The sequence below is a fragment of the Mangifera indica genome, chromosome 4 (assembly GCF_011075055.1).
Source record: "Mangifera indica cultivar Alphonso chromosome 4, CATAS_Mindica_2.1, whole genome shotgun sequence".
Lineage (NCBI taxonomy): Eukaryota > Viridiplantae > Streptophyta > Magnoliopsida > Sapindales > Anacardiaceae > Mangifera > Mangifera indica.
Genome location: NC_058140.1, coordinates 18642962 through 18753256, shown reverse-complemented (window position 1 = coordinate 18753256; position 110295 = coordinate 18642962). Strand labels below are relative to the sequence as shown.

Below are 110295 nucleotides of genomic sequence, written 5' to 3'. Positions count from 1 at the left end.
TTTGATGTTTTTCTATAGAAGAGAATTTATGTTATATTATATGGTTGTTAAAATGAAAGTATTTGAATGAATTTATTGAATAAAGATTTTCTACTATTTTTCAAAGATAAAGATTTGTTAGAAAAACAAGTTTTATAAGTTTTTTTGCCAAATATTTATAGTAAGATAAGAAATTGACGGATTTATGAATCGATAAATATGATCGGATCATAAAACATTCAGAGACATATGTTGAATGATGAAAGGTCTGCGGACCAATTATGAATATGAGCACAATGAAGGGCCTGTGGACCAATTATGAATATGAATATGAATACGATGAAAGGTTTGCGAGCCTATTACGAATATGAATGCGATGAAGGGTCTGCGGACCAATATGAATAAGAATATAAATTATGAAAAGTCTACGGACTTATGATGAATATAAATATGAATCAGACCAAGTCACCATGGATATATTTGATACTATGTGACAAAGGCTAAGTACAAATTTTATGTTTTCTATTTATGAGTAATGTTTATAAATTATTTTAAGATTATCTTATGACAAATGATGAATCTTGTTTTTCTTTATAATTGATGAATATAAATATTTATGTTTGCTTTTCTTAGGATAATAAATATGAATTTGTTTACATTATTTTTTTTTATAATTTATGGAAATGTTTTATTTTTGTTATGGTTAAGGAATATCAAGAGTTTTATTCATTATTTTTTTATGACTAATTAGTTTGAAAATAAAGAAGTTTTATAACGTTTATTAAAAAGTTTTGTATTATGTTTATTTTTACTTATCGAGTTTACGACTCACTCTTTGTCTATTTTATTTTGTAGAATAAATTTTCTAGATTAGTTAGGAGGAGTGAAATAAAATGAACTCAAGATAAGTTAGGAGATTGAAGAGTTCTGATGTCTAGATTGAGAGACTATTTTGTAATCGAAAAATTAACATATGCTGAATATAAGGGTATACCTTTGAAGCATCTGATTTTTCTTCGCATTTACTCTTAGTCTTGGCTGCTAAAACCCTAATTTCGAGGCTCAGCTGAAATTAACACTAATCCTAAGAATAGTTGCTCCATAAAATCTATATAAAATCATCTTTTTGCTGCTAAAGCTGATACTATGAATCTAGCAGCAGTTGAATTGAGTTTGGTGCAAAAATTAATTAAATTTCTAAAATAAAAATATATAAACGAAAATGTCCAATTTTATTTTCATAAAACAAAAATGTCTTTTTTAATGTAAAAAGACTAAACTAAACCTTTAGTAAAAATAAGTGAAAATCCAACTACATGAAAATGATAATCGAAACCACCACACAAACCTAGCACGAGTTGACTTGTCACAATAATTTCCGATGGATTTCACTTGTTTTCTGACCACTAAAATGTTTCAAAAGGTTAATAAATTAATTCTTATAATGTTTTGTACATTTTAGTGCGAAGATCTCGACAATTGGATATAGTTTTTGGGTTAAGGTTATGTATTGAAAGATTTGATGAAATAACTTGATTTATTGGTATTTTAAATCAATTTTCTTAGGGCTTTTGTGTTAAAATAAGTGTAAAGTTGATTTATGATGAAATCGGATTAAGAAACGAATTTTAGGTGGTGAAATCTCACCTTGTGTAATCGATAATTATCATACGAATTTTTGCGTCACCCGTTTAGAGATGGGGAAGTGATGTGAATTTTTCAAACCTTTGGTAGTTGACGAATTTGCAAGGTTGGGGGCAAAGTGTGAGTTTCCAAATAGTGAGCTTGTGGTAACATGTGGTGGGGGAAAGTGTACTATCAAAGTTTTCCCACCATGCAAATTTGTAAAGTGGGGGGCAAATTGTCGTTTTTAAAAGTTTCCCACCAGTTAGAAGTAAAGAAACTATCTCTAAAGTTGGCTCTAACTCATTCCCAAATCATGCTTAAACCACCTATTTTCAGTGTGCTAATTGACATATAAGTTTAATAAATTATAACAACAAATCAATAAAAAATAACTTATTTTACATGTTTCCTAAATATATATGCAACGTTTTCAAAATTTTAAATTTCAAACAACTTTTAGATAACAAAACTTGTTTTTTCTCTCATGAAAACTATTGAATAAACTAATATATAAAAAAAAATTTCATTAAGTGGAAGCATGAGTTTTGAGTTTTGAATCAATCGTTAGAGGTTTGTTATTTGAGACAATTTCATGTGCTAATAATGTGATAAATGAGGATGTGCTATTTATTGAAACACATTTTAAAAGTTGTTAGATTTTAACAAGAGGTGGATTTAGGATTTGATATATTAAACCTATATATACACATTTCATATTTTTCTCGTATATGAATTTTATGGTTTTATTTTTACAAATATGATTTTTACTATTCATCCTATAATACCAATGTATTTTCATACTTTTTTTTCCTTTCTCATATTTATTAACTAAGACCAGGAGTGGCGCACTATGAAAACGGAAATATCAGTTGAGTTTTTTGGGAATTTTTTATATTTGTGGGAGCAACTTGAGAAAACCTGAAACCTCAAGGGAGGTTTATGATAATAACCCATTTTGTTATGGAAAGTTTATTTGTGTTTAATATTTATGATATTTCACATTTAAGAATTTACCAAGTTATGCATGCATATTCATTTCATGAACATAACTTACACTTAATACAATTCCATCTAAGGATTAGATTTGTTATTGGATTAATTATGCAGTTTCATGTTCATCTATATAATCAGCTCCCTGAGTAGTCCTAGTACAGGAAGATATATATGTATTATATCCACTACTATAGTTCAACAATGGAGAAATCTTCATCCAAGTTGGTTTTTCTAGTCTTGGTCATGCTTGTGATGATGGAATCTTGTTAGTGATCTCTATCCCTTATAGAAATAGATTAGTCCATCATTTACTTATTTTATTGAAGTAATATTAGTTAGTTACATAATCTAGGAATGTTTACGTAATAAACTGATGTTTATTTTCATATTAAATAAAAGTTAGCATGTTAAGTTGCAAATTGAAGTTTCTGCAGATTCAAAGATGGCAGCAGAAGGGAGGACGGTGATTTCATATCGATGCAAGGTAACGGAAGACTGCAACCGTGTTTGTGAAAAATGCTTAAACTGCGCTTGCCAAAATACTTGGTGTGTATGCCTTGATGAAAACTGGTCACCTTCAACCCTGGGAACTGTCTTTGAACATCAAGAAGCAAAACAAGAGCATGGAAATTAAGATTTTGCAAGTGTAATTATATGATTAACATCTGTCAATAAGCCAGACCCTTGAGAAGTTGTGTGGCTGATTTCTTAATCAATAAATGAAATGATGAGCTTGTTACAAATTAAAGGGACTTTGATCTTTTGATTGCCCTTCGTTAGATTGCCAAATAATCACATGACAGAATGACACTATAATACTACAGATGAGGGATTAGATTAGAAAAAAAATCATAGAAATAACAATGCAAATCCAATCATTCTTGCTTTATATGACACATATAAACAGTTCAAAATAAAAGCCTATGGTCTAATTATCATTATATAAGAGTTAGACTACACATTTGCTTTTCTTGTGTAAACTATTAACACTGAAATTTATTACCACATTCCAACACTAAATTGATAGACAGTGTTATATCTCTAATTCCTAAAGTAGATAGTTCATTAGAAAAATATCCATATAATTAAGATGATTTTTCTTTTTAAAAAATTACTAAGGTTTGGGTATGTACGAGAATGATGTACTAAGCCCATTTGGCCATCAATGACATGCTGCCAACACCTAGAAGAACAGCTACATATGCCAACATCTGGAGCTTCGGACTTGCTTGTAGTTTAGGCCCCATAAAATCAGCAGCCAACAGATCCACCAATGCCATATAATTCAGTAACCCAGCAGAGCAAGCATTCAATAAACCAACCACAATCAGAGCAGTGGGACTTGTTTCACTGTATACATGATTTGACAAACCAATTCCCAGCACGATCCCAATTGGAGTTGTGCCCGAGAAGAATAACACCATCATTGCTTTCATCTTTCTTCCATATTCAGCCTGATTAATGATAATCAAATTCACATTAATTTAGAAACATGTATATTAAAAGTGAGAGTTAAGAGAGATGACTCACTTGTAGTAAGCAACCACTAACACAAACGTAAAATATGACGTATAATTACGTTTAATATGAGAATACGTAAAATATGTATTTAATATATTTTAGGTTTAAAAATTTTTTTAAACGTGTTCAACAAGGCAACGCGAATAATACGCGTATTTACTAACTAAGAATATACTCCAAATTACTAGTCTGATTTAGCTCCCTAACTTTGATATCATTGTCCATTTCTGAAAGAGCAGCTAGAAGGTTGCTTCAGTAAATGATGCCTTGTTAGATGTGAAAAATTGGTATATAAAATAAGAAGACACCATATTGTGATTTTCTTGTTATTAATGCCTCTAACATTTTTTTTTCTAAATTTTTGTTACCAAGTATTAATTCTGGGACATAGTTAACTTTTGTTTAGTTTAAGGGCTTTCTTGTTTATTTTACTTGAAAATTAAAGAATTTCTGTGTAGTTTGTCTGCAGATATTTCTCAAATGATTCAATCCCTGTAACAACTTGTGGTTTCATGGATTGTAATTGTGACTTGAAGTCATCTTCCATGAAGCATGAGGCTGGTTCTTTTCACTTCTTTGTTCCACAGGCACACTTGCATCAATCTGAATGTCAATTTATACAGCTCTGTAATGCTTGTACATGTATTTGAGCTGTGATTATGATCATCTTCTAACTTTGTGAAATATGTGTGATTGCTTTTTGGTGTTTATTTTCTTTTGGAGCTTCAGCCAATAGAAACACCACAATGCTATGTGCTTATGAATATGAGATAATTGTTTCAACCGATAGAATTAAATGAGCATGAGGATATTTCTATCTTAGCAGCAACACTTGCATGGGGTGATGCGCTGCATTGTACATTCAAGCAGGCCCTTCAATCTTATGAGTCATCTTTATGCCAGGTACTCATGGTTGTTATCTTGCATCATGCTAGTGTAGTTCCTTTGAGGATTTTACTAATTCTCTACAAAATAGAATTCAGCTCTTTGGATTAAAAGGATACCGTTATTAGGTAAAAACAATTTAAATTTGATATTGATGTTTGCTATAAAAAATTTATCTTTAATACTCTTGACCGCCTTATGATCAACTTAAATATGTCTTGGGTGGATGACAACTCATGCTTTTGTATCTTTTGGATCATTGCCTATCCAATGTTTGTGTTTAGCTTGGTCTTTTATAAAATTTTCTAACATGGTTCTCCTTGAGTTATATTTTGAAAATACTTTGCTGTATCAGTAATCTCAATTATTCAGCAATTGAAGCTTTTCTTATCTCCTCTTGAGTGGGAATGAAACTGTGATTTGTCCTGTAACAACTCACCCTTACTCAAGATGAGATGCCACTGGACACTTTATGTTGTTGTTTATTAGGCATTCAATCCAATGTGTTAGAGCCTTAGTAGATTTCCAACTTTGTTCAGTGTAGTGGGAGGCTAGGCACATGCGAGCACACACACACATTTGTAGTTCTCTCTCTTTTGTTTTTAAAAGTTGTATAAGATTGTTTGAATTCTGAATTAGTCAAGTTTGTTTAAACTGATCTATGTTAACAAAAAGGCTTTTGAATTTGCTTGTTCCTATTACTTCTATAACCATAGTCAATATTATGATCATGATAGTTATGTTCCATTCCAGGCCAGCTGTCATTTATGGCCTGCTACAGAGGGATGCAACTCCAGATACATAAAATCTGCTCTCAGAAAGCTTAATATGGTAAAGGATAAAAGTGAAGTCAGTTAGTGATTTTTTTTTGGCATCAATGTTTTTATTTTAATTTTACTCCCAATAATTTTCATACAGTGGGTTGACCTTAATTGAGGTAGGACTAACAATAATTGTGTTGAGTAGAATACCATATTACAAATTTTGAACCTGCATTATCACTTGCTTTTCAATATTGTGCTGGATCTGCAGATGCCATCTCTTTTCACGTTTAAAGGGTATTTTTCTCTTCTGAAAATTTGATCTTGTTTACATGAGCACATGCTCAATTCATTATGAAGAAAGTTAGTCCATTTTATTTCATGCAGAGGCCTCTTGCAAGATTTTAATTGGACAGTTGCTATCTAACCAAGTTCATGATAGCTTTTTGCTTGGATATTTACGTGGTATTCTTAACTTTTTGGTTTACCATTTATTTTGTCTTATCTAGTAATCCATATGGTTGGCTTTGAAGATTTGACAACTGGACTTTGGTACCAAATGCTCTGAATAATTAATCATCTCATTCCTTGCCGACACCTTTAAACTTGTTATATCCCCAAATTTTGTAGGTATGTGTGAATGCTACTTCAATGGTCACAGGAGATTTTGGCTCTGATCCCATGGAACTAGTATACCCTTTTTCCTGGTAATTGTTTGTCGTTGATAATTCTAATTACTTTGCATTGATGAGGTTTCACTAATGTAACTGTAGAAGCTTGGAAATATTATTTAAAGTTTAGTGCCCTTAATTAGATTTCAGGTTCAACATGTGATCTAAATTGAAGTAATTGAATAAGAAAATGAAGATAAAGAGCACACAGAGAAAGGAAATCTAAAATCAAGGAGAAGGACAAGATATAGAAAAGATAGGGAGAGGAACAAAGAAACACGTTTTATTATATTTTTTCCTTTTCTTCATCAATACACTTAGCAAACCTTATATAGTGACGTGCAACATACACTCTATATCAAATGATATGACATTGTTTCTAGACTATTTTATGTTCACCTATTTATTTACTGAAAAACCAGTTCCAAACTATATCAATTCCCCATTCTTCAAGCTTTCTTGTCCTCAAGGAAGAGTTTCGAGAGGTGAAGTCTCTTTGAGCCATCACGTAGGTTTCTCCAAGTAAATGAGGATGTTATCTTCAACATAATTGTCAGACATCCAACATCCCATTAGAACAAAACATTAACCATGTGACCAACAATTTCTTTCCACATATGACCCTTTGATCTTCTTAGATGTATAGAGAATTGTTGCTTGAATCTCAAACACCAGATTATGACTTGCATGTGCAGAAACCTTATCTCCTAGGCACTAGTGAAGTTAAACAATGCTTTCCAAATGACTTAGCCTTGTAAGAAAATTCCACATTTGGTTTAACAACATTCTTAATTGATGCAACCCACTTAAGTGTAACAATTATGCTAACAAGAACAATAGATGTTCTTCCCTCTTCTTTGGAGTCATTTATACCAAATTCTGCGATTGCATTGTTAACGATGATCATTTGGTTGTCAACACATCGGGTGCCTCGTTTCCAGACTTTGGATTTTAGGCTAGAGTCATCACTTGTCAAAGTTGTTGCTTTCTCTTTTGACACCATAGAAGGAAATCCAATAATTGTTTCTAGTCTTGAGTCATCAATTCCAACAAAACTATTCTCAACTTCATTGTTCACCTTAGTCCTATTGATAGGAGAAGAATCAGAGAATTTTGGGTTCTTGCTTCTGTTTCTACAAGTGGAAAATTTTCACCAATGATAGAAGTTCCTAACTCAACAGTAGGAGGTTTGGTTGTTGTCTCTCTAAAAATGACAGGAACTTTAGGAAGGGCTTTGTCAAGAATCTCATAAGTATCATTCAATTTGATTGTGGTTATTTCTTGATTGTCACAACACAAGTCATCAATAATAGTCTCCTCCTAAACATGTTGAATTTCATATGTGGCAGGATCACTAACAACTAGTGTTTCCAAATAAGCATCAACCACAAGACCTAAATCTGCTTCCAGGCCAAGTTTGCCTAAAGGATCAACCACAGGAATCTTATCGACTTCTAACAGTTTATTCTCCTAATGTGCATTCCCCACAATAGCCATAACTACCAAATCTAGAATCTTGTCCCTTTCATCATTATCATTAATAGTGAACTCAGCGGTTGAATTAGAATTAGCATAGAGAGTAGTTTGAACAAGATCATAAAAAACGACATCTATTTGTTCAAAAATTTCAATAATTGGTTCTAATTCCTCTAGGTCAAATTTTTGTTCAGAAATTTCAATAGATGTCTGACTCAAACCTTTAATTAAGTTGTTGATCTCGTCAAAGGACTCCATTAGCAACCTATGAGAAACATCAAAGGACTCCGTTGGTAACTTATTGAAACATATCTTTGATTCTTGCAATGCTTTTTGTAGATACAGGAACATTTCCTATTTAAACTTTTGGTCTTTTTCTTCAGCCATGGTGGAGGATCACCGCTCTAATACCAATTGATGTGGACTGAACTAATTGAATTAGAAGATGAAGATAAAGAGCACACAGAGAAAGAAAATCTAGAATCAAAAAGAAGGAAAGGACATAGAACAGATAGAGAGAGGAACAGAGAAACACATTTTATTTTATATATATATATATATTTTCATCTATATACTCAACAAGTCTTATATAGTGGTGTGCAACATAGATTTTATATCAAATGATACGACATCGTTTCTAGACTATTTTATGTTTAGCCATTTATTTACTAAAAAACCAGTTCCAAACCTTATTAACATGAAACCTATTGAATTGCTAAATTCTCTTCCAAAGAGATGCTGTTTTTTGCCAGTTTTCTTTCAGACTTTCACCGACTGTTGGTGTTTCAAGTCTATGATCACATATACTCAATGCAATATTGGTTTAAAAGGGTATATCTGGTGGTCTAGTTATCACTAAGTATATCTTCAATGCAACTTTATCCGGATTTATACTGCTTGTTAAGTGTGTTTGAACAGTTATTAGTCATGATTTCTATATCTAAAATCTGTTAGAAGTTAAGAAACTATCTCTAAAGTTGGCCCTAACTCATTCCTAAATTATGCTTAAACCACCTATTTTCAATGTGCTAATTGAAATATAAGTTTAATAAATTATAACAACAAATCAATTAAAAATAGGAAAAAGGACTATTTCCCACCCAACTGTTAGCCCAATTTTAAACTCACACCCACGGGAGATGAAAAACTCAAACTCCCACTCATGACCAAACTGTCGTCCAAATTTTTAGTTAGGAACAGGGGTAAAATCGTCAATTTACCTATAAACTTTAAAAGTTTACCATTTCTCCCCTCCAGGTTTTAAAAACTAACACCTCAACCCATCCTTAAAGTTTAAAAAATTTAGATTTCACCCCTAGGGTTTGCTTCCTTCTTCGGCCACCACCGACGACCGACGCATTCCATCGATCTCCCATCTCTGACTACAAAGGACGATGAAGGATGACCCTTCGTCGTCTAGATCTTGACGACAAAACATCGTCTAGATCTAGAAGAACAAACGAAAGATGACACTTCTTTGTCGCGCCTGGATGACGCGACTAGCGACGAAGGAAGACGAAGCGTTGTCTGGGTGGAGCAACGAAGAGAGACCTTTTCATCTCACCACCACCATCGCACCACGAGAAAGAGGAGGTCGAAGATGAAGTTGAAGAATGGGGGTGAAACTGCTATTTTTGAAAGTTATGGGGGGCGGCTGCATTTTGAAAAATATGAAAACCCTAGGTTTGGGGGTGAAAATGTTACTTTTCAAAGTTTAAAAACTTTAGGTAAATGTGAAATTTTAGTTTCTAAAATCTAAGGGGGGTGAAAAGTAATAAACTTTATAATTTTTAATATAAATAATAAAATGACTATTTTACCCCTTCCTTTAACAAAAAAAATTGACAAAAATTTGTCCATAAGTGGAAATAGGCGTTTTTCATCTCTCATGAGTATAGGTTTGAGAATAGCCTAAAAGTTGGGTGGGAAATAGTCCTTTTCGCTTAAAAATAACTTAGTTTACATGTTTCCTAGATATATATGCAACATATTCAAAATTTTAAATTTTGGACAACTTTTAAACAACAAAACTTGTTTCTTCTCTCATGAAAACTATTGAATAAACTAATATATAAAAAAAAATTTCATTAAGATCACAAAATCAAATCATGTTGGGAATTTAGAGTGGAAGCATGAGTTTTGAGTTCTGAATCAATAGTTAGAGATTTGTTATTTGGGGCAACTTCATGTGCTAATAATGTGCTAAATGAGGATGTTCTATTTATTGAAACACATTCTAAAAGGTGTTAGGTTTTAACTAGAGGCGGATCAAAGATTTGACATATTAAATCTGCATATACACATTTCATATTTTTTTCATATATGAATTTTACGGTTTTATTTTAACAAATGTGATTTTTACATTTCATCCTATAATACTAGTGTATTTTCATACTTTTTTTCCTTTCTCGTTATTATTAACTAGGACCAGGAGTGGCGCACAATGAAAAGGGAATTGCCAGCTGAGTTTTTTGGGAATTTTTTATTTGTGTGGGAGCAACTTGAGAAAACCTAAAACCTTAAGGGAGGTTTATGATAATAACCCATTTTGTTATGGAAAGTTTATTTGTGTTTAATATTTATCATAACCCACTTTGTTATGGAAAGTTTGTTTGTGCTTAATATTTATCATTTTTCACATTTAAGAATTTACCAAGTTATGCATGCATATTCATTTAATGAACACAACTTACACTTAATACAATTCCATCTAAGGATTAGATTTGTTATTGGATTAATTATGCAGTTTCATGTTCATCTATATAATCAGTTCCCGAGTAGTCCTAGTACAAGAAGATATATACGTATTATATCCACTACTATAGTTCAACAATGGAGAAATCTTCATCTAAGTTGGTTTTTCTAGTCTTGGTCATGCTTGTGATGATGGCATCTTGTTAGTGATTTCTATCCCTTATAGAAATGGATTAATCCATCATTAACTTATTTTATTAAAGTAATATTAGTTGGTTACATAATCAAGGAATGTTTTTGTAATAAACTGATGTTTCTTTTCATATTAAATAAAAGTTAGCAATGTTAAGTTGAAAATTGAAGTTCTTGCAGATTCAAAGATGGCAGCAGAAGGGAGGAACGTGATTTCATTTCGATGCAAGGTAACGGAAGACTGCATCCATGTTTGTGAAAAATGCATAAACTGCACTTGCCAAGATACTTGGTGCGTATGCCTTGATGAGAATTGGTCACCTTCAACCCTGGGAACTGTCTTTGAACATCAAGAAGCAAAACAAGAGCATGGAAATTAAGGTTTTGCTAGTGTAATTATATGATTAAAATTTCTCAATAAGCCAGACCCTTGAGAAGTTCTGCAGCTGATTTCTTAAGCAATAAATAAAATGATGAGCTTGTTACAAATTAAAGAGACTTTGATCTTTTGATTGCCCTTCATTAGATTGCCAAATGGTCACATGACAGCATGGCACTATAATATTACAGATGAGAGGTTAGATTAAAAAAATTCATAGAAATAACAATGCAAATCCAATCATACTTGCTTTTTTATATGACACATATAAACAATTCAAAATAAAAGCCCATGGTCTAATTATCATTATATAAGGGTTAGACTACATATTTGCTTTTCTTCTGAAAACTATTAACACTGAAATTTATTACCACATTCATACACTAAATTGATAGAGTGTTATATCACTAATTCCTAAAGTAGATAGTTCATTAGAAAAATATCCATATAATTAAGATGATTTTTCTTTTTAAAAAATTACTAAGGTTTGGGTATATATGAGAATGATGTACTAAGCCCATTTGGCCATCAATGACATGCCGCCAACACCTAGAAGAACAGCAACATATGCCCACATCTGGAGCTTCGGACTTGCTTGTAGTTTAGGCCCCATAAAATCAGCAGCCAACAGATCGACCAATGCCATATAATTCAGTAACCCAGCAGAGCAAGCATTCAACAAACCAACCACAATCAGAGCAGTGGGACTTGTTTCACTGTATACATGATTTGACAAACCAATTCCCAGCACGATCCCAATTGGAGTTGTGCCCGAGAAGAATAACACCATCATTGCTTTCATCTTTCTTCCATATTCAGCCTGATTAATGATAATCAAATTCACATTAATTTAGAAACATGTATATTAAAAGTGAGAGTTAGGAGAGATGACTCACTTGTAGTAAGCAGCCACCAACGCCCAATCCTTCGAAGAGTTGATGGAAGCAAAGAGCGGCAATAAGTGGCCTTATGGTGCAAGGATTATTTGAGGCCCCCATTGCCACACCAATTACCACTGAGTGCACTACAATTCCCATTTCCAGTACCTGAGCCACAACCCGATTCCTCAACAATTCAGAACTTTTTTCATCCATTTCATCCACATTCTTACTGAATTTTCCATGTCCATCTTCAACAGTATTTGATAATACTCCTCTCTCATTAATATCAACCTTACTAGTATGCTTCGTGCAATAACTCATTGCAAACGAGTCCACCATAAGCGTCATAAGGGCCGATAGCATTGCCACAAAAGTGGTGAAAGGAAACTTCTTCCAAGGATTTTCATTCAAACACGGAGATTTCAAGTCATCAAAAGAATCCGGCAACACGTGCATGTAACCGGTTGCTAGTATCACACCCGAAGCAAAGGCTTTAACCACTAAAAACAAATCTTTATCGGGGTGGAAAGCCGGCACGGTGCGTGTAAACAGAGGAAGACAAACGCCGAGCATGCTGGCAACTAGAATTGAAACAGTGGCGATTATTTTCAAATTTAACGCTTGTGCCTTGTTGTGGCATCGTCCTTTGTATTTTGACTCACATTGTCTCTGTCGTTGCTCAGCCGTAGATGGCAATGCAAACGAGAGAAAGAGAAGGAAGATACATAGAGCTTCAAGTTTAGGGTAACTAGCCATGGCTAAATTCTGATTAATTTTTTTTTTTTTTCAGTTTTGCTGTAAAATGCTGAACAGTTCTAGGATGGTTGAAACTTGAAAGATTCAAATTTAAATGGGGACATCACAGGGTCTAAATTGCCCTTGTAGAGATGTTTGAATGGTTTGTTTTTGAATTGTGATTGCACGGAAAATGGTAATTTTAGTAATAATAATGGGTATTTTAGGAAGATATGCCGGTATAAGAAAATCGTGTGGTTGGCGTGAGGTGAGTGTGTCCCACCACGGAGTTTGACTTTTTTTCTTACGTGTTTTTACAACGTGGCAGAAATTAAAAAGATAATTTGAAATTAAGAATAAAATTGTTATTCTCCTTTCTTCAGATTAAATTTACAGACTCTGCTTTCAGCTTAACTGAGGGAGAAAAATAGATAAAGCGCCGGTGATGTGGAGTCTTCTTATCCGTTCACCTCGTAACGCGCAAACTCACCACTGTCAAACTCATCACTTCTGTTCGCATTCACGATGAAAGCTCATCTACTTTTCGCGAACACATTCTCTTCGCCATTTTCAAACTCAACTTATCGACTGAAGAAACCGTTTATTCATTTTAAACTATCATCACCTCATGTCGCATTCCTCAACACAAGAAGTTTCCTTCGCTTTCACTCACTTCGCCTTCCTTCAAACTCTAACTCTGAGGTTTTTCTTTCTCTCTCGCTTGTTTTTCTTTAGTTTCTTTTACTATTCCTGTTGGCATTGTAATTACTGTTATTATATTATTTGTTAGGCCGTGAAAGGGGTGAGATTTGATGGACTAGGAATTGATATTGAGGAAGGAATGGTTGGTGAAGATGATGATGTGGTGGTGGAGACTTGTATCACGCGTACTCTGCCTCCAGCATTGACGCTTGAGCATGGGATTCAGAGTGTTAAGGAGGCTGTGGAGGAGTTGAAGTTGGATCCCCCTAAGTCTACTTGCGGAGTTTTAAGATTTCAGGTATGGTAGATGATTTATATTGTAAGTTTATATCAACATTCAAATCCACATTGTTACATTGATTAATATTTTTGTATTTTTAATAACGATAATACGCATACTATTGATATTACACACAATTAATGCAAGTGCAAAAATTAAATGATCAAGTTAGTTAATGAGGACAAATAATGTTATAATAATAGTGTAATGTCGCTTTAGTTTGCGTGCAAGAGTTTGTATTAATACTCTACAAATTGACTGTTAGGGGAATATAATTTTAAAGAGAAGTGTAGAATCACATGAATTAAAATGTGAACAACTTGAAATTCTGCCAATTTGGTCTTCCGTTATTTATTTATGTATGATCCATGTGAAAAAGGCAATGAGATGGTGGATTTGCAGATTGCTGTGCCTCCGAGTGCAAAAGCTTTAAATTGGTTTTGTTGTCAACCAGAGTCATCAGGAGTATTTCCTGTATTTTTTCTTTCTAAGGAAATGGAGAGCCCAACTTGCAAATCATTATATTTGAATCAAACTCGTGGTGTGTTTGGAATCGGAACTGCTATTTACTTTACTCATTCTTCTTCATGTGCTAAAGGAGAGCGAAGTGCTCTAAAGAGGTTGGTCAAATTTTCTTTCTATGGCATTTTTTTCTCTTTCTAGTAATCACCGTGATTTTGATGCATTATTTGATAAATTAATAATTTCCTCTTAATCATTAGTGCTACTTTAGGTGGTTATTTTATAAACAGGTTTTGACACAATTGTATTAAAAGAAAGATTAAAATGGATGAGCATACACAATTTCAACAACTATACTAAATAACAGCAATGCAACTTAATATGTTTTAAGTAATACAGTTGGGGATTTTGTTAGGACCCTATAAGCCTCTTAACTCTCAAATAATCAATCCAAACTGCACAAATAGAATAGAACGGAAAATAGGATTTTTATACCGAATAATAGTAGTGTCTACAAAGAACAAAAACAAAAATCAAACACAATTCTGCTAGTTTTTGGGAGGCCAGAATCTCTCCCTAATTGTGTAGCTTTTGAGAGGCTAGATCTCTCCTTAGCACTATGATTTATGTCAATTTTTCCTTCCTCTTCCTTTTGCATAAATCTTCCTTTTATATTTGCTGAATTTGTAAATGCTCCCACATGTTTCCATGTTCCCTACTTTTTTCCTCCTCAGTTTTCCACTGTTTCACTTTATCATAACTGCCCCACTTTCCCTACTTTTTCTCCTCCTTTAATCCCCTTTCTTCCACTTAATCATAATTGCATAATGGCCCCACTTTCACTTTTTTGGTCTTCTTGCGGGTTACAGATACCTTTGCTCTAACAAATTTCAACACAAGATTACTTGGTTAACAATATTTTTTTGATACGATGTTAAGTTGCCACTTGATCTGAACTTTTAAGCTGATGAGTTAAAGCTCAACAATAGTATTTAAGTTCTAACAACTATTTATTACAGATATTGCTATGTTTTCACCATTGTTCTAGAGGTGCACTCATCATCCCTCTAACTGTAAAATGCCCTCAAAAGACTACTTTGCAATATAACCTTTGTTAGTAAATATGGAAATGGGAAAAAAATGGTATGTGAATTATGCATGTATAATACGACGAATAATAAAAAATACGTTTGTAAAAAAATGTCCTTAAAATTTGTATATGGGAAAAGTATGAAACGTATATATATGAGTTTAATACGACAAATCATCAATAATACGTTTCTAAAAATATGATAATATTATAATAATTTCAGTAGTTTTCATTAATCTCCTATTGAAAATCAATATAACAATTCAAATGTAAAGTATTTAATTAACTATTAAACCTAATATAACATAAGACATAATCAAAATTCTTTGTACAATAAGTAACGTACTTGTCAATTGGGAAAAATAAACAAATTAAGCAGTTTGAATTTCAGACTTCAGATCGGAGTGAATTTTTGTATAAACACAGGAGAGGAAAATACAAAATTAGGGCTGGGAATTGAGAAAGAAATGTCGTGAGTTTTTTTTAAAATGACAGTGGTATTTTTATAAATAATTGAAAATAGAAGGGACAATTTTGTACTTCATGTTTAGTAAAAAAATTCAAAAAAAGGCAAACGTAAATACTTCTTATAATTTACTTTTAATACGGGAATGACGAAAATATGCATTTAATATATTTTGGGTTTAAAAATTCTTTCAAACGTGTTTAATACGTGAATAATACGGGAACGGGAATAATACGCGTATTTACTAACTAGGAATATACTCCAAGTTACCAGTCTGATTTAGCTCCCTAACTTTGACATCATTGTCCATTTTTGAAAGAGCAGCTAGAAGGTTGCTTCAGTAAATGATGCCTTTTAGATGTGAAAAATTGGTATCTAAAATAAGAAGACACCATATTGTGATTTTCTTGTTATTAATGCCTCAAACATTTTTTTTTTTTAAATTTTTGTTACCGAGTATTAATTCTGGAACATAGTTAACTTTTGGTTAGTTTAAGGGCTTTCTTGTTTATTTTACTTGAAAATTAAAGAAATTTTGTGTAGTTTGTCTGCAGATATTTCTCAAATGATTCAATCCCTGTAACAACTTATGGTTTCATGGATTGTAATTGTGACTTAAAGTCATCTTCCATGAAGCATGAGGCTGGTTCTTTTTACTTCTTTGTTCCTCAGGTAATCTGAATGTCAATTTATACAGCTCTGTAATGCTTGTACCTGTATTTGAGCTGTGATTATGATCATCTTCTAACTTTTTGAAATATGTGTGATTGCTTTTTGGTGTTTATTTTCTTTTGGAGCTTCAGCCAATAGAAACACCACAATGCTATGTGCTTATGAATATAAAATAATTGTTTCAACAGATAGAATTAAATGAGCACGAGGATATTTCTATCTTAGCAGCAACACTGGCATGGGGTGATGCGCTGCATTGTACATTCAAGCAGGCCCTTCAATCTTATGAGTCATCTTTATGCCAGGTACTCATGGTTGTTATCTTGCATCATGCTAGTGTAGTTCCTCTGAGGATTTTACTAATTCTCTACAAAATAGAATTCAGCTCTTTGGATTAAGAGTATACCGTTATTAGGTAAAAACAATTTAAATTTGATGTTGATGTTTGCTATAAAAAATTTATCTTTAATACTCTTGACCGCCTTATGATCAACTTAAATGTCTTGGGTGGATGACAACTCATGCTTTTGTATCTTTTGGATCATTGCCTATCCAATGTTTGTGTTTAGCTTGGTCTTTTATAAAATTTTCTAACATGGTTCTCTTTGAGTTATATTTTGAAAATACTTTGCTGTATCAGTAATCTCAATTATTCAGCAATTGCAGCTTTTCTTATCTCCTCGTGAGTGGGAATGAAACAGTGATTTGTGCTGTAACAACTCACCCTTACTCAAGATGAGATGCCACTGGACACTTTATGTTGTTGTTTATTAGGCAGTCAATCCAATGTGTTAGAGCCTTAGTAGATTTCCAACTTTTTTCAGTGTAGTGGGAGGCTAGGCACATGCGAGCACACACACACATTTGTAGTTCTTTCTCTTTTGTTTTTAAAAGTTGTATAAGATTGTTTGAATTCTGAATTAGTCAAGTTTGTTTAAACTGATCTATGTTAACAAAAAGGTTTTTCAATTTGCTTGTTCCTATTACTTCTATAACCATAGTCAATATTATGATCATGATCTTTATGTTCCATTCCAGGCCAGCTGTCATTTATGGCCTGCTACAGAGGGATGCAACTCCAGATACATAAAATCTGCTCTCAGAAAGCTTAATATGGTAAAGGATAAAAGTGAAGACAGTAGTGATTCTTTTTTTGTCATCAATTTTTTTATTTTAATTTTACTCCCAATAATTTTCATACAGTGGGTTGGCCTTAATTGAGGTAGGACTAACAATAATTGTGTTGAGTAGAATACCATATTACAAATTTTGAACCTGCATTGTCACTTGCTTTTCAATATTGTGCTGGATCTGCAGATGCCATCTCTTTTCACGTTTAAAGGGTATTTTTCTCTTCTGAAAATTTGATCTTGTTTACATGAGCACATGCTCAATTCATTATGAAGAAAGTTAGTCCATTTTATTTCATGAAGAGGCCTCTTGCAAGATTTTAATTGGACAGTTGCTTTCTAACCAAGTTCATGATAGCTTTTTGCTTGGATCTTTACGTGGTATTCTTAACTTTTTGGTTTACCATTTATTTTGTCTTATCTAGTAGTCTATATGGTTGGCTTTGAAGATTTGACATTTGGACTTTGGTACCAAATGCTCTGAATATTTAATCTTCTCATTCCTTGCCGACACCTTTAAACTTGTTATATCCCCATATTTTGTAGGTATGTGTGAATGCTACTTCAATGGTCACAAGAGTTTTTGGCTCTGATCCCATGGAACTGGTATACCCTTTTTCCTGGTAATTGTTTGTTGTTGATAATTCTAATTGCTTTTCATTGATGAGGTTTCACTAATGTAACTGTAAAAGCTTGGAAATATTATTTAAAGTTTAGTGCCCTTAATTCGATTTCAGGTTCAACATGTGATCTGAATTGAAGTAATTGAATAAGAAAATGAAGATAAAAAGCACACAGAGAAAGGAAATCTAAAATCAAGGAGAAGGACAGGATATAGAACAGATAGGGAAAAGAACAAAGAAACACGTTTTATTATATTTTATCATTTTTTTCATCAATACACTCAACAAGCCTTATATAGTGGTGTGCAACATACACTCTATATCAAATGATATGACATTGTTTCTAGACTATTTAATGTTCACCCATTTATTTATTGAAAAACCAATTCCAAACTATATCAATTCCCTCTTCTTCAAGCTTCCTTCTCCTCAAGGAAGAGTTTCGAGAGGTGAAGTCTCTTTGAGCCATCATGTAGGTTTCTCCAAGTAAATGAGGATGTTATCTTCAACATAATTTTCAAACATCCAACATCCCATTAGAACAAAACATTAACCATGTGACCAACAATTTCTTTCCATATATGACCCTTTGATCTTCTTAGATGTATAGGGAATTGTTGCTTGAATCTCAAACACCAGATTATGACTTGCATATGCAGAAACCTTATCTCCCAAGGCACCAGTGAAGTTAAACAATGCTTTCCAAATGACTTAGCCTTGTAAGAAAATTCCACATTTGGTTTAACAACATTCTTAATTGATGCAACCCACTTAAGTGTAGCAATTATGCTAACAAGAACAACAAATGTTCTTCCCTCTTCTTTGGAGTCATTTTTACCAAATTTTGCGATTGCATTGTTAACGATGATCATCTGGTTGTCAACACATTGGGTGCCTTATTCCCAGACTTTGGATTTCAGGTTGGAGTCATCACTTGTCAAAGTTGTTGCTTTCTCTTTTGACACCATAGAAGCAAATCCAATAATTGTTTCTAGTCTCGAGTCATCAGTTCCAACAAAACTATTCTCAACTTCATTGTTCACCTTAGTCCTATTGATAGGAGGAGAATCAGAGAATTTTGGGTTCTCGCTTCTGTTTCTACAGGTGGAAAATTTTCACCAATGATAGAAGTTCCTAACTCAACAGTAGGAGGTTTGGTTGTTGTCTCACTAAGAATGACAGGAACACCAAGAAGGGCTTTGTTAGCAATCTCATAAGTATCATTCAATTTGACTATGGTTGTTTCTTGATTGTCACAACACAAGTCATCAATAATAGTCTCCTTCTAAGCATGTTGTATTTCATATGTAGCAGGATCACTAACAACTAGTGTTTCCACATAAGCATCAGTCACAAGACTTAAAGCTGCTTCCAGGCCAAGTTTGCCTAAAGGATCAGCCACAGGAATCTCATCAACTTCCAACAATTTATTCTCCTAATGTGCATCCCTCTCAATAGCCATAACTACCAAATCTAGGATCTTCTCCCTTTCATCATTATCATTAATAGTGAACTCAACGGTTGAATTAGAATTAGCTTAGAGAGCAATTTGAACAAGATCATCAAAAACGACATCTATTTGTTCAAAAATTTCAACAATTGGTTCTAATTCCTCTAGGTCAAATTTTTGTTCAAAAATTTCAACAAATGGCAGACTCAAACCTCTAATTAAGTTGTTGATCTTGTCAAAGGACTCCATTAGCAACCTATGAGAAACGTCAAAGTACTCTGTCGGTAACTTATTGAAACTCATCTCTGATTCTTGCAATGCTTCTTGTAGATACTGTAACATTTCTTGTTTAAACTTTTGGTCTTTTTCTTCAGCCATGGTGGAGGGTCACCGCTCTAATACTAATTGATGTGGACTGAACTAATTGAATTAGAAGATGAAGATAAAGAGCACACAGAGAAAGAAAACCTAGAATCAAAGAGAAGGAAAGGACATAGAATAGATAGGAAGAGGAACAGAGAAACACATTTTATTATATTTTTTCCTTTTTTTTCATCTATATACTCAACAAGTCTTATATAGTGGTGTGCAACATATATTTTATATCAAATGATACGACATCGTTTCTAGACTATTTTATGTTCTCCCATTTATTTATGAAAAAACCAGTTCCAAACCATATTAACATGAAATCTATTGAAGTGCTAAATTCTCTTGCAGGGAGATGCTGTTTTCTACCAGTTTTCTTTCAGACTTTCACCGACTGTTGGTGTTTCCAGTAACATGGTGTGGATATATCATGCTGAATAATATTTGTAATGCCATTAAAAAATTAGACTTTATATCATGAAGCTAATTTATCAATTGTTGAACTAGCTGTCCATATTATTTGCATTAACTGATATAATTAATATATTAGTTATCGAAATCTTATATTTTCAAAAACATAGAACTAAACTGGGGGACTATGAGATTTTCATCGTTTATTAGTCCCAAATTTTTTATCTTTATCACCCAGTCTGTGTATGCCCAATATGCATACTTGGGTACGCAATTCATGTACAAACTGATACTGGTATTAAAACCTGTTATAATATTTGAAAAGAAACAAATCTGGGTGATGATTGTTCAAGTTGTATCATTTTTGACTTTCAGATAGATCATGCTTGTGAAATGAATCACCCCTTGGGAGATCATGCAAATATCAATGCTGTTTGGGCATCACTTTTAGTTGAAGAATGTTCTCGTCTTGGTTTGACGGTAAGCTTAAGCATGGACAATCTTTTTGAATCTGTCTGTGGCATAAGCTTCTGATTAACTCTATATTCCAGTACTTTTGTATAGCTCCAGGTTCAAGATCCTCTCCCCTTGCTGTTGCTGCTTCCTCTCATCCCCTAGCAACATGTATTGCTTGTTTTGATGAACGGTCGCTTGCTTATCATGCTGTTGGTTATGCAAGAGGATCTCACAAACCTGCAGTAATCATTACATCATCTGGCACTGCTGTTTCCAATCTTCTTCCAGCTGTGAGTTTAAAACATAGAGAATTGTAATATCTATACTCTATATGCATTCCCATAGAACATGTTTTTTTGCATGCTTTTGGATGTTAACATCTATATTTCATATTTGTTCCATTCGATCCTGACGAAATCTTTTCATTTCCTATTTCATGCTGAAACTTGAAGTTTCATTTCTTCTTTTCATATATGTAGCTAATTTGGAGCAGTGATCATTTACAGGTTGTAGAAGCCAGCCAGGATTTTGTGCCAGTTTTATTACTTACTGCAGATCGTCCACCAGAATTTCAGGATGCTGGAGCAAACCAAGCAATCAATCAGGTAGAAATAACTAATTGCAATGAGAAGCTATGAAAATGATTCTAGTATTTCTTTGATCATAACTGACTGATTCCTCTTCATACTTTATCTTGTATTACCATGTTGTCTGCTGTTTAGGAACTTACAAATTGCTTCTTTTCTAACAGGTAAACCATTTTGGTTCTTTTGTACGTTTCTTCTTCAGTCTTCCTGCACCCACCGATGAGATTCCTGCACGGATGGTACTTACCACGCTTGACTCTGCTGTCCATTGGGCAATGTCAGCACCTTATGGCCCTGTTCATATCAACTGCCCTTATAGGGAGCCATTGGATAACAGTCCAAAAAAATGGTTGTCAAGCTGTTTGAAGGGATTAGATATATGGATGTCAAGCACTGAACCATTCTCTAAATATATTCAAGTGCATCAGTGTCATGGATGGAAGATTAACGCTCATAGCCTTATAACTGAAGTGCTAGAACTAATTCAAGGTGCTAACAGAGGGCTTTTTCTTGTTGGTGCAATGCATAGTGAGGATGATATGTGGGCAGCTCTTCTTTTGGCTAAACATCTTCAATGGCCAGTTGTAGCTGACATCTTGTCAGGATTACGGTTGAGAAAGCTCTTTGCATCCTTTCCTGAAATTGAAGAAAATCTTTTATTCCTTGATCATTTTGATCATGCTCTGCTCTCAGAATCTGTCAAGGCTTATGTGCAGTTTGATGTAATTCTTCAGGTATAACTCCACTTTGAAATTTTCTTTTTAATTATACCCGTTAAAGTGTAATTTAATTACAGCACATGTTGGCATCTTGGAAGCCATTGTTTGAGATTTGAAGGTACAATTGTAATATTGTAAATAAGCAAAGTGGGAAGGTTAATATATGCTGAACTTCCAGGGTTTCATAACCAAAACTTTTTGGTCAGTGAAAGTTTCATATTTACCTGCATTTTGCATGTGTAATTACCAAGCATGGGTGGGTGGGGGACCTCCAAAGGAATATTGGCTATATTTGAGGTAGAGTTTTATAAATACTGTGACTTGAAGTGTTCATAAAACCAAAATGAAGAATTTAAAATAGGTGTGTGAAAATATTTATATTACAGTATTTGGATTCTTTCATGTATGCTAATTGCAGTCAGTTAGATGAGTTTTCTTTTATTTGTTTATTTATCCAAAAAAAAAAAAAATCTTAGTTACTCTAAACTATGAACAGATTGGAGGTCGGATTACTAGCAAAAGGATTTCTCAGGTGCTAGAGGAATGTTTTCCTTGCACATATATCTTGGTTAACAATCATCCATATCGTCAAGATCCTTCACATTTGGTAACGCACAGGATTCAGAGTACGATTGTTCAATTTGCTGATAGACTGCTTAAAGTTCAAGTTCCACATAGGAGAAGCAAATGGTGCAGTTATCTGCAAACAGTTCAGATGATGGTATTTGAACTCCTTATGAAGCTCTTCTTTTTATATTTCTGTAGTTAATTCTTTTGGTCCTTGATCCAGTCTGATTAGTTTTAATGGTGCCCATAGATATCTATATATATATTAGTGATGTTAGATATGGTTACACTTCAAGTTGGTCAGTATGACTAAAGCTAGATCACTTGTGATTAAAAATTGTGAATACAATAAAAAAGTTTAGTGATCCTGTCTGTTTAGTCATCAAGTAATCACCTGCTACTTATATGCAGATAGTCAAATTTTCCATTGTAAATTTTTGCTAGTGCGTGACAAGCTTTTGTAATTAATTTTCATCTTGATTACAAAGCTTAATAGTATGTCTGCTGTTTTAAAGAAAATTTTTCTATTCTTATAGGAAATATTTATTAAAAGACTTGTATGGGACTTGATTTAATTACATACACTGGTGCAATGAAGTAGAGCTATAATTTAGTCTGAAATGTAGTGGTTTCTTGATTCTTCTGACAAGAAGGTCTGAAATTGCTTTCTTTCTGTCTCATTTACTATTTTTAATAAGAAACCACATAACATGTTTTATAAAAGAGTATACTGATGTGAAAGGTTCACCGATGGCCTTTAAAAAAACTTTCTTATTCAAAAATTGATATCCTCTGATCAATTTCTTGCTGTTTACCATTTTGACAGATTGTAAACTTTTTAGTGCTTTTTTGCAGGTTGCATGGGAGATATCGTTTCAGATTTGTGGCAACTACTCATTGTCTGAACCGCATGTTGCACATGTACTTTCCAAGGCACTGACGTCAGATTCTGCTCTTTTTGTCGGTAACAGCATGGCAATACGAGATGCAGATATGTATGGACTTAGTTGGACAACTTGTACTCACACTACCTCAGATCTGATGTTAAACTCACAGCTACCATATAACTGCATACGGGTGGCTGGAAATAGAGGAGCTAGTGGAATTGATGGTTTGCTTAGCACAGCCATTGGTTTTGCTGTGGGATGCAATAGACAGGTAAGTTTTGACTGACTTACTATGCTATGAGTCCCTTTGTAATTCTTGCATTCCTGGTAATCTGATTTTACCTCTTAATCATATCTCAAGAAAGAAAACCTATATAAAGGAAACCCAAGCTCAAAACTTACATTAAAAAACCCAAACTCAAAACTTAGAAGAAAACCCTCGTAACTGCATTTTGTAATTTCATCAAAACAGGCAATACCAATCACTTTAAATCATATTTTCCTGTAAACTGATATATCTCAACGAGGGAAATGTAAGAAAATAAGTTTATCTGTTTCACCACATTGATTAGATCCCTTCCTCAAACTGAACGAACTTGTACAAACCTGTGTCTATCTTTTTTAGTCTTTTCTCTTTTCTGGAGAAATCTATGTTGTTTGAGGAAAGCTTACTACCATGACACGAAATTTAAATCTTGACAATTATTATCCTAGCGCCGACCGAGCTTCACTGATGATAAAAATCCATCACGAGGAAAGATTACTGCCATGACATATACTTTATATCTTGACAATATCACCTAGCACCGTAGCAATATGACTACTTCCACTCATTATTCATGAAGCTTTTGTTTTTTCTCTTTCCCCTTCTTAGATTTCCAATCTTGATGAATCTATGTTGTCTCTTGATACTTAATCATGTTTAGGTACTCTGTGTTATGGAGATGTTTCTTTCCTTCATGATACAAATGGCTTGGCAGTTTTGAAACAGAGGTAAGATATTTTTGTTGCAAGTTTTGGTTTGTCATTGAAATTTATGGTTATTAAAATAATCTTAAACATATATAACATCAAATATGTAATCAGGGCTTACATATTTAGCTGTATTCATTTAATTCTCTTAGAAGTTTATAGTCAACCCAACTGGCTATTCAATTGTGTCTGGTCTACACATGCAACCAATTGTTGACCACTCTTTAATATTTTGAAGATTTACTTTATCTGTAGGACAATGCAGAAACCCATTCTGATACTTGTGATAAATAATCATGGTGGTGCAATCTTCAGCTTTCTTCCAATTGCAGATAGAACTGAACCAAAAGTCTTAAATCAGTATTTCTACACTGCCCATGACATTTCAATCGGCAAGCTGTGCATGGCACATGGGTAAAACATTGAAGAATAGTTTATATGTGGAAGCATTTTTCTTCAATTTTCATTTAATCTCACATATTGCATGCACTTTCTCTTACTGCTTGTGTTTATATCAATACTTGTGCCCTTTACTAGATGTATTGTATGTGTGTCTTATGTTTTAGATGCAGAGTATATTTGTAAATTGTGATTGTAATTCCATGTAGTCAAAACAAATTCAATAATTTTTTGATTGAAAACAAAGGTTGGACTTAACAAAAATTGGGGACTTACCAGGGGCTTATTGTAGATTATATTTGCAAGTTGGTTAGATGAATATGTTAGCATTTTGTTGAAACCATGCACTTCTGAGGTTTAGGTTCAGCAGTTTTTCTGTTTTAGGCTACAATGTTGTATTCTTGTTCATCATGAAATATATTTTTTTCCTTGTTATCCTATTAAACCTGCACCACAGACATCCAACAGCAGAGTTTCCCTAGTTCTCAGCAAGAGATCACTCTCCAACCAATAACAACAATATTGAAAATAGCATAATGTAAACATTGAAGCAATAGAACAGTGAATTAGAAATATGGATTCATGGAATTAGATCTTGTATTCAATCTGCACAATGTATCATACACAATCATATTCCAATACAAAAGCAGATTCTCTCTTTTACTGTCAATACAGAGAGTTCATATGCACAGTATATCCATGACACAAAATACAACAGTGAGACTCAAAAGACTGGCTTGCACAGCTTCCGAGAGGCCTGCTCTCACCGTACTCCCTTTCTGAATTTTCTTTCCTAATCCCTCTTTTTCTGCTCAGCTGCCTTTATCTCTTTTTCCTCAGCTCCCACCAACTTCCTTTCCAAGTCTATGCCATGTTTCATTTTTTCCCTTGGTGCTTTCTGCTTTAAGGTGGCTGTCATCAGCTCCACATTTCCCAATGGTCTGCTGCCATGTGCTCTCTCCCTTTTCTCTTATCTTTTCCTTCGAGTGACATAGATATGAGTTCTAACACATACTGAATTTGCAGTGTAAAGCATTTAGTAGTGAAGACAAAAATGGAACTTGAAGATGCTTTAGTAACATCTCAGCATCTAGGAACTGATTGTGTCGTTGAAGTTGAGAGCTGCATTGGTGCAAATGCCACCTTCCACAGGTTGTTTCTTCAATTGCTTCTCAGTTTTTAAATTGATTATGTTAAAAGGATATTCTGTGTGCATTATACTAACAAATTCCGGTCCTCTTTTCAGTACTTTAAGAAAACTTGCATGCCAAGCAGCAGATCATGCTTCGAACATCCTTTCAAGGTTTTCTTTTTCAGATTCTATTTCATGTGGGCTCTCTATTTCTAAGGTTCATAAACTGGAGTATTCACTGTATAGGTGAGGCTTTGAGGACGAAAAGTAAACTTTGAAATCTTATTGTAGCTAAAAGTTGGGTTAACTAGATATATCTTTCACTGTTGTGACAGAATTCAACTTTGTGCTCCACCTACTTCAAGTCCTGTTAAGCATGACCAAAGTAAAATCTACAGAGAAGGTTTTATTTTATCGTTGTATCTTGAAGATGGAAGTGTTGGGTATGGTGAGGTTAGTTTTGGTTAGATTCCATGCTTATCATCTTCACTCTTTTTCTTGTTCTTGTTCTTCAATTTTTGGTTTTTTTTTTTTGTGTTATTTTCTTTTTGTCCTTTTATTCATATAGGGGAAGTTAGGTGATTATTTGAGTTCTTATTTCGAATAAAAATTAATTAACATGTAGAAAGTCATTGTAAGAAGATGACATAACTGTTGAGCCACTGAAATGATGTTTGTAAGATTCTTTTTCTTTTCTATTTTATTATCATTTTATGGCATACTTTTGACCTTCATATAATCTGTGTTATTTTTTGTCAGTTTCTTTTGTCTTATTCTCTAGTGCTGAAGATTACCCTTTGCAATTAATTCCTACTTTAATTAAAAAGGTTGCACCTCTCGAAATCCACGAGGAACCCTGCTGGATGTTGAAGAGCAACTTCGATTTCTTCTTCATGTTATGAAAGGAGCTAATATCAGTTATTTCTTACCTCTGCTAAAGGGCTCGTTCTCTTCATGGATATGGACAGAGTTAGGAATACCAGTAGGTCCTTTTGTCTTCATTTTAGAAGTAGTAGAAGGAGAAAGGAGTTGATACTAGTAGGCCTTGTTGTCTTTCTTATTTTCTTATTGTTTTGAGTGATGAGTCCTGTCTTGTTATGCAGGTATGTTCAATATTTCCAAGTGTTAGATGTGGATTGGAAATGGCTATTCTTAATGCTATTGCTGCAAGACATAATACCAGCTTTTTAAATATACTATATCCCAAGATAGAAACAGATGAAGGAATATCTAAACGCTCATCAAATGTTAAGATATGTGCCCTCATTGATTCTATGGGGACACCTGCGGAGGTTGCTAATATTGCTATAACTCTTGTTGAAGAAGGGTTCACTGCCATCAAGCTTAAAGTAAGATATACTTAACAGAATTATAGTACAAGAGTTTTGAAAGTTCCTTATAAATGTATTTTATATTTGTGTGCTTTAACACCTTATTGATGACATCAATGGCTGACATTTAATGAATTATTATTTGTAACAGGTTGCACGCCGAGGAAATCCCTTTCAAGACGCTGCAGTTATACAAGAAGTAAGAAAGAAGGTTGGTCCCCATATTGAACTCCGTGTGGATGCCAATCGTAAATGGAACTACGAAGAAGCTCTTGAATTTGGCTTTTTGGTTAAAAATTGTGACATACAATATATTGAGGTATGATTTGCTGGAACTAATAAAACTTTTTATTTTATTTATTATTCATCCTACGCAATCAATTATTACATGTAGTCTCTACTATACTTCGTTGTAAACTTTCAGTAACCTTTCTGCATAACTTTTTGGAAGACTTCTATTTTTATATTGACCATTTAACTATTTGCTTTATCTTTCCTTCTACCTCTCTTTGGTTTAGGTTTAATAACCTCTATTTCTGTTGATTCAAATGTGATTTCCTTCATAAGTGATTTTTTTATGTTATAGTCTTCCTATTTTGCAGGAGCCCGTTCAGGATGAAGATGATATAATAAAATACTGTGAAAAAAGTGGCTTGCCTGTAGCCCTGGATGAAACCATTGACAAATTCCAAGAAAATCCTCTTAAAAAGCTTGAGAAGTATGCTAATCCAGGAATAGTTGCTGTTGTAAGTGAGAAAATCTTCAATAATTTGATCAGTGGGGTGTTGATCATTGTTTCTTTGGTCAGCTTATTTTTGGAGCAGTATTAATAATTGCACATTTCTTATTTAGATAAAGCACTCACTTTGCTAACTGCATGTAGAAAGCTGACCTGACAAGAGAACCAGCCCATTCAGGTTTTAGAATTGACAGAATAATAATAGCTTAATCAAACTACAATTATTTCCAACAACACCACAATTTGGTATGCTTAATATCTTTAGTTTGATTTTAAATTGTATTAATTCTTTACAGGATTAAAATCATGTAATAAAATTGGTTGGTCTTGTAATGCATTATCTTAGCGGTTTTTATCAGTAAATAGTTAAATCCACACGTGGCTGAGCTAACATCTTAATTCTGGTTTCCAGTATCAAAAGAGCATTGTTGATATTGAGCTGCTACCTGCTGTTCATTGTCGCTGTTTTGTTATTTGTGTCTTTGATTTCACCATTTGCTTTTGTTCACAATTAGTACTTGATGCTAAATTATTTCACTTCTTTAGTGAGAACACACTGCATCTACATGATTTATAATTATAGAAACAGCAAAAATATTCGATCATTGTACACATCACTCTCCTGCATTTCTTGATCATTCTTTAAGAGATAATGGAGTTTAAATTATACTATTTTTGCTGGATTCTGGGATATGGTCAGGTGATCAAACCAAGTGTCATTGGGGGTTTTGAAAATGCAGCATCAATCGCAAGATGGGCTCAGCAACAGGGGAAGATGGCTGTTGTCAGTGCTGCATTTGAAAGTGGCCTAGGTTTGTCAGCATATATTCTTTTCTCCTGCTATCTGGAGCTACAAAATGCAGATTTATGTAAAGTGATGAACCGTGAACTGGCCCCACCTATGGCCCATGGTCTTGGAACTTATCAATGGCTTAAAGAAGATGTGACAACTCATCCTATCGGGATTTGTTATAATCCATGCAGTGGCTTGGTAGAAGCTTCTGTTGCTAACGCTGCCCAACTCATGCAAAAATTTCAAATCAACCACAAAATCATACGTAGAACTTTCACTGAGGAGCAAGTGTCTAGAGACCAGTTGATTGTTAATTCAAAGGACGTCTCCAGTTCCATCAAAGTGCTAGAAATTGGAGAAAGAGTTGATGTAAGTAGAGGAATAATTAGAAATGCTAAGCAGGGATGCTATATGCTTGTTAAATTTATTCCTATGCATTGTACTACTCGATTAGTTTATTTAATATTTGTTAGCTACTTGTCAGGAATGGTGGCATGAGGAGCTTCCGTTGCAAATGCTCTTAAACTTTTTCTTTTATTTCTCAGAAATTGATTTCTGAAAGAGCAACCTAGATGTAAATGGTCAATATGATTTGGTAATCTTGCAATGTGGTGGCATATTCAATATTCAAGACATCTATGCACACATTTGGGTTTTGATATGTATTCGAATGTGTTTGCGATTATATTTTCATTTGGAATTTGTAGTATAGATTTCTATCTCATTAATTTTTCTTGTTAAAAAGATGACTTGCATTTGTCTCAGCTATTGACTCTGTACGTAATGCTTTGGATTTAATTAGACTCTACTTTTTTATGCTCATTCTACATTTATTTTTCCATCACAGAATAATGTACTTATATTTCTGCATGGTTTTCTTGGAACTGGTGAAGACTGGATTCCTATCATGAAGGCCATCTCAGGATCTGCGAGATGCATTGCCATTGACCTTCCTGGCCATGGAGGAACAAAGATACAAAGTCATAGTGATAGTGGAGTCACACATGTACCAGCTTTGTCAATTGATGTAGTTGCAGACGTATTATGTAAGCTGATTGAACAGATTACTCCCAAACAAGTTACCCTGGTTGGATATTCAATGGGAGCAAGAATTGCCTTGCACATGGCCCTTCGGTTTGCTGATAAGGTACATTCATGATGCTCAATGTTTTCTTAGTCATTGTGAGGTTATTTTCTGTGCAAAATAATGATTTGTTACACAGATCAAGGGAGCTGTTATATTATCTGGAAGCCCTGGATTAAAAGATGCAATAGCAAGAAAAATTCGTAGAGCCAAAGATGATTCCAGAGCATGCTCCCTTGTTGCTCATGGCCTGCAAACTTTTGTAGATATCTGGTACACTGGAGAGCTCTGGAAAAGGTAATACCTGGGTCTTTTTAGTTTATACATCATATCATAATATATTTATATAAGCTTCTTATGAAAGTAATTTTAAGAAAAATATTCTGCCTTTAACAGCTTGAGGAGGCATCCACATTTCAATCTAATATTATCCAGCCGCTTGCAGCACAATGATGTGGAAAGTCTTTCGAGATCTCTGTCTGATTTAAGCATCGGGAGACAACCGTAAGCATTTTAATACTATTCCGTTTACGTTCAACCAGGACTTGTGCTCATTCTATTCCCAATATTATAATAAGCCTATGAAAATTGGTTGTTAGCATTGGCTTTGAATTTATTGAAATTGAACTGACTTTCAGCACTGACAAGCAATTTGAAGGAGCAAAGTTTAATGAGACAGTGCTTTTTAATGTTAATTTTGTGTTTTTGTCGATCATAGGTCATTGTGGGAAGAGTTGAAGCAATGTAAAACACCTCTCATGGTGATTGTAGGAGAGAAAGATGGGAAATTCAAAGCAATTGCTGAGGAAATGTTGTATGAACTCAGTGATGGTAGACATGAGGGAGGAAAGAAGATGCATGAGATGGTTGAAATCCCTAATTGTGGGCATGCTGTCCATCTGGAAAATCCTCTCCCTGTAATCCGTGCCATCAGGCAGTTTTTCGCTAGACAAAGGTAAGAGTTTAGCTCCTTAAAGAGTATAGTTTGGTAGCCAACCTAAATTCTAGAACTGAGGAATATTATTCAACAATAGGCTTAGCTTATTATCACTCTCAGTAGCTTAGATCTGCATGTCGTTTTTTCAGCTTAAACTCCAAGGATAATTCTAACTGTATTTCTTCACTTTGATCACATTTTTAAGATGGAGTTCAGCTCGCTATAGAATATGGTTTGCATGCGAATCTAGTATTTATGAAGGAGGAATATTATTGAACAATGATTGGTATTTGTCAACCGTTACATAAAATATGAGAAAAATTTTTAACTTATCATGCAACATTTTTTATGATCAATTTATAAGGTACCAATTATTCAATCAATCAGTAAAATCTCACACCACCCCCCACGGTGCCACACTCCTCCGCGCCCACCCCCCCCCAAAAAAAAAATAACCACATAAGTATTATATGTTAATACTGTCCAAATACGAGAATTTTTTGTTTGAGACTATTTAGATGAGAATAGTAGGTAATCGATCTGTAATGGAATTTTAGGCAACTCTAAAATTTTTCCATTTAGCTTATCTCTAATGAAGAATACATACGACTTTATTATCATAATGTAATTGAATTAGTTACGTAGATAAATGTCCTAAATATTGTAAGAGAAGCCTTGACTATAATGTCTCAGCTTTGGAACTCTAAATTTAGCTTTTATGTTTGAACGAGCAACAACATTTTGTTTTTTGATTCTCCACGTAATGGGATTGCTATTTGTAAAGGTAAAGTAAAATGATGTAGATTGTTTGTCATCTACTACTTCAAGCTAATCATCTTTAGCATATTCATCTATGCTTTGATTATATGTGTTTTTTTGTGAACAATATTGAATTTATGTATAAATGTCTATACGATCAAATAGAGTTGGCACTAGACATGGGCAAGCCAGAGAGAGTTCAATTTCCAATTAGATGCATTGAATTTATGTAAACTAAATAAATACCAAACAATGTTTTTTCTTTTTATAATTAAATTTTATAACTATAAAGTGCATAGAAGTAACACCAAATAAAATATTGATTTTGTATAAGAGCTTGTTTAAAGCATGGGGACAACCAGAGTGGGGATGGAATATGCCAGTGCTTTTGGCTCCGGCAAATTTTCAAAGAATACTATTTTGTGCATAACTGATTAGACATATGATCAAATAATGTTACCGATTATAATTGGCTACAAATTAGTGCGCCCATTGGTTAGCTAAGGCCAAAACAAATTTTTTCTTCCTTTTTGCCCCCTTAAAAGAATTAGCTTTTTGTACACATAGTTGATCAATTGACTGGTACCTAGCAACCGATGATAGGGAAATTAAAGATTTATTACATGTTCTGCCAAAGTAGGATGTAGAGAAAATATTGTTCATAATCTTAAAATTGGAATTTTGTTAACCCATTTGCCATTTCAACTTTGATGTCTGCCAATAAGAAGAGATAAACCGATCAAAATCATGGACCAGGTCATCAACACTAGTGGCTACACATCACAAGGACTGAAAGGAAAAAAGAAGGGAGGCTTGTAGAATTATGGATAGAGTTGATAATGTGGTAATTCAACGTTCTGCTGGGTCTTGGAAAAAAGAGAGTAAAAGAAGGAAAAATACAAATTAAAGTTGTCCCATTTAGAAATGGAGAGGTGAGTAGGGGTCATGCGTCCCAGTTGCCCACTAAAGAGCTTGAGTATATGGCTCTGGTCTGCCCTCCATTTTCAGATGGATATTTTGCAATGAAGGGTGAGGTGCAGGCATTTCCAGGGGCCAATTTGTTGGGACGCTTACCCAACAATTCGTCAACATAAAGTAGATTTCTGAAATCATTTCCAGAATTTTCTCGCTACCTCTTTGAACATAAGGCACACAAAATTGATTTGTATTTTTCAACTATAATTGCTTCCTTTTGACCATGATATCTCTGTGGGTATGTATGTATATACATACATTATTGAAGTTTTTCTTGTCTGAATTTGCATGTGTATGACATCCAACAACTTATGATCAGTGACTAGCTAACTACATTAATAACAACTAATCATGTCCCCTATTCGTCAGTTGTTGTCTTGAGTACTGATAAGTCTCTCACTCTAAAATAATAATACATATATCTAGATTTTACGAGATTCATTTTCTTTTTTTTTTCGTGTTTACAGGTAAAAGATATTCTTCCCTACTAAATTGGGATCATGCAATTAATTTAATTATTTTGTTTTAGATGAATTAGAATAAGAATTGTAAAACTAAAAAGACTAATATACTCTTAGAGGGTGATGAGTAGGACTTTTAAAATGTTATCGTGAAATTAACGACTTTAGCACATAATCAAACTCAATCAAACAATCTAAGTAACTATTAAACAATATAAATGCGATGATGAATTAAAATAGTAAGAGAAAGAAAATACTTAAAGATTTATACTTAAGGAAAATACTTTTATACACAACTTTCATAGAAATTCAAATTTCTTCCTTAGGATCCTTGTCCAAAATTGAATATTTCTCTTGATGTATTTCTCTATATCAACTACAAGTAATAATGTCTCATGGACGTTGGTTTTCGATCACCCAAACTGAACCACGTCAAAAATTGGATATTAAAAGTAATTTTCTAGCCTTTAGTGCTCTTAGCGTAGCTTACTTTACACAAAGCTCTAAATTCTGTATATTATTTAACGTACATAACAACTTTCTTGGATTTTGCTAATAAATTTTCTTATGTATTTGAACAGCAAAGCCTGAAGTAATAAAATAAATTTAAGGCACAAATAAAATTTCCAACCATGGTTTTGTTAACCCAAAATGTTTGAACTGTTTGAAACTCGGGAAATTGTTTGACGATGGATGCAATTATTTTAACAAATGGTGACACCAAAAAAGATTGGGATGGACGTGGTTACACCACTTTTCTGAGTTAGGTTCAAAGATGATGACAGGCAAGACATCGCGCATTCTTGAGAATGCCAGCGACGTGAAAAATTTAATTATAGTGATGTGTTTGATGTCAACTAGGAATTGGCTGGTGATGGGTGGAACAAAAGCTTGTGGCCTAAACTCCTCGGAGAATCCTTTTAATCCTCATTGGCATTCAAATTATGATTTCAATATTGTCAAATCTTTCAGTGTCTTTTGTTTACAGGAAAAGTTGACGCCCACCACTATGGAAACTACTGATGAACAATAATTACCAGAAAGATGACCTTAATTTTTTCATTGGATTGATTGTGAGATTTGTAAATATATACATATACAGGGGATGTGGATATGTATCTTTATATATATTCATCTTTAATTATGATAGAGAGGTAGAGATTGATCAGTGTGGCGCGTCTGCCGGTTGCAACTTTGGCAGCACTGAGCCTCTATCATTGTACTAGGAAGAAGAATATGATGGTGACCAAACATCTCATCAACTAATTATTCCATGAATGGCTCTTGAAGAAGCTCTCGCAGCTTTCGTAGCTACAATAAAGATTAGGGGAAGATTAAATATTTATATATCATTAACCACATATCTGTAAGAAGATCACCTAATTAAATATATATAGTGGATTTAGGATTTCAAAGAGCTAATTACGTGAACAAGAACAAACATGCGAGCGTGCAAATTGTATATGTAATAATATTCTAGAGGAGCCACGGCCACCCACCATTATAAAGACATATGTGGCCATGTACAAAATGCTGTGGGAAGATTATTAAACGAATTATTCTGTGGAAATTTAGCTGAAGATGATGAGCTTATCCGAATGGAAATTTAGCTGAAAATGATGAGCAATTTAGCTGAAGATGATGAGCTTATCCGAATTGAACCAATCATCGCAGGATGCTTGCGATGACCTCACGAAAGAAGCAAAGAATTAAAGAAAAGTTTGTCGCTTGATTTGGGGGAAAGTGGCGACAGTGGACATATATATGGTAAAGTTCACAGTACCCAAGATTGATTGATCGTCCATTTTATGCAAGTGAAGCTCTTTTAAAAGAGGCTTCAAATTAACTCTATTATGTTGTTGATTTAATGGCGGTGGTCTTAAAAAAGAGGCTTCAAATTAATCAGCAGTGTAATGGAGACACGATATTGTTAAATAGTGAAAAACAGTTTCAGTGAAATGGGCAGATAGCATACATATTCACGTGGTTGTCTGCATAAATGTTTAATAAGACTCAGAATTCCACTGAAGATTTTTCTTGCCAAAAATAGTGATATTAATGTAAGTACGATTTGTGGTAAAAGGTAAAGTTGAGATTCTTCTGCTTCTTTCCAGTTATGATGATTAATTACAGTGAGTCATTTTATCATTTCTGATGAAAAAATATTCTGTAAATCCTTGCAGTTTTAGGAAGATCAACCTGATGTACACCAAGAGAAGCAAGATCCAAGACTGGAGTGTCAATCAATATATATAACACATACTGTCAATCAATATTGAAGCGTTCATGAGTTAAAAATAGATGGACAATATCTAACCATTTGTGTATGCGTACGTGTAAAAAAGTGAGGAAGCGTGTGGGCGCAGAGAGAGAGAGAGATGTGGGTGGGCAGATTTTAGGGTTGAGTTGACAGGTCGTGGAATTCAGTGGAGCAATGGTGCACCACCAGGCACCCACCGCACACTAGACAAAGGGACCCACTATGGACACATACATGTTCATATTCATCTACATGTATATATGCTTGCAACCAAATGCTCTGCCGTAAATCAACTTCGCCTCCGTACCCAGCACTTTCGTCACTTTTATGGTGCCTTCCTCCTCCTGTGTCTGCATATTTTACCTATGCCCACTTTTTTAGACTAGGCCAAGAAGATAAGATAATACAAAGCCATCGCAATTCATGTACATGATTCCCTGTCTTCTCTCTATATCTTTTCTTGCTTTCTTTATTGGTAGGGCCGTAATCCATATTTACAGCCTCCCATCCCACTCACATCACTGTTTATCAAATCAACCCATGTTCATCTTCCTTCTTAGGCTGAACAAGAATCTGCATAGCACGTTCTTTGATCCTATTTGCTGGCAACTTACATCACTTCAGAATATTAAAGAAGTATGCAAGTAATCCGATGATTATTGTTAAATAAAATATATTTTCATATTATTCGATTTTATTTTGATTTAATCTAATTTAATATAATTTTAATTCTGGTTTAATTCGTTTCATAATCTAATTCATAATTCTACGTAATATTAAAGCGATAAAACTTTCTTGTATTTCTCAATTTTAAAAACTGATATTTTACTTTCTTACGAAAGTTTATTTTTATTTTTGTTGATTTTAAAAATTATCTTTTCACCCTTTCCTAGGTTTCATCTTTTTCTCATATAAGTTACCCCCACACTTTTAGAAGATTGTAGGTTCACCCCCATTACACTTTAAACAACTAGTAGCTTCCCCACGATTGCTCTATTGTCATCATGCATCTCTGTCTCTCACACGATTGAGTCTGTACTCTCATTTCTTACATGATTGAACCTTTACTCTTATCTCTCACATGATTGAGGACATGTTCTTATCTCTTATACGATTGAGTATTTATTCTCGTCTCTCATAGATTAAACATCTATTCTTGTCTTACACAATTAAACCTCTACTCTCCTTTCTCTCATGTTGGAGGTTTTTCCTCTTGTACTAGTGATTTTTTCTCCACCACTATCATTGCCGCTGTCTTTGTTTCCGGGAACCCTCCTCTTGATTTTCCAATATTGACACCATCTCTTACTATTACTATAATATCATTGACTTCTTAACTTTTATTTCCAATTGTAGCTCCAAGAGTTTCCATTTCAATTGTAGGAAAGTGTTAAATAAAATATATTTTGTTTTAATTTTGATTTAATATAATTCTAATTTGATTTGATTTTGATTTAATTTATTTTTTAACCCAATTGATAATTCTACAATTATATGGTAATTATTCAATAATATGGGAGAGAAAAAGTTAACAAGACAGAGATTTATGATGACCATAAATATTAAAACTGACAAATAAGACAATAAGCAAGTGGGTTGCTGCTTGTTGAAACGTAGTCAAATAATTGGTGGGAGATCATCAATTGCTTACATTTTCTGCGGCTGAATTATTTGAGGTTAGTGTTTCAGTCATTCACCAGCTTCCACAAATGGCACCATCTAAATCTCAATGGCCTAGCTTTCTCAATTATACGTGCATCTTTTTCCCTTCAAATTTTGCTTTTGCGTCATCCATGTCTTGTCCTGCAACTTACTTTGTAATCAGTTGATCGATCTCGTTGGTCTAAAAGCTGTGAAATCATCGACATTGCTACCAAAAGTAACAAGCTAACTAGCTAGAATTCACTTTCTTTTTTTTTTTCCTTCACTTTTATGAAAGTTTTCTCATCTTTTTTTTTTTTTTTTGGGTTTTCAGAAAATTTATTAGAAAAGATAAAGCTTTCATATCTGTAGTAAGATGATTGAATATTGATTATTAGATGCTGTAAAAATCAGAAAACAAAACATTTATACAACTCTAGAGTGATTATTAGTATTTACCCTATGAATATTGATCATTATGACATTGAATTTTTTGCAATATCCAACCATAAAATATAATTTTAATTAGGCCTCATTCTTATTGCAAAATCCAACATTGAATTTTAATTTTAAACAAAATAGATACACAAATAATATATTATTAAATGATTCATTTATTTTAAATAAAAAATAAATTAATACTCATATATTATCTGTATATTTAAATTATATATTAAATATATATACATGTAATATTACACATAAAAAAAATACTACAATCATTTGTTCAAGCTTATGCGTGTGGTGTATCCAACCCATGATGATTAAAAAAATTGTTTCACTTGAATACTTAATTCCTATTTCGTTTCTAGAATTGAGACCATAACCCCCAAGAGACAAGATGGATATTCTTAAGATGTCACGAGGTGGCACAAAATTTAGGTTTGTCAACTTTATCATAGCAAGAAGGATTATCTTGTGAACTAAAACTCTCTTCAATTGGTTGAGAAATTTACTTACAAACAAAATCATATAGAATATCTTGTGTAATTAATGCAATTTTATTTGCCCACTAGAGATTAGATTACAATTAAGTAACGAAACCTACACTTTATGCATCCATAATCCACCAACTAAATGTTCACATTTGGTGTAAATTAAGAGGGAGGATGAAATTACACTCAACGGGTTGGTTGTTTGAACAGTAAAGAAGAAACTTCGTATATATACAAGAGAGTATGAATTCAAATTTTTTTTGATGACATATTAAGATCAAACTCTTAATTTACCTGAATCAATAATTGTGAGATCAGTATTTGATCAGAATTTATCATATTTAATATAATTGGTTCAATCTTAAAAATGGTGATCCGGCAATAAAATTTCTATGGCAAAGTCTTTTTTTATTTAATTAACAAGTCATCTTATCTACTCTTCCTAGAGAATTTAGAGGCTCCAGGGAACTTCATTAGTGGGGAATCGCCTAAATTGTACGATTACATCCACAACAAAATAATAGTTAAAAACGAAAGTCCAAGATTAAAATATTGAACTCCATTAACAATTATCACAAAACATTTGCGTCTGCAAGTTGCTGCCTCTGAGATTTGTTCATACTTTTTTGATATATTCTTCTACCTATTGCTAGTGGACCTCAACAAGGAAGAAGATTAGCAATAATAAATTATCAATAAAACTATATGTATATATTTTAGATATATAAATATATACATACTTATATATGTCATAATATAATTGAGTAATTTTGAATTAAAAATAAAATAATACTCAATCATATAATAACACATCTAAATTTGTATATATTTATATACCTAAAATAAATAAATATGTATATAATATTATTCATACATTATTCTTAATAGATTAATTATACTCTTTTAATTCTTTACAAATCAAATATTAAAATAAATATTCGATAAGGTAGGAGAAAAGTTGCCTCACTCTGATAAGGCATTAAAGAATCTTATAAATAAGTAATCCTAAATTTAAACCTAGTATATATTCAATTAATCGTGAGGGAATCCTTTTTAACTTACAGGGTTGTTTAGGAAAAGTTTTAAAAATTATTCTGGTAATTTTATAAATAAATAATCTCTGTACTTAAACTTGGTATATATTCAATAAATTGTAAAGAAATCTTTTTTTCACTTGCAAGGGTGTTTGATTAAGAGCTTTAAAAGATTACTTTGATAATCTACTAATATTATTTTATTTAATGATATTTTATTAACAATAATGATATGATAGATAATATAAGAGTAATATAATAATCTTTATTTTATATATTAAAAAATTAATAATGTAATTTTGATTTATTAAAATTTTATTCTTATTAATTTTTTAAAATAAAAATACTTTCATTTTTAATTAATATAGCAAGTATCATATCAAACATTTTAGAATAATTATATCAAAATAAAAGAATATTTAATATTCTTTTATTATATTCAATCGAATATAATAATTATTTATATTTTAAAATTTTTATATAATTTTTTAATATTCTTTTATTATATCAAACACAAGTATAATAATTATTTTTACTTTACTTTTCTATTTTAACCAAAGAATAAAAGTGCCTCCAATTGTATTTTGGCATCATGGGAATGAAGAAACTGAAACTTCAAAATTTAGATAGACCACATGTTTAACAAGGGAAAAAAGTTATGGTGATAAAAATGTCCACACAAAATAAGAGCACTTGAGTAAAGATGGGGAAAAGTTAAGCCAGCAAAAAAAAAATTCAATTAATTGATGAAACTACAAATATTTATTTTAAATATATAAATAAATATATATTATCATATAATTAAATAGTTTTAAATTAAAAATAAAATAATATTTAATTATTAAATGATACATATAAATATTATTTTTTTATATATTTAATGTAAATATAAATAATAATAATATTAATTAATTAATTATAATAGATGTCTCTTGCATATTTCAATTCAGTTTAATTATGAGATGGCTGGATTTAGGTACTTGATGTAAACCATTTAATTAATTAGATAATTTCCCTTTGAGTGCTCAATGAGTCATCATTTTTATAATAAAATTTATTTAATAATTTACCTTTTAAACTTAAACTTGATTTCGTCATAAGGCACGATGCCTTATGAATCAGTTTAATTGGTTTGTAAAGTTTTGAATTTTTAATGTTAATTCCTTTTCAAATTTGCTTGGCTTCTCCTGGAAAATGAAAAAATAACTCTCCGGAGATTGACTTGAGCTCCATTTGTCCATTTTCTCTTCATTCTTGTAAATCATCGCATCCCACATCGTCAACCTATTAATTTCTCTTAATAATTATCCAAATCGAAATTTCAATGATCAAAGTTAGTGCATGATAAAAGAAAGAACATACATCATACATGCATACATACATACATACATACACATGTCACATTCCCTGAGATGAACTGAAAATCAGCACCCAGTATTGGTTAGAAGAGAATGATGCAAGGTGGAAGATAAATGCTTTTTTTTTTTTTTTAATAAGTAAACTTTACTTGAGTCATATGCCTTTTCGGTGTTAAATTGATCATACTAAAAAGATAAAATCTTAAGCCTAACGACTAATTTTATAACTATTACATTAGCCCCTTGCGGAATTGAATTGATCACATCAAATAAATAAAAATTTAAGTCAAATATTCAATTCAATATCCAATATAATAGATTAATCAATAGTTTAATTTTAAAATATCGTTGAAAAAAATTTAAACTCTTATTCACATAATTAAAAATTTCTCTTTTATCACTCAAATTGTTTAATGGAGACCGATAAATGCATTTCTATTCACAACATACATAAACATTAGATAAGAAGCATCTTTGATGGCATTTCCATAATAGTTTAAAGCTCTTCTACTGTTTTCCTTCTGTTTGTTTTTTGTTTCTTAAATTGGCCCACTTCATTTGCCTTTTCACCCTATAAAATCCCACCAATTCTGATACTCTCCTTCCCTGCCTTAATTCTAAACAATCAACAATCTCTTGTAATACAATCCATCCTTCAAGCTTCTTAAACCATTCTTAAAGTCATGGTTCCAGGCGAGATCAGTGGGATGCACTATTTAACACCTGAAAATCCAATTCCAATTCCAATTCCTGCAAATTTCAGGATGATGCAAAATAGCATACCAAACTTTAACCTCAACATGCTATTAACCAACTTACCAAATTCTCTTATTCCTCCAGTGGCAGCACCAGTACAAGTTCCACGCCATGAATTCACTTCACAGACATCAAGCCTCAGCAATAACTCATCAACTTCTGATGAAGCTGAGGAACAACAACTCAGAATCATTGATGAAAGGAGGCAGCGACGAATGATTTCCAACAGAGAATCTGCCCGGAGGTCAAGGATGCGTAAGCAGAAGCACCTAGATGAGCTATGTTCTCAGGTGATTCGTCTTCGCACTGAAAATCACAATCTCCTAGACAAGTTAAACCATGTATCAGAGTGTCATGAGCGTGTGCTGCAAGAAAATGCTAGGCTCAAGGATGAAGCATCTGATCTTCGCCAAATGCTGAGTGAACTACAAATTGGGAGCCCTTACACTAATGCTGCTTTGAGAGATCTTGAAGATCAGTTGCCCTGTAATACAGCTCACCTGAGAGCTGAGTCCACAAATCAATCCCATACAAATTCAGTAGACTTGCTTCATTGATGAGATGAAGGCTAGTTTTCATAACAACTATGACTCTTTTATGCTCTTGTTGCTTGCTATGGTTGTTAATTAGGCTTTTGCCTTCTATTGAAATGTACTCAATGAGAAGCAGACCATGCAATAACAGCTTTAAACTATTTTATTCCAATTTCTATCCCATTTGCATTAACATCAAATAATCCAAATAAATCTTCTCGCCGCATATACAGGTAGAGCTATATATGTGAAAATGATATCATTGATAGTCCATTAGGGACAAATCATAGACTCAATAATGACTTTATCTGCTAATGATTTTGAGAACCCCACCAACTTTGCTTATTCATCTCCACCTGAAATATGGATCAGAGAAAGAACAGAGAAAGCTATAAATAAGACAAACAAACTCTATGTATTACACTGGTTTAAGAGGAAGTAAGTTTTCTTATGAGGTGTACTGAAAGGAAAAGATGCTGAAGAACGGGAACTGGTAATAATTTGCAGTGGTGGAGTTTGTGTAGACAGAGAGTTGAGTGTCACAGCAGAGAGGAGGCCCAGTGTTGCCCACAATGACAGAGGCAAGAGGACAAATGGTGGTGGAGGTGGTGTTGCTAGTGGCTTATCATACAAATAACTACTATAACAAGCAAAACATTTGAAACCCCACCCACATCCACTCAACACCCAAGTACTGTTTTTAACTTTTTATGAGGCCATCAATAATATTGCCTAACTTGCTTCACCCAAGTTTCCCATATTGTTTTGTTTTCATCAATTTCGATGGTGTCACCCTGGAGCCTGCCCTTCAGGTGCTCCTTCATGAAAAGTACCCTTCTTCTACTATCCAGCTTGCAACTGCATTACCCACTTCTCCTTTCTTAATTTCTCAACATGCTCGCATGCATACAAATAAAATACAAACATTTTTCTCCAAGGATATGAAGCATCTAGGAGATTATTGTCAGTTCTCTAAGATTAAACAATACTTCTGAAACATAGATAATTCTAAATTTAATCCCTGCAGAGATCAAATCTCAATCAGCATTTGGCAGAATGTCTTTGTCAAGGAATGTTTGCAACATTCCCTACCAAAGAATATATTCTTAGAGAATATATATAGGCAGCTACAATAATTGCTGATTTTTTAACTAAATACTGCCACTATGCACTTTGGCTCTGTTATTCTGTTAAGTTCACAAACTGCTTAAGCAGAAAGTAAGGCTATAGTGAGGTTTACGGGAATATGCAGAAATTACTATAACAATTTGATTTGAGCCCTAGAGATAGCATTATCAAAATATTTCCTAGTATTATCATAATAATTGTAATAAAGCCACTTTAATGAGAAAAGATGATGGGTTGTTTCATAGAAGGAAGTGACCAACATTCTCATAAAATTGAAACAACTTACCATATAGAATAAGGAGAGAGGTGATGTGCATTAGTTACTGGATAGAGGTTATTGAATGCTGGTAGTCTACTTCAAGTTCAAGCTGAGTAAAGGATTCATTTTTTTTCTCAGGAATCCTTGTACAGTAATTTGCAGTAATCCAAAATAATTTTTTTTTATGTCCCTTACAACATCAAGTTCAAGCTGCTGATTTCATAGATTCTGTTCAAATTGAATAATCTAGTTACAACTATCACACTACTAGTAAGTTTTAAGTTTCGCACAATTTATTAATAAGAAAAATGGAACTCAAAATTACCTGCAAAAGAAAACATAATTAAATCATAACCTACATGGAACGAAATTACAACTCATACTCAGAATAAAATGGGATGATAGGAAAAAGGAGACCGTAACAGCTGGAAAAGAAAATATGTTTTATCTTGGAATATCTGTAATATATGGCAGCAGCTTCTTTTTAGTTTGCAGGTTATTTTGGGGCCAGGAGAAGCAAGGGATGAATAAATTGGGCTTTGGTGAGATCTGAGTGCTCTCCCAAATTCGAACCCATGAGAAAATTTTATTTCTGTAGACATTAATTGTAATTATTTTCACCCAAAGAAATAAGAAGGAACCAAAACTATGGCCTTCTTCCTAATTGTATGGGCAATGCTGTAACCACCATTTCACCCGTAAGTACCATCTAACTGATCTCCTCCACTCAGGACATTTCTCATTTCCCAAACACGTAAAAGGATCATTTGAAATTGCATACTTGATTTTAAAGCCAAAAGATGGTTAAATTTATATTGATTATAATAATGCAGATGAAGTCTTAAGTGCCTGTAGGTTTCGGGGTTGGCTTTAATATTGAATTGCTGGGAATGCAAATTAGAGATACAGATTATATTAGATATATCATCAACCAGTATAACATCGGTCTCAGCAAAAATTGATAAACTTGTAAGTTCTTCAAAATCATGGACGCTGCAAAGCTCACACCGAAGCTACAGAAGTTATAAAAACAAAGTAATTGAAGTCAGGGCTGACTGATGTCTTGGGTGTAGATGTAGTCCGTGTGGTCAACCATGGACCTCCTCATCAAACACTCTTCACTTCCTGCCCCTGTGCATTCATCATCATTGATGCTTGATTCCTCCTACAAATAAACACCAAGTAAAAGTAGAACAAATCAGAATAATCTGATAGCAAGACAATCAACCAAAACATTAAGAAAAACAGTGTTAATTAACTTCTTACAGTAGATGATGTCGCAGTAGTGGAAGAAATTAGTAGTCTGCCTTCACTACGCGTTAACAGAAGCAAAGCCAAGATGAAGAAAGTGAGACGACTCTGAGTCATTTTTCCGGTTCTCTTTTCAACTCGAGTCTTGACTAGGAGGAAGATAATGAGGGTTAAGTAGTGTTGGTATCGAAGAGAAATAATGGGGCGTGCGAGAGATTCCATGAATGAAGATCGAAATTATGGAAGCCAAAAAGTCAAAAGATTGGCAAATGGCAATAATCGATCACTTGGGTCAATTGCCAGATTTCTTCTCTAGGAAACACCACCAAATAGAGACAGCATCGAAAAGCGTTTTCTTCAGTCTCTATTTTAATGGAGTAAATGGTTTAATGATGACGACGATGATGCATGGTTTTCTGTACTTTTGTGATGAGGGGCTGGCTATACTTGTCACATTTCCAAGTCTAACACATGCATACATGAAATACTCGCCATTTCAGCGTTAAAAAGGGGGTGTAAATGATAGTTTTTGAAACTTTGGGACTGACAAGGGAAAACTTGGGGATGTACCTAAATTTTGCATGAAATAAATCAAGGACCATGGGGCACCAAGAACCGACAGATATAAAAAGTTATCTCATTGAGAAATGCTACACTTATTAAGAATTCAATGGCATTAAAAGAGGAGAGCTTAAGAGGCAAACACCGAAGCTTCTCTTAATTAATAAACAAAACATTGCTTGCTTATGCTATCGAGGCCTTTTGACCATGATATTGGTATTGACCTAATCTGCAAATATCGGATAATTTTAGGCAATATTAGAAATTTCATATTTACAGGGAAATTCTTCTGACCACAAATTACTCAATTATATTAGCATTAACAAATTAGTGCTAGGGGAATTCAAAAAGATTTTATGGATTTGCATCAAGTTTAAATTATTATGAGTGCTACATGGTTGAATCCTCCACTTAATTATAACTTCATTTGTGATCTTTTATTCCATCACAATTCAAGAAACTGGGCATTTTTCATGGTGATACATGACATTTCTATTCTAATACTCTAATTGATTGTCAATATATTATTTATTTTGAACATACAGTCTATCATAATTTTACTTTTAGGTTTTACAATTCAAAATACGTTTTGATAGTGAGTCGAACTATTGAATCATGAATGTTATAAATGATATCGAAATTACTCCGCATGCTCTCTTAAACTATAACGGGATAAACCTTGGCGAGGACGTTGAATCCTATAAAAGGGGGTGTATGTTTAGACAAATTTTATATCGACAAAATACAGAAAAGATATTGATTTGTGTGTGTATTCCTCATTACTTTGAGATGTTAATTTTAGACTGGTTAATTAACTTATGAGCGTTTTAAATTATTAGAACGTATTTTAAATTGTAAAACTCAAAAATAAAATCATTATAAATTTTATATCCAAAATAGATAATATTAGATCAGTGATGTTCTGAGGAAAGTCCGTGAACATCAACAAAATTTTGTTACTCCCGAAAGAAAATCTGAGATGAGTTAATCCTTTGCCTCAGTTTTATTATGAGTGCCGGTGGGCGCATCCTTGTATTTGTACCATGAAGCCCAATAAAGATAACCATCCTTTCTTGTTTGAAGTCGAGAGTGATTTCATGCTGGACGGCGGTTCTTTGAAGAAGAATTCCGTTAATCCAACAACCGTAAACATGTTTGCAAGTCCAAGAATTGAATATTGGAATGAAAGCCAGAAGAGACTGATTCGTTTTATTTCAACAATACCCCGCTACCATCAATGGAATAATAGAGATGTGTAATGCCTGATGGATTTCCTGTAATCTTTCGAGCAACTGGGATAACAAGGAACTCGTAGATGGGTATCGTGACAGACGTAAGAAAACTAAAGGAATCACCGGAATTGAGGCTCAAGGGAACTTCTTTCCAAAAATATAAGGATCATTATGATTGTACAAGCTAGAATGAGCGTCATTCTTGTTGGTATCTCAAGTCTTTACTTCTTCAACTTGAGTAACTGTGCAAACTTTCCACGGCTCTGTAGTAGGTCCCCAAGTAGAGAATGAAAAATGATTAATTTGTCACATGCATTAAGAACATCACCGATTAATCAATTCGTTCAATTGAGTATCGAGAAAAAAAATCTCACTAAAATGATTAACTTAACCACGTTAATACCGCTCCCGCATTTCTTTGAGTGTGGAGAGATGGAAAAAGTGACCAGGTTAGCTACGAAACCCAGGTTCACGACGGCCCGCAGAGCTACAAATTAAATTATATAAGGCCTAAAGACTTGTATCCACCCGAGGGTTGATGTAATCTTAAATTTCTATCTACTAATTTTTAAAAATCTAAAATTCTATTTATAAACAAAATTTTATTAAAATTTTCAGTTAAACTTAAAAGTAAAATTGTTATTTAACAAAAAAATTTTAAAAACTAAAGTTTTATCATATTTCTCCCATTTTTCAGTTTAAAAATATAATAATTTTTTTCTACTTAAAATTTGAAAAGTGGCATTTTCACCCCTAAGGTTTTGAAACCGTTCGTCCTTTCACCTAGGGTATCTCTCTCCCCCTACTTGTTCCCTCCCAACGATTAAAATAATTACCTCCAAAGAAAATGAAATTGTCTTCATTAGAGTGTCTTCATAAGAGAAAATCATTGTCGTTAGATGAAGATGAAATCATATTCATCAGAGAAAATCACTATTGTCAGTTGGTGGAAACAAGTTGGTAGGAGGAGATAAGTCGGAAGGGAGAACCAACATGGTTGGAGAAGACAAACTTTGCTATCTCCGACAATGGTTTTTTAAATTGTCACTTTTCAAACTTTAAATGAAAGAAATTATTAGTTTTCAAATTGAAAAAGGAATATAATAAAACTTTATTTTTTTAAATTTTTTTGTTAAATGATAATTTTACCTTTAACATTAACTGAGTTTGATAACAAAATTTTGTTTATGAATGAGAGTTTGAGTTTTTGAAAGTTAGAAGATATAAGTCTAAGATTGCACTTAACCTTGGGTGTGAACAAGTCTTTTGGCCATTACATAATTAAGTTCAAATTTGGTTACATCTTTGAATATAGCTTAATTTAGTAAATTAGGACCTTTCCATAAAATTTACGAATTAATAATGTTCAAACCTTGAGAATAATCTAGCGAAAACGATACTGCAGACTCTGTAACCCTTTTTCTTGTTGCCTTAGTCGAGCAAAATTTTGGAACTCTTGCCATCCTAAATCAAGAGGAAGACAAACACCTAAAGTCAGCATTTATATGGAAATTAAGATCCATAATATCAATATATGAACCTAAAAATTTACTAAAAATTGATCATAACTATTGCGTTTAATTTTCATTTTGTTATAAAAAAGTGAAATAGACAGACTAAATTTGGCATCTTCCCATATCTTCATTAAAGAAAGTATAAAATGCTGCAAGGGCATGTGGACAGGGAGAGAAAGAAACGACTGAAAGCAAGCAAATAAAAGTGATCTTTCCATTAGGTAATAAGCATCGATCATGGAATTTTATAATGGTTAATTTGCAGATCAGCTTGGCCCATACAATTGTCTTTCCTGGGGTGAAATGAAGATGTTCTTCTGTAAAGCATACTTTGTCCTTCAACCATCTCATCCCAAAGAGCATCTTTTCCCCACCTTTACATTTTTAAAAGCTTGATAAACAAAAATAACCTCATTGCTTCTTCCCATGACTCTTGGTATTCTCAAGCATCATCCAACCCACATTCTCAGAAGGGAAAAAATGCAAAAAAATTTACCAAAAATTTAATTTGGTGGACCAAAACACTGTTATTGACAAAGAACAATGTCTTCATGATTAGAATTTCAATCAATATTATATATCAACTTATCCTTTAAGCATACTGTAGAACAAACACTGATGCATGAGATGCAATGATGCTAAAATCCAATATGCGAATCCTTTCTTTCTTTCTTTTCTTTCTTTTTTTTTTTTTAACTTTGCAAATTATTGTTAGTAAAATGTTTGGCTTAGATCCTTTGCATGTGATGTTTCATGATTTCTCAAAATCCAAAATTATCTATTACTACATGCCCTCTATTCAAAATATCCCGAATAAAACATTATATATATAATATTTCTTTAGTCAGGATATTCTAATATAAATTTATATCATGCATATATATCATTGAATTTGGATTATAAAATATTGAAAAATTAATTAAAATAGACACGAAATTTATCGACTAAACCTTTTTTGACAAACTTTGAGTAATTTTACTTTTTTATTCTAATAATACTTTTACCTTATTACTTCTTATTCAGAATATTTACTGAATAATCTTCTTTTTCTCTTGTATCACATATTGAGTATACAAATTAATTTTAAATTAATTTTTGTATAATTATTGATACTTACGAATCAAAAACTATTTAATTTCTGATGTAAAAATTGGTATTTACAAATTCAATAAAATTATGTGTACCCACTTTAGGTACACAAATGTATACACATTTATATGTGTCATCATGTGATTGAATGATTTTGAATTAAGAATAAAACAATAACCAATCATATGATGACACATATGAGTGTATATACATTTGTGTACTCAAAGTGGGTACACATAGTATTGCTCTTACAAATTATAACAAAATGATGAACATAACTACACAGAGTATGTGTGGGTGCAAGCGGGTGCGTGCAGATGTGAAAGGGTGAGTGCAAATGTGAAAGGATGCTAGTGGGTGAGAAAGGGTGCGAAAGGGTGTTAGCGGGTGCAAAAAGGTGCTTGTAGATATGAAAAGGTGCGTAAAAATACAAGCGGATGCATAAGAATGCATACGGGTGCATGCACACTCCTTATATATGTATTTATATTATATATTATATTGTGTAATCATATATATTATACACACCTGTATGTATTTTCATGCACCCGTTTGTATTTTTAGGCACTTGTTCGCACTCTTTCACACTTGCTTGCACCCTTTCACATTCCTGCACACCATTTCGGAAAAATGCACACCCTTTCACACATTTTCACACGCTTTCGAAAAAACGCTCACCCTTTCACACAGTTTCGCATCCTTTAACATATTTTCGCACTCTTTCAAAAAAACACACACCCTTTCATATCTGCGTGCGCCTTTTCTCACTCACACACTCTGTGTACTTATGTTCATCATTTCATAAAAATACATATATATCAATCTTTACTTCAGAAATTATTAATCAGTTTTTTATCCGTAAATATCAACAATTACATAAAAATTAATTTGTATATTCAAAAAGAAGATTTTCTAGTAAAAACCTACTCCGAATATGAAGAAATAAGGTGAAAAGTATTGTTGAAATAAAAATTACAATTTACTTAAAAAGATAAAATTACTAAAATTTTGTCAAAAAAAGTTTACATACATAATTTCGTGCCTATTTTTATTAATTTCCCTAAAATATTATTTTAGTCCTACTTAATAATCATCATGATTAAAATTATATCAATATGTCCTAACTAAAAAAAATATTCTATATATATAATTATTTTAAAATAATTGCATGAATGGTATAATACATTTAGCATAAAATTGGGTTAAGCTTTATTATATATTACGAAATCTTCTGTGATTATGGTTAATGATTGTATAGATTTCAACTCTTGAAAGTAAAAGACTTGCATGTGTTTGAATAAGTATGCAATTTAGGTCTTCCTTTTTTATCTTTCCCTAAAAACCCAAAATCTAGTTGCTTTAACTTAAAATATTGTTCCTAAATGTTTTTAGCTCATGTTCACATGTTATGCATTTAGATTTGTGCTAATATGAGACAAATCTATCTCTCTCTGTTGAAAAATTAAAAGCAAGTAGTGGGTCACATGAAGTTTAAAGATAAATGGAATTAATTAGATGGGTATTCTTTGGAATAGAATCTTCATCATATATTATTCCGTTAAGGCCAAAAATAACAAGTCTCCGCCCTAACTTTGATAAAACATAGTTCATCCCACTTACATTTGTCAAAGAGTGACCCAATCCCCTCGCTGACTCATTACATTTTTCTTCTTTTCTGTTCGTGGCTTCATCAAAATTGGAGTCAATAATCAAATCGCCTATCAATTTGTCTCCTTGTTCCAATTCTTGTCGCAAGGGCTAGGTTACAATCTCATCTTGAGTGAGACGATGTTAACTTAGACAATTTCATTGATTTCCCCATATATAAGTGAAATCTTTTCACCATTAGTAAAACCTCTATTTGTGGCTATTATGGACAAATCATCCCAAGGCTAAATATATAATTGACGAATAATAATTGTTTAAGGTGGCGGTTAGGATTTTTAAATTGAATTGTTGAGATTGAATTATAGATTTTTAAACTTATAAAAGAATCAAACTATCATAATTAAAATGTTAATGTGAGATATATAAAAAGGGTTATTTTTATTTTTTTTCAAAATTATTAGATATTTTACTCTTACAGCATTAGGTTTTTTTTTTTTTTCAATAGAGATTTAGAGTAAGAAAATGTTATTCATGCATGCAATAGGTGAAAAAGTGTATTAAGGTTTGAAGACTAAATTAGTTGTTTGATTTATTGATTAGTATAATTTAGATGTGAAAAATTATTTTTGGATAGGAAAATATTCTTTATGAATCGAAAATTATTTTAGGGAAACCTTGGGTTGGAAAATGTAAGTTATTCAAATGTTAATCACTGTGGTCTAGTTAGGAATTGGTAGCTTGGAACATTCCTGTCCTTTGTGTATTCCAAGGCACACCCGTGACTTGAAGGTATACATAAATAGTAGGAACTGATTGTCGGAATAGAAGGAATAATTAATACAATAAAACTATATATATCCATTTTTTATATATAATTTATGTACATAAATGAGGTATTATCATGTGATTAGATGATTCTTTATCATATAATGATACATGTTTTAAAATTATCTAATTATATTATTATATATTACTGTATATATAAATTGTGTATCAAAAATGGATACACGTAACATTGCTCTAATTAATATATCATCCAAATTTTTTTCTAAATTAATTACTTACTGATCACATTCTAATACCCAAATTTCTTCTATTCGACGAATCAAGAACATGATGCATTGCAGTTTTAGTTTTGGAGAGAAATGTCAGAATCATTCACCCTCCTTCAGATCCCCTTCAAAAGTAAAACAACAAAGGCAATGTTTTATTTTTTTTTTTTCTCTCTTTTTCTTTCAGGGACCAGGCCTCTTGTGGATATACAATTCTGCCATGTGAGATGGAGCTATAAGTTTTGCATTGGACTTCATTAACTAAAAACATATTTTCATATATTGAAATAAAACTGGCAGACCTTTGGCATAGAAGACAGAATTGGATCTTAATTTTTTAATATCTTCACATTATTCGTTAATTGGAAAACTGACATGGTCATATGCTTCATAGGGTTAAAAACAGTGAAAAGAAGAGCTTTTTATTTAATTTATTGACATGGTCATATGTTTCTGTTTCATAAAGTTAGAAAATTATAATGAGATAGTGAGAGGTGGAAAGAGATAAAGAGAGAGAGAAAGAGGCTTAATTTCAGTATCAGGAGTTAAATATAGTTTAGTTTCAGAAGTACTTGAAGAAGCATATCATTCCATCACTTCCATCTTTAAATTATCAATTTAATGATAATGGCTTTCACAGCTGAAACTACTTCCAGGTGTGATGAAATGGTGTTTTCAGTGGAGTCTCAGAAGACAGTTCCTGCTCCTTTTCTGACGAAAACATACCAACTTGTTGATGATCCTCTCACTGACCACATTGTGTCATGGGGTGAAAAGGAAACCACTTTTGTTGTATGGAGACCTCCTGAGTTTGCCAGAGATCTTCTTCCCAACTACTTCAAGCACAACAATTTCTCAAGCTTTGTTAGGCAGCTTAATACCTATGTAAATTTCTACTGATGCGTTTTTTTGTTCATTTATTAATACAATATGGAAGCTCCCATTCTTGCTATATATTAAGTTATTAACTATGTGTATGTTTTCAGGGCTTCAAAAAGATAGTTTCGGATAGATGGGAGTTTGCAAATGAGTATTTCAGAAAAGGAGCGAAGCATTTACTATCAGAGATCCACAGAAGGAGAACACCCCAGAATCATAATTATCACCACCAAGTAAACTACCATGAGCAACTAATTCATTTTCTTCAACCAGATGAGAAAAAATTTTGTTGGGTAGAATCTCCACTGCCATCGGCAAACAATAAACCTCCCGCCGATATTCTGACAGCACTCACTGAAGATAATCAACGTTTGCGCAGAAGAAACTGCATGCTTTTATCTGAACTCACTCACATGAAGAACCTCTACAATGACATTATCTTCTTCATTCAGAATCATGTAAAACCAGCCGTTCCCTACGATCACTACAACTATGCAGAACCTAGGCTCAGACAATTGGTTACTATAAATCAAGGAGTGGTTAAGTCGTCTTCAGTGACTGTAACTGAGGAGCCCAACAGTAGCTTGAAGCTCTTTGGGGTTGCTCTAAGGGGAAAGAAGAGACTACATCCAGGAAAGGTAGACGAGGAAGAACTTGAATAGTGAATATGAGGTTCCTCATTTGGTTAGTCCTTTTCGTTGTCAAGTCAGCTAGCTGTAGTTGTACTTTCGGCGAGGCTGAATTTCATAGAGAAGGCAGCAGTCTGTAGATAAGTTGAATTAATGAAAGTAATTAAGCTAGCTACTTAATAATCAGCAGCCAATCTGGGATACCTTCATTGATGTTCCTGAAATTAAGAGCTAGAATTGAATGATTATGTTTCCAAATTTATATTGACGAATCACATGCACGATATTAAAGTTAAAAAAGTCTATAAATGTCTATTTATTAAAAAAATAAACATGCAAAAAAGCAGCTGACAAATCAACAATAACAAAGAAATTTTAAAAGTAAATTATTTTGTGTTTGGACTTAAACAATAATTATTTACATACAAATTAATATGGCAATTCGTGCATATTTGTCCTGTAATTTTTCTTAATTATCTAATTTAAAGTCAATCAATTTCTCTTCAAACACATTTTATCCTGCTTAATGATCATTAATTACTAGTTGAAAAAGGTTTCCAAGCTTACACAGACTATCCAATTTTTGTCAATTGATAACCCAATTCGAATTGGTTGAATGAATAAATCCGATATATAACAACGAAGAAAGCTTTGTAACTTTTGGAAACTGTTAGCATGATTATCCACACTTGATTTTTCAGAGGGATCTGATGTCTTCTCATGGTAAGTTTTAGGTGAGTTTTATGAAGATCTTTAGAAGAACTAATGGACTTTGTATCAAAAGTTTTCTTCTGAAGACCATGATGATTATTTTCATACAGAGTCTACTGACCTGCCTGCTGAACCAAAGCATCATCGGAGGGGTGATCCTCCTTCTGGGATGTTGAAGGCATCTCCATATTCACATCACCATTTCCTCCTCTCCACATATCTGCACCGGTTTCCTACCATCATCCATTAATCCGATGCCTATTCTGGTCCCATTTAGATTCTCCATACATGTAAGGTTCATCCCTAAAAGCACCATTATATTGGTTTATCTTAACATATCTTTTCATACATCTTTTCTAAAATGTCATTATTTTATAAAATATGATAAACTCTTTTAAAAATTTAAAATTTTTTAAATATATTTATATCATATTATTATTATTTTTTAAAATATATCTATATATAAGTAAAATATATATATATATATATATTTTTTACTTATATTAAATCGTATTATAGATTTTATTATTCCGTAATAATAACCATTGCTGTTAATAATAACAATTAGAAGAGGTAGTGTTACCGCCTCTAGAACCCAAAAGCAAATGCACAGGGAGGCCCAAAATAGGCTACAAGAACTGGAATACGGGTAACTAGAGGCAGCAGAATAGCGCCAAAACAACTTCCCAGATATTTTATTTTTCTTTTCATTTTTCTGCTAAATATCTCTAGTTCATTCTCTTATCCAAAATATATAATGTATATGAATATGATACCAACTATCTTAGAAACCAATCTCCCAAAGAACTAACCAGATATTTTGTTGATACAACCATGGCATGTTCATGTTCACGAACTCCAATCTCTGCTATATCTTTCGCCAGCACAACACTGCCCAAAGAAGTTTTTTATTCTTCTTCTTCACCTTCCATTTTAAACCCCAGAGCCATGGCCAAAGAGGTTTACTTTAACCGTGATGGTTCTGCTACTAGGAAGCTCCAGGTTACATTTCTCATGATACAATGCTTCATATTTTTTTTGTTGGGTTTTTTTTTTTTCGCTGTGGTTTTTTTTTTTTTTTTTGGGTTGTCCTGTGTTAATGTATTATTGATGGGTGCAGGCTGGTGCGGACTTGGTGGCCGAGCTTATAGGGGTAACCTTGGGTCCAAAGGGAAGGAATGTAGTGTTGCAGAACAAGTATGGACCTCCCAAGATTGTTAATGATGGAGAAACTGTTCTCAAACAGGTGTTGTAGTATAAAATTTCAGTACATTGCATTTTAATTTCTTTGGTTTCCCCAATTTTATGTTATGCTGCTTGATTATTCATCTTAATTGGAATTAGGATTTTGTTTGCTAGAATGATGCATTTACATGCTCCAACTTCGAATAGAACTGAAAATTATAGTGGTGGTATGCATCACAGGAGCCTGCTCTTAAAGTAGACAAAAGCTATTCAAAAATGAAAATTTTTGCTGACCATCAACAAACAGTTCTTTGCTTATTTATCTACTTGGTCAATTGTTGTCCACATATATAATGAATCCTAGAATTATCTAGTAACTAATGGCAGAGCATGCAAATTTCTTTGGTTTGGTGCTTTCTTACTGCTTATGTGGTCTTTCACAAATTTTGCCTTTCAATTTTTGCTTCCTTCAGCTCAAGGTGATACGAAATTCTTCCATGTCTTATTATGAATCAAGAGCACCAATTTTCAGTTAAGTTATGCTAAATTTTATACCTATAATTTGATTATAAGTTTCAACTTTCAAGAATTCCCCATGATATATCATGTTGGCTGTTGTCGAGCAAAGAGCAGTCAAGCTACTCTTAAATTCACCAAAGCCACCCCTCCTCACTTTGTATCTTCCTTTTATTTTACATTTTTTTATTGATTTTACCCTTTCTATTAGAACTTCTGTCACAAGAGATGATAAGTCTTGGTTATTCATCTGAAGAGTCCCAGAAATGCTATTTCTTCTAGATGATATAACAATGTTATTCATCCTTATTAGGACGTTCAGTCTGGCATATAGATCTGCCATGAAACAGTGGTGGGAATAATGTGATTAATGAAGGCAAATTTCGCCTTTATGATTTTGACATTTCTGATTAATTACTTTTCATCTAACTTGTTTGATTTAGATTGAATTGGAGGATCCTCTGGAGAATGTTGGAGTTAAATTGATTAGACAAGCTGGTGCCAGAACAAATGACCTTGCTGGTGATGGTTGCACTACATCTATAATTCTTTCTCATGGTTTAATCACCGAAGGTGTAAAGGTATGAACTTTCTGCTGTAAATCACAAGTAGACACTCACTTGGAACACAAAAAAAAAAAAAAAAGAAAATCTCATTTTAATGATTAAAGACCAATATATCATATATTCTGTATACAGTTATTTTGCTTGCTGTAAGCTTGTTGCCAATTTTTTTTATTTTCAGGAAAAAGTGGCCTGTTGTTTACCTTCTTTACAAGCTTCTACTATGGTATTTAGTATCTTTTAGGATGATAATATGTTTTCATTAGGCTTTCCATTCGTATATGATAAGTGACAAATTCTTCTCGTCATTCTTTACCATATAATTTTATAAAAGTTGTTGCTTGGGTTTAGGTGATTGCAGCTGGCATGAATCCTGTTCAAATTGCTCGTGGTATTGAGCAGACTTCAAAGGCCCTTGTGTCTGAACTCAAATTGATGTCAAGAGAGGTACATAAGCTGATTTACTTCTCTTACTTCTCTTGGCAGGCTTAGAAAATTTAAGTTCCAAAACAACCAAAAAAAATTAGAAAACATCATAAACAAACGTGAAGTATATTCAACAAACTGCAAGGAGAAAGCTAGGAGTAAAAATTAAATGTATAACGAATGAAATTTTGGCAGGTTGAGGATAATGAGCTCGCAGATGTTGCTGCAGTTAGTGCAGGGAATGATTATACAGTGGGAAACATGATTTCTGATGCTCTTGAACAAGTAGGGAGAAAGGGTGTAGTTACAATTGAAAAAGGAAAGTGTACTGAAAACAGTCTACAAATTGTAGAAGGAATGCACTTTGATCGTGGATATTTGTCCCCTCATTTTGTAACTGATCAACAAAAGATGACAGTGGAGTTCCACAATTGCAAGGTGTGAACTTGTAATTTTATATAGTGCAGCATTTTTCTTTTTGAGTAATGGGAGGATGAGGAATTCATTGGTTGCAGTTACTTTTGGTTGATGGAAGAATCACAAATCCAAAGGACATGTTTAAGATATTGGACAGTGCAGTGAAAGAGAAGTATCCAGTTGTGATAGTTGCTGAGCTCATTGAGCAGCAAGCCCTGGCTCTATTAATTAGGAACAAACTCAAAGGTGTGTTGAAAGCAGCAGCTATCAAAGCTCCTGCCTTCAATGAACGGAAGAGCCACTGCTTAGATGACATTGCTGTCTTGACTGGAGGTAATAGATTAGATTCGCAAATTTATATGTCTTTTTCATTGGCATATTTAGATGAGCAATGTTATGCATACCTACTTTTGAGTACAAAAATAAGTACTCACATGATGTGTCATCTTGTGATTGGGTGTTATTTTATCTTTAATTCAAAATCACTCAATTACTAGATGACACACATCAAATGAGTACCCATTTGTGTACTTAAAGAAGGTATGCACAGTTTTATTGTTTTTAGACATATATTGAATTATTGGTCACAACAGCAAGCAAATATTTATTATCATTTTATTGAAGGGAGTTCAAAGTTTACCAGGTATATTGTCTCCCAAATTTTTTACCTGCATACTTAGCAATTATTCAGACACCGGATGTCAAATGTATGAACATCATTTTGGTTCTAATAAAAGAATGGAATCATACCTAAAAGTAAATTTAACCAAGTCTTGTTATGTTACCTTTTGACGTTGTGATAATTAAATCATGGGAAGTTGATTATTAGAATGAATTTGGAGAGTCATGTTTTAATTTATTAATATTCTTCAAACAGTGGTATTTTCTGATGGATTTCTTCAATCCCCTTACTGTTTTTGCTATATTATCGTGCTACACTCTTTACATTTTTATATATATATTTTGCAGGCACTGTGATCAGAGATGCGATGGGGCTGACAGTAGATAAAGCTGGCAAGGAGGTCCTGGGCACTGCTGTTAAGGTGGTGATAACAAAGCATTCTACATTAATAGTTACAGATGGGAGCACTCGGGGAGCTGTTGAGAAGAGGGTATCTGAAATCCAAGGCCTAGTTGAGGTGCTTCTAATATCTTTAATCTGTAGGCGAATTTTCTTTCAGATGTTCTAATGTAGCTTCAGTTGCAACAAGCACAAATGGGGTCATTCATTAACTTAAGCATAGTGGTATGCATTTTGCTGATTCAAACAAGTCAAGTTGTCATGAATTTGTTTCATGTTACATTTTCCAAAAAAAACAATAATATTAACATAGCAAGGAACCTACCTACAGTTCTCCATTTCTCTACATCCACCTGAAAAAGTATCTTACTTGTGGAAGGAGAAAATTTCCCTTGAAAGAACTTTGAATTATATTGTTGGAAGGGAGGGAAGCACAAAGTAACTGTGACACTTTTCTTACCACCATATAAATAAAAAAATTTTGTGACTTAAAGCTGTATGTGATACTTTCACTGATTAGGAAGAAAACACTTAAGGAATTAAATTGATTGTTGTTTTCTAGCAGATACTAACATTACAATTTCTTTTCTGCAGAATACTGAAGAAAAATTCCCGAAGAAGATACTAAAAGAAAGGATAGCAAGGCTGTCGGGCAGGATTGCTATTCTTCAGGTGACTAATATATATAACAGTTATCATCTTGATATGGTGGAATTCTTGAGACCATACTTCCTTTTAATTTGATGCTTTTAATATCATTCCATTGAAACAATAGGTAGGAGCACAAACAGTAGTTGAGTTGAAGGATAAGCAACTCAGAATTGAAGATGCTCTAAATGCAACCAAGGTAACTAGTTACTAGGTTTTCTTGTCTAGTGTTTGATTTTCAAATTAGCAATAGCAACTAGTAACCTTCTAACTTCATATACTAAAGGCAGCAATTGAGGAAGGTGTTGTGGTAGGTGGTGGCTGTAGCCTCTTGAGGCTATCGACAAAGGTGGAAAGTATAAAAAGACTTTTGGAAAATGAAGAACAGAAGGTAACATGCTTCCCCGTTTCTTTTACTGATTCTAAATCAAGATATTCCAGTCATTATTCTAAAATACACAAATCAATTAGTTTTAGGCCCAAGAAAATTGTTGGTTTATCATCTTTTGAGTTATTTAAAGTCATGAAAATATTCAAAACCTGTGGTAATTAATTGATTTACCATTTTGTTTCATTATTCTCAGTCAATTACTTGTCTAATCTTCCATTGATTGATTTTTTAGAATTATTTTGATTACTCTCTTTGAATTAAAATCCATGCAGATTGGAGCTGAGATTTTCAAGAGAGCATTGAGCTATCCGACAAGATTAATAGCCAAAAATGCTGGTGTCAATGGCAATCTTGTTGTTGAGAAGGTTGACACATCCATGCACCATATGACTTCATTTCTTTCAGCCCTATAATGGAGATACAAAAATCTCTCTGGTTAATCTGATTGAAACAAAGTCCTCTGTTGGGACTTTTTACATTTGCAGGTCCTATCTAATGATGATCCAAAGTATGGTTACAATGCTGCAAAAAACTGCTATGAAGATTTGATGGCAGCAGGAATTATTGATCCGACTAAGGTATCAGAAATGAGATTATTTAAGATAAAAATGCACAGAAAACTAGCCTTTTGACATAGTAATGTAAGGTTGGACAATAAATGCTAGGTCCCCTTATAGTTGAATCCTTAAAAAGACTTTTAAGTGCTCTAACATGAACAATTATCACAGCAGTGACTAGCTTAAGCTTTAAGTGCAAAGATTTTGGCTTATACACTTTTATAGGCTGAATGTTTAATGTACCTATCTACACTTTTCTTTTTTTTGTTTGTTTTTTCTGTTTTTCAAATTAACTTGAATAATTTTTATTTCGTTTGATGCTGCCGCAGGTCGTTAGATGTTGTCTAGAGCATGCAGCATCTGTGGCAAAGACTTTTCTGACATCCGATGCTGTTGTTGTGGACATTAAGGAATCAGTGCCCATGCAAAGAAGAAAATCCTTTTTAACCCCTGCTAACCCTCTCCCTTCCCAGCAAATGCTGCCCACAGTTGAACAAAGGAGAAAATCTATGCGAACCTCACCTAACCCTGCTCTCTTTGCCAAGCAAATGCTGTCCACTGATCAACAAATCCGTGAGAGGAAACCGATGCCCAACCTCATCTAATTCTCTCTTTGCCAAACAAATTATGCCTGCTTATCAACAAAGGATGCACATTAAAATCAACCCTTTGTTAAGTTACCACATCAACATGGAGAAAAGTTACATGAATTACTATTGTCACTCATTCGGGTGGAGACCATTGGATTTTCGGGCAGGCTATTACAACTCTTTCTCATCCCTTCATAAGTTAAAGGAGTCACCAATGATTAAAGGATTATGCCGCTTTTCTTCTTATAAAAGAATGGTATAGATGATCAATGTCAAAGTAAGAAATTGCCGGAAAATTCCCGGTGGGAAAGGAAGTATGGTCTGAGAAGGGAAATGCTCCAAGATAAGTTGGTTGTCTTCTTAACTAAGTTGTCAAACTGTAATGTTTTTGCTTGTACAGAATAAAAAAATTGGCCCATGATTTCCTTGCAATATTAGAATAGACAGAATTGCTATCATGCTCATGGTGAAACTGGGGCTGACATGAGTCATAACATGTCCAGAAAGCTGAGAGCAAAAGAAGATAGATTGGGTATGACGAATTATTTTGGTCTACACATTACAGGGGTGGGGGAGAGCCATCAACTCCACTTGCGGCATCGGTGGAGTCCAACAGTGGGAAGATAAGTTACTGGAACTAGAAATTTATGCAACTTTCCCCACCCTATCATAACAAAAATCATGGCCAACTCATTCCTTCATCCTCTCAATTACCATCTGGGCCGATGAGAACATCCAGCAATTTTGAAACAACTTTATAACCAAATAACATAGATTTTTTTACAATTAAAAAATGAAAACTTCTTTGATTACCCCATTCGAATGCTGAAATACATGTAAAATTATTAGTATGTGTGAAATTAAATACCTAAAAAAACTACAAAAGCTAATGTAAAACTTAACTACCACGATATGCGGTCTTAACGAGGCCCAAGCCCATGAAGGAGGACAGTAATGGCAATCTCTCTTTCTCCTTTCTTGATCCTATTTCTCTCCGTCTTTGTGTATCTGAGACAGGCTACCTCTCATCCCTATCCCAGCTCTCTACTCAACTAACGGCTTGCAACTTCAACAGAATACTTAAGCTAATTCAATTTTCCTTAAGCTAATTCAATTTTCCCTTCCTTTCTGTCTCTAACTATTTTAATTACAAATAGAGGTACATAATGCCATTCATGGGGTTAAGTGTGCAGTGCGTATTGGATTTGGTAGTGGCAGGGATTTCTTTGATGATTGGTTTAGGCATTTTTGCTTTCATCGCCTCCATTCTATGCTCTGTCGCTTTCTTGTACAACGCCAAGGACATTCGTTGATCCTTATATAGAGGTATCGCTCCTTCTCTTCCAATATTCATCTCCATCAGCATGATGCGAATGGTCATATGCTTGTTCCTTGTTAATAAGCAACTGGGTTTTTTCGGTTATGCTTTTTCCTTGTTAATAAGCAACTGGGTTTTTCGATTATGTTCTTAATGATAGTGTTTTAGACTCTTAATTTTTTCGGTGCTGGTTGTCGGTTCGTTTAGGTCTATATTCTTCGCAACAACTATCATTTTATGAGGAAACAACGGTGGGTTTGAAGTGTCTAGAGGGATCGGTGTATCAATCCCGATTCTGTTTTAGGACTAACAGATAGATTGTGATCATATCTGAACTCAACTGGTATTTGGATCCTAATGTTTGTCTCAGTTAAAATTTTCTATCACCATTGTAATTTGACTTATTCCAGTGTAGGCCAATGCTTGTCTTCTCCGTTAGATATGGTGAAATCTTTTCTTATCTTTGCTCAACCATATGAGTAATCTTTACTTGGGTTCTCTTCTCTTTCATTACTGTTAAGTTGATTTTTCATCTGTCCAATTTGAATTGAATAAAAGGTCATCATGAATACAAGGTGAGCTAAGTTAATCTTTAGCAATTTATTGAGTCTATCATGCATATTCTCCCCATTGCCTGCCTGATTAAATTTCAAAATTAAGCTTGTGGATTACCACTAGTGTGACTGTAGATTTTACGTGCATTTCCTCTAACATTGATTGTTGTTGCCTCGATTTCTGATTAATTATTTTGGGCAGGAGAACAGAAACATGGAAGCGGGAGCACCGTCTTTTCAGCAGTTTGCATGAGTAATTGTTGGAGAATTAAAATTTCTCACTGCGCTCAGCAGAGCTTTGTATCAGAATTTAGATTGTAGAAAATCCTCCAATGTTCAACAATAGAAGTATCCAAATAAATTAAACCGTTTCAATCTGTCAATCTCCATTCAATTTTTCTTTCTGTAAGTTACATTATTTCTGGAATTTTACCCCTTGCATCTGTTCCATCGTGCAATACCTTCGAAAGATAATGAATCAGTTGAAAAAACATCTCCCTTCTGTCCTAATGCACCTTCTGAACATAACCATAAACCAACACACTTCAGAAAAAAGAAAAGAGAGGCCATTCATGAGCTTGTTTTATTTGATTAAGATTTAATTGGGTATAAAGAAAGGAAAAAATCATGAATTCTTGTTTTTGTTTTTTCTTGAATAAACCATGCCGCGAATCCCATCTGGGTCCGCTACAAATCCTAATGGCCTATAAAACCCCAGGACTCTGGGCTCAGAATACAGCGCTATATTAGAAATCCCTTTTGCTAACAGCTCTTCTATCAATCTCTCCATCACCGCCTTCCCTAAACCAATCCCTTGAAAGGATGGGTCAACCACTACGTCCCAAACGATTGCGTTGAACACATCGTCACCCGTCGCTCTAGCAAACGCCACCGGTTTCTGTGTCTCCTTGTACTCGATCCATAGCAGAGAGTTGGTGTGTTCTAACGCCAGTTTTATTTTCTCTGGGTCACGCCTGGGGAATCCGACGGCAACGAACACCGAGTTTAAGTGGTCGAGGTCGAGGTCGGAGATGGTGCGGCGCAGAATGAAGCCACGGGATTCGAGTTCTTGGTCGGAGATGGAGAATTTGTTGGCGGTGGTGGTGATTTTAGCTGAAACGGTGTAGCTTCGATTTGTTTTGAAGTGGAGCGACGGGAGTGGAGTGGAGATGATGCCACGTAGGAGCATTGTTAGATTTTGTAGAGGTGAAATGACAGAAGGGATGAATATTCCGCAAATATTAGGAGGAAATGCATAGAAATCTGTGGTGGTAATGGACAGTTCCCAGATAAGATTAGCGGTTGTTTAGATTGGCGGGAGGAGCACTGCGTGTGCCTACGTGTTCGTCTGCTGGCCTCAGTGAAATCAGAGGGCAGCAAGCCGCAATACGAAAGTGCCGCGGTAAGTTGTAACTAGGGATGGTAATTTGGGTCCGACTTTAGGGGCCTCGACCCTCCCCGATCCTAACGGGGAGGGGATTCTCCGATAAAAACGGGAAAAGGGGCGGGGATGGGGATAAAAAAAATCTCCGTAATCGGGAACGGATCGGGGACGGGGATACATGTGTCCCCGCCCCTCCCCTCCCCGCCCCTCCCCACCCCCTAAATCTAATATATTAATATAATAATTTATAAACTGTTAAGTTTTAGAAAATTTTACATTATGATTTATTAAAATTATAACTTTAATTTTACTAATTTTTGAATTATCAATTATTAGTTTTTATAATTTCTAAACTATTAATATAATATATTAAAAAACCCTAGAATTTCATTATCATAAAATGTAAATGCACCAAATTAATTTTATTTCAACTTCAAAACTTAGTTAGTCAATCCACTAGGTTTTACATAAAAAAAATAATAAATTATAAACTTAATAAAATCAATTGAAGTGAATGAAAAGTGTTAAATTTAATGTTATTATAAAATTACCCTAAATCACATACATGAAGAGCTACTAATGAAGAGATTGATTATTGCATATTGTTAGATTTTATAAAAACTTTATATTTGAACTAAAATAACAAAGAATATTTTATAGCTCTTGTAGCAAATGATAGTTTGGAAAAATATGATTTATTTTATTTATTGAAATATATAAAAAAATTAAAATTTATATTTATGGGTATGGGGAGGGGATTTTTCCCCGCGGGGACGGGGCGGGAATGGGGAGGGGATTTTTCCCCGCAGGGACGGGGAGAGGATGGGGAGGGGATTTTCCTTCGCGGGGAGGGGATGGGGATTATTTTTTATCCCCGCAACGGGGACGGGGCGGGGACGGGGATTGATATCCCCTCCCCGCCCCTCCCCATTGTCATCCCTAGTTGTAACGGAGGGGCTCATGTATAAAAGGGCACTAGCGGTGGACTGGCCAGACTGAGTCTGAGTATCTGTTGACTCAAATTTGATTTAAATAAAAAATGATATGATTCAAATTCAATTCGAATTAATCAAATCAAAATTAACTCTGATTGGAGTTTAGTTTGGATAAAAATGGTTTAGTTTGACTCGATTTGAATTTGACTCGATTTCATAGTTTCAATCAATAGTTTCTAATTCATAGTTCGATTTTATTCGAATTAAATATTTGAATGTATGACTCAAATTTGTTACTCAAAGTTTATAATTCATTAACAAAACGACGTTGTTTTAATCAAATAATATTTAAAAAAAAAATTTCAAACCATAGATTTGAATTGAATTAAACCATGAATACGAATTATCAATTCGAACTATTGAATTTGAGTTAATTTAAACTGAATCGAATGACGAATTCTAGCTATTGATTCAAACCAGATTCGAGTTGAATAGAGCTAAACACCCTTGGCTCGAGTTCTGTTTGAATTGAAAAACAAGTCAATTTTTTTATTTGAGTTTGGTCTAAATTTGAATTAAACAAATTTAAATCAAATCAAATTGGCTTTTGATATTGAGCTAACTCGAATTGTGTCCAAACATATTTCAAATCCTCTTAGGTAATATTTTGAAACTAAATTCTTGGTTTGCCTAATGCGAAGATAAATCCAGAATTTTTAGCATCAATTATTTTGACTGGTGTAGATCATCAGTACCAGTTTTGTCAATATGCTTACAAACAGCAATAACAGAAGAAAACAAGTGTGTTAAATTGTTTAGCATACCATAATGAGAATTGCAATGGGTATCTCTCAGTTGCTTTAAAGTTAATCTCTTGATTCAAATCTTGTCCAGTCTTAATTTCACCACTTGCAATCCCATCGTAAGCCTATTCCTTTGTTTCTCTTGAAGTATATCTCTATGTCTACAAGAAGCCCCAACAACATGAACATTTACCATACGTGCAAGTTTAAGTCTTTAACAAATTAACAGTTGGAATTCAAAAGTTTTCTCAAGTTTGCAGCATCGTTCGTAACAACAACTATTTATAAGATCGAAAACAATTGAGAAATTGAATGACATAAACGAGGGGCAAATTAAGATTTTTAAAACTATAAAATCAAATCAAGTACAGATTTTTTGGGTGTGCACACATGAGGTTAATGATAAGTAGGTGACATTTTCTCTCCCATATGCCTCTTTTAAGGGTAGGAGTTCAAATATTATATTATTTATTGAAATAAAAAATAATAATATAATATTATGAAGATAGATGATACAAATGAAATATTATTATAATATAATAAAAGATAAATAGGTCATGTTTAGGGTTGAACTTGAACTGAGTATGTTTGAACTCGGTTCGAATGAGTCAATCCTATACGAGCTTAAATTATTTATCAAAATTTTTAATTAAAAATTTTGATATAAAACGATATCATTTTAAAAAATATATATTAAAATGATATCATTTTAATAATAAAAAATGAGTTAAACTAAATTCAAATAGGATTTAAGTTTAACTTTCATAAGCTTGACGAACTCAAATTTAAATAAACTTAAATTTGATTCGATTTAAATTTTACCCTACTCATGTTGAACTTTCTATTATTTCTGGATAGAACATCAAAGAATTTTCTAATTACACCTATAGGCGACCTTAGTCTCCACTCAGACGTCAAAAACCTTGCTTCACCTCAAAAGTACAGACTCTTCCAATCTTTTATTTCTGGGAAACTACGACACCCTTTTCTCAACCACCAGCTAATGGTGGCTGCTTGGTGTTTAATGTGCCTCACTTACCCACCTACTCCTGCTGACAAGATTTGATCTTAAAATAGGCTAAAGAACTATGTTCTACCCGAAGTTTAGTGAAACATATAGTCATTTATGAAAATTTATCATTAAAATTAGAGATAAAAATATTATTTAATAAAATTATTTAAAAAACTAAAAATTTATCATAGTTTTCTTTTAAAGTTAATAATTTAATAATTTCTCTCTAATCCATGGTTTGAAAAGTGATCAAATTTCCCATAAGGTTTTATTTTCTCTTATTTAATAACCACCTCGATATCAATTAACAACTGGCTTTCACTGTATCTTCCTCCCCTATTGGAGATCAGGTGACAACATGCATTTTCATCTAATGAAGATAAATCATCCTCGTTCAATGAAGAGACGAAGAAAAAAATGAAAATGATAACTTTGTCTCTTACAAATCATCTTCGTTCGATTATTTTAGCCAAAGATCTGTATGCTTCAACCGGAGAAAAGGAGTTTGAAAAGGCTGACCATCGAAGATGGTCATCAAGGAAGGAAAAAAAAAAATCTTAAGGGAGATTCAGTTACTTTTCAAATTTTAGATTAGAAGTAATTTTTTGGTTTTTAAACCTAAAGAAAAATAAGACAAATTTTTTGTTTTTTAAATTATTTTTATTAAATAATATTTTTATCCGTAACCTGGGCAATGAACTTTAACCGATGAGTAATATTTGAATTTTTTAAAATTAACAGATGGGAATGCTCTTTGACAAAACCTTGGGTGGGAAATAGATCTTTGGCCTATTAAAATATTATAATTCAGTCACTTGATAAATCAGCCAATTCAAATCAGATCTTGAATTTGGTAGATGGCATCATTCCACAGTCAAAATTTGAATATTCCATCAAACTAAGACATCTACTTTATTTTTCGGTAATTTCATCCTCACCCAGTATTTTACATGATTTTAACTTTGGCAATAATTTATTAATATTATTCAGAATTTCAGATATCAATTGAATACATATTGCTCAAGTGAACATGTTGAGAAATTTAAATGGGAAGTTTTACCAATTAATAATTTTTATTAGAAAAATCTTTTAATTGTAATTTGATTTATTATAAACTATTTTAAGTTTTTTTTTTTTTGATACATTGTAACATGAGTGTGATAAGACTAAAGAGGACCTTATAGACATTCTATATTCTTGAGGAATGCATGTTAAATAAGAAAAATTATGGGGGCAATGAGAAAATAAACAAACTTATGATGGTGGAAATGAAATACGTGAAAGTAAACGGGCAAAGTTAGATGATGGTCGTTGATAGTTGTGTGTCCTATTAATTTCTCTGTCTCGTCCCTCTGTGAAGCCATCAGCCACCAACCTCACCAAACACACAGAGATAGCAAAACCAAAGGATAAAAATCGAATACAATCCATTTCCTAGTGTTTTTTGACAACCCAGATCTTTAAATTTTCTGGGTCCTCTTCGTTTTCAAGCACTTCAAGGTTTCGCCTTTTTTTTCAGGTTTGTCCTCCCATCTTTCAATTTGCATCAATGTATATTCTTTATTAATTTTGAGTCAAACATTCAAGCGTTATGTGAATTACTGATCTGGGCTGGTTTTTTTTTTTATGCTGATGTTGATCTTTTCTATACCATTCCTTTTGATTTTGTTTGTTATGCTCTTTAACGATCAAAAAGTTATGCATTTGAGACACAATGAATCAGTTGTTTTTATCTGTATTCATCTTTGATAATAGTTCAATTATATGTGTTGCTCTATTTGATTTTATCTTGCATGGGAGTTTTCTCTGAGCCGCTTATCATTTGGGTGGTTGATTTATTAACACCTGGGATATAAGCATCTCCTGTGACTTCAAAGTTGGTTTCTCTTTCTTTTCATTATGATGACTTTTGCGAGACTTACAGTTCTATTGCATTAGGACTCTAATTATGCTACAAGTTTTAGATGTTTTAAGTGAAACAGAGTATAATAAGTAATAATTCCAGTAAACTAGAAAGTAATTTGTTTAGGGTAAAAAAAAGTGCAATGGAGAGACAATAGATGTATCTATGAGGGTAAAAAGAACATGAGAATGCAGGCAGTAAAGACGGGAAGAACAACACAAATGAGTTGTTCAGTGGTCAAGACAATAGAAAAACTTACAGACTTAATTCATAAAAGAAGTTAAGATAATGTAGTTTATGAAACATGGTTCTTCTACTTTGGACTTCACATGATGAGCCGGGAAGAAGTAAAAATTCAAGAAGAGGACAAAAGGAATTAGAAAAGCTGTCTTTTGTGAGAATTGTCTCCTTTTCCCAGTGTGACCCTGTCTATGACCATAGGACCTCTGCAAAACACTGTAATAAAACGCTGTCATGAATAGACTGTCCAAGTTTCTTCCCGTTAATCTTGAGCTTAAACAGCTGTTTTTCATTCAGAGGTATGCTGTTTCTTCTTTTAGCTTCATTATCTTGCATTGGTTCTTAAGGAATAATAATGTCAATCAAAATATTCTTCATGGGAATTGAGAACTGGATTATTTCTTTTCTTCCTATTCATGTTTGTTAGAAGATTCAACTGTCTTTTTTTTTTAAGGATCGAAATGGTGTTTTTCTATTTTTCAATTTTATTATAGAAATAAAATTTCTTTGGCAATAGATCAGAAGTATAATGTCTTTGTCCCTAGATCCAGTAGATGCGGTCAACAGTTACATATTTTGACCTCTAATAATTACTTATTTCTAGGTCTTATTGTGTAGTAGGTTGACTTCATTTGCACCTGACTTGTGATGATAGTATTAGTTTACAATTTAGATTCTAGGGACGTTTTCATAAAATTTCTTGGGGCTATTTTCTGTTCTTCTTGACTAATTGTGTGTTTGTTGTTGTTGTTGTCGTTGTTTGTTTTCAATTATATCTTTAAAAACTTTTGCCATTGGAGGTGTTCTTTTTGTCCAATCCTTACAATGAGACTCAAATTCCTTGTGCAGTCACTAGAAATGGTAGCACCAACAAGAATTGGCCTTGCTGGTCTTGCCGTCATGGGCCAAAATCTTGCTCTCAACATTGCTGAAAAAGGATTCCCAATTTCTGTCTACAACAGGACCACATCAAAAGTTGATGAGACAGTTGAACGAGCCAAACAAGAAGGGAACCTTCCCTTGTATGGCTTCCATGATCCTGAATCCTTTGTCAAATCAATCCAAAAACCTCGTGTTATCATTATGCTTGTTAAGGCTGGCACTCCAGTTGATCAAACCATTAAAACACTATCAGTTTACATGGAAAAAGGAGATTGTATCATTGATGGCGGCAATGAGTGGTATGAGAACACTGAAAGGAGAGAGAAAGCCATGGCTGAATTGGGTCTGCTTTATCTTGGAATGGGAGTTTCGGGTGGTGAAGAGGGTGCTCGGAATGGGCCTTCTTTGATGCCAGGAGGTTCCTTTGAGGCCTACAAGCACATAGAAGATATTCTCCTTAAGGTGGCTGCTCAAGTTCCCAATAGCGGTCCTTGCGTGACTTATATTGGCAAAGGAGGTTCTGGAAATTTTGTTAAGATGATACACAATGGTATTGAATATGGTGATATGCAGTTGATTGCAGAGGCTTATGATGTGCTGAAGTCAGTCGGGAGGCTCTCAAATGAGGAGTTACAACAGGTTTTCTCTGAGTGGAACAAGGGGGAGCTACTGAGCTTTTTGATTGAGATCACTGCAGATATTTTTGGAATTAAGGATGACAAGGGACAAGGTCATTTGGTAGACAAGGTCTTGGATAAAACCGGCATGAAGGGTACAGGAAAATGGACAGTTCAGCAAGCTGCTGAGTTGTCAATTGCTGCTCCCACTATAGCATCATCCTTGGATTCAAGATTCCTCAGTGGTTTGAAGGAGGAAAGAGTCGAAGCTGCCAAAGTCTTCAAAGCAAGAGGCTTGGGCGACTTCATAGTTGAGCAAGAAGTGGATAAGAAAAAGTTAATTGATGATGTGAGGCAAGCATTGTATGCATCCAAAATATGCAGCTATGCACAGGGAATGAATTTGATACGTGCAAAGAGCAATGAAAAATGTTGGAACTTGAAACTTGGGGAGCTGGCTAGGATTTGGAAGGGGGGTTGCATTATTCGTGCTGTATTCTTGGACCGAATCAAGAAGGCATATGACAGAAACCCAGATCTAGCTAATCTCCTTGTGGATCCAGAATTTGCAAAGGAAATTGTAGAGCGACAGTCTGCTTGGCGAAGAGTTGTCTGTCTTGCTATTAACTCAGGTATTAGCACCCCTGGTATGTCTTCTAGCCTTGCTTATTTTGACACATACAGGAGGGACAGGCTGCCTGCTAATTTAGTCCAAGCTCAAAGAGATTACTTTGGAGCTCATACCTATGAGAGGACTGACATACCAGGATCCTTCCATACTGAATGGTTCAAGATAGCTAAACAATCGAAGATCTGATCTGAATTTTCCTGTTGGCGCTAGCTCGCCTTAATGAACCATGGTTGTTAAGCCAAATAATGTTACTTCTATGACTGAAAGTGTATCATTTTCTGTTACCTTCTTGGGATATTCAGCTCAATAATTTGATTTCTCTTCTTGCTTTAATTTATCTTTGGTGCATAACTGTATTATGTGATTCGTCATATTTCTTTGTTCTATCTTTTGAATATTCTTCCAATCAATGTTGGGCTTGGAGTCTTGTATGATATTGCGGGCTGGTACTTATTCAAAGTTGCGATCAGTTGAAAATTTCCGGGACATAAATTGGTTCTTTTTATAAGCAAATCCCCAGATACCATAGAGGTATTTGATATCTACCTGGGAAAAAAAAAATGAATAGTACAAGATGAAACGTAGTGTCCAAAGGTGTAAATAAAAACTCATCGAGACCACGAAATCTGTGTAATTAGGAAGAAGATCCAGGAATCAGGATGAAGCGATTCTCGGTTGTCCAATTAAGGCTCATTTCCACCATTGAAGCAAAGAAAAATGCAGGCCCTAGTGTATTCACAAAATGCTATTTCATTGGAGAATAGTATGTGCCACTGGCCATGAAACCACCGAGAAGAAAAATATTTCATTGGACACATTAATTTGTTACAGGCTCTTGCAGAATTATCAAATGAAAACATGTCCATTCATATATGTTACATAGAATAGACCCAAAACTTACAAGCAATCAAAATATTGACATACAGTTTTGGCAAATATTCCACAACTGAAAAACATTTGAAAAATCATTCCGGTTTTTTTTTTTTTAGTTTGTTTTCCTCACCTTGCCTTCACTTCGAGCTTGAGTAGAAGCAGCTTTTGCTTTAAGCACCAACTCATCTCTCTCAACTTTGCTTCTTCTTTCATCTTTTTTCGTCTTCTCTTTATGACGAAGTTTCTCTTTTGCAGAGAGCTTCCCAGGTGCATGCTTATCGAAAGGGCTTCTCTCGCTTTCCCACGAAAGTTCTTGACGACTTGGGCCAGAAGAGGCATCTGAAGCCATGGAATCATCGCTATTATCATTGGCATCATCGTATTTACAGCCAAGATTATCTTTGTTGAAGTTATTTCCTTGATAATAAGAAGTTTGATCATGTTCGTCACCCTCATCACAATCTGTTTCATGAACAGGGGAGCCAATATACATTGTCCATCCTGACACACTGCTGCTATATTCTTCTTTAGAGCCACGGATTTCGGAAGGATCCATCAATATAAACACCTATAGAATATCAAGACAGAAATGAAAACTCAAAAGACTTCTGAGGCAAGAAAGAGACTAGATGCTTATTTTTCCACTATGAGCTGAAAAATGTGTAATTTTCATTACCAGGCGTTTGGAGTTGAGCTTGTACCTTTGTCTCTCTGAGTTTTGCCCCTTCATCAACCACATGCAGCCTTCCACACACAGGACAAAGAACTCATCTATCACAAAGCACTTATACAACCCAGCCTCATTATTGAATTGGCAGAGTAAATTTTACTACCTCGAAAGTATGTATCTTTTTAAAAACTAGAAGACAAGGTTTTGGAGATAAAAAGGCAAACCCAGGTCATAGATATGGATAAAAATTTAGTCTTAGAACTGAGGATGGAAACTCATTTTGGCTGTTTTGACCTTTCATAAATAGAAAGCAGCCTTTAAGGTGGAAAACCAGAATACCCCCACAGCCCCACTCAACAAAAAAGATGAAATACGTTACTATATCAATTTTCTTAAAAGGGCTAGAAATGCCTCCTCACTATTCTGTTCAATTTTAACAGAGTCAATTCCGTGTATAGTCATCAAGAAAAAGCAGCCTTTTCCAGTACAAGTTGCTTGAAAGCCAACTGGGATTTGTCATTTTGTATCAGATTTCATGGGATCAGTTTGGTGAAGAGTCATTTTTCTTCTGCTCTCACACTATCTTTATAAAGCTGGCTTGTATTTTTTGTGCCACTTAACAGAAAAATCAAACATTAATTATAGATACAGTTATATAAAGGATTCTCCTACCATGGGATATCTGTTACTTTAAATTCACCTAATACATGATTAGATGTATGAGTTGAAGAGAGATTAAGAACATTTGGTAGGTTTAGGCTGTCCCTGTGGTTGCCCACTTCCATTTCTTATGGCTTGTCATCCGTTTAGGTTAATCAAGGGATGGCCCTTTGTATTATTCATATTTTTGGAAGATTTCCTTTCAGAGAGTGTATCTGGACTCACTTTGTTCTGTTTAGGGCTCCATCAACAAATTGTAAACACTTTTCACCAATTGAACTATAGACTTTTTCCATTATTTTCCTGTGTTCTGTATGCTTTCCCCAACCCCAAATCGGATCGGACGTCGGTCCAACCAGCAAGGTTAATTTTTTATTCTTAAATATATAATTTAAATTATTTTTTACATTAAAATAAATTTAATTTGATACTATCAAACTTAAAGTTGATAAATTAAGTTTGGATTTAACTCTTAATAATAATTTTTTTATACTGATAAGATCAAATTTAATTTTTTATCTTATTTAATCATTTAAATTATTTAATTTAATCCAATTTAACCCGGAAAACATTTTCAACCAATTGGATCGATTGGGTCAATTTGGTTTTTAAAACCACATCCAACCCATACGAGACAACAATAAATTGATCAGTGTGGTTCCATTCAGTTGTTATCTGGGGCAAAGGACTATTTCCCACCCATGTTTTAGCCGTTTTTCAATCACATACCCACGTCAGATGAAAAACCCAATCACCCACCCAAAATTTAATCAGTTTGTTTCACCCACATTTTTTCAATTAGATTAAGGGGCAAATTAGTAATTTCATCAATAATATTAAATAATTAAAATTTTATCTAATTTTTCCCCCTTTAATTTAAAAAACTAACATTTGTCCCTTGAATTAAGTTTTAAAAAATTTACTTTTCTCCCCTGAAATGCAGTCACTTTTTCCGGCGACGGCTGAGAAGATTTCGTCCAGAGGTCGACCACCTCTGGACGACGATTGTCGTCCAAGAAGGACGACCGTTGTCCAAATCTCGACGACGAATCGTCGTCCATTCTGGACGACGAAGCGTCGTCCAGAGAATGGATGACGATCATAGCCCATTCCAGGGATGAGCGTCGTCCAGAGAATGGACGAGCCCTCGTCACTCTCCCTCCAGCCACGTCGTCATTGGTGGCTGGAGAGAAAATGAAAAAAAAATTAGGGATTTGAGGGGGTGAAAGTCACTTTTTAAAGTTTTGGGATGGGCGTAAAGTGTAACTTTTAAAATCGGAGGGGAAAAATGCGATAGAATTAAATCAGTGGAATATAAACAGTAAAATGACGATTTTACCCCTCTATTTAACAGAAAATTTAACGGCAGATGTGGGTGAAAACAAACAGATTAAATTTTGGGTGGGTGATTGGGTTTTTCATCTGACGTGCGTATGTGATTGAAAAACGGCTCAAACATGGGTGGGAAATAGTCCTTTGCCCTGTTATCTGATTATAGCATATGCTTTAATAATGGCCAAATTTAAAGATGGGTAGCCTCTAATTGCCGTTACCATATAGAATTGTTTGCTTTATTCTTCGACAACAGGAAACAGGCTGCAAAGACTTGCCAAATCGACATCTGCAGATAATCCTAATTAAATCAGATTAATTATTTTATTTATGATTAAAATAATTAACTTGTGTTTTGACATAAAGTTTTGCACTTCTAATCATAATCACATGGCATGTTTGGAGTTGAGATAAAATGACAGAACGGTGCAGAAATGTTTTTTTAATTTTTTTTCTTGATGTGATTCATCGTAGAAAGAGCAGCAATTACTAACCACCAGACTCGGATCACGCTGCAAACGGGTCAGCCACACGATAGCTACTTGTGCCCGGCTCATGTCAAACCGAGTTTTAGTTTAGTTTTAAGTTCCATTCAAATATAATATTACTAAATTTTTTAACATTTAACATTTTATATTTATATTTTAAAAATCTTATATTTATCCTTTAAAACTTATATTTACAATGTTTTTTGGTTACATTTTTACATTTTAGTGTATCAAATTTATCAAATCATTTAAACTTTTAAAATTCTCACAAATAACTTAATATCAAACTTTAAATATAAAAATATTTATAAATACATAAATTATATAATTTAATTATAATTTTGTAATTCAACATCGAGTTAATAGTTTATATATCAAGCTTACAATTTAAAATTTTTGAATTGATCGAACTAGAACACAAACTTAGGATGCCCAACTTGGGTCAATTTAATTGGAATCCTATGCAACACATCCTTCCACTTAATTTGTAAAATACACATAAAAATTAAAACACTGGTGGGTCTAAAAGCCTATGATAGTTACGATCCTAGTTTTGATGGCCCGAATTGAAACTTCGAATTTAGTCTCATTCAACATTTGAATCAATCCATTGAGATTGTGGTTAAGTTTACTTTGGGTTTGGATCCTATATATTAGGGTCCATGTGATATGAACTAAATTGAATTCATATATTCTTTTATTTGAGTTTGATTAAAATATAAAATAGCTCGGTTTAAGTTTGTCTAATTAACATTAAAGATAGTGTAAGTTTACTTTGAATAAAAATAACTTAATTCAAATTTAACTTAAATTTATAGTTTAAATTCACGGTTTGAATATGTAACTCAGATTTATAGGTATAATTCATGACTCATTAATAAAATAAAATCTTTCAATAATTATTTAATATAATTCGAATTGAGTTACGAATTAAATTCAAATTGAATCAAGATATCTATTTAACTTACTAGTTAAACTGAGTTTAACTCTCTCTAACTTGAATTCTATTTCATTTTAAAATAAATTAAACCTCTTAATTTAAACTCTATTTGAATTTGAACTAAATTGAATCCAGTTAAATTAACTTTTAAATATGAACCAATTCACTTCAAGCCTAGCACTAGGTCCGTGGGTTTAGAAGTCCCAAGATTCACGCTTTGGGTCGAAATTAGGGCATGAAATTAAGTTTGTATCTCCAACTGAATTGAAGGATTTCATTTAATTATTTCTAAAAAGGTTTTCAAATCCAAACAGTAAACATGTGAGCACTGGCTCAGCACATTTCGGATTCACGTGGGAACTTGAAAGTATAAAAACCCGAGGCAACTTGGCACTTCCCGGTTCCTCCTCCTGGAAGTAAAGGGGTACTTTCGTCAAAGTGGAAAAAAGAACGCTGGCAAAATTGATAATAAATTCAACAAAGCCTTTCCAATAAATAATTAACCAAAGTCATACTTGTCTTCCATGTCAAATACAAAAACTAAAACTCCCCCTTCGCCCCAACTTTTGCTACTGATCACGCCGCCTAAATTCTCTCTATTTGTTTCTCCTGAAAACCTTGAACCAAAATCTGAAATGGGTTTGATTCAATTTCTCGAATCAATCAAATCCATTGATTGGGAGCAGGAATCTTACCCAGCTTATGAGGATTTCATTCTTCTTCCTTTTTTCCTTATTTTATTTCCTTCTGTTCGATTCCTCCTCGAAAGATTCGTTTTTGAGGTGCTTTTTTTCTTTAATTCTTTTATCATAATGCTTGTTATATATTATTATTGTTTAACCTGAGTTAATTGGACGATTGGTGAATTGGTTTATTGATGTATTTGATCGACGTAGATAGGGATTTGAGTTTTATTTGATGGGCTTGTGTTTTGTTGAATTATTTTTGTAGGTTTTGTTTCGGTTCCATGCAGTATGACTTGATTTGAATCGCGTGTTTCTTCACTTTTATTTTCATTATACACTTTCTAATTGGAACATGTCCACAGAATTTAAACAGGTCTACGTTGTTCACATCATTTTTCTGGATGTAACTTTTTCGTGTTTTCTAAGTGAAATATGATTGCTTAAGTTAGGGCTTATAAGGAACACAATTAAACTTGAGGTAAACTCTATAGCTAGCTTAGTTCTTTAGTCCAGCTTTGACTTATTTGAGCTTGAGTTAATTTTCTCTGTATAGAGTTAAAGTGTTGAGTAGATGAGCTTGAACATTTTTTCTATAGCTGCCTGGTAGTTTGATACTTGACCAAGAATTAAGAATTGACTGCATATTATTGGACGGCCTGGAACTGAAATATTTTTTGTCATTGCTGTCGTGGTATGTGATAAAAGTTGCTTAAGCGTCATCCCAGGGTTGTTGCTTTAGCCTGTGTGCCAAAATTTATAACCTCATTGGATTTCCTAATTTTGAACTTTTGTGAGTAATGGTTTGAAATGATCAGATGCTTGAAAAATCTTTAAGAACAGTCTGAGGTAAGCATATCAAAATCAATTAGGTTATAGTGCAGGTTAAGTGAAGAACTTTTTATTGCTATAAACTTAAAGGCATAAGTTAAGGGTGTTAATAATATTTCCTAGTTGGTTTTATGCATGTTGAGAAATTAACTCAAGTGGAGGCTTTTCTGTCTTACATTCTACCTAGGAAACTTCCTATTTTAGGATTATTACGAAGACCCAGGTTAGAATATAGAATAATGATTGTCTTCTTGCAATATGTGAAGCTGATTAGAAGATCAATTTTCCTAACATCAACTAGAAGGAGAGACCTTTGCATACTTTACACTCTTCCATTCTATTGTTAGTCTATCTGACATGTTGGTTTGTGGTTTGGATATCTAAGGTGAGGCTGAAGTTTTATGGCTTATCTAATAATTGTAGATTGTTTGTTAGATTCGGGTATTTATGCACAAGCTTTAGATTATAATATGTCATAGTTAATTTTACAAATCATTATCCATCCACATGATATGTGGCATTTTGCTGTTCTATCATCTTTTAGCTTGCTGCTGCATTTCAATATTGAGAAATAAAAGGCCAAAGTGGCATGTCAAGTCTCTTGGATTATGTATGCAGTTTAAGGAAACAATAGCAAGTGTATACATGAGAATCCACTGAATATGAATTTTTTATTGCTTTCATTTAAACTCTGTTCTTTATTTTCTTCCTGATAACCGGCATGATAATGTATGCAGCTATAACTAAGAAAATAAGATGTAAACATGTGACTTCTTCTTTGCTGTAGGCATTTTCCCTTTCATATATGTTCTTTTCCTTTCCTCTAACCTTATTGCTTGTAAGGATTTAATATGTTTGTGTGAAATTTATATATGTGTCACAGACAGTGGGGAGGCGATTAATTTTCCGAAATGAGCAACAGATGATCGAGGTTGAGGCAAGAGAAAAAAGGAAAAAACTTAGAAAATTTAAGGAGTCAGCCTGGAAATGCTTGTATTTTCTTTCAGCAGAAGTTCTGGCGCTCTCTGTAACTTATAATGAACGTTGGTTTAAAAATACTAGATACTTTTGGGTGGGGCCAGGAGATCAAGTTTGGCCAGACCAAAAAATTAAGTAAGTTTAAATTATGTAACTTAGGTCCGTTAATATGTTGGCTTATATCTATTCTTGTGGATTAACTCTTTGAAGAAATTTAAGATATCTGCATTATAACTCAATTGGGATTTGCTGTGTCTTTTGCAGGTTAAAATTGAAGGGAGTATATATGTATGCTGCTGGATTTTACACATACTCCATATTTGCTCTGATGTTCTGGGAAACAAGGCGATCTGACTTTGGGGTGTCCATGAGTCATCATATTGCAACTGTCATTCTTATTGTGCTGTCATACATATTTAGGTATGCTCTATCGAGTTCTGTGGCTGCCATCTGTTGCTCACTTTATTAAATTTCATGTGAAGTGTGGTTGGTACTAACATAATATTTGTTGTAGGGCCTTATTTGAAAAGTGTGTTTGCCTATATTATAACGCTTATTCTGAAAAAAGTTATCATTTGCATACAAGGATACACATCTGGTTGTTATACTTGCAGATTAGTATAACATGTCTGTCACTTGCAGATTTGCTCGTGTTGGTTCTGTAGTTTTAGCACTTCATGATGCCAGTGATGTGTTTTTGGAGATTGGGAAGATGTCAAAATATAGTGGCGCTGAAGGAGTTGCTAGCTTTGCATTTATTCTTTTTGTTTTGTCTTGGATCCTATTGCGGCTCATCTATTATCCTTTCTGGATCCTTTGGAGTACAAGGTCTGCAAAGTTGTTGCTTAATTCATATGTGCCTTCATTATTTTGTTGGGTTTAACTTTGTATTGGTCAAAGTACGTCAAAATTACAACAAAATTGTTTATATTTGCAATATGATTTGTATTGCTTTAGTATAGTACTCTTGAAAGATTTCCCTTTTTTTTTTTTTAAATTTTTTTGGTACAAGCATAGTAGCAGAGGCTTTTCTTGTCCACTGCTGTATAGATGGAGGAGATTTCATTAGAACTTATTGTTTTGGAAACTTGTTAAGTTCTGTATGGAGGACTGCAAACATCTGTGAGGATGATGAATTTATATCCTCATTTCCTTGCACCTAAAGAGAATATTAATTTTACTTCTGACCTTGAATTAAAGTACCATGATTTGATTTCATTTGATAAAATTTCTTTACTTATCCTTTCCTTTTTGCACTATGGCAGCTATGAAGCTATCCTGACCTTGGACAAGGAAAAGCACCCGGTGGATGGACCAATATACTATTATGTGTTCAATACTCTTCTATTTTGCTTACTTGTTCTTCATATTTATTGGTGGGTCTTGATATACCGGATGCTTGTTAAACAAATAGAAGCTAGAGGCCGAGTTAGTGAAGATGTTCGATCAGGTGAAGAATACATGTTCATTTAATGGTTTTGTTTGTTCATGGTCAATGCATAGTCTAACATAGAATAATGAGTTTGTGAAACAAATTTAGACAATATCAACTACCATCATCTATGTTGATAATGGATGAAGCAAGGTAGGGTTGTCAATAATTTGTTCTGGTAACTAGTCATGTGTTGATATATCCATCCATGACCTGCAATCTTCGCTAATGAAGCCTCTACATCTCATTTCCTCATATATAAAATTTTTTCCCTTTTCACCCCTCGAATTACTTTGTGCAGACTCTGAAAGTGAAGATGAGCATGAAGATTAATCAGCAAGCAAATAATTACAGCCGTTTCAGGACTCCTGTAAGGTAATTTATAATTTTATATGATTATTTTGAATATTATATAAGACACCCAATTGTTCATTGTGTTCACATTTAATTATTGCACGATGAAAATTATGACCTGAATGCTGTGAATTCTTACTATAATTGGTGAATAGTAAAATACTGCACAGTTAGAAACATTTTGAGGAAGAAGTTAGATACATAGTTCCACATTCCCAATTTGTTCTGTTGTAATGCATTATGTCTCCTTGCTTGAAGTGAAAAGATACTATCCTGCTGTGCCCTGCAGGTGTGGAGCAGCCTGAATTACACATCTGATTTTTTCTTTAACAAAATGAAATAGATGATCTGTGGAATTCCTTTGTAATGAAGGGATTGTATACTGATTTTTCGGATGAGGTGCTAAAGCAGACGGAAATGGGAGCAATTGAAGAGGTTTACAATTCTTGCTGTGAGATTATAGCCCACGCAAAACACCAGCTTAGATTTGCGCTAACCCACTAATGATTTGTTGTGAGAAAATTTCACTTGAGCTTCGAATTGAGCCTGCTGCCCATTGTGAGGGTTTGTTAATGCACTTGATTCTTTTTGTAACCTATCAGGGAACTTTGGCTAAGATCAAAGGCTGTTTTGGTTAAACTTCATTGATTGAAAATAGTTCATGGCTGGGCAGATATTGGATAAAGAAATTTTACTGATTTCTAATCATGGTTATGACTTGTTTGTTCTTTGGTTGTGAGAAGAAACAGAAACTTATGGTAGTTATTTTATTCTTAATTTAAAAAATATATAAAAATATATTAATTATAAATTTAATTATATATATTAAACTATAAATACATAACTTTATAATTTTATAAAAATATATATAGGTGGAAGGTCTTTTATCTATCAAACTAATTAAAAAAAAATTGTGTATAACCAACATCCATTATTTATACTGAAATTAAGTGTTGGTATGGCTATAAATAAATATTTAATTGGACTTCGAAAACTATAATACAAGCATAGATATGGTGATAAATAGTGTTGGATATGAGCTAAATCGAGTTTGAATAGGGTTTGTCTTGTTTTCGATTCATTTTTGGTGAACTCAACTCCAATTCAGGTTTGGGTTCGTCGAGCTTGTTAAACATATATTCTTGTTTGGTTTGTTTTATAATTTTAGTGTTCAAAATTGGTTTGTATTTAATTTGGGTTCGTGTGTTTTGGTTCAAGTTCGCTTTGATCGGTTTTGGGCTTGCATTTCAAGCTCGGCAGTTTGGTTTCAAGTTCGTATGTTAGGGAATAAATGGTATCATTTGTTCCAAGTTAAATTTTTTTTTCATTTGAGTAAGTGGCTTGTAAGCCAATCTCGGCTTGCTTTACCCGTGTTTGGATTTGGGCTCATGTTCATTTTTTGCTTAAAATTTAGGCTCGCATTCGTACTCGGGCTAGTTTAAGGCAAGCTCAATTTGGACTCATTCTAACAAAGCTTGTTTCAAACCTAAATAAGTTTGTTTTGAATCCAACTTTAGTAATAAATAAGGGTATTTCAGGTACCAGAACGCCTTATAGTTTGTTGCCTCTATACTACGTCGTTTCTTCTTGAAACAAAAAGTTTCGCCTGTTATTAAAAGCCCCCCCGTTTAACTTGCTGGGCAAGACGAGGAGGAAGATGCCCAGCCAAGCTTAGAACGCATCGCAGAAACAACAAAAACACTTTGTAAGTTCAATTTTCATTTCTGATTTATTAATTAAGTTAATGCATTTTACTCAGTATTATTCTTCTTCTAATTTATACTCATTTTCAATGTTCAGTTAACTTCTATTTCGTGATCCCAACTTATTGATCTTTTGTAAAAAAATAGGGTGTGTTTTAGTTTTTTTTTTTTTAATTTCCAGCAATACATGTGGAAATTTTCTTTTTAAACCTCTGGAATTTTGAACTATGAAACCTACTCACTATGATGATCTAGTGGGTGTCTGGGTGATATATCTTATTGAAAATTTTATTTATGTATTCATGTTCGCTTTCAGGAGGAGAACACCTCCTAAGTTGGAAGAAGTGTGCTAGTGAGTATTTGAGAAGTGAGAACATTCAAGAACAATTCGGGTAGTTCTTTTGATATTCAATAGCATATTCTCTCTCTCTCTCTCTCTCTTGGCTCCCCATTTTAAATTTTCATGTTTTAAATTTATAATCGTGGCTTCTAGCTCTGTATCTTTAAAACTGCATGCTTCCTCGTAGAAAATGATGATTGTTGCAAATAGATCTACTTTGTTTTAACTTTTTTGGTCTGGGTATGTAGAGTTAATGTATTGATGCTACAAAGTTTTGGATTTTGCATATATGTTTGAATTCTGAGTTATCTAATTATGATAAAGCTTGATATTGTATGCTTTTGTAAAAAGAACAAAATTATTTTCTATTTAATAAAATACCTCTGAGTCCTGATTGATTTTTCTGGTGGTTTATTGTTATACTTTAATTAGATACAATTGCTTTTTGGGTAGTGCTTAATTCATTTACTGATTATTTTGTTGTTTTTGTAGTTTACCTATTTTAAATAGCTTTCTATGCAAGCATTAAAGGTCAAAACTTAGCAATGAACTATCTAAAAGAACTCAGTGGTTGCTGTTTAGAGTCCCATACACACTTTCCAGTTTGCAAATAGTGAATTTAAACTAAGATAACTTTTTGTGATTAAGCAAACACTATTTTTTTTTTTTTTAATGAAGGTGGGTACTTAATGATTTTCAGATTATTTGCTTGTATTTTCTTTTGAATTGGAGATTGTTTCATCATTTCTCTTTTTGATTTGTCTTCTTGAGAGGTGTTGACTTTGATATTCAAACAGTGTTCCTTAAGCTTATCCTAGTCATGTACAATTTTAGAATACAATAAAGCTATGTGCACACATTTTTTAATACACAATTGGGTACATAGTTAATGTGTCATCATGTGATTGAGTGACTTTGTATTAAGGATAAAGTAACGCCTATCACACGATGACACATCAATGACCTAATAGATGAAAAAATTAAGCTTCATGTACATTGCACAGGCACATAAATAGTATGTGTTCTGTAATTTAGGGACAATTTTAAAATATTAAATACAAAAGAGATTGAATTTAATTTGTGTGTATCCCATGGGGATATGACAAGTGTTTTTGCCATATGGATGAAGAAATACTTATACTGGACCATGAGAATCTGCCATTTGTAGCTATTTATGTGCAGAGAATTATGTAGTGTACAAAACAAGAGAACAGTTGCCTGCCAAATGATTTGGTTTGAATCAGGTGCTAGTTTAGAGCCAAGTTGTAATCTTTCATTGATATGAATAGTTGATTTAATAACAATCTTGCTGCAGATATTGTAAATTGTTTGTATATTGATTTGGTGGTGGAAATAATGATATATAATAATCATCATTGGCATCAGGGATTGTATTTTTGCTGGTAACATATATACATTTGTATATTGATAGGTCGCTTAATTTGGATAAAGGGATAGACAATGGAAGATGTCCTGACTGAGATTCCACCACCTTCAAGGTTTTTTCAGGAAGATCTGAACAACTTCACTCCTCCATTGCCACCTCTTCCATCACCCTTTATCCTGTTCTCTAATCCTAATCCTAATATACCTCTTCGCCCCTCTCTTGTCATTATTGCCATATCTTCTCCGTCTCTCTTCCTTGTCAACCATATATGTTCCAAAACCCTTTTGGAAGTCTAATCCTCCCGGAGATTCCCTTCTCTGGCAACTTTATTGAACCGTCCCTTGGAGACAAATCATGCAATATCTATGCCATCAATGACACAGATGATAGTATTCTTTTTATACCTATTCAGTGCCCAGTTGCTGCTGAGAGATCTCACATTGTTGCCAAGTTGCTGATTGGTGAACAAATTATTCCTGAGAGGGTCCTGATTTTGGATTCAGTTCAGACCAGGAATTTTCGCGGTAAGCTCTCATTGGATGAGACTTATGCTTTCAAGCTGGAGACATCACCAGAAAGAAAAGGAGATTCCTCATTGCTAAAAGGTGTAGACTATTTCCCATCAGGAAGTATGATTGATGGTTTCGCAGCTGCTTTGTTGGGTAGATGTCAATTGAAGAAGATAAAGGGAACTGTGTGTGTCACATGGCCTGAATATGGTGGTTCTGTGGTGTCACTGCTCAAATCTCTACTGCATAAAAATGTGCTGACTGGCGTGGACTTTAGCTTAACTGACAGTGAAGATAGCTATTCAAGGTTCAACCAGATTAAGAATCATTCTTTTGATTCTGAACTGTATACATGATGCACTAGGCTTTAGGTGCTTGTTCAGTTATTCTAACTCTGTTTTTCATCCTTCTCCTCTTTTCTACTGTACTTTGACTTGTTTTTGTGCTGTTAAGAAAAATGTCTTTTTAAAAGAGACCCTGCCCATGGATTCTAGTTTTTGCTTGTTGTAATGCAGTGGTTTTGATTCTTAATAGAAAGACTTGTTTTGTTAATGTATTCATAACTGACTTAGAATCCGATTTGAATGTAGGCTGGAATACACTGTTCTTTAGCTTGACTAACCTCCTTTAAGTTTGATGGCTAATCTTATGAATTTATAATAGAAACTGGGGTCTTCATTTTGAGGTAATTTTGCTGTCTCAATGTGGTTTTCCCCATTGGCAAAGTGTGGACTTTGTAATTTTGCTGTCTGCTGTGCCCAATTTCATTTAAGTATAGGCCCTGAAGTATATCACAGGTGGTGACAGAATTGTCCCTTGTTCTAGCACATCCTCCGATGCAAGTCAAATTGAATAAGAAACTTCCAGTTCTCAGAAACCACATTACTTTTATACAGTCACATGCTTCCTAGTCACGCATTTGACAACCAATTTTTATTTTCAACGTCTCTCTTCAAGAAGGAAGTGAAAATGAACATACAAGAAAAGTTAAACCATATTCTTGCTTGAAAAGAAAATTACAAACCTCAATAACGTGTTAATTCTGCTATAATTGGCACGCTAATTTCAATTTGTCAACTAATTGTAATTATAATACTGAATCCTGTTTGTTTAACCTAATGTCTCCAATCCACCGGATCAAGTCCATGGCTTATATGTAATAGCTCTATAAACAATTCTACTATCTGTTTGATTAATGAATTATTGAGACCTTATTCAAGATTGTGTTCGTCAACTAGGCCTCAAGGATGGGCGAGTAAACATTAGATGTCATCAGTTATAGAGGTTTGGTGGCTTGCCCAATGTTTGTATGTAATTAACAATAGCATGTCACACGTTTTTAGGGCTCTCTCTTTAGACCTTTCTAGCTTTTCGATTTTTTTTGGTTTAGGAGATTTCACCAACCGGGCCAACATTAGTTGCATCTTCTATTGACTCTAACACATCATTATAGTAATTACTCAAGCGGCGGCCATGCAAATTTCTTCATTCTTTTCGCTTATATATCTCCCAGTCCCACCTATCTCTCCCACTGGCAGATCATATATCTCAAGATAACGCAAAGTGGGTGCAGCAATAATGGCAACTTTTGTTCATCATTCAAATTTCTCAATTTTGCATTTGTTGATCTTAGTTTTTTCAATTTTTAGCTCCAGGTTGCATGCAAGTAAACCTTATTTGACATTGGATTACTATGCGTCTACATGCCCAAATGTGTTCGAGATTGTCTGGAAAGAAATGGAATGTGCTGTTCTTTCTGATCCACGGAACGCTGCCCTCATACTTCGATTGCATTTCCATGACTGCTTTGTACAGGTTCCCATTTCATCATCCTATCCGACTGAAAATTTCTTTTTCTTTTAACATATTTAGCAGATTATGACTGTTTTGATGTAATGTTACAGGGATGCGACGGGTCAGTTTTGCTAGACGATACAATCGACTTGAAAGGGGAGAAAACAGCTCCTGCGAACATAAACAGCCTAAAAGGTTTCAAACTGGTTGATAGGATCAAGAACATGCTTGAATCTGAATGCCCAGGAATTGTGTCGTGTGCAGATATTCTTACCATTGCAGCAAGAGACGCTGTCATCCTGGTATATATAAAAAAATAGCCTTGGTCATTCCCAAACATACATGCATTGACAATGTTTAGTTTAATATTTGATGCGATTGTTTTCAGGTTGGTGGACCATATTGGGATGTTCCAGTGGGAAGAAAGGATTCGAAGACAGCAAATTATGAGCTCGTGAGCTCAAATTTGCCTACAGCGGACGAGGATCTTCTCTCTATCATCTCAAAGTTTCTTTATCAAGGCCTTACAGTCACAGACATGGTGGCTCTTGCAGGAGCTCACACTATTGGAATGGCACGGTGTGAGAATTTCAGAGGCAGAATCTACGGGGACTTTGAATTAACTTCAGAGAAAACTCCATTATCAGAAACTTATCTAAGTAACTTGAAATCAACATGCCCTGCCGTTGGCTCAGACAATAATATATCAGCAATGGATTATGTTACTCCAAATCATTTTGACAATTCATTTTACCAAATACTTCTCAGAGGAGAGGGGCTTCTCAACTCAGACCAGGAAATGTACTCGAGCGTATTTGGAATCCAAACAAAAGAGCTTGTGAATAAGTATGCCGAAGACCCTCTTGCTTTCTTCCAGCAATTCTCTGATTCTATGGTGAAAATGGGAAATATCACCAACGCTGATACCTTTGTGGATGGTGAAGTGAGGAAGAATTGCAGATTTGTGAACACATGATCATGAATTACGTGTTGTGTTGATGAAGAAGTGAAGACAACTCACACAGGAACCGGAGTACTTTGTTTTGATATATTTTATGAAGGTGGATTCTTATTAATTACCTCGTATTTTGTTCTTTTTTTGAAGAGAAACTTGCCCTGATTAATCTGTAGTCTCTGTATTTAAAAATTGTTTTGAAAACAAATAATATAATATGCACAAAGTGATTTATCAAGTCATATTTCATTCTCTTCCTCAAAATCAGTTCTAGATTATTTGAAATATAGCCAAGGTGAGTACTAAATAGGAATGATTTTAAAATCGGACCGGATTGACTAGTTCAACCAATTAAACTGGAAACTGACTTCAAATCTATCTGATTAATATAAAAAACTGATTTTATTATTGACTTGGTCAAACCCTATCAAAAACTAGGTTTGACCGATTTGATTAAATTTTTGAAATTTTTTAAATTTTAATTTGATAATAAGTTGAGCCGATTAATTCTTCAATTGAATCGATCAAACTATAAACCAGTGAAATAATCGATTCAATCACCAATCCAATTTTAAAAACATTGTTAAATGGATCCTCCAAGTGAAATAAATAATAAATTAATAATCGTTTTGTATGATTATTTTGCCCTCACTGAAAGTAGAGTCGGAGTGTAGTAGACTTTGAGTCCCTCAATATCAATAATAACATCTAATTTTAATTATCTAATTGAATATTTAAATCATGTTATTATATGATTAAATATTATTTTATTTTTAATTAAAAACGATACAATTATATAATGACATATCATCTGGATACCTTTTATATCTTATTTTGTTTAGCGCAGTGTAATATACATCTATTTTTTAGAAGGCCAAAGGATTTAATCTCATCCAAAGTATGTTGTTTTCTCTTATTCTTAACGCTTATATTTGAAAATCTCAAACACCTACTCATGGGTGATTAAAGTTAACGATTTTAAAGGTAAAATCATTATTTTATTTGTAATATTAAAAATAAACTAAAATTTAATATTATTTTTCCCTCTAAATCATAAAAATTAAAAGTTTTCCCTTAAATCAAGTTTTAAAAAATGACATTTTCCCCTTAAGGTGAGTGATTATATTCTTTTAGATGTCAAACTCTTTGTAAAGTGTAAAAGTGTAAGTATAAAACATCTCACATCTAAAATAATACAATCACTCACTCTCTCCACTCACTATAAATAAAAGTTAAGTAAAGTGAAAGATTCATCCAAATTCAAGTTTTTGATCTCACATTAATAAGATTGATCATAAGAATCTAACCACTTATTATAAATAAATTTGTCTTTTTTTAATTACAATTTAATTTCTTAACATGTTTTTTTTAATTAGAAAATATAATTTAAAAAAAATATTTAATAACAAAATTTATTTTTTATAAAAATTAACGGGTCGGCCCATACTATGGGCCTCATAATTATTTTGGATCAACTTTCCCTAAAAGCCTATATGGGCCTTAAGTTTAACCCCCTAATCTCGATGGACTGAGTCAAAGTCAGTTGACCCACTGACGCCTCTACTCCCATCCCACATTCAAAAGTCAGCAAAGGGACTACAACATTAACTATGAAAGTGAACTGACTCTATGCTAAAGGAGCAACAGGACTACAACATGAACGATGAAAGTGAACTGACTCTATGCTAAGTTTAGAAATTTATGGCATGCACTTTCATGAACTTTCTTAGGTTAGGTTAAGTTAGGTGAAATAAGACATATTGGTCATACCTTCTTGTTCCAACAATAATAGATAAGGATGTGAACCCACCAACAATAATTGAATTACCTCAATAGACATAACATAACTATGACACATAACTGTCACATGTTAATTTTAGCCCAAACATTGGCACCACTTTGATCATTCTAATGTTTTTTGGGCCACTTGGGCCATACAATTCAATTTCTAAAGTTGAAAAGGTGTTTTGGTCCTGCGCTTACCTTGTACTCTCATTCTTCCTTTCTAACCTGGGAATATTATGATCATCATTGTCTACCACAAGTTCCTATAAATATTAGCATCTTCTCATATATCAACACATACATGTTCAGTCTCCTTCTTTAGCAATCACATTCATATAAATGTTTTATTCTTATTCTCCTATCATAAAAAGCTTGTTTTACCTTGCCAACACTAGGTCTTGTATTTATGGGTTCAATCAACACCCACCAATCATTCAAGAATCAATCTCATAAAATGCCCTTTATTATGCCTTGCCTATCCTACACAATCATAAATACATGTTGGTATCACTCTTACAATTCAAAACAATAACTTTTTGTCTTATGTTAATCTAAAATAATATTATATATACCCAGTTTTAAAAATTCAATTAAATACTCAAGTGATATACTATCATATGATTAAGTATTACTTTATCGTTAATTTAAAATTATTCAATCATATGATAATATATTTTTTAAATACTTAATTCGTATTCTAAATTAGATGCACATAGTGTCATTAACCTTTAAAACTATCAAATTTTTAGATATGGTTTTCAATGTGCTAATTAATATTGTTGACATCTTAGGATAACATGTTACTTTTTTTTTTCTAGATTGCCATACGTTTCAATGAACTTAATAACCTAACAAAAATTTTCCTAACTTTGCCACACGTGATACATAAATATGACAGATGTCAAAATTATAATTACAATGAGACACAAGGTTTTACCATTATTTAAATTTTGAGACAATTTTTTAAATTCATATATTATTAAGATTTATTATATTGATTGGATTGTAGGGAAATTACCATTTTTGAATGATATTAGACATGGAAAAAAAATCCCTAGTAATTGAAAGGGTAGGGGTGGGGGGCACCGTCCACACACTGACAAACCGCTATATAGGATTAGGAATGTGGGAAGAAATCAAGTCGTAGTTGGAAAAATGCTTTCTTGTTTGTTGAGCCATGAGATTTTGCAACTTTTGTGATAGTTGACTCCAAATTTTAACGAGCAATAAAATCAACCGATACCCTCTTTCTCTCTCCCGTGACTTTGTTTGAGACTCCTTCCAGTGTTACTAGATTCTCAAGAATTCACACTCCCCCAAAAAACATGAAAAGGCTTCAGAAAATCGCATTGCTTTCCTCTCACGGAAACTAGACCTTAAGAAACCAGAAGTTAAAAACATAATAACTCAACCAGCATTCTTATACAACTCAAATAACTGCACTCGTTGGTGAACTCACTCATTGTCAGAAAACCAACTCGGTGAGTCTCTTCATCGTCGCAGTATCACGTGTTTAACTGATTGTTTTTCAAATTTGGCTTCTGGGTGTTTTTGTTTATGCTGTTTTGTTAACTGGGTAGTTTTTTTTCGTGCTTTGATTTGTTTTTGTTTTTCGAGTCGGTTGCTTTGTAATGTTATTGTATTAGATCCAAAGAAGTCATCGGGATTGAGCTTTTAGTTTTGTTCGTTGATTTTTAGTTTGTGTAGTTTTTTTTTTTTTTTGGTGTGAATTTTCATTTTTATGGTTTGTGTTGCTTTTGTGATGTAAAGAATTTGTAGGTGATCATTTACTGTGATTTTACAGTGGTGGATTTTTTGGATAAAAAACTATGCGTTTTCAACTGCAAGGTGGCTGTAAAGAGGTGTTTCTTTGCATCTTTTAAATCTTTAACTTCCTATTTCGTGTAAAAGTATGAAGGAGATGTGTTGACATTGATTTCGGTAGTGTTTGCATTCAATGTGGTATTTTCTGTAAATTATTATTATGAATTATCGAGATATTGTTAATAGTATATACAACTGGTGAAGATAATTAAGTTCTAGGTTGAATTGGCATCAGTTTAATGTGAAAGGTCCTTGGTTTAAATAATGGGAATTATTTGATGTTAATTTTCTCTGTTATCTGGGTAAGGATATGATATAATGGTAGGATGTTATGGTTGGTTATCATGATAGCCAGCAGTCCAGTAAGCATAAGTTCAGATGACTTTCCATGAGCTCATTGTTATGTGCATCAATGCTTTGAATTTCTCAGAATGAGGCCCATTTTGCTCTGTTTTTAGCTGTGCAATTAACTTTGATGATAATATAAGTATGTAGTCACCAACTTATTGTATTTTCGTTTATGTCATATAAGTGAGGGATGAGGACCTGGGTTTAAAATTCTTTTTTTCTTTGTCAAATTTATCAAGCAACATGGGTGATTATGCAGTTGTAATTAGTTCAATGAAAAGCTTAACGTTTGGCAAATTACACTCTAAGTTTTACTCCTTTCTTTTTTGATTTCTCATTTATCTATGTTAGACCAGTTCACTTTGATGACTATAGAAGTCTTTGCCAGGTTTTTAGTATTTGGCATCCACATCAGTACGATCAGTTCATAAGACCTCAGATTATTAATGAAGTGGTCATTTCTTATCTGTGGGTCTCATGCATTGTGTATGAGATTGCTTTCTTAGTATGATGCCCTCTAGTGCAATAATTCACCCAATTTTTTTAAAATTAATTTTCTATGGTAGTTTTTTCACGTGTTTAATAGGATTGCAACTTTCCCTGGCTCTTTTGATATAATTGATAGTTGAATTACTAACTAGGATTTGCACAAAATATGTTATTATAGTTAACTCTTTTGTGAGTATTTAAGTTACTTAGTGTGCTTTGCTCTCTCATCAAATAGAATATTTGTGGTACATGAATCATGAAACAAAAGGTTTACATTTGATATGCAGAAAAAGCTATGAAAATCATGAAAAATTGTTTCCTATGCTCTAGTGCATTCAGTTAATGTTTGATATTTCAATTGTGTGCATCCCAGGGGATTTTTCTATTAACCACAGGTTTGATGTTGTTATTGTATTGCTTTTTAGTTGCAAATTGTTTACCTTCCAAGCATTTGCATTTTTATATTCTTATGCTGTAATTATCTCATTTGTTTCTTTGTTTTGTATTCTTTAAATTTTATTTACCTTTGTGCTTTTTCTATCTGTTTCCATCAGTGGAAGCCAGAGAATATTTTTGAATGGCCCAAGATACATCTACTCCTGAATCACACAAGAAAAAACCGGGCCTCTTAAAAGATCAAGTCCACTTGGTTAAGAAAAAGGACTCCGATCGATATGAGATAGTTCCAATTCCAGATCCTTTGTCATTTGAGAAGGGCTTCTTTATAGTTATTCGTGCATGTCAATTGTTAGCCCAAAAGAATGATGGAATTATATTGATTGGTTTAGCTGGTCCTTCAGGGGCTGGGAAGACTGTTTTCACAGAGAAGATTCTCAACTTCATGCCTAGCATTGCTGTTATATCTATGGACAACTATAATGATGCTAGTCGACTGGTTGATGGAAACTTTGATGGTAATACTCTGTACAGCCACTCTTCCAATCTTTTATAAAGGTTAATATATTTTGGTTAAGCTCTTATTAGAATGTACCTATGTGTAAGGAATTTGTTTGCTTAACAATAGATTGAGTCTTATCTAACTTCACAGAGCAGCTATTCTCTGTGTGATCATATACCTAATTGGCAACCAATTTATGCACAAATATGTTTTGTGCTCTCTATTATGATTATTTGTTTATTTCTGTGATTCAACATTTGTAATTATATTGTTTCTTTTGAGAGAACAATGATCACTTTGTCCTACCATTGGACTGAAGCAGAGAAGCCTTGACCCTTTTTTTTTTATAAAAGAAATAACTTAATGTCTGTTTCTGAATGGAAATGTAGCCTGCTAGTGTCAGTTGATGGAAAGCTGATAATTTCTTCACAAGATTGGAGTATGTATTTGGGTGTTTAGTATACATGTGTTATTTGATTTAATTATGGCCAAAATAATGGTTCTATTTGTTAGGTGATCATATTAATTTGAAAGTATCAACCTTGGCTGGCCCATTTCTTTTTTTCATTTTGTGCTTTAATGAGTAAAGAATTTGTAGATTGTCGCATATGCATATCAGATTCTGGCAAATCAGATGATGCTGGAAATTCATCATCAAAGTCTAATCTAAGAGCTGAGAGGTGCACACAGTGCTGACATTTGTTCTGATGTATTCTCTTATTTGGAACAGATCCACGCCTGACTGACTATGATACATTGCTCGAGAACCTCGAGGACTTAAAGGCAGGAAAGCCAGTTCAGGTTCCAATATATGATTTCAAGTCTAGCTCTCGGACAGGATACAGGTTAAACACTGGTTCATATAATACATATAATTTGTTTCATTGTTCTCTGAGCAGCCTGTAAAGGATTATAATTTCTCAGCACACAATCTGAAGAAAAAGATTTGTTATTACAAGTGCTTAATTCATAGCCATGACCATCTTTCTAGGCGGATAAATTAATTTTTCTTTCACTCTCCCATTGGGGATTTGTACAGTTACATCCAAGTGTTGTATCTCTATGCCACAGGTTATTAACATGTGTAAGATTTTATTCCAGTGTTTATATATATTCTTTGTGGGAAACTGCACTTTCTTCGCTTAATTAGATCCAACCCACTTTTTTTTTTAATTGTTTTAATTTCAAATTCTTATTACATATAGCTTCTATTTCTAAATGCATAAGCTGAGCACGATTTTTTGACAGGACAATTGAGGTCCCAAGCTCCCGCATTGTTATCATTGAGGGAATCTATGCTCTAAGTGAAAGGCTGCGATGTTTGCTAGATCTCCGTATATCTGTTACTGGGGGTGTTCATTTTGACCTCGTCAAACGGGTTTTACGGGACATACAACGTGCTGGCCAAGAACCAGAAGAAATAATCCATCAAATATCTGAAACGGTTTGTTATTCATTTAATTATTATACATTTTTCATTGCAATGTGGAATAGCATTGTCTTTTAGATATGCTCAGTTCCTTCTTCTCTACAGGTGTATCCAATGTACAAGGCCTACATTGAGCCAGATCTCCAAACAGCTCATATAAAAATTGTAAACAAGTTCAATCCTTTCACTGGATTCCAAAGTCCCACTTATATTTTAAAGGTTATTTTCCGTAATGGTTGTTCTATTTTTAGTGTATATATATTGATGTTGAAGCACCATTGATCCAAAAAGTTTTGGCTGATATGAAGGGGCCCACTCATAATTACTTGAACTTTTACACACCTGGTCACATGCACTGTGGTTGAAAATAATAAATGGACTTGTCCCTTGGATCCCAATATGTACAAAATAATCCTGGATTCTGATAATAAGTCCAACTTGCACCATATTATAATTTTATTATTGGAGGGGAATTCAACAGAAGACCTTTGGTTAACTTGACTTTGATACAATATTCAACAGGCAATTCCAAAACTTTGAGTTAGCAAGAAAGAGTTCAACAATAGCATATGTACTATTCTGTAGGTCTTTGGATAACTTTTTTGATGTCTAAATTGATATCTGCTGGCTTCTTTTATTGTAGTCAGCAAGGAATTTGTCAGTGGATCAAATTAAGTCTATTTTTTCTGAAGAATATACAGAAACAGAAGAGCAGACTTACGATATATATCTACTACCTCCTGGTGAAGATCCAGAATCTTGCCAATCATATTTGAGGATGCGGAACAAAGATGGAAAATACAGTCTCATGTTTGAGGTTTGCCCCTTTATGTCTTGCTTTATCATTACAGCATGCAGTGTTTCTTGGAGTAATATTTTGTTGTGAAATTGCATGTGTTTCCTTTATGCCTGACATTGTGCTAAAGACATTTGTCTGAGTTATTGGCAGTGAAAATATATATTTATAAGGGCATCTGATTTGAAATTTTGTAATTTTTGCAGGAATGGGTGACTGATATTCCATTTGTTATATCACCACGGATTACTTTTGAAGTCAGTGTGCGTCTTCTTGGTGGGCTTATGGCCTTAGGATACACAATAGCAACCATCCTTAAAAGAAGCAGCCATGTGTTCTCTGACAATAGGGGGGTGTCTGTGAAAATTGATTGGCTAGAGCAACTTAATCGAAAATATATTCAGGTACTGTTTAGTAACTTCCATGCCTTCATCTACTTTTTGGGGATTCTTAAACAGTAGTTTGATTTCTGTTGAAAATTTTTCATGGTTGAACACAGTGATGCTTGAGTGATAATGTCAATTTTTTCATTTAGATTGTAGTATAACTGAACTCTTAACTTCACTGTCATTTAAGATATGTTTGCAGATTTTTCATATCTGTTTTCATCGTTTTTTATTTCATGTTGGCTTCAATAATATTGCTTTTGGATGAACTGCTTAATCTGATGGCACTTGCACTTGCTTATATACAGAAGAAATAAGAAATAGGATCTTGAGTCAAAATTGTGCAAAATCAGAACTTTTTCTTTTTTTATTTGTGGCTGAGTTATGGATGTTTAAAATTTTTAGTATTATTTTACTTGGTTCCCACCATTTACTGCCCCATGACCCTGATTTATTACCTAATTTTCCCTTTTATACATTTTAGTGAGGCCTAGTCATGAAGGGCTTAGATATCCATTTAGAAGAGTCATGGTTAATGTGCATCTTATACATATATAACAAAATTATTCATGACATCCTGACTAGAAAATTATCATGTATGTATGCCCAAGGGGTGAATATTTATGAGAACTCTCTAACACTAGCATTCTTGTAATTTGTAAAATAGGTGCAAGGAAGAGATCGGTCAACTGTAAAATATGTTGCAGAGCAGCTGGGTTTAGAAGGCTCATACATTCCTCGGACCTATATAGAACAAATTCAACTGGAAAAGCTTGTAAATGAAGTTATGGTATGACAACTTCCAAAAGATTATTATCTTGCTCCTATTTTGCTAGTCCTAATCTGATCATTTGACAGGCCTTGCCGGAAGATTTAAAGTTGAAGCTGAGCCTAGATGAGGATCTTGTATCAACCCCCCAAGAAGCTCTTTCACGGGCCTTTGCTGATAGGATTTCCATGCGAAATAAGAATATGCAAAGGTACACAGTTCTTCTAATTGTGTGTTTCGTTTCTACTGGTTGCAGTGTTGAAACTTCTTGTAAAAGTTGGGTACTTTAAATAATACTGTGCGTTGTGCTTATATTTTATAGTGGTATGTCACATTCTTATTCAACACAACGTGACAAGGCTCTGTCCAAGCTTATGAGCTTATCTGTAAATAAGCGGAGGTTTGATGATAGAAGTGGGGAGTCACAGACAGCAAATCAGGTAAGGATGTCCTACTTCTTAGTTGCTTCTACATTTTTCTGCTGATCCAGTGCTAAGCTTAAATGTTTAACCATTCAATTAGTTGTCTTTTCCTTTATTTTATTTTCTGCATCTGTAGGATGTCATCACTCAACTTTCAGAACAGATCTCCTCGCTAAATGACAGAATGGAGGAGTTTACAACTCGTATTGAGGAGTTGAATGCCAATTTAACAATCAGGACAAATTCTATTAGCCAACAAAATATGGCTCTCCAAACTGAAGCATGCAATGGATCCGCTCCCACGACTTACTTCATTTCAGGTTTAGGAAATGGTTCCTTGACTGGTTCTAGAATGCTTAATTCCTCATCTTCCTCCCAGTTAGTTAAGGAGTCGTCTTTAATGGAAGAGGTACCATGGCTGGTCTTTCATATCATTTTCTGTGAAAATATTGTCACTATTCTCTTTGCACCTTTTTTGGCTAAGATGTGAAAGATTAATTGCTGGGGTTGGAGTTGAATTGGAAACTGTGGGCTGCTGCTGCCCAAACATCAAAGGCACCTTATTGTTAGGGTTTTAGTATGGCAGTGCCAATTTAACCTAGTTATAAAGTTCCACCTATAGAGGTCATTTAGCAAATGAATAAAAAAATGAAGAAAAAAAGGGAAAAGAGCACTGAAAAATGATGCTGAAAGACAGAAGGTTGCATAACATTGACATGTCTATGGATATTTGCATGTTAGGGATTGGACAAGAATTGTCTGACAAATTGCAGAAATTTAGGAACGAAATAGTATAATATCATATTGCATCTTTTGCAGATGCAAAAATAGGTTGCAAATAAGCAGTATCTTGTCGTAGATGTTATTTAGAAGTTTTGTATGTCTCCAAGCAATGTAATGTTTCTTTATTTGTGAAGCCAGTTTCTTCTTCCAGCAATCTGTTGCCATTAGGAAGTGTCTCTTTGTAATTAATTGGTATAAGAATGAATAAGCATTTTGTCAAGTATCTATCAACTAAGAACTGTACAGGGGATGTTTTGTTATTTTTAACCTTTTGAGCTACAATATTTGTTGGGTGCATATTAATTTTTCAGTCTGTCTGTATGAATCAGATATCAAGTATCGCACGTGGACAACGTCAAGTCATGCATCAGTTGGATAGTTTTAGCACTCTTCTTCAGGAGAGCTTGGGGGAGAGTTCTCGCCCATTGAGAAAAACCCAGGGAAGTATAACCGCTGATGTTGAACCCATTAAAATACCTCTCATTTTAAGTTTAGCACTTGGTGGTCTGGGAATCTTCTTGTACAAGGGCTATCTAACCCGAAATTGATTGAGTTGTGAATGTTAGTTCACATTTTTAATATTTTCCTTTCTTCCGAGTCGAAAATGTGTTTTGAATGCCACCCTTCACGCGGGAAGACTGTCATACTGATTGACCATTTGTTTTTAGGGTATAGGGTACTTGAAGCAGCAAGGAGTAGTTTTCAAGGTGTATTTGAGTTGTTCAAAGAAGGGATGCTTATTCAAATTTTGTAACTCATTTGGCAATGTTTTATTTGTTACTTAAGAACCTTTCAGAGATAAATTTATACCAAAAATAGAAGCAAGTTTCAAATTTTCAGTTGAGTTGTTTTGCAGCTATGCATCTTTTATTTGATCGATTGGGGACTAAAATATATAGGCTCAGTGAGTTTTGGTAAATGATTTGTGAATTGGAAAATGGCTTGCAGGTTCTATCTCTATAACCACTGAGCACGGTGAAGCCCACAAATTTTGTCCAATGCAGTATATAATTATACGTATTTATTTTGAATATACGAACATATTTGATGTGTGTCATTGTATGATTGGGTGACACATATAAGTATATATTTATTTATGTATTTAAAATAAATATATATTTATTTATATACTTATATATTAAACGTGATTTAGGGTTAATTCTCTTTTATCCAACCATCTATCCAACTGTTACCATCTAATTTATAAACAATATTATCATTAAAAATCTAAAATTTAAAAAAAAAAATTGTTGAAAAATTCTTTAAACAATTTTAAAAGAAGCAAAAATCATTAAAATTTTATGAAAAATAATCAAAAATTGAGAGATTTCTCTAATTTATAAAATTTTTCTTGTTTAAGGTAATTTTATTGAATTTTGGTGTTAAATTAATTATTAAAATTTAGATAGTTTTTAATTTATAGAAACTTATTTTAGGGGTAATTTAATTTCATCAATTTAGAAGTTAAAACCTGTCAAATATTAGTTTTGATGAAAATGACTAACAGTAGGTAGAGGCAGTGAATAATTTGGAATTTGGATTATACAGGAAAACTTCTTTAAAACTCAGGGGACTAAATGGACATAATCGATGTAATTTCGTCAATCATAGACTATTTCCCACCCAAGGTTTGATGCAAAACTACCTTTTCACCCATTAACTAGGAAAAATCCAAATACCTATTTATATGTTAAATTTCACTGATATTATTAAGAGTATAATTATTATTTATAAAAATATTTAAAAAATCTAAAAATTTATCATATTTTCTCTCTCTAAGTTTAAAAATTTAACAAATTTTTTCTTATCCAAAAATCGAAAAGTCAATATTTCCTCCTGGAGTATTTTCAGCTACCATTGTTGATGGTCAGAGACGACGATGACAACATTTTCTCTCTTAGTTACACTCCATTTTTGGCCATCATGTATTAAAGAAATTGGCTGATGAAGATGAATCGTTTGCTTCTAAACAAAGATGCGATTTGTTTATGTCTTAGAAGAAGAACGATCATTGTCATCTAATTTTCTTAATTGGTGATAGCTGAAAATTGAGTGGAACTGAGAGAAAAGTTAGAAGGGAGGGGGAACATCGTTGTGGCCATTGTCTCTACTCATCAACAACGTGCAAAAAAAAATCTTAGAAGAAAAATATAAGTTTTTTAAACTTTGAATAAGAGAATTTATTAGTTTTTAAATATGGGGGTAAAAATCTCATAAATTTTTAACTTTTTAAAATATTTTTATTAAACAATAATTTTATCCTAATGATAATAGTGATGAATAGATATTTAAAATTTTTATAGTTTCGGGTGAGAGCGGGTTCCATCAAACCTGGGTGGGTAACGAGGTTTGACCTTTTACATATGTTTAATATCATTTTGATTCAATTCAACAATATTTTATTGTTTTAAGATTCTGGTATAGTGGACACGCCATACACAACAGTCATAGAGCCACCCCTGAAGAATATTGGATCTCTACTTTGGTGAAGAACAAAGAAGCACAACACCTCTCCACCAACTCTGAGTAAGTCTACATATTCTCCACCATTACTTCATCACTTATAATGAATTCTATACATGTCTGTTTCTGGGTCCCGAGAAAATTGATTATTTTGATTGCTTCCCCATGTTTTCTCATCAACCAAACCATGGAAAAGAAACGTAAATCAGGCGTTTGGTTTAATTTTCGGCTACCATGTTTCAATTCTGGGACTAGATGCAATTAGCAAGTACATGGATGTTTAGGATAATCATCAAGGGTTTTGTTCATTTTTTTAAATTTTAAGGGAGATAGTGTTTGGAATTGCATCTGATTTTATACTTGTACAATTAGTATAAGGTTGATTTTGTTTCGATTTGCTGGTGTAATTGAAAACAGAGATGGGTGATGTTGAGCAGCAGGATTTCATCAGTGATTTGCCCCATAGCATTATAGAAAGCATCCTGACTCGACTGCCAATAAGGGATGCTTTGAGAACTAGCATTTTATCTAGTAAATGGAGGTATAGATGGGCGACAATCTCTCAGCTTGTATTTGATGAAAACTGTGTTGCTTTTTCTAATGAGCGATCCCTGTTTGAAAATAGCCTGGTAAAATTTATTACTGGAGCTCTCTTCCTTCACCAAGGACCAATTCATAAGTTCCAGCTTAGTACAACACAGTTGCAGTGGTGCCCCGATATAGATCAGTGGATACTTTTCCTGTCAAGGAATGACATTAGGGAATTGGTGCTGGAATTAGGGGAAGGGGAATTGTTTAGAGTACCTTCATGTCTTTTTAATTGTAGAAAGTTAACTCATTTGGAACTTTTCCATTGTGAATTCAATCCTCCTCTGGCTTTTAAAGGATTTTCATGTTTGAAAAGCCTTAATCTTCATCAAGTTTTGGTCGCCTCTGAGGCTATTGAAAGTCTTATTTCTAGTTGTCCGCTCCTAGAGAGTCTCTCATTGTCACACTTTGACAGCTTAGACCTTTTTATATGTGCTCCAAATCTCAAGTACTTGTTTTTAGAAGGTGAGTTCAAAGACATCTGTCTTGAAAATACCCCACTTTTAGTTTCATTATCAGTTGCTATGGATATGACTGATGACATTACCGAACACTTTGAGCAAAGTTCAAGTTGCAATTTTATCCAGTTTCTTGGTGGAGTACCTCTTCTTGAGAAGCTTGTTGGATCTATTTACTTCACGAAGGTAACATTATGCTGCTAATGTCTTTTTTCACTTTGATGAAATTGCTATGATCATATAATAGCAATTTTTTAGCATAAACAGACACATAGCTGAACTGATTTTCTCTCTTTTCTTTATTATAATTTTTTTTTTCTCCAAAGTATTTAAGTATAGGTAATGACCCAGGGAGACTTCCCATTACATATAGCCATCTACATACAATTGAATTGTATGAAGTAAGTTTTGAAGATATGAAAGAGCTACTGGTCGTTTTTCGTTTGATTACAAACTCACCTAACTTGAAAGAACTTCAAATTTCAGTAAGTTATGATGAACATGAAAATTTTAATTTTATGAGCTATCGGAAGTTTATTCATTAAAATCTCATGTTGAAGTATTTTTAATTAGCACAAAATTGTGTTATTGTTTTTTATAGGGCTTATCAAATACATCAGCTGCTGTAGAAGCAGATGATTTGGACGTCTGGGAGAAAGAATGCCCTTCAGATTGCACATTTAAACAACTCAAACTTGTGAAGATGACTGATATGTCTGGTGTGCTGCATGAGATGGAACTAATCAAATTTTTGCTGAAGAGTTCTCCAGTGCTTGAGATAATGAGCATCAAACCATGTGCATTTGTTAGACATACAAGACAGAACATGTTGATTGAGATGTGGACAGATACAAAACTGAACATGTTGATTGAGTTGTTGAGATTTCGACGGGCCTCTGCTCAAGCAGAAATTGTATTTGTTCAGGATTAAGCATTGTGGGTCATGTAAAGTATTCTCATCTGTCCCTACAATATTTGCAGGTAAAATTTTGGACTTCCAATTTAGTTGTTGGATGTTTAGCTCAAACATTTTCATAATTTACAGAAATGAAAGTGCAAATGATTTTCAACAAGTCATTGATCACCAATTCTCATGAAGCGAAACTTGATGATGTTAGCTTATGTAAGTTAATTTCCTGAACTTAAATACTGGAATTGCATAACTCGTTATATCACAGGCTCAGAAAGAAATTTGATTTAACATGCTAAAATCTCGATGGCAACATTTCGTGTAATCAAGCAAAATATTTGAGATATTGTCCTCCTCACTGTTACTCTTTTGAATTATTTCTAGACTACAATACTAATGTATTGTAACTCACATCTCGATTATTGTATTGTGCTTGCATAGAAAGAATTGTTCTTAAGTGGGAAATAAAGCCACTTTAAGGGCACATCAACTAACATTCTGATCATATGGATTAATTTCTTGTCTATAAAATTTAGAGAGCGAACAAATTTTATTTCAAGAAGAGCAGTATTATTACAACGGGTTGCTGTAAAACATCTAAGGAAAATTCCTCAATAAAAACTGAACATATTACACTCAAATGTTAGTTTTCTTAATTCAAATCTGTACAGTCAGATATTTGACACAAAGCTTGGGATCTTCCGTATATTGCTACCATACAACAAACTCATTTTGGTACATTCCTGTTCTCAGATTCGACCACTGTTTTTCTGTTTCTTTTCAACATTATCACATTTATTTATGTCCTTGCATGAAGCATCATGTCACCTTGGTCCAGAGAGTTCCATTGCTTGAACCAGCAATGAAGAGTCGTCAGTAAGATCAGAGTATCTCTCAGAAGAAGAGAACTCATTGGGTCTAGAACTGGTTGCTTCAGCTCTTTGAGAAGCTGCCCATTTCTCGGCCAGTCCATCTCCTTCAAGCATCCGAACCACTTCAGACATTTTTGGTCTGTGAAGTGGAAGGTATTGTGTACATAACAGAGCTACTTGAACCATCTCTTCAAGCTCGATTCTGTCATAGTTATTTTTCAGATCCTTGTCAACTAGCATCTCTAGCTTCTTTTCCTGGTGAATTTTCTTCACCTGCAGTTATAATCATAAATGAATTGAATCAGAATAATTGACTTGAAGAAATAACCCGACTCAATTTCAAACAAGTAAAACATGTTTGTTCAGCTCACCCAGTCAAGCATAGCTCCTTTCTGATTCGCCGACTTCCCAAATTCTAAAGCTCTTAGGCCAGATATCAATTCAAGAAGAAGAATACCAAAACCAAAAACATCAGTTTTTTCTGAGGATTGGCCAGTTGATAGATACTCTGGGGCTATGTGTCCCACAGTTCCTCTCACAGCTGTTGTCACATGTGAATCTTGGTGATCCAACAATTTTGCTAACCCAAAGTCTCCAACGACGGCCTCACAGTAATCATCAAGCAATATATTTGCAGCCTTCACATCCCTATGAATTATCTTGGGATCACACTGTTCATGCAAGTATAGTAAACCCCTTGCAGCTCCCAGGGCAATTCTTCTTCTTGTACTCCAGTCCAAGGCTGGCTTGCCTGCAAGAAAAAATTAAAGAAGGAGTAATGTTATGTTTCATGTGCTTAAACATAATACTGTGGGGACATTGATGAGTGCTTTACCTTTGAGACGTGAATAAACACTCCCATTGGACATGTAGGGATAAACCAAAAGTCGCTCCGTTGCTGTCATACAAAATCCAATGAGCCGGATGAGATTTCGATGAACTGCCAAGCTGATCATCTCCACTTCAGTTTGAAATTGGATTTCACCTCCTATGGCATTTCCATCTTTGAGCCTTTTAACAGCCACGACAGTTCCATCTTGGAGATACCCTTTATAGACATTTCCAAAGCCACCTTTTCCAACCAAGTTCTTGCTGCTGAAATTGTTTGTAGCAACCTGAAGTTCTTTGAAATGAAATCTCTTCAAGTTTCCTAGGCAAACTTCTTCACGACGTTGTTCTAAAACATTAAAATGAGTGTATATATGAGAACAAGTTCAATTGTTTCTATCAACTATTTGGTGCTTCAAAACCAATTTATGCTTCACTTACCATTAAAATCAAAAAATATTTGCTGGTTATGCCGTTGCCTCCACCAGAGAAAAAATCCAAATCCAAGAATCAGTAGGCAGATGCAGGCTAGGCTTGAACCAAGAGCCAGTGCAATTCTATGGCTCTTAGGCGTCTTCAAAGGTTGTGAGTCTAAAAAGGCAAATAAAATTCCTGTCAGAATAGTTTGAGTTTCAAACAGAAGCACAAAAGTGATGGCATATAAACAAAAGCAGGTTCAACTTCAAAGTAAGCCGTAAACTAAAGTCAAAACTCAAAGGGAGATAATTGTAAGTTAAAAAGAAGAAACACAAATTCTTGAATAGCAGAGAACTTTAAATTTCCAAGTAATGAAAAAACTTGAAAGTAGCCGGGAATTATATTTACTTTGTGTATTATTCAAGGCAATAGACATGGGTATTGGTGCAGTTCCAAAGCAGTCTTGCTCAGTTCCGGTGGCACATATCTGAGAGTTTCCTACAATGCTGTATAAATCAATAAAATATGTAAATCAGTGAATAATGAAGACAAATTATTACTAGAAATAAAACAAAATCCAGGATGAACTTACTTGAATGTTTTCGCATGGAAATGGGGTACAGGACCACTTAAGTTATTAAAAGACATATCCCTATTACATTTAAAAAAAAAAAAAAACTATCATTAACCTTGTTCAAACATAGATATGAAAATGGAAAGAGAAATATAATTATTATGATGGGATAAAGTTTGAAGAGAATTACAGAAAAGCAAGCTGGGACATGTTTGTCAAAGAGGGAGGAATTGTTCCAGAAAGACTGTTATTATTCATTCTCCTGGTTTAAAATTCAAAAATTCCATCACCAGAGTCAGACATGAGAAACAATTTTCCAAAAATGAGCAGTTTAGCAATATTTGAAGTTCACTTACAGGTATTGTAATTTTTTCAAGTTGGAAACAGTACTGGGAATTGAGCCAATGAAGTTGTTGTTGGAAAGATCAAGCGTTTGAAGGTTTGAGAGCCGCCCAATCTCAGAAGGAATATGTCCTGATATATTGTTATTCTGTAGGAGCCTGAAAAAACACTCATCCAACTCTATATTACTTAATGTTGAAACTATCATATAACCTCTTTAGCTACAAATTTTATACTTACACAAGCTGAAGATATGTCAAATTCCCTATACTCGGCGAAAGAAGGCCAGAAAAGTTCTGGCTTGGAGCTCCTCTGCAACAGAAAAAAAAAAAAAAACATTTTAGCAATTTTATATTAATAAGGTATAAGAAGCTTAAGTTTTATAGTATCCGTCTGTTGTTTTTCAGCAGTGCTTACAGGCTAGTAACAAAACCATCAGAACAAGTAACCAGAACCCAGCTGCATGGATCAACAGAGTTTTCATCCCAATTGCTTAGAACGTCATGAGGATCAAAAAGAAGAGTTTTAATGCTCACCAAAGCTTGTACTGAAACAAAATCAAGGAAACTGGAAAGATTATTTCATGTTCATGTTGTTAAAGAAAGAAATAAATAAAAGATAGTTTATAATTTCAAATACCTTCATAGTTAACTCCTTTGGGAGAAAGCAATCCGCATGCAGAAGTCCATAAGCTTAAAAGAGCAACAAAACACAAGGTAGCATCTTTTCTTCTCATCATCTCCATTGAATTGAACGGAGTACCAAAACAAAGGAAACTAGAAACTAAAATTAGCTTCTTTTGGCGTAGGAAGCAATTAAGGAGCAGGTAGGAGTTTCATGAAAGATTCAACAGCACAGGTCTTTAACTGTGTTTTTGTTTGTATTGTTTTAAGTAATGTTCACAAGGCAAGCTGTACAATTTCTCATGCCTCCCTTGAAATGAATTCACTCTCTCACAACTTTGTGTCAGACCTAAGAGTCAAGAAACCTGAGGGTTTTGGTAATACAAGCTAAAGAGAACCAAAATATGCCTGCCACTGGTTGAACAAAGCAAGGGAAAAGAATATATAAAAGCCAAGTCACATTAACCAAATCTAGATAATATCAAAAGATGATTGGAAAAGAAAATTCCTTCAATCATGCTTCATTTTATAAATTAAAAAAAGTGATTGAGAATTTTGTATTCTATACTATACCAAGCTTTTAAATGAAAAAGCAAGTGAAATATTAACTGTTAAGCACCTTAATATTTTAAAAATAGTAAACTTCATGTGGGTCTGGTAGCTTTGATGTCAGTTTTCAAGGGGAAGATCAGAAAATACATTGGATTTGCTAAGGTTTTTATATGCTTTAACAGTGGACTCTTGAGTCTTGAGAATCCAACATTCCTTAGGGTTGGCCTTGGCCATTCTTTTACCTAAAGTAAAGCCTCAAATCCCATATTCATTTTTTGGTCTAAATAATTATTACAGAAAGGTGAGGATCTCGAGGGATAGACTTGAGATTGGTGATGGAAATTGCAGGCTCCTAGTAAGAGATCTTTGTTGTGTGAATGAATTATTTCACATATTTGCTTTTCTTTTACTCAGTTGGGTTCTGCTTTATTGATCCTATAATACACTCAAATTGTCTCCACAGTCAACAGACAGTCCCATTAAACAATCCAGTGGCCAACTCCATAAAGTAAAAGCTGCCTCCCTCACTCTCTCCCTCTCTACCATCATTCAATCTATGCATATTTTGTATCACTAATCTCTACCATATTCATATTTCCTGAATTTGAATTCAACTTCGGCAATTTTTTAGAACCAAAGGACTTGTTCTCACCTAAAATATGTTGTCATTTCAAGTTTTTTCTTTGTTAACTTTAAAAATCTTATTTACTCATTTTTAAATAGTTAAAATTAATATAACTCTAACTTCTTAAAATTTTATCTTTTTCCCTCCTTATATAATAAAAACTAACCATTTTCCCATAGACCAAGTTTTAAAAAATGACATATCCCCCTAGGGTTTAGTTTTCAATCCTTGGTGTTATCATCAATGACGAAGCTTCCTTGACACATCACCATGCTTCGACAGTCTTTCTCTCCTCTAGAACGTTGACCAATGCAAATCTAGTCTAAAAAGATGAAAACAAGGTCTTCATCTTCATCTGGAAAGAAGATTGTTCCAAAGAAGGGGAGAAAAACCATCGAAGCATGGTGATGTGTCGGAGAAGCTTCGTCGCCAACGATGACACCGAATTTAGAGTCTAGGATTAAAAACTAAACCTTAAAGGGGGAATGCGATTTTTTAATACTTTTTCTAAGGGGAAATGGTTAGTTTTTAGGGTTTTAAGGAGAAAAAAAGATTAAATTTTAATTTATTTTTAATATTATAAATAAAATAATGATTTTACTTTTAAAACTGTTAATTTTAACCTTTTATAGGTAGATAAATAAGATTTTTAAAGTTAAAGGGTGAAAATTTACAATTAGGGCATACTTTGGGTGGGAAACAGTGCTTTGGCCATTTTTTCACTCTAAAGTTTCTTTTTTTCATATTCTGATAATATAAAAATACAAGATTCGCATACACCTGCAGCCTTCCGAAGATGTTTTACACAAATCAAGTGAGCTAGAGTGACTGCAGGTCCAAACAGGGGTCGAAATCTTACAGGATGCAGCAGCTTGTAATAATAGCAATGTTGAACCTAGGTGCACGTGCAAAGTGGAGCCTGTAGATATGCCATTGACTTGGCATTCAAAACGTTTTCTTCCGACCGATTGCCCATTAGCCTTGCTGTTTCATGATGAAAACAAAAGTTTGATCAGATAGTTATTATTATAATTAATATCACTGTTAATGATCAAATGCAAATAATAACAGTATCTTAAGTATGGTTAGCAGTTGATAAAGAGATAATTTGAGCCACTGAAAACTCCCTAACGTTTTATATATATATTTTCAGATGAGGGGTTTTGGGTCCCATTTTAGGCACCTAACAAAACCACTTATGTCCTAATTTATCGAGCTTGCATGAGAGAAAAGGACTGTGAGTTAGCATTTAGTGTAATTCTAGCTACGAGTTACCAATCTCAATATTGCTCACTTGTCATCTCTGTTCTTCCCTTTGGGTCCATTTCTTGCTGTAATTACTCCTCCTTTTAACTCTTTTCTAGTTCCCCACCTTGATTGATTATCTGCCATTGCCAAGCAACAGGTATAGTCAAAAAGGGAAGAGTTGACCAATAATCTTGATGGAGAAAGGCACCAAGGGGATACCCCAAATGAGTTGGAAATAATTGTTGGTGTGTTTGAATGAGGAGCTGAGCCGAGGCATTACTCTTTTGAACAACTTTGTACAGACCCACTTTATCTTAAGCTCTGATAATGTCTTTAAACAGAAAGAATAAGACAATGTAAAGGCTCCAAAATAGTTGACAACCCCTAACCCCACCATGTCTTCTGACTCGTCCCTGTATCAGACTGTTCTAACTGTACTAATTAATCCAGAGAAGTTGAACAGACGAACGACCATATTCCAGAGAATTATGCCAAAACACTAAATTGTAAATATGAATCTTCATTTTCAGTCCAATCTTTCGAACGCCAACTCGAGCACAAGTTGATGTTTCTTAAGCCGGCTCAAATAAAGCGTTTTGGAGACGTGGGATCCTGTGGTGAGGGGTAAATGTGAGTTTCAATACGCGAGGGGTATTTTGAACACGCGCCCCGCCTGTAAGAGGTTTTGGGTAAGCTTTCATCCATGTGCCGGTGGCGGAGGTTTAATGTGACTTCTCAATTGTGAGAGCTTCCTGATTTTTTTTCATCTTAGGTGTAAATTAAAAATTTTCTGTCTTAGAATTTTTTTTCACGCGTGATTTTCAAATTTTTTTTTCTTGTCTGTTTTTCTGAATAAAGTATATATTATAAAAATTGATGTATTTTTATTTTTTTAAATAAAAAATGGTTTAAAGGCATAAAATAAAGATATATGAATTTAAATTAAATTAAATTATAAATTTGAATTACTAATTTAAACTGTAAATTTAAATTAAATTGGGTCATAAATTCAAACTATAAATTCACAATATAAATTCAAACTGGATCAAATCAAACATCTCTTATCTTAAGTTAAACTTAATTTAAAAATAAATCAAATCTTTCTATTTGAATTCAGTCAAATTAAAATTAAACAAATTTAAACTGAATTGAATCAACTTTCAAAATTAAATTGATTTGATTTGGATCTAACCCTAATTAATGGACAAATTCTAAATTTTTTTCAAATACTATAAGTGAAAATACTCTTTATAATATTTTTGTAATTCCATTCCATTAAAGAACAAGGATGCAAAAGAAATTAATAGTAAAGAACATTCTTGTTTTTCCAATGGGGAATGGAAAGTAGTTCTTTTTTTTTTTTTTAAATTCCATGGCCGGTTGCATTGTCATAAATATCCTCACTTCTGAGAGATAACGTAATTCATTATTAGTGGTACATTTACACAGATTCTTCATTCGTTTCACTTGTCAAACCATTATACATCTCAAGCTCTACCGGGAAACTGCTTTTGATTTATTCTTCAGCAACTTCGACCTCAAACTGAGCATAGAATTAGCCTACTTGTCTCCCCAAGAGCCCTTAACTCATACCCTGGTAACAGCTGTGACAGACGCTAAAATGAATAGCTACATGTATATATAGAGAGATATATAATAACTTAAATAATGTATAAATTGTTGTTTGAACTTCAAATTCTAGTTGGCTCCATAGAAGGCTCAGAAGGAATAAATTCCTTTGTAAAAGTTACCCTTTTTGTCTCTATAAAGCTTAGGTTGCCTCACACGCAACCCATACTTTTTCCTTTCCCTTTGCGGTGGCTACAAGAACTTACATTCCCAAATACCCACCCAAATATAAAAAATAAAAAGGAGAGAGAGATATGAAAGCAATGGTTGCAAATCTTAGTTGCTCTCTCTCATTGGATATATTTGGAATGTTATATCAGTGCCAAAACCAGCTGACAGAAACGTGACAATTATTCAGATGCAAACAACCCCATATACAGGTGAATTATGAGCATATATAATATGTAGTATAGCATGTATATGCATTGAGGAAGAAGAAAGAATTAGAAGACATGAGACCCCATGACTCTCTTTTTGTAAATAATGTTTGATACTGATCAGGAGACCCACCAGGCACCAGCCACACTGATCTCCCCACTGTTGAATCTAAAATTGTCTTCCTTCTCTCTCTCTCTTTCTCTTGCTCTACTTTTGTCATTAAATTCCAACTTTTTTGCTGGGAGTCACTTAAGTTTAGCCTTAATAAAGCAAATGTACAGTGACATTTGTTTATCGTTATTCAGGATTCTTTGTTGAGACATCAAATTAAGATCTTTAAAGGAAGATCATCATACAGCTAGATGAAAGGTAAATCTGTTGCATGACGCTTCTGCTTAAACCTATCACCCTTCTTCTCCATTATTTGATTTAACATCTTTTAGAAGCTTTTGAAAAAGTAAGTGGAAAGACCAGCACAACTAGACAAAGATTGATCTTCCGCTAATAAAGTGAAAACAGTAGACTAATCCAAGCAAACAAACATAGATTTGCCACTAATCCTCTTTCAGTATGTAAATAGTCAGTATGCTGAACATTTTTCATGTGAAGAATAAACGTATCTCTTGTATTCACAAGATGTTCCCAGGTGTTGCAGGATTCAGAATTCCAACTGAGCGCAATAAAAGGTTCTTCTCTTTTTTTCCTTCAGCTTTTTTTTAATCATCGACTGGTCAATATCAGAAAAGAGCAATTCTACTAAGTGGTCCAGTTAATATAAAATAATGCTTTGGAAGGAAACGATGAGACTAAGACCCTGAAAGGGAAGTTTTATCTCAGGGTCCCTGGGCCATTTTTTATGTGTGCACTATTTGGGTATCATTTTGGCTATTAGTCATGCCCAGTTGTTCAAATGGATGAATAATCAATACCAAGACTTTAAGACTGTATATCAGCTGAAATTTCAACCAGAAGTCCCCGAGGGTCAGATACATTGAGGCTTCAAGACTTTGAGTCAGCCATGCAGTGAACTTTCAGGCCAATATGATGAATAGTTACAGATTTAACTTCACAGTTTGGCAGTGGAGCTCCAAGCTTATGAAGAATTAAACCACTCAAAAGCCCGAAACTCAGCTGAACTTTTTACTAATACACCATTCGTTATATTCTTCAAGAAACCGATTCTGTTAAATGCTTATGCTTGCAATATTTTAATTGAGAGAGAGCACTGCACTAGCAAGATCGTCAAGCCAATCAATATTATAGTTGACCGATTCGTAAAAGCACTAGCTAAGAGGATTCTTCACTTTGCCATGGATCTTTAACTGTTCCAAATTTTTAATTATTGGTGGAAAAGAATAATAAGAGAAATGTATATAGTAATGCAATAAAATATGAGGAAGTAAAAAAGAAGAAGAATCAGCCTGATATTGTAAGGTCTATTCATGCAAGAGATTGATTCTCAGTGGCAAGGTTAGAATTGATTCCCTAAGCGACTTACAGTTGATAAGATTTTAAGCGTTGTCCACACGGGAATTCAACGTGTCAATTAATCTGATAAAGCAACAAGAAAAAAATAATTGAATTGATAAATAAATAAATAAAACACTATAATATATTTATCCCCAAAATGATCTGCAATATTGTGTATTCTTGTTAGAGAC

At 33.6% G+C, this 110295-nt stretch overlaps 17 protein-coding genes and 2 long non-coding RNA genes across 22 annotated transcripts; 13 read left to right on the top strand and 6 right to left on the bottom strand.

Annotated features, from left to right (window-relative positions):
- Positions 1 to 3743: 3743 nt before the first annotated feature.
- On the bottom strand, positions 3744 to 4344 carry LOC123214365 (fe(2+) transport protein 1-like). Its single transcript, XM_044634108.1, has 3 exons — positions 4295 to 4344; positions 4129 to 4144; positions 3744 to 4052 (listed from the first exon to the last, which is right to left on the bottom strand). Exons 1-3 carry the CDS (start codon positions 4342 to 4344, stop codon positions 3744 to 3746), a joined length of 375 nt encoding a protein of 124 aa, XP_044490043.1.
- A 578-nt stretch (positions 4345 to 4922) lies between these two features.
- On the top strand, positions 4923 to 6448 carry LOC123214956. Its single transcript, XR_006501918.1, has 3 exons — positions 4923 to 5022; positions 5758 to 5835; positions 6396 to 6448. It is a non-coding gene; the product is annotated as an uncharacterized LOC123214956 (long non-coding RNA).
- Positions 6449 to 10698: 4250 nt separating this feature from the next.
- Positions 10699 to 11287, top strand: LOC123214955. Its single transcript, XR_006501917.1, has 2 exons — positions 10699 to 10808; positions 10979 to 11287. It is a non-coding gene; the product is annotated as an uncharacterized LOC123214955 (long non-coding RNA).
- Positions 11288 to 11688: 401 nt separating this feature from the next.
- LOC123214953 (zinc transporter 7-like) lies at positions 11689 to 12814 on the bottom strand. Its single transcript, XM_044634982.1, has 2 exons — positions 12074 to 12814; positions 11689 to 11997 (listed from the first exon to the last, which is right to left on the bottom strand). Exons 1-2 carry the CDS (start codon positions 12812 to 12814, stop codon positions 11689 to 11691), a joined length of 1050 nt encoding a protein of 349 aa, XP_044490917.1.
- Positions 12815 to 13208: 394 nt separating this feature from the next.
- Positions 13209 to 31296, top strand: LOC123212909 (protein PHYLLO, chloroplastic). The gene is given in 29 exon segments (XM_044632148.1): positions 13209 to 13495; positions 13584 to 13793; positions 14178 to 14395; positions 16348 to 16465; positions 16654 to 16770; positions 17504 to 17581; positions 18142 to 18201; positions 20389 to 20454; positions 20824 to 20928; positions 21000 to 21194; positions 21411 to 21509; positions 21656 to 22225; positions 22707 to 22931; positions 23633 to 23939; positions 24591 to 24657; positions 24892 to 25050; positions 26062 to 26187; positions 26282 to 26413; positions 26503 to 26620; positions 26995 to 27019; positions 27022 to 27149; positions 27271 to 27516; positions 27650 to 27817; positions 28101 to 28244; positions 28938 to 29399; positions 29878 to 30177; positions 30254 to 30411; positions 30511 to 30618; positions 30833 to 31296. Coding segments are annotated over 29 exon segments (5127 nt in total). The 5' UTR covers positions 13209 to 13318; the 3' UTR covers positions 31074 to 31296.
- Positions 31297 to 41068: 9772 nt separating this feature from the next.
- LOC123214793 (basic leucine zipper 43-like) lies at positions 41069 to 41935 on the top strand. Its single transcript, XM_044634783.1, has one exon. The coding sequence runs from the start codon at positions 41158 to 41160 to the stop codon at positions 41785 to 41787; it is 630 nt and encodes a 209-aa protein (XP_044490718.1). The 5' UTR covers positions 41069 to 41157; the 3' UTR covers positions 41788 to 41935.
- A 2150-nt stretch (positions 41936 to 44085) lies between these two features.
- On the bottom strand, positions 44086 to 44712 carry LOC123212700 (phytosulfokines 3-like). The gene is made up of 2 exons (XM_044631833.1): positions 44417 to 44712; positions 44086 to 44315 (listed from the first exon to the last, which is right to left on the bottom strand). Exons 1-2 carry the CDS (start codon positions 44621 to 44623, stop codon positions 44196 to 44198), a joined length of 327 nt encoding a protein of 108 aa, XP_044487768.1. The 5' UTR covers positions 44624 to 44712; the 3' UTR covers positions 44086 to 44195.
- Positions 44713 to 52037: 7325 nt separating this feature from the next.
- Positions 52038 to 53147, top strand: LOC123215117 (heat stress transcription factor B-4b-like). The gene is made up of 2 exons (XM_044635182.1): positions 52038 to 52342; positions 52444 to 53147. The coding sequence occupies exons 1-2, from the start codon at positions 52079 to 52081 to the stop codon at positions 52996 to 52998; spliced, it is 819 nt and encodes a 272-aa protein (XP_044491117.1). The 5' UTR covers positions 52038 to 52078; the 3' UTR covers positions 52999 to 53147.
- A 1213-nt stretch (positions 53148 to 54360) lies between these two features.
- On the top strand, positions 54361 to 62239 carry LOC123214468 (chaperonin 60 subunit beta 4, chloroplastic). The gene is made up of 14 exons (XM_044634238.1): positions 54361 to 54678; positions 54797 to 54922; positions 55821 to 55958; positions 56292 to 56387; positions 56562 to 56804; positions 56882 to 57116; positions 57753 to 57922; positions 58399 to 58476; positions 58580 to 58651; positions 58739 to 58843; positions 59116 to 59208; positions 59329 to 59421; positions 59730 to 61316; positions 62065 to 62239. The coding sequence occupies exons 1-13, from the start codon at positions 54511 to 54513 to the stop codon at positions 60003 to 60005; spliced, it is 1893 nt and encodes a 630-aa protein (XP_044490173.1). The 5' UTR covers positions 54361 to 54510; the 3' UTR covers positions 60006 to 61316; positions 62065 to 62239.
- LOC123214470 lies at positions 61157 to 62239 on the top strand. The gene is made up of 2 exons (XM_044634241.1): positions 61157 to 61316; positions 62073 to 62239. The coding sequence occupies exon 1, from the start codon at positions 61157 to 61159 to the stop codon at positions 61301 to 61303; it is 147 nt and encodes a 48-aa protein (XP_044490176.1). The 3' UTR covers positions 61304 to 61316; positions 62073 to 62239.
- Positions 62240 to 62426: 187 nt separating this feature from the next.
- On the bottom strand, positions 62427 to 63253 carry LOC123214469 (serotonin N-acetyltransferase 2, chloroplastic). The gene has a single exon (XM_044634240.1). The coding sequence runs from the start codon at positions 63049 to 63051 to the stop codon at positions 62488 to 62490; it is 564 nt and encodes a 187-aa protein (XP_044490175.1). The 5' UTR covers positions 63052 to 63253; the 3' UTR covers positions 62427 to 62487.
- Positions 63254 to 67325: 4072 nt separating this feature from the next.
- On the top strand, positions 67326 to 70602 carry LOC123214138 (6-phosphogluconate dehydrogenase, decarboxylating 2-like). Its single transcript, XM_044633876.1, has 2 exons — positions 67326 to 67515; positions 68989 to 70602. The coding sequence occupies exon 2, from the start codon at positions 68998 to 69000 to the stop codon at positions 70453 to 70455; it is 1458 nt and encodes a 485-aa protein (XP_044489811.1). The 5' UTR covers positions 67326 to 67515; positions 68989 to 68997; the 3' UTR covers positions 70456 to 70602.
- Positions 70603 to 71060: 458 nt separating this feature from the next.
- LOC123214139 (protein SOB FIVE-LIKE 1-like) lies at positions 71061 to 72133 on the bottom strand. Of its 2 annotated transcripts, none has more exons than XM_044633878.1 (2): positions 71844 to 72133; positions 71061 to 71710 (listed from the first exon to the last, which is right to left on the bottom strand). In XM_044633878.1, the coding sequence occupies exon 2, from the start codon at positions 71696 to 71698 to the stop codon at positions 71255 to 71257; it is 444 nt and encodes a 147-aa protein (XP_044489813.1). In that variant the 5' UTR covers positions 71699 to 71710; positions 71844 to 72133; the 3' UTR covers positions 71061 to 71254. The 2 variants fall into 2 exon arrangements, with proteins under 2 accessions (XP_044489813.1, XP_044489812.1); XM_044633877.1 differs by having other exon boundaries at positions 71819 to 72131.
- Positions 72134 to 75736: 3603 nt separating this feature from the next.
- On the top strand, positions 75737 to 80224 carry LOC123212698 (ceramide synthase 1 LOH3-like). 2 transcript variants are annotated; one of them, XM_044631830.1, is made up of 7 exons: positions 75737 to 76014; positions 77630 to 77859; positions 77989 to 78144; positions 78367 to 78552; positions 78990 to 79174; positions 79458 to 79531; positions 79883 to 80224. In XM_044631830.1, exons 1-6 carry the CDS (start codon positions 75757 to 75759, stop codon positions 79487 to 79489), a joined length of 1047 nt encoding a protein of 348 aa, XP_044487765.1. In that variant the 5' UTR covers positions 75737 to 75756; the 3' UTR covers positions 79490 to 79531; positions 79883 to 80224. The 2 variants fall into 2 exon arrangements, with proteins under 2 accessions (XP_044487765.1, XP_044487763.1); XM_044631828.1 differs by having other exon boundaries at positions 75738 to 76014; positions 79800 to 80224.
- Positions 80225 to 81072: 848 nt separating this feature from the next.
- On the top strand, positions 81073 to 84001 carry LOC123212815. The gene is given in 4 exon segments (XM_044632016.1): positions 81073 to 81215; positions 81530 to 81605; positions 82986 to 83222; positions 83225 to 84001. Coding segments are annotated over 2 exon segments (789 nt in total). The 5' UTR covers positions 81073 to 81215; positions 81530 to 81605; positions 82986 to 83014; the 3' UTR covers positions 83806 to 84001.
- A 968-nt stretch (positions 84002 to 84969) lies between these two features.
- On the top strand, positions 84970 to 86440 carry LOC123214866 (peroxidase 11). The gene is made up of 3 exons (XM_044634872.1): positions 84970 to 85264; positions 85354 to 85545; positions 85632 to 86440. The coding sequence occupies exons 1-3, from the start codon at positions 85028 to 85030 to the stop codon at positions 86217 to 86219; spliced, it is 1017 nt and encodes a 338-aa protein (XP_044490807.1). The 5' UTR covers positions 84970 to 85027; the 3' UTR covers positions 86220 to 86440.
- A 2665-nt stretch (positions 86441 to 89105) lies between these two features.
- Positions 89106 to 96966, top strand: LOC123214687 (inorganic pyrophosphatase TTM2-like). Its single transcript, XM_044634627.1, has 12 exons — positions 89106 to 89464; positions 91199 to 91558; positions 92273 to 92387; positions 92791 to 92986; positions 93077 to 93190; positions 93615 to 93788; positions 93974 to 94171; positions 94821 to 94943; positions 95012 to 95133; positions 95245 to 95362; positions 95481 to 95753; positions 96457 to 96966. The coding sequence occupies exons 2-12, from the start codon at positions 91222 to 91224 to the stop codon at positions 96673 to 96675; spliced, it is 1989 nt and encodes a 662-aa protein (XP_044490562.1). The 5' UTR covers positions 89106 to 89464; positions 91199 to 91221; the 3' UTR covers positions 96676 to 96966.
- A 1532-nt stretch (positions 96967 to 98498) lies between these two features.
- LOC123214688 (F-box/FBD/LRR-repeat protein At1g13570-like) lies at positions 98499 to 100709 on the top strand. Of its 2 annotated transcripts, XM_044634628.1 has the most exons (4): positions 98499 to 98653; positions 99008 to 99822; positions 99963 to 100121; positions 100238 to 100709. In XM_044634628.1, the coding sequence occupies exons 2-4, from the start codon at positions 99010 to 99012 to the stop codon at positions 100565 to 100567; spliced, it is 1302 nt and encodes a 433-aa protein (XP_044490563.1). In that variant the 5' UTR covers positions 98499 to 98653; positions 99008 to 99009; the 3' UTR covers positions 100568 to 100709. The 2 variants fall into 2 exon arrangements, with proteins under 2 accessions (XP_044490563.1, XP_044490564.1); XM_044634629.1 differs by lacking the exon at positions 99963 to 100121.
- Positions 100710 to 101094: 385 nt separating this feature from the next.
- LOC123213168 (protein NSP-INTERACTING KINASE 2-like) lies at positions 101095 to 104636 on the bottom strand. The gene is made up of 11 exons (XM_044632545.1): positions 104219 to 104636; positions 103997 to 104126; positions 103820 to 103891; positions 103594 to 103737; positions 103428 to 103499; positions 103256 to 103315; positions 103072 to 103169; positions 102688 to 102837; positions 102254 to 102595; positions 101790 to 102169; positions 101095 to 101691 (listed from the first exon to the last, which is right to left on the bottom strand). The coding sequence occupies exons 1-11, from the start codon at positions 104322 to 104324 to the stop codon at positions 101371 to 101373; spliced, it is 1875 nt and encodes a 624-aa protein (XP_044488480.1). The 5' UTR covers positions 104325 to 104636; the 3' UTR covers positions 101095 to 101370.
- Between the last annotated feature and the right edge of the window lie 5659 nt (positions 104637 to 110295).

Excerpts from the sequence above, each read along its gene's own strand:
- LOC123214138 (XM_044633876.1), top strand. The coding sequence starts at position 68,998 with ATGGTAGCACCAACAAGAATTGGCCTTGCTGGTCTTGCCGTCATGGGC.
- LOC123214866 (XM_044634872.1), top strand. The coding sequence starts at position 85,028 with ATGGCAACTTTTGTTCATCATTCAAATTTCTCAATTTTGCATTTGTTG. Across the intron at positions 85,265-85,353 it reads TCCATGACTGCTTTGTACAG|GGATGCGACGGGTCAGTTTT; the intron begins GTTCCCATTTCA and ends GTAATGTTACAG. Across the intron at positions 85,546-85,631 it reads CAAGAGACGCTGTCATCCTG|GTTGGTGGACCATATTGGGA; the intron begins GTATATATAAAA and ends GATTGTTTTCAG.
- LOC123212698 (XM_044631830.1), top strand. The coding sequence starts at position 75,757 with ATGTCAAATACAAAAACTAAAACTCCCCCTTCGCCCCAACTTTTGCTA. Across the intron at positions 77,860-77,988 it reads TGGCCAGACCAAAAAATTAA|GTTAAAATTGAAGGGAGTAT; the intron begins GTAAGTTTAAAT and ends TGTCTTTTGCAG. Across the intron at positions 79,175-79,457 it reads TAGTGAAGATGTTCGATCAG|ACTCTGAAAGTGAAGATGAG; the intron begins GTGAAGAATACA and ends TACTTTGTGCAG.
- LOC123212700 (XM_044631833.1), bottom strand. The coding sequence starts at position 44,623 with ATGGAATCTCTCGCACGCCCCATTATTTCTCTTCGATACCAACACTAC. Across the intron at positions 44,316-44,416 it reads CTACTGCGACATCATCTACT|GAGGAATCAAGCATCAATGA; the intron begins GTAAGAAGTTAA and ends GTTTATTTGTAG.
- LOC123214469 (XM_044634240.1), bottom strand. The coding sequence starts at position 63,051 with ATGCTCCTACGTGGCATCATCTCCACTCCACTCCCGTCGCTCCACTTC.
- LOC123213168 (XM_044632545.1), bottom strand. The coding sequence starts at position 104,324 with ATGGAGATGATGAGAAGAAAAGATGCTACCTTGTGTTTTGTTGCTCTT. Across the intron at positions 103,500-103,593 it reads TTGAAAAAATTACAATACCT|GAGAATGAATAATAACAGTC; the intron begins GTAAGTGAACTT and ends ATTTTAAACCAG. Across the intron at positions 101,692-101,789 it reads AAGGAGCTATGCTTGACTGG|GTGAAGAAAATTCACCAGGA; the intron begins GTGAGCTGAACA and ends TTATAACTGCAG.
- LOC123214468 (XM_044634238.1), top strand. The coding sequence starts at position 54,511 with ATGGCATGTTCATGTTCACGAACTCCAATCTCTGCTATATCTTTCGCC. Across the intron at positions 55,959-56,291 it reads TAATCACCGAAGGTGTAAAG|GTGATTGCAGCTGGCATGAA; the intron begins GTATGAACTTTC and ends GCTTGGGTTTAG. Across the intron at positions 58,652-58,738 it reads ATGCTCTAAATGCAACCAAG|GCAGCAATTGAGGAAGGTGT; the intron begins GTAACTAGTTAC and ends CATATACTAAAG.
- LOC123214953 (XM_044634982.1), bottom strand. The coding sequence starts at position 12,814 with ATGGCTAGTTACCCTAAACTTGAAGCTCTATGTATCTTCCTTCTCTTT. Across the intron at positions 11,998-12,073 it reads TTGGTGGCTGCTTACTACAA|GCTGAATATGGAAGAAAGAT; the intron begins GTGAGTCATCTC and ends ATCATTAATCAG.
- LOC123214687 (XM_044634627.1), top strand. The coding sequence starts at position 91,222 with ATGGCCCAAGATACATCTACTCCTGAATCACACAAGAAAAAACCGGGC. Across the intron at positions 93,789-93,973 it reads AATACAGTCTCATGTTTGAG|GAATGGGTGACTGATATTCC; the intron begins GTTTGCCCCTTT and ends TAATTTTTGCAG. Across the intron at positions 95,363-95,480 it reads AGTCACAGACAGCAAATCAG|GATGTCATCACTCAACTTTC; the intron begins GTAAGGATGTCC and ends CTGCATCTGTAG.
- LOC123214365 (XM_044634108.1), bottom strand. The coding sequence starts at position 4,344 with ATGGACAATGATATCAAAGTTAGGGAGCTAAATCAGACTAGTAATTTG.
- LOC123214139 (XM_044633877.1), bottom strand. The coding sequence starts at position 71,881 with ATGTGGTTGATGAAGGGGCAAAACTCAGAGAGACAAAGGTACAAGCTC. Across the intron at positions 71,711-71,818 it reads AGCTCAACTCCAAACGCCTG|GTGTTTATATTGATGGATCC; the intron begins GTAATGAAAATT and ends GATATTCTATAG.
- LOC123214688 (XM_044634628.1), top strand. The coding sequence starts at position 99,010 with ATGGGTGATGTTGAGCAGCAGGATTTCATCAGTGATTTGCCCCATAGC. Across the intron at positions 99,823-99,962 it reads GATCTATTTACTTCACGAAG|TATTTAAGTATAGGTAATGA; the intron begins GTAACATTATGC and ends TTTTCTCCAAAG. Across the intron at positions 100,122-100,237 it reads TGAAAGAACTTCAAATTTCA|GGCTTATCAAATACATCAGC; the intron begins GTAAGTTATGAT and ends TGTTTTTTATAG.
- LOC123215117 (XM_044635182.1), top strand. The coding sequence starts at position 52,079 with ATGATAATGGCTTTCACAGCTGAAACTACTTCCAGGTGTGATGAAATG. Across the intron at positions 52,343-52,443 it reads TTAGGCAGCTTAATACCTAT|GGCTTCAAAAAGATAGTTTC; the intron begins GTAAATTTCTAC and ends GTATGTTTTCAG.
- LOC123214793 (XM_044634783.1), top strand. The coding sequence starts at position 41,158 with ATGGTTCCAGGCGAGATCAGTGGGATGCACTATTTAACACCTGAAAAT.
- LOC123214470 (XM_044634241.1), top strand. The coding sequence starts at position 61,157 with ATGCCATTCATGGGGTTAAGTGTGCAGTGCGTATTGGATTTGGTAGTG.